Below are 143,471 nucleotides of genomic sequence, written 5' to 3' on the forward strand. Positions count from 1 at the left end.
GACAGGCAGCATTGATAATTAGTTTAATTGGTTTTTTAATGGCCTTAACAGGCCTTTGACCATTTGGCGGATGCGCAGCCACCTTCAGCGCGTGCCCGCTGAACAAAAGATCTGAGTGATGCGTGATGACATTGGGACGCACGCCCGATGTCATTGCGAATCATTTATGCGTCAGTGTGCCAGGTTTGCCCCCGCATGCCGATGTGAAAATTCTGGCCAATAAGAAGGGATAATTTAGAGTCTGAAAGAAAGCTAGTTAGAAATATAAAAACAGGTAGTAAAATTTTTTAGAAGTATTTAAAAAGAAAAGAGTAGCTAAAGTGACATTGGTCCCTCAGTGGGTGAGACTGGGGAATTAGTCATGGAAAATAAGGAAATGGCAGATGCGTTGAACAGATATTTTTTGTCTGTGTTCACTGTAGACAACATCCCAAAAATACTTGAAAATCAAGAGGTAAAGGGGATGGAAGAAATTGAAACAATCACAATCACTTGAAAAAAAGTTACTGGGAAAACTATTAGAACTAAAGGCTGACAAGTCCCCTGGACCCAATGGTCTTAAAAGAAGTGGCTGCAGAGATAGGAGGTACATTGGTTGTGATCTTTTGAAATTCCCTAGATTCTGGAAAGATCCCAACAGATTGGAAGATTGCAATGTAACATCTCTGTTGAAGAAACGAGGGAGACGGGAGACAGAAAGCAGCAAAGTATAGGGCAGCTAGCCTAACATCTGTCATAGAAAGTTTGCTAAAGTCCATTATTAAGAAGGTAATAGCAGGACATTTAGAAAATCATAATACAATCAGGCAGAATCAACATTGTTCTGTGTAAAGGAAATCGTGTTTGACTTTTTTATTAGAATTCTTTGAGGAAGCAACAAACAAAGTGGATAAAAGGGAACCTGTGGATATGCTGTACTTGGATTTCCAAAAGACATTTGATAAGGTGCCAGATCAAAGGTTACTACACAAAATAAGAGCTCATAGGGTAGAGGTTAACATATTAGCATGAGCATAGAGGATTGGTTAGCTAACAGGAAGCAGAGAGCAGTGTTAAATGGGTAATTTTTGGGTTGGAAAGCTGTAACCAGTGGAGTGCATAGGGAGCCGTGCTGGAGCCTCAACTATTTACAATGTCGAATGAATGGACCAAATGTATGGTAGCTAACTTTGCTAATGACACAATGATAGGTAGGAAAGTAAGTTTTCAAGACGACATAGAGAGTCCACAAAGGAATTTAGATAGGTTACGTCATTGGGCAAAATTTGGCAGATGGAGCATAAGTTGGAAAATGTGAACTAGTCCACTTTGGCAAGAAGACTAGAAATATATGTTACAAAAACAGAATTACCTGGAAAAACTCAGCAAGTCCGGCAGCATCGGCGGAGAAGAAAAGAGTTGACGTTTCGAGTCCTCATGACCCTTCAACAGAACTAGGTGAATCCAAGGAAGGGGTGAAATATAAGCTGGTTGAAGGTGTGTGTGGGGTGGGGGGTGTGGTTTGGGTGGGGGGAGAGAAGTGGAGGGGGGTGGTGTGGTTGTAGGGACAAATAAGCAGTGATAGAAGCAGATCATCAAAAGATGCAGACATCTTTTGATGACCTGCTTCTATCACTGCTTGTTTGTCCCTACAACCACACCACCCCCTTCCACTTCTCTCCCCCCACCCAAACCCCGCCGCCCCACACACACACCTTAAACCAGCTTATATTTCACCCCTTCCTTAGATTCACCTAGTTCTGTTGAAGGGTCATGAGGACTCGAAACGTCAACTCTTTTCTTCTCCGCCGATGCTGCCAGACCTGCTGAGTTTTTCCAGGTAATTCTGTTTCTGTTTCGGATTTCCAGCATCCGCAGTTTTTTTGTTTTTATAGAAATATATGTTATTTGATTGGAGAGAGACTGCAGAGCTCTACAGTGCAGAGGGATATGGGTGTCCTGATATATGAATCACAAAAAGTTGGCATGCAGATAGAGCAAGTGATTAGGAAGGCAAATGGATTATTGACATTTATTGCAAGTGGAACTGAGTCTAAAAGTCAGAAAGTATTGCTGGAGCTGTGCAGGGACTTAGTTAGGCTGCATGTGGAGTACTGTGTACAGTTTTAATCTCCTTAAGAAAGAATATCATTGCATTAGAAGCAGTTCAGAGAAGGTTCACTTGACTGATTCCTGGGATGAAAGGATTATCTCATGAGAAAAGATTGAACAGCTTGACCTTATAAACATTGGAGTTTAGAAGAATGAGAGGTAATCTTATTGAAACATTTAAAATTCTGAGGAGACTTGACAGGGTGGATACTGGGAAGATGTTTCCCCAAGTAGGGGAGTCTACAACTCAGAGACTCAGTTTAAAAATTAGGGGGTCTCCCATTTAAGACTGAGAAGAGACTTTTTTTCTCCCTCCGACGATCTATGGAAGTCTCTTCCCCAGGAAGCAGTGAAGGTTGGGTCATTGAATATACTTGACGCTGAGTTGGATAGATTTCTAATTGATGAGGGAGTTAAGGGTTATAGGGGCAGACAGGAAAGTGGAGTTGAGATTGCAAGTAGATCAGCCATGATCCTCTCAAATGATGGAGTAATCTTGATGGGCTGAATGGCCTATTCCTACTCCTAATTTTTGTGTTCTTGTATAGGCTCCCCAAACTCCAAGATAATTCAAAAAAAGGCACAAGGCTTGAACATATTTCTTTTGTTTGCAGAGAATGGGTCCTTGTGTATGAATGTATGTTGCTTCTAGCAAGCATAAATGAGCCACGTTACAAGCTCAACCCATTATATTGAATTGGTTGTTAGTGCACTCTGTATTGTTCAGCATGTCCATTTGCAGAATCACATCTAACAGTAGACGTTTTGTTTTGGGTTATGCAAGGATGTTTGAGTATAGTCTGTACTCTGCTTATTATGAACAACCAAAGAAATGTGCAGTTTGATTTGATCAGCCAATCACTGGGTCCTGGCATCGTACCGTTGCTTGATTGTGTAGTAGATCGAATTTTGGATCTTGGAATCAGTCTTTTTGTTAATGGAAAATTGTGAAGCCACTGCATAGCAGCAGCATGAAACAGCTTGCTTAACCTGTCATTCAGATTTCTGAGTTACTTTGCCTTTCCAGGGAAATTTCAGGTAGACCAGGAATTTTTCAGGTCCCAAAGTGGTGGCCTTTGGCCCATTTGCAAGTTAATGCAATATACAGTGAGAAATAACTTTATCAGCCATTGTCTCACAGGATAGCTTTGATATGCTCTATTTCTGCATCAAGCTTGCAAAATGGCTGGGGCCTGATTTACAAGATTGCTGTACTATAGATTTCTTCCTCTCGGTTCAAACTAGGGAAATCTTCCAGCTTCTTTTCCCCTCACGAATTCCAAACTGAGATTGGGTCTTAAAGCATTACATGCAGTGAACGAGAAAGTTAGTATTTTCTCTGTCTGAACTACTGGCCTGACCAACAATCCTCTCCTGTTGGCTCTCTCCTGTCAGTGAGATGTAGCCTGCACTAAAGCAGAACAGCAACTACCTGCTTTCTGAGAAAACACCCAGATAAATTAAACAAAAAAACCTCCCAACTCCCACAGTCTATCTCTATAACAACATGGCATGCTTTGGGATGTTCTCAAACAGAAATGAAAATGAATTATTTTATCTTCAATGCTACTCCTTGTAGCCCATATTGTTAATGGATGCGATTGCCCTCTCTCCAGACTTCCTGTCCTTATTAAGGAACCTCCTCGTTGACCAACTGCTCCAATCTCTTTTCATCTGGCAACATACACACATAGAGGAGGATTTTTCCCTCGGCGGGGGCAATTGGGATGCCGACCGCCGTCCACAGTCGGGGCCAGACTGCAATTTCATGCTGGTAGGCTCAGTGCTGCCTGTGTTGGGGGTTGGGGGGGGAGGGGGGGCGAGCACTAACTGCGCGCATGCACACGGGTGCATGCTAGAAAAGCTTCCTGAGACACAGAGCTGCCTCAGGGAGATGAACATTTTACAAAATAAAAAATAAAAAGTTCTAAAATGTTATAAAACATGTCCCCTCATGTGACTCTGTCACACGAGGAGGGACATGTTATAAATGAAATTTTAAAATTTTTATTTGCTGTTGGAAACCTCATCCAATGCAAAGGCTGCTTGGCCTTTCCGCCTGCCCGCCAACTGTTAGGTTGGATGGGCAGTGAAAAATTTCTTTCAATTACCTTTTTAAGGTCCTTACTGGGCCTTTTAATTGTTGGCTGGCGTGCTGCCAATTTCGGCGCACACCCGCCGACCGAAATATCACGCATGTGTAGGATGACGTCGGGATGCTCATCACACGTCATTTTATGCTGTCAGGTTGGGCGCACGCCTGCCCAACAAGCTAAATTTCTCCCCATAATTTTCCATACATACATATTCCTTGCACAAATAATTGTGGATGTCATGGCTTTACCCAATGTTTAAAGATGGGTCATCGATTGTTTAAGTGTTTACACTTCTCCTTCTGACCAAAGATCAGCTTTTAAGTATAATTAACTTCAAGTTTGAGTTGCATTGACATCAGAATGATGATCAGTTTATCAATCAGGATTGTCTGCTTATCTTACATTTAGTACTTTAACCTCTAACCTAAAAGTTATATACCTAAAACTTAGTTATACTCTAACATATGTGAATTATGAACTAGATATTTGCAATGGTACAAAATAAGGAAATGTTACAAAGCATAGTTTATTCTTGGATGCCAGAACTTACAAAAATAGAGTACTTTGTAAATTTTCAGATCCCAGAAAATTACAGTTTATATAAATACATTTGTCTATTTATTATGTAATCTAAATTATCTCACATACTCTATTATAAATATATAATGGAATTCTTAGATCACAACAGTAATAGTTATTATCTTCGAAGTCTGTGTAAAGATAATTGATAAATATAACATCTGAGATAACGTGGAAGACGTCAGACTGGTGGCAATAAGTTAATGCAACTGATTTACATGAGTAACCTATGACTCAGAAACTTTTTGACACTTTTGACAGTGTCTTGTTTAACATTAGGAATTCCACTATTCCTTGTGTGCCATACTCCAAGTCAACTTTTAAATGTATCCCTGTAGAATGTAGAACATCTGAAGTCTATATGCTTTTATTGGAATATGACTAATAAGGAAAGTGAAATGAGCAATGACAGCACAACAATAAAACACCTTAGTCGATTACTTCCTAGTTATAAGGTAGTTTACACTGAGTCAATATTCAGTACAAAAAAGATCTGCAAGTCTGAGGCAAATCTTTGAATGGTACAATATATCTAATTTAGTTATTGAAGTTTCTATTGAAGTCGTATATTTATCACAACTTAGTTCCTTTTCTTTTAAAATAGTTAACTGAAACCATGATTTCTGCTGATATTTGTAATTATCACTGTTTCTATTTTATTATGGATTCATCTTTTTGGCAGAATTTAGTTTTCAGTGAAAAGTATACATCCTTGATTTTGAGCTCAATACGACATAATAACTAAATAAATATAGTCATGTTCTTCTACTTTAATTGCTCCATAATTTGCATGATATGTGATATTTTTTATCAGTAGTATTTCTGATGTGGAAAGTAGATTCCTGCAGGGTTTTGTAATGTGTCATAGGATCCATGATACTTCTTTTTTAGACATAATGCAATCTGAAAGATTAAAATGTTATGTTAGTAAAATATCAGATATTTCAATTTTCACCATTATATAAATTCTATAGATAAAATTCTGTGGCATTATCTGTGTCTATCACTGTGAACTGCCTTTCTCTCTCTCTTTTACAGTTTGCTTTGTTAAATAAAGGTTATTGTACTATATTCTGCAGGTTGCATTTTTAAAATTGAATAGCTGAAGGACAATTTTTTGTGATACAAAATACATGGGCTGAATTTTACCATGGGTTTCGGGACCCTGGCATCAGGGTAAAAAGCAGGTCCCAAGCCTGCACTTGCTGGCAGTGAAATGGGCTCAGAGATTTCAATTAGAGACAGGCTCCTCCTGATGCTGCTGGCCCAAACAGAGGACCTGCAGTCCTGAAGCCTCAGCAACACACCCAGGAAAGGTGGGCACTGCTTGGGCAAGTTGGAGACCTTGGGCTTCCTCCAAACAGAGGTGCCCTCAGACAGGTAATTAAAAATTAAATTTCAAATGGTCGAGGAGGAATCACAGAGCATGCTCCACTTGGTGGAATCAGTAGAGCTCCGGGGACTGTCCTTCTTGCCCTTGGCTCACTCTGTGGGGTGTGGAGACTTTGGCTCTGATGGCCTCCTGGATTGCTGTTGGAAGGCCGCCTCCATAAAGCTGGCCTCCCGAGATGGTGGGGGCCACTCTGCCATTCACACAATGCCAGCAACTATGTAAAATGGTGCTTAATTGGATCTTTGATTATGGAAATCAGCTGCCACTTCTGTAGAGTATACAGTTGGTCTGCTTGCAGCACTCCACTGGGAAATGTCCCTGGCAGCAGCACAATGACAGGGAGCTGTCCCAATGCAGTTCCCTGCAATTTTTAAAATTCACACGTTTTGGGCTGAATTTTTTGCCTGTCGGGCGGGTGGGCCCAACCCAATCTCTGGCGAGCGGGGAGCCGATCCCCACCGGAGAAGTGGGCCCCGCCGCCATTTTAAGTGGGCGGGCCAATTAAGGCCTGTCCAGCGTGATGTCCGCCAAAAAGCACTATGCCCTTCCTGTGTAGGCTTGGGTGGGGGGGCGGGGGGATTCCCCAAATGCGAGAATGCGCTCTTTCGCGCATGCGCGCAAAAAAGCGCATATCTCCCTGAGGCAAAGTGCTGCCTCAGGGAGATCGCTGAAAGGTTTTCAAACTTTAAAAATAGAAAAATAAAAAAAAATCATTAACACGTCACCCTGATGTGACAATGTCACACAAGATGGGACATGTTAATAAATTACACAAAAACTTTAATAAACTTTTTAAAAACCGACATAAAACCTCATCTCGCTGGTGGATGAGGTTTCATGTTTTATCAGAAGCCCGCTGGGGCTCCTGGCCTGCCCGCCAACCTTAAGTTTGGATGGGCAGGTCCTTTAATTGTTTTAATTATCCTGTCAATGGCTTCAATTGGCCATTGACAGGTCGGCGGCAGATAGCTGATTTTGCTGTGCCCCCGCCTTCCTGAATATTTAAATGGGGCAGGATGACGTCGGGAGAAACCCCCGACATCATCCTGCGTCATTTTCGCGTCGGCGAGCGGGCCTTGCCCCTTCTCGCCGATGGAAAAATTCAGCCCTTTGCTGCTAGAGTTCATGGACCTGTGTTAAAAAGCTTGAACGTTGGAATATCAAGGATCACAGATTTAAGGCTGTTCCAAATTTTCTTCCCTGTGAAAACAAAAGTTATCAAGGATAGGTTTCTGTCATTAGTTCAACCTCCACTGCTCATTCAAGCCAGTTAAAGATTTGGGAGGTGCTGTTAATGTTGATTGGGAGGTCTTGTGGTGCAGTTTTAAAACTTTCATGAAACCTCATCCCGCCTGTGGATGAGGTTTCATGATAAATGCAAAGGCCGCCTGGGCTCTTCGCCCGCCCACCAACCTTAAGGTTGGACGGGCTGCTCAGTTAAGGATTTTAATTGATATTTAAATGGCCTTTATAGGCCTTTGACAGTTCGGTGGGCGCACAGCCGACTCCAGTGCGTGCCTGCCGAACTGAAGATCTGAATGACACTTGATGACACTGGGACGCAAGCCCGACGTCACCGCACATCATTTTAAGCGTCGGTGAGCAGGGCCCGCACCCGCACGCTGACCTGAAGATTCTGGTGTGTTTTTGTTTCATCTTAAAACCGGGCTTTTCTTGAAATAACTTACTCCTTCTTAAGAACAACCAACAGATTGTCATGTTAAGTACAGAATACAATGTTCAAATAAACCTTGACGACAATCCTTGTGACTGCATTGATCAATGAACATAAATATGCCTCCATGCTGGCCTTGGTCATACACTCGGATTATTTTCCATTATATGCTGCACATTTCTCGATGTCAGCATTGTAATGAGAACCTGCACAATATTGAAAACTGGGACATACTTACCAATAAACATAAGAGGAATAACAGAAATAGAATGAGCAGTATGCCCAGCACGATCAGTATGATTCCCCAATATGGTATTTCTATTCTGCCAGTGAAGACTGGTGCTTTAGCTTCTGCAAAAAATAAATACAGAACAATTAATAGTGAAATGTAATTGAATAATAATTTGTCCCTCCCTCTGATGCATCATAATTTAAATGAGTGTGCAGTGTTTACCCAGTTAGCTAATGGTTTTGGAACTACCTGGGGTAATTCTGCAATCTTGAACTTCAAGTGGGGCCAGTTAAAGGGAATTGGAGTCAGAGATAGAGGACAGGATTTTCCATTATGGGTCGAGACTCCCTATGTCCGGGCTGAATGCGGGTCCCAACTTGCACCATTACAGGGGTAGTCATTCAACATTGATTTTGCCTGGATTAGCCAATTAGTGGTTGGAGAGCTGCCTCACCATCCAATTAAAGATGTTGGGTGGGCTCTTGAAGCAGGATGGGTCAATTGGAGGCCCCTCCATCTTGAGATGCTGTCTCAGCACTTCCAAAGAATTTTAATTTTTAAAAAACAGTCAGAGCTGCAGGACTACCACTATGGAGGGGAAAGCACTATAGGGTGCCCTGCAGCTACACCTGTGGCCAGATCGGTGAGGATTTGGGGAGGGGGGGTGGTGGTGGGAGGAGAGGAGCCTCAAAGTCATCCTAGTACACTGGACGCCAGTCTGCTGTGGGGAGGCCTCCTCAGCAGCCACTGTGCTCCTGATGCCAAGGGATCCCACAGGTTGACTGGAATTTTCCAGTTGGCTTCTGAAAATGGCCTTAATTGGTTTTTAATTACCTTAACAAGCTACCCACCGCTGGCAGGCAGGTAGCCATTCCACCCCCAAAACAACCTTTCTGAAAATGGCTTGGGTGTGGGATGGTGTCTACAAGCCAGCATGCTACTGGTGGTGTAAGATTACGCGCCTGGATGCCTATCTTAATTCCCAACCCACGTCAGGGGCAAAATCTTGTCCAGAATTACAAAACTTAGTCCTGATTCTCTGAGCAAGGTTCCCCACTGGAAGAGTGGTATTTAATGGAGATGACGGGGCCATACTGTGACCCTTGTTGCCTCTTTTTGGGAAGGCACTCAGGCACTTCATCGGGATCAAGGAAGCACAAGTTCCGCCTTCTGAGAGCTGCTGGCCAGTTAGAGGCCGCCAGCTGTTGTTGCAGGCAACACGCCTGGGGAGGTGGGAGCTGCTGCCGGTACTATACCCACCCGAAGCCTAGGATCGCTGAGGGATCCAGGCACAGGTGAGTGATAGTGGGAGGGGCTCATGGTGGGGGAGGGATGTGGCAGAAAGCGCAGGGAGTGTATCCCAGCAGGCCCCACCTTCCAATGCCAGATGCCTTGATCATGCACTGAGGACCTCTGAATGAGGGACCTCCCTGGAAGCCCACAATCGACCTCGAAAGGGTTTGCTTTTCAGGCTCTCTCACGGCGAGTCACCCACCCACACTGTGTTAATACCAGCAGAGGTGAGATGAGGCCCTTATGTGGGCATTAATTTCCCACTTAAGGACCTCAATTGGTGGCAGGGCAGGATGGCTGTCCACAGGTCTTCCCGCCATGCCTTTATTGGGACAGAGGTGGGAAGGCAGTGGGGTCCCCACCCACCACCCTCCCACCTGATTAAATGCCCCCTGCCATCAACCCACCACAGGAGAGGGCATTAAGTTCTGCCCAAAGTGTGGGTTCAAGGAATATCCTTTGTATGGCCTTATTTGAATGAATTCAGATAAACGTATGGAAGAAAACATTTGGCAATCAGTATTTCACAAATAATGGAAAATTGCTTTGGAAAGATTCTTGACTCTGAAATTGTGTGAAAAGTCAAATGCAGTGCTGCCCTTGCCCTGTTCTGAGGTTGCAATTGAGGCTGAAGCTCATGATGGATTTCAATGAGGAAAGACTTTGGGAAGCTGGGATGTCTGATACACTGTTCCTCACAGCGATTCAGGTTGGAGAATTGCTCCCTGAACACCCTGGTGATTAGGACCTCCTGCTGACGGCTCTTCTTCCCCTCCTTCCTCTTTGAATAGCTTGGCCTGTTTCGTGTCCCCACTGCATATCTTTCCTGTCATGCCATATTCCAAGACGAATGCCCACACACCACTCCCTGTAGATTTTTGTAGCTTTAGTCAACTCTAGAAGCCACCAACCACTTTTACAAACACAGCAACAGTCAGCAGAAATCAATCAGCGACCAAATGATAGTCGTTCTTGGTGCCTTTAAATAGTGCTACTGGGGGCTCCTTCCTGCTACTGAATGCATGTTCTGCAGTATGAGCTTAAGAGAGGGCATTGGCTGGACCACTGAGCTCCAAAATGGCAGTGCTGGCATCAAATCATTGCTACACATTGACTGACATCACAATATGCCTACTCTTTTTTTTTACCCCATGTTCTCTGCGTGTGCACTAACACACTAATGATATTAGTACCTGGTGAGGCTCGCATCAGAACTGCGTGCTATGGACACCATTTTGGAGGTAAAATGTCACTTGGAGCACTAACAAACTGGGGGCAAAGGAGGTAAATTTTGTGGCCGCAGAGTCTGAACCAGGAAGTGTAAGTTAAGAGTTAATTCAAAATTTCCAAGAACAAGTGACTCCTGCATTATACTACTGCTGTTCTGTAGATGCTCAGTTGAAATCATTTTGAATTTAATTTTCCTTAAAATTGCAACATGTAAAATACATTCTTTTTACAATTAAATGTAATTCAACATTTCATCTATTTTGCAGAAATCATGTTGGTTATGACATTATCTTGAAAGCTATTTTTAAAAGTTGTTGACAGGCTTAACATTTATAAGAAAAAAAACTAACTTTACAACACAAATGTTTATTGCTAATTAAATACATCCCAAAACCTGAAAAGATAAAAACAAATTGATATTACTAATGATTGCTGGAAAGCTCTCTCAGAATCTTGCTCTTGATGAGCAGATGTGTCTCCATGAGAATCTATAAACATCACCTTTGTAATGAGCTGTGTAACTCATTAATACCAGATTTGGCTCTCTTGATAGGAACTAAACAATCCTGTTCAACACTACTAAGTAACTCAACCAAATGCCCCCAAAGAACAATTACTTCTGTCTACATTATGCAGGATAATGAACCAGCCTAGAATAGCATTAATTAATGATCAACATGGAATGATGGAAACTACAAATAAATACAATTAAAGTCGATACTTTACCCACTGCCAAACTGTTATTTCGCAACTGGTAGAAGTTTCCAAGCAAGTTTGTTCCATTTGTTCCGGTGGCAAATTCTGTTCTGACTTGTTCTTCTGTCACTGGTTCATTTACAGCAGATGGGTTGAAGTAACACATATAGGTACATTTAACTGATCCGATTCTAATGGAAAGAAAGGAGGAAAATTGATTGTGGAAGGAAACCATTTATAACCTAAATGAGCCGAATAACTTGAGCGCACACATGGGCCAGAATTTTGCGTCCCGTGGGTGGGCGCACACGCGACTACAACGGGTGTCAGATCGCACGAGATGATGTCAGATGAGTGTCCCGAAGTCATCGTGCACTCACATGATATTTCGCTCGGTGTGCGCCCGCCGACGATTAAGCGAACAATTAAGCCCATTAACGGCCCAATTGAAAGCGATTTTTCATGGCCCGTCCAACCTTATGGTTGGCAGATGAGCCAATTTGCCAGGCAGGCTTTACATTATTGATGAAACCTCATCCAAGGGCAGGTTAAAATCTCCATTAGGATTTAAAATGAAAAGAAATATCTGGGGATTTTTTTTTAATGAGGTATGCTTTCAGGTGCTTGATTGTGCTGCGTCGGCATTTTTATCAGCATTTTTGTGCTTTAATCTATTACTTGGAGGTCTGCAGCTCCCTGAGGCAGCACCTGCCGTGATGTCGGCACCCCACCCCCTCCACACTTCCCGTCCCCTAAGGCAGTGCTGGGCCTTTCTCCGGGCGCGTTTCATGCTAGCTGGCCGTTAATTGGCCAGCCAGTGCAAGATTGCGTTCACAGCGCGATCTCAGCTAGGAGCAGGTTTTACGTCCGCTTCCGGCTGGGCCGACTTCGGGTGCACCCCCAGGGTAAAATTCAGGCCACAATGCGCTGATGTACTATTTAAGATTCAGCGATTCAATGGGCGGAATTTTCAGCTTGACGTGCGGGGGGCGGGCCCTACATGTCAGCGGGTAAAATGACGTAGGATGATGTTGGGCAGAACTCCCGATGTCACCCCGCGTCATTTCAATTTTCAGGTCGGCGGGGGCGCAGTTAAATCAGCTGTGCGCCCACCGACCTGTTGACGGCCTATTGAGCCCATTAAAAAACTAATTGAAGTAATTAATGGACTTGCCCATCCAACCTTAAGGTTGGCGAGCAGGCCAGGAGCCCCGGCGGGCTTCAGAAAAAGCATGGAACCTCATCCACGGGCAGGATGAGGTTTCATGAGGGTTTTTAAAAGTTTAATATAAATTTGAATAAGAGTGCTGGACATGTCCCAACTCATGTGACAGTGTCACATGAGGGGACATGTCAGGGAAATTTTATTTTTGTCCATTGACCATTTTTGAATTTGGTGCCGATCTCCCTGAGGCAGCATTTAGCCTCAGGGAGATGAGTGTGCTCTTTCATGCGCATGCGCATGCGCATGCGCGAAAGAGCGCTCTCCCGGCTCAGGGAATCTCCCCCCGCCTGCAGAGGGAGCGCATAGTGCTCCCTGGTGGACGTCACGCTGGACGGGCCTTAATTGGCCCGTCCAGGTAAAATGGCGGCACGCCCCCGATCGCCCATACGCACCTGCTCCTGAACATCCCCCCCAACAGGCAGAAAATCCTGCCCAATATAAATAACAATTGTCTGCACATCAAGTTAACTTTGAATCAACATATCTCCTCAATTTCAAAATATTTGTACATGTGCAACAAATATCATAATAATTGTTCTGTAATTTTCACTGCTTTATTATGCAGTGTACTCTGGAGAAAGTTAGAATTCCATCTTACACTACAGCACAGTTTGAGAATACATTCTTGGTCAAATTTTCATGTCTTTACATCGCATTTGAAACAGATTACAGGGCATAGTGGATCAAAAAACTCTCTTATGCTCTATAAATCTGTGCTACACAAAGGAATAGTTTAACTGTAAGTTGTTAGTATGTAATAATCTCTTAAGGGTGGAATTTTATAGCCCCTCCTGCGGCCTGGATTTTCTGGCCGCATTCCCACCGTGACGAGGCCATAAAATTCCACCCATAGTTCACAAATCAGATTTGGATTCTGTTTAAGTGCTCAATATATTAAGGGAATTTCTTTGTTTTATCTCAGTAGAGCCTAACATGCAAAGTAAACCATCTTACCTCAGTCCTGTAACTTTACAGATGCGGTAGCTGTCCTTTAAAAAGCTGTTTTTATACAGCTCATTAAGCTGCAAAACATGTACAATAGTAAGTACAGATTGCACAACTTTCAAAAAATATGTTATAAATCTAACAGAAAATGTTGAAGATTCATGAAGATTTTTAACCACAATACATATATTAAGAATATTTGTACATGTGCAACAAATATCATAATAATTGTTCTGTAATTTTCACTGCTTTATTATGCAGTGTACTCTGGAGAAAGTTAGAATTCCATCTTACACTACAGCACAGTTTGAGAATACATTCTTGGTCAAATTTTCATGTCTTTACATCGCATTTGAAACAGATTACAGGGCATAGTGGATCAAAAAACTCTCTTATGCTCTATAAATCTGTGCTACAGATTTAACAGTTCACTCAGAAAACAAAGTAATTGTTGCATTTGGTTTTCTGCACAAGTTTAAATTTCAAACAGTGACTGTAAAATAATCTTTACCATTCTGGTAACATTAGCAACAATGCTTTGATATTCAAGGGAATTGGGGTCATTAAGTGCTTCAGTGAAATTTCTGTTTATTATTGTGAAGTTAAGCTCAAAAGACAAGTCTCCTTCTCGGACTGCAGGTGAAGATATAATTGGTGTTGTAGTTGGTTCCAATTCTTGATAACCTGAAATTAAGATGTGAAATGTAAATCTCTTACCCACAGTTTCAGCAAGAATATCACTTATAATTGAAGATCTTAATTTTTTTAAATATTTGCTTCTGCGATGTGGGCGTCGCCAACTAAGCCAGCATTTATTTCCCATCCCTAATTGCCCTTGGTGAGGTGCTCCTTCTTGAACCACTGCAGTCCACGTAGTGTAGGTACACCCACAGTACTGTTAGGAAGGGGGTTCCAGAATTTTGACCAAGTGCCAGTGAAGGAATGTTGATATAGTTCCAAGTTAGAATGGTGAGTGACTTGGAGGGGAACATGCAGATGGTGGTGTTCCCATGCATCTGCTGCCCTTGTCCTTATGCTACAAAGGAGCCTTGGTGAGTTGCTGCAGTGCATCTTGTGGATGGTGCACACTGCTGCCACTGGCAGTTGAAAATGGAATGCCAGTCAAGCGGGCTGCTTTGTCCTGGATGGTGCCAAGCTTCTTGTGTTTGGGGAATATTCCATCACACTCCTGACAAGTGCCTTGTAGATGGGGGACAGGCTTTGGGGAGTCAGGAGGTGAGTCACTTGCCACAGAATTCCTAGCCTCTGACCTGCTCTTGTAGCCACAGTATTTATATGGCTGGTCCAGTTCAGTTTCTGGTCATTTGTAACCCCCAGGGTGTTGATAGAAGGGGATTCAGTGATGTCTTTGAATGTCATGAGGAGATGGTTAGATTTTCTCTTGTTGGAGATGATCATTGACTGTCACTTGTGTGGCATGAATGTTACTTGCTACTTATCAGCCCAAGCCTGAATGTTGTCCAGGCCTTGCTGAATATGCACATGGACTGAGGAGTCACGAATGGTGCTGAACATTGCGCAATCATCTGCGAACATCCCCACTTTGACCTTATGATGGAGGGAAGGCCATTGATGAAACAGCTGAAGATGATTGGGCCTAGGACACTACCCTGGGGAACTCCTGCAACGATGTCCTGGGAATTTTCTCCTGATTTCCATTGACTTAACTTTGGCTAGGGCTCTTTTTTTTATTCATTTACAGGATGTGGGGTTCACTGGCTGGGCCAGCATTTATTTCCCAGCCCTGATTGCCCTTGAGAAGGTGGTCGTGAGCTGCCTTCTTGAACCATTTACAGCCACAGTGCTGTTAGGGAGGGAGTTCCAGGATTTTGACCCAGCGAAAGTTAAGGAATGCCAATGTATTTCCAAGTCAAGATGGTGAGTGGCTTGGAGGCAAACATCCGGATGGTGGTGTTCCCATCTATCTGCTGCCCTTGTCCTTCAGGATGGTAGCAATCTTGGGTTTGGAAGATACTGCCTAAGTAGCCTTGGTGGGTTTCTGCAGCACATCTTGTAGACTGTACAAACTGCTGCTACTACGTGTCGGTGGTGGAGGGAGTGAATGCTGGTGAAAGGTGTTTCTATCAAGCGGCTGCTTTGCCCTTGATGCTACACTCAGTCAAATGCTACCTTGATGTCAACGGCAGTCACTCTCACCTCATCTCTTGAGTTCAGCTCTTTTGTCTATATTTGGACCAAGGCTCAATTGAGGTCAGGAGCTCAGTGGCCCTGGTGGAATCCAAAATGAGCGTCAATGAACAGGTTATTGCACTATTTTCAAGATTACAAATGGATTCACAATTTGGTTATTTTTTTTCCTGAAAGTAGCTGTAACATACATTGAACCCTTTGTTATCTCTGCTCTCGTGATAATCAGAATGCAGATGCATAAAAACTTTGAGGATCAAACTTAGAGGTCAGTTGGAGGCAGGGCTGCCAACATGTTTTCTTTTGTCTTTTGTCATACTGAGGGCTTTGGGGTTGCATGGTTCATAACTATGAAAAACTATTTGAATGCAACTAGTTTTAAGCTTAGGCTGTGCAAAGGTTGCAGTATTTATTTTGCTTTTGAAGTTAAATCACTTAATTTGAATCGGTACATACCGTTCACGTAAAGGCTGTTTTGGTTTAGTGAATATGCTCCTAATGCTGTGATTTTCTCAGTATTGTCTCTGAACTCATTATAAGCAGTTACTTTATCAACTCCTGGAACAGTGGGATCATTTTTAAAAGAACAGCGTGTTTCAACTTTGGTATTGTCTTGATTTGCAGGACTGTTGAAGGAAAATAGAATGTGAAAATCATTTAAAATACAACACTGATTTATTAGCATTGGAATGCTAATATTTTTAGAAATTGCATTAACAATACATAGGGATCTTTTGAAAAGTAACTAAGGCCACAAATTGTTTTTATGATTACAGTATAATGCTGAAGAAAATGTAGGTTGTCAGATTTAAATTGTCCTGTTGAAGTGGGTAATGTCTACTTTGCTATTTAATTTTCAATAGAATATAAATGCAAATTGCATTGATGAAATGGTCTCCTGAGCTATAATTGGGAGAAACGAGCATCTAGCAATACTTTGCAGCTTCCATGGGCTGAATTTTCCTCCCGTCAGGGGGGACTGTGCAGAGGAGAGCATGAACCCGATTGGTGCCCCGATCAGGTGCGTGCCGCCATTTTATGTGGGCGGGCCAATTAAGGCCTGCCCAATGTGATGCATACGTAGAAGCGCTGAGCGCTCCCTGTGCGGGTGGGGGGGATTCCGAGTTGGGCCTGCACTCTTTCGGGTATGCGCGCAAAAGAGCGCAGAAATCTCCAAGGCACGTCCGTGCCTCAGGGAGATTAGTTTAAGCTTTGAAAAATGTAATAAAGGTAAAAAAAAGAATTTCAAGGGCATGTCCCCTCATGTGAAACTGTCATTAATTTTTTCAAAAAGTTTTATTTACTTAATAAACCCTCCATGAAAACTCATCCCGCCCGTGGATGAGGTTTCATGAAAAATGCGAAGGCCGCCTGGGCTCTTGGCCTGCCCGCCAATCTTAAGTTTGGCCGGGCAGCATTCTTAACAACTCTAATTGCTTTGTTAATGGCCTTAATAAGCCTTTGACAGTTCGGCAGGTACACAGCTGAACTGACAATCTAAATGACACGCTGTGACGTCAGGACACCTGCATCGCCCTGCCCCCACTCGCCAATGGGAAGATTCTTCCCCATGAGGAGAAATTAAATCAGCCCTTCAGCTACCTCAGCAGTTTTTTTACAACTGATTTTTCTCTGGTTAAAGTTTTTAACAAATCATTTTTACATATATTAAAGAGTTTTAGATAGCAAGGGGGAAGTTGCTTTGAAAATCTTTTCCTGACAGTGGTTTAAAGATTCTTTCCAAAGATTATGGTCCTGAAAATCCACAGCTGTTCCGGCAGGCTCCTGCATAAGACCTCCTACTCACCTCAACCAGGCCACTGATGTAAGGAGTGTGGTTAGTTAGGACAGGGAGTCCCTAGGTTAGGAATTGCAGCTCCCTGGCCTTCACTTTGAGCCTGGCACAGCATCAGCAGAGTATACAGGTTTTATCCCTGCAAATTTTGCCAGGATCAGCTGCAGAATTGAGTGGCGGACTAGAGTGTTATAATCATCCCCCATAGATTTTCAAAACCTATGAGTAGAATTTTTCCGACAGCAGGTGGTCTGTTTGGGAGCGGGCGCAGGCTCTGCGCCACCATTTTATGCAGGTGGGCCAGTTAAGGCCCGCCCAGTGTGAGTCACGGCTCCCGAGAACAGAGGAAAGGGGCGGGCGGCGGCGGGAGTCCAATGACTGCCGTGTCCAATGGCAACCTAGCAGTCTGTTTAAAAACGGCGCAGGCAGCCTTTTGAAGGTGCACAGGAGGGTGTCCGAGAGCGCTCTCAGAGAGCAGGTTGGCAGGGCAGTGCCCAGAGATTTTCAGGTGAGTGCCTTGGTGCCCTCCTCGAGGAGGTGGCAGCATGGCGCAACTTCATGGTGCCAACGGACAGGAGGAGGAAGCCCTCCCACATGACAAAGCATGCCTGGGAGGAGGTGGCAGAAAGGGTCAGCTCCCACAATGCAGTGAGATGCACCTGGATGCAGTGCCGCAAGCAGTTCAATGACTTCTTGTGATCGGTAAGGGTGAATACCATGTTGGCATGGGTCACTTAGCACAGCAGTTAGGTTGCCCCCTCCCTGCCCCCGCACCCCCTCATCCACCCAGCTCGGAATTTTTTTATTGCATTCATTCATTCATGGCATGTGGCCTTCGCTGGATGGGCCAGCATTTATTGCCCATGCCTAGTTGCCCCTGAGAAGGTGGTGGTGAGCTGCCTTCTGTATCCTCTGCATATGGTACTCCCACAGTGCTGTTTTGGGGGCGAGCTGCAGGATCTGGACCTCCACCCAGTGGTGGAGTGCCGAAACATTTCAAAGTCAGGATGCTGACTGCCTTGGAGGGGAACATCCAGGTGGCGGGGTAGCCATCCATCTGCTGCCCTTGTCCTTCTAGGTGGTAGTGCTCCTTGGTTTGGAAGGTCTTACAGTGTGAGTGGCAAATGTGATGGAGGCAGCATCTGGGCAAGGGGGTCAGCCCTGGCTGCTTGCAGTGAATGTATGGCGGCTCCAGGGTCACGAATCAGATGAGCCCTGCAAGGTTTCACTCAGTGGGAGTGGTAAGGCTGCAACGGCAATGCGGGTACAGGGTGGACTAATCAATGCTCCTCTTTCCTTTCAGGAGAAGACTGCGCACAATAATGCCGAATGGCTGCGGACTGGCGGAGGGCAGGCCCACCTACTCATACTGACCAGATAGGAGCAGGAGGCTCTCGAGCTGGAGAGGCGCCATGTGCCCAGGTCTACCTGCTGCAGTCAGGTTGGGGTGCCAATGGGAGGTAAGAGTGCCATGCACTCAGGTCACAATGTCTGTCATTGCAACCATTCCACTGTTGACTGTTTGTTGATTTGAGTCTCCGACATGGGTTGACCATAGATAATGGAAAGAGGAGCGCATCCTGATCCGGGTGCCAGGCATGCACATTAATAGTGTAATGACTTCAACTAATCAAATGTCCCTATTCTTCCTTTCAGTCTTTCTGGAGCACGCCCACACTCAAGAGGCAGAGGGACCGCCACTGACCCCTGAGGGTCCTGAAGATATACATGCACCAGAGTCACACCATCTCAGCCAGGCAGGCACCACCACAGATACCAGGAACTCGGTGGGGATAAGATCTTCAGCTATATCCTGGTGCACAATATTGAGGGCACTTCACACTCGCTTGAGGTGCAGGCGGAGGCAGAGAGTGCCCAGGGCACTGGCAGTCACAGCATCTGCGTCTACATCTTCTTCCTCCACTGCGTCTCCCCTTTCCAATGCCAGATTGTGGAGACCACAGAATGCAACCACGATCAGTGACACACAATCTAGAGGGTATTGCAGTGCGCTTCTGAATGATCCAGGCATCGGCAGCGCATCTTGAGAAGATCAATGGTTCTCTCTACCACTGCCCTTGTGGAGGCGTGGCTCCTATTGTACTGCTGCTTAGCCTCTGTTCTTGGATGGAGGAGAGGCGTCATGAGCCACCTTTTAAGGGGATAGCCCTTGTCACCCAGCAGCCATCCATCCAGCTGGGCTGGAGCACTGAAGAGCCTGAGGACCTGGGAGTGTCTCAGTATGTAGGCGTCATGGGAGCTGCCTGGGTACCTGGCACATACTTGCAGAATCTGCAGCCTGTGATCACACACTATCTGCACATTCATGGAGTAGAATCCCTCCCTGTCGATGAAGGCACTTGGCTCACCCGCTGGTGCCTTGATGGCCACATGTGTGCAGTCAATTGCACCCTGGACGCAGGGGAGCCCAGCAATTGCTGCAAAGCCTCTGCCTGGCTGGCCTTGTCTGAAGGCAGTGAATGAAAGTCAAGGCACGCCTGAACAAAGCGTCTGTCACCAGCTTGACACAAGTGTGGACAGCTGTTTAGGATCACCCACCGACCCCTGGAAAGAGCCAGAGGCATAGAAGTTGAGGGCAACCGTGACCTTCAACAACACTGGCATGGGGTGTCCACCCACACAGTTGGAGCTGATCTCAGGGCCTATCATCTGGCACATGGAGGTCACTGTCTCCCTTGAGAGACAGAGGCTCCTTCTGCACTGCACCTCAGACATATTGAGGTAGCTGCATCGCTGCCTGTATACCCTGGCAGCATGATAGTGGCGTCTTCTGTGGCCCCTTCCACCTTGCACTTCCTGTTGGCCCTGCACCACTTGTGCCTGTGCCTCTCTTCCGGAGGCTGAATATGGAATCCTGGCCTCCTCCCCCTTCTGGCTTTCTCTTCCTCCTCAGAGAGGCACCTCCTGTGGAGAGCACAATCCCCATTCCCAGGGTAAGGGAAGGCTGCCTGAAATCTGCAAGGCCCCAAGAATTATGTTTCCTCCAGCGTCCTGACCTGTCAAAGCTGCTCTTAAGAGATTTGAAGTTCTCCTGTTCACACATGCATGTAGCAATAAGTTTCTAAAGTAAATGACTAACAACTTGCATTCGCGAGCCCACTCACCCCTCTTATCCGCTCCCCCCGCCCCCCCCCAACCAAGGATGAGGCTTTTAAAAATATGGCCTACTCACCTGCCCGTTGCGCCCGTGCAACGCTCTGAAAATCGCACGGGCTGAGAAAAATCACTGTGTATTGCTGCCTCAAGGGCCTTAAGTGGCCCGTTAATTAATGGCAGGCGTGCCTCAGAAATCATAGTGCGCCCTCTCTTCGAAATATTGCGATGGTGCACGGTGACATTGGGATGCACGCCTGATGTCATTGCGTGTTATTTTATGCGCGGCGTGTCGGGCCCGCCCCCGATATTCTTCCCTATATTCTTCACTAAATGCATACATCATACATGTGGCTACACGTGACTCAGCTGCCATTCGAACAATTACAATTATGTTGAAGGAAGATTTATTGCTGAGGAAACTGAGCAGTGGATGAACTCTTCATTAGTTTCACCAAAATTATCTCTTGTGAGATTCTGTAGTACAATTAGCATCTCAGTATGATTTATACTATAATCTGATAGTGAAAGGCAAATAATCAAAATTAATTTTCTAAATGATAGTACCTGACTATTTTTATTCAGAAAATTTAAAAATCTAGTAAACTGAAATAAGCATAACTTTTATTTGTAGGTGATCATGTTACTGAGCACCTCCATTCTCTGGAATGTCTGTCCAAGATTCCTGTCCTATATAATTCCCATTTTTTCACCTGCTCCCACTGAGCTCTCTGCAGTTGGTTTTTTACACTGTTGCAATGAAGATCCAAATAAGCTTGGAAACAGCACTTTATCTTCCCGTTGGAAATTTTATAGTATTCAGGACTTTAATAACTTAAGGATTTAATAAATATGCTTCTTACTTTCACATCCTCTTGTTTCTTTCATTATGGCTCCTACTGTCTCATAGAACCATAGAAAAGTTACAGCACAGAAGAGGCCATTTGGCCCATCGTGTCTATGCCAGCCCAAGGATACCCAGGTGCCCTTTCTAGTCCCACCTTCCTGCACCCGGCCCATAGCCCTGCAGCTTACAGTACTTAAGGTGCAGATCCAGGTACTTTTTAAAAGAGTTTAGAGTTTCTGTCTCTACTACCAACTTGAGCAGTGAATTCCAGCTATCCTCTGCGTAAAAAAGTTCCTCCTCATGTTCCCCCTACACCTTCTGCCACTTATCTTGAATCTATGTCCCTTGGTTCTAGAATTCTCCACCAAGGGAAACAATTTTATCCTGTCCACTCTATCTATTCCCCTCATAATTTTGTACACCTCAATCAAGTCAGCCTTCTTTGTTCTAAGGAAAATAACCTCAACCTATCCAATCTCTCCACATAGCTATACTTTTATAACCCTGACAACATTCTTGTAAACCTTCTCTGCACTCTCTTCAGAGCCATTATGTCCTTCCTGTAATGTGGTGACCAGAACTGCACACAATACTCCAGTTGTGGCCTCACCAGTGTTTTATACAATTCTAACATGATGTCCTTACTTACATATTCTATACCTTTGTCAATGAAGGAGAGCATTCCATATGCCTTCTTTACAACCTTGTCTACTTGAACTGCTGTCTTCAGGGACCTGTGTACTTGTACGCCAAGATCTCTCACTTCATCTACCCCTCTTAGTATATTCCCATTTATTTTGTAATCCCTGTAACAGTTTGACCTCCCTAAATGTATGACCTCACACTTCTCTATGTTAAAATCCATCTGCCACTTTAACGCCCAATCCACCAACCCATCTATATTGTTTTGGAGATTATGGCTATCCTCTACACTATCCACTTCTCGGCCAATCTTTGTGTCATCTGCAAATTTCTCAATCATGGCCCCCATGTTCACATCCAAATCATTAATATATAACACAAACAGCAAGGGTCCCAACACCGAGCCCTGTGGAACACCACTTGTGACAACTTTCCATTTGCAAGGGCATCCATCGACCATTACCCTTTATTTCCTATTACAAAGCCAACCTTTTATCCAGTTTGCCACATTACCCTTTTACTTTCCTGACCATTCTGCCATGTGGGACCTTGTCAAATGCCTTGCTAAAATCCATGTACACAACATCCACTGCACTACCTTCATCAACCCTTTTTGTCACTTCCTCAAAGAATTCAATCAAATTTGTGAGGCAAGACCTTCCTTTAACAAATCCATGCCTTTCCACATCGCAGTTAATCTTATCTCTCAGGATTGATTCTACTAATTTGCTCACTACTGATGTAAGACTAACTAGCCTATAATTGTTTGGCATTTCCTTTGATCCCTTTTTAAACAATGGAACTACGTTTGCATTTCTCTAATCCTCCGGTACCTCCCCTGTATCGAGTGAAGATTGGAAAATCATCTTCAGGGCATCTGCTATCTCCTCCCTGACTTCCTTCAGCAGCCTTGGAAACAATTTATCTGACCCTGGTGTCTTATCAACTTTCAAGGATTTCAGCCCTTCGAGTACTTCCTCTCTCTTTATGACTATCCTGTCCAATATCTCACTGTGTTCCTCCTGGACTACTATATCTAAATCCTCCCTTTCCTTTGTAAACACAGAGAAAATATATTCATTCAAAACCCTTCCCACAGCCTCTGCATCTACACATAAGTTTCCATCTTCATCTCTGATAGGTCCCGCTTTTTCCTTAACTAACATTTTAGCATTAATGTATTGGTAAAACAGATCCCCTGCCCTTTTCCCCATCCACCAGATCCCCTGCCCTTTTCCCCATCCACCCAGATCCCCTGCCCTTTTCCCCAATCACCCAGATCCCCTGCCCTTTTCCCCTTCCACCCAGATCCTCTGCCCTTTTACCCTTCCACCCAGACCCACTGACCTTTTCCCCTTCTGACCTGATCCTCTGCCCTTTTCCCCTTCCATGCACATTCCCTGCCCTTTTCCTTTCCACCCAGATCCTCTGCCTTTTTCCCCTTTTGTCAATGACACTTCACTCATTTAACCATTTTGTTTTCCTCTTAAGCACCTTTCATGTTATTCCATTTCTCTTGCTTATTTGTGTGTTTCTGTACTTTTTTAAAATGTTGTTCATCTGTAATATCTTACATTTCTGACAAAGGGTTCATACCTGAATGGTTAACTTATTTGTTCTTTCTATAGATAATGACTATCCTCCTAACTTCCAGAATTTTCTGTTTTTCCATTTAAATATATTAAGATATTTATTAAAGGCTTCACAGTCCTCAAAATATGTTCCTTTCGAAACATCCTGTGCAGTCAATAAAAATGTCTTACCTGAAAGATACGAGTTCACAATTTGTGAATGTCTTCTTTATCTTGCTGTTTTTGTACAGATTATTGAGCTACAAAAAAAAAAATCCCCAGTAACTATTTTAGATGGAGGAGTGCATCATCAAAACATTCTAATTTACACCAAACAATGATAGATGATTCAACTGTAGACTTACCAAGCTAATGACATTGCCCGATGCAGTTGTATACTCAGGGGAATTGAGATTTTGTAAATCTGGTGTAAATGCCAGATTATCTATGGTGAAAGTGACATTAAAATCAATGGGTCTTGTCTCTTCATTCGGTTGTAGTGTCACTACCATAATGGGTGCTTCCGCTATAAGGAAAGAGTAAATAATTGCACTGGGAATACAACATGCTGAAATAAGATATTTCTTAACTTTACCAATTACTTATAAAGCAAATAGTTGTCATTAAAATCAGATCTTCTCAATTAACCTCTAGTCTGTAGCAGTGCCTTACAAAGTGATATTATGTTACAAATGTGTTTTTGCTTAATCCATCCGTTCCATTGGAGTATGTGAGAAACGGCAACTTTCTGAAATGCATTTAGTTAAATTAAAATATGGATTTTGCTGCATTTTAAATTTGGACACCTTGATATTTGCTTACTTTAATAAGTAACATACTTCATTGATCTTTCTGTATGTACCCGCATATACAAACGTCCACATGAACACACCCACAAATGTATGCACATACACCACGGAGTTATTTTCTCTAATAGTGATAAAACTGTGACTTTTTTTAAAAAGCACTGTAAGCTGCATAAATGTTCATTCCAGGATGCATTAAATCATCTAGGAAATAGGATAATTTTTGTGAATGGTAACTAAAGTCCTTTGGAAACACAGTCATTCACTCCAGTCTAAATAAATCTGGCTTCATTATAGATTCTATCAAGTCCAAGATCCTCGGTCTGCAGAGTCTATTTATAAAACCATAAACTGAAGTGCATAGAATCTCCTTAGCCTGTTGAAGCTGAGTGATGCATCTGCAAAGCAATTTAAAGTAGCACAAAGCCAAATTTCCTCTTCACTTCTGTGGTGGAACACAGTCAAGTCAAGGAACCATTCTTTCCATCACCCAATGTCACTTTCAGGATTTTCTGCTAGAGGTGATATAACTGGACTCAGAGAGAAAAATAGGAAAAATATGGGGTATTTCCAGTCTCTTCTGCCTCAGCATCACTGGATGCAAGGAACACCATTCTTTTTTGGTGTTCAGGATTGCTGGATGAGATTTTAAAATGCAATAGATCACAGATCAGATGCCCACCCTAGTTGAGGCAGATGATCCACTTGCATTGGAAATGTGGCCGGAACCTGCCAAATTAATCAAATTAGTTGGGACCCAGATTGTAGGAAGATGGTGGACAGAAGTCCTGCCCCACTAAAGCCTGGCTGTCATTTTATTTCTAAATGTCTGCAACACATTTGAAGCTCATTGGATATATCCCAGAAATTTAAAAGAAATGAAGACAAAATAACCAAAGTTCATATGAATGTTTTTAGGAGCTGCAAATACATTGAAGTTATACCTAAGATTGGAGGACAAGCAACAAAAAGCCAATGATCTATAACCATGGCTCAATTAGCTTTCCAACATTTTGTGAAATTCCATTGATGATAAAGTAAAGGGAGGTCATGAGGACTATTCATGAGAACACACCAGAAATGAATTGGGACAGACCAGAAATAAATTGGGACAGACCAGAATCATGTGCATTAATAATTAGCCTCTGAGTTTGCAATATTTAATACCACCTTGCATTAAAAGGTAATTTTATTTCATCCAGGAGCATAATTTTATGGGGCCTCAGAAGAAACAAAAGCAAGATCACAAGACTATCAAATAGAAAAGAAAGCGATCTTTACAGATGGCATCTATCAGCTTCCAGCTCCTGATGCTACTTCAAAAATTCACTTCCAGGGGCATATTTGTGTCTGATTACTAAACAATTGATTTGTTCATCAACAACTAGCTGGCTCTGAACAATTAATAAGGTGGGTGCATTTTACAACATGTGAATGGTGATCAGTAAAACAATTGCTATGTTGCTACTACTGTAGTGAAACAGAATTCATACTCACTGGTTGAAGGGACTGATTCATGGTAACCTGAAAAATCAAAAATATGTTTATCAAATGAGCCAGATGGAAAGTCACTATTAAATAGTGGAATGAAATTAATGTGTTTGCTTGAAATCTCTTTGATTTAATTGGATCAAAACATTCAATGAGAATTAAATCTAATGGAACATCTCCTTTAAATGCTAAATACCATTGACATAGAGGCTATTGTTATCCAGTGAATACGTTCCCAAGGTGGAAATGTAATTTGTGTTGTCTCTGTACTCATGGTACACAGTAACTTCATTAACTTCCTGAGGAATAGAATCATTTCTGAATGTGCAGATTGCGTACACGCTGGTGCTGCTGACATTTGCTGGACTGGAAAACAAACAAATAGTTAATTAAATGAGTTAGAAAACATTGGGGTAGAAATTCATTTTGGATGGTGGTGGAAAGTGGACATTATTGGATCGGCCACCTGTTATACGCAGCACCTGATATTCTGGACAATTGCAATCAATGGAATTAAATATCAAGTGCTAAAAATAATGAGTCGCTGATCTGATACCGCCCACTTTGCAACACTGCCTGAGACAAATTCCTATCCTATTATGTTGGCAAATCAAGTTGGCTGACACAAGCTTTCCTGGTCTTACTGGCATCAATTTATGATATTGGGGATTGGGGCTAAAATTTAATGCATTACAGCTGACATTGATGCCAGCTGAGAATTCTTGCTGAAAAATACCTCCCATCTCAACACCTACAGTTTGCACTGTGCTCTGCAGGGAGCAATAGGTTGCTGAGTATCCTTTAATTGATAGCTTGCCCCGTCAGATCAGCATCTTTGAAGAGAATGGAAAGGTTTGGCCTGCTGAGTCCCACAATCATGTCCACCTGATCTCCGTGCTTGCCGCTGAAGGGAGCCCTTCATTTGTAAATAGGCTTAGGCTGTGGAAATGTTATGTCCTATGTCTTAGTGGTAGCACCACTATTTTATGACCTTGTGCAGAATCTTTGCGACCAGGTTTTAAAACAGACTAAGGACGGAATTTTACCGCCCCGTTGGGGTGGAGACGGGGCTGATGTGGCAAGCCGTTCAAAAGTCCATTGACTTCGGCAGGACCAGAAAACCCTGCCGGTGTAAAATTCCACCCCCAGTCTAGTGTATGGGTAGCATTTTCCCCCCATCGGGGCATTGGTGGGGGGGAGGGTTGTGTGGGAGCGGGCACGGGTTCCCGATTGGTGCCCCCGGTTGGGTGTGCGGCCCCATTTTATGTGGGCGGGCCGATTAAAGCCCGCCCAGAGTGACGTCCACTTGGAAGCGCTGTGCGCTCCCTGTGCAGGTCGGGAGGTGGGGGTATTCCATGAGCCGGGAGTACGCTCTTTCACGCCTGTGCACGAAAGAGTGCAAAGATCTCCCTGAGGCAAACTGCTGCCACGGGGAGATCGGCTCAAGGTTCAAACTTTCATCAAAGGCAGAAAAAAATATTCCTGACATGTCCCCTCATGTGATATTGTCACATGAGCTAGGACATGTCAATTTTCTTTATTTAGACATCTCATACAAATTTTAATACCCTCATGAAACCTCATCCCGCTCGTGGATGAGGTTTCATGTTTTTTCTCAAGGTCGCCTGGGATCTCCGCCTGCCCACCAACCTTAAGGTTGGACGGGCTGGTCCATTAAACAATTTAATTACTTTTTTAATGGCCTTAACAGTTCTTAACTGGCTTTGACAGTTCAGTGGGCGCGCAGCTGATTCGAACTGAAAACCTAAATGACGTCGGGTGACATCAGGACACACGCCCGACATCACCCCGCATCATTTCACGCATCGGCGAGCTGGCCATGCCCCCACTCACCGACCGGGAGATGCAGCCCAATATGTAAATAATTATGGTGAGTTTTTAATCAGGAGCTGCATCTTTTTGGTGATTCGTTTATAGCCTGCCACTCAGCACCTCAGCCATCGTTATTCCCACTTTTTGTGATGTCTTTGCAACAGCTTACTGAACTGAAAAATTAAAGTAATTATGGAAACTCTGCTGGGATCTGAAATGATTGTTAACAGTGGAAACACCAAGTGTGGCAGGTTACATTTATTCACACTCATTTTTCTTTTAAGCTTGGTGCTGTTTCTAACCTATGAGTCCCTTTTACCAGTATCCCCGTGTAATCACTTGCATGATCATCTCACATGTTTGTTCCATTCTGTATTTGGAGTACCCTCAAGATCTAGAACATGTTCTTTAAACCTTGTTTCAACCTCTCTGCATAATCTCTATATTCCTCCCAGAAATTACACACTTCACAGTTAGACTTTCTGACCCTGAATTATTTATATCAGTTTAGTCGCTGTTTAACCAGGTCATCACATATCTTCTCATTGGCTGCTCTGCTTTGTGTTTATTTTAGAGAATTCCAATACATGGGATCTTCCAAAAAATGTGCAGTGTAAAGTTATATATTAATGAGAATATGTCAAAAAATTGGCAGAAATGATGATTCCAATTTAATGCACTGCCTGAGTATAAGAATAATTTCAATCATCTTGAATGATCTGTGTTGAAACAGGAAAACAAAGTCATATAAATATAAGCACTGCATCCTTCTTGTCTCCAGCCTCATATAGTTTGTTACTTTCTTCACATTTTAATTCTTCCCTATCATTTTTCAGGTTTCAAGTTGAGGTATTTAGTCCTGGGCAATGGAACACCTACAATTTTAAGCACAGACTATGAGAAGACTTTTCCCGTCGGCAAGCGGGGGCGGGGCCTGCTTGCCGACTTGTAAAATGATGCACGGTGATGTCAGGCGGGTATCCCGATGTCACCGCGCGTCATTTAGATTGCCAGTTTGGCAGGTGCGCAGTCGCATCATCTGCGCGCTCGCTGGACTGTCAAAAGCCTATTAAGGCCATTAACAAAGTAATTAAAGCTATAAATAATGCTGCCTGTCCAACCTTAAGGTTGGCGGGCAGGTGAAGAGCCCAGGCGGCCTTCACATTTTTCATGAAACCTCATCCACGGGCGGGATGAGGTTTCACGAAGGGTTTATTAATTAAATAAAATTTTTTGAAAAATTTAATGGATATGTCCCAACTCATGTGACAGTTTCACATGAGGGGACATGTCCTTAATTTTTTTTTAACCTTTATTCCATTTTTCAAAACTTAAACTAATGTCCCTGAGGCACGGAGATTTCTGCGCTCTTTTGCGTGCATGCAAAATCCCCCACCACCTGAGCAGGGAGCACTCAGCGCTTCCAGGCCCGCCCACGTAAAATGGCTGCACGCTCCCGCTCGTGCCCCCACAATGCCCCCTGATGGGGGGAAGTTTTTGCCCTATCTCTTTCAGTCATTCCCAGATCAGGTATAGCACACTCAGCTGCAGAGAAAGCCTCCCTTTATTCTGGCCCCCAAATATTCCTCAAACCCAACACCAGAAGAGCATCATTCACATGTTCCATGAAACATGCGGAGGGACCATCTTGCTTAGTGTTTTACAGTGAGACAATTAAAGTACACTGTAAGTTTTGTAGGTTCACAAGGAGGATAAAAATCACAAATTCTCAATTATATTGGTCAGATATTGCTCATAACAAATCATCTCAGTTAATACATCAATTGGATGAGTTACCTATTACAGGAAATTTGGTTTGTGCTCTATTGATCTTTCAAAGATTTAAAACCAAATGAATTGATTCTTTGGTGAACCCCAAGAAATCCTCCCTGCTTATAGCAACAGGAGATTTAATATACATCTAACAGGAAAATAAAATACACTTCAATAGTATTAATTAAGCACACAAACAACAATTAAAATTGTGTAGAATATCTGGAAATGTCAATACTTCTGAAATGTTAAGTATTATTGCTAAACTTATGAACAATCTTGAAACAGATGCTGAAATACCTGAAAGATAGAACTCTGCAGCTTGAGAATGTCCTGTTTATATTGCTGTTCATGAACAGGTTTTTCAACTAAAGGAAAGTAACAGTCGCAGTTTTAGAGATAAATGTCATGTAACTAATTCAAAACAATTTTTAAAATAATTAAGTTGTCGACTGACCTGGTAAGCAATAATACTTGATGCAGATTTGTGCAGTGGAGAACTGGAAGACTGCAGACTTGCTGTCAGGGCCAAGTTTGTTATAATAAAGGTCACATTAAACTCAAAGGGCTTTGTTTGTATGTTTGGAGCTGGTTCATGATAATCTGAAAAATCAATGATGTGTTTAATTATACTCAATTTGACCATATTAAAACACATACGTAAAACAAAATAGAACAAACTATTTCTGTTAAATGTCAAATACCATTTACGTAGAGGCTGTTGCTGTCCAGTAAATAGGTTCCAAAAGTGGAGATGCTCTTCGTGTTGTCTCTGAACTCATGGTACACAGTAACTTTGTTAATCTCCTGAGGAACAGAATCATTTCTGAAAGTGCAGACTGCCTCCACACTGGTGTCTTCTTTATTGGCTAAGCTGTTGAATAGAAATGCAATTAAGTGAATCAGGAAAAAAGTGATGAAATCCTATTTAGCAGACACCTGATTTCTTTTCTTTGTGCCCATTCTGTTAAGAAACTGGGGCTGAAATTCCTCAATGTGTTACAACTAACATAAGTGTCAACCTCGTGTTATATTGAACTGTTTTGAATGAGTTTATGGGATTAATTATGCAGAATAACTTTGATTTGTGAATATTTATCATGTTTCGGAGAAATTAATTTATCCGGAGTTTTTATTTGTTGAAAATAATGCATATTCTTTCATGCTTCTGATCTCATCAGTTGAATTAATGAGGCATACTGGAAAAGTGGTCTTAAACGAGGAAAGAGAGAGAACGGGAATTTTTTAAAAACTGATTCAACTGTTTCAGTCTACATAGTAGTCCTGATGCATCAGTAAATCATGTTTTCCTCGATGTGTTGGAGGAGGAGAAGACAGTAAAGTGTCCAAGGCGATCTATACACTATACTAGAAGTACTGTTAGAACTCACTACCCCAAGTGACAGAACAACTTGACTTCAAATTCTCTCAAAGAAGCAACAGGGGAATTGGCCCTTCTCTAGGATGCAACCCTGCAGCTCAAGAGAAACATCCGTACTTCTGTTAACAGTAATTGTTATAGTGGAAATATTGCTCCTTTTGCCACAGGAACTGTCAGGACACTCAGCAAAGAATAGTAAATTTGTGGATACAACTCTGTCACCCAGGTGACAAATTGATTGGCTGATGAATGTATCAACATTTGTGCCAGTTTAGTAGCAACAAAGTAGCTGTCAGGGTTTTTCAATATTTTCCTAGGGCATATGGTACCATTAACTCCATCCGTGTTGCCATTCAAGCACCTGTGCAAGGTCCTAACACTTTAAAGAACAGAAAATAATTCAAGAAAAGGATAATTGACATGTGATCACAGCATCATTATCTGAACTTGCAGAAAGTGCACAGAGAAAAGATGTACATCCTTAGGAGTGTTTACAAAAATGACAGATATTGTAACTCCTTCTTAATTGATTGTTTATGTGTGAGACTAATTTCACTTTCAATATATTTATTTTCATAAGATATATCACAATATTAATAACTACTATATTATTCATGATTCAGAATCTGAAAATTCATTAATTAATATTTTGTTTAAGCTTTCTATCTGGGTCACCTTTGCGTTCAAGATGAGGGACTTTAGTGCTGGAGAAGAAAACTTCCAATAATAAGTCTAATTATATTCAAGCAGTTAGATGCCAAGTAAACTTCTCTTTAATCTGCCCCACCAATGTGCCTCAAATCCAACCTTAGAACAACAGCATGCACACATTCACTAAACACATATAGGAAGCAGCTTGCTTAATGTTTTAAAGGGAGTCCATTAAAGAATGTGAAGTGGGGTAATTGAAATAATTTTATATTAAAACTGATATTAATTTGTTCATTAACAGCTTTAAAAGTAGACAAATGAAGTTATGAGCATCAACAGCATTAAAAGCAGACAAGTATAGTTATGAGAGCTCCTTTTGGGCATGATGGGAAATATAGTCAATACTGAGAACTAACTAAGAATCACAAGCCTTAAATCTAATAGCCTTCACAGCTTGGGGAAACAAGGAGATAAGAAAACAGACAGGAGACACAAACCCCTGCTCAGGCCAAATGCTGAAATTGTTTAGATAACAGGGAGCACCTACATAACGAAGTACCACCCCCACTCTTGATTAGGTGATGCATGTGTTAAGGCAATGCCAGTGATGGGGGTTATACCACACAGTGTTTTGCTATGTGAGAACCATGGGCTATAAAATTGTGACACAAACTTTGTATTTTCAACAATCCTCGGAAAAGCAACCAGGATGATCTCTCCAGCATATGCTTGAATAAAGACCTTGCTTACTGGAACTCACAGACTTGAGTGGTCTCATCTTTTACCACAATAAAAGCATCCTCCGTTAATGGTATATTAATTGTATTATTAAGGTTAAGGATATACAGGGAGAGGGCATTGATTGATTAAGTATCTTGAACATATATAAAGAGATATCCCTATAAGGGGCTGTCAATTTCTTTAATTAGTTAATTAGTCTGTTTTATTTTATTGATATACTCAAAAGAGTCTAAAGAGAGACTTATAGGACACTGGGTATTGGGTCGAGAGGAGGCAGACATTGTAATGTTTCATCCTGTAATAAGTATAATATTAAGTAAAAAGATTGGCATTTAGTTTCCTATTTCACCAACTGGCTTCACAATGAATATTCACCCTCCATATCATCTTACATAGGCTGACAAGGAGTAGGAAAATTACATATTCTCAAAAATATAGGACAAGTAGTGCTGACAGGCATCTAATCACTTTAATCTTCAGTAAATATATCAACTGGATCAAAACATTTTCTTGAGACTGTTTACAGAAAAATCTGTCCTATAATCTATGAAGTGATTGCCAACACATAAAACGACACATAAAACGACGCGCGGTGACGCTGGGCGTGCGTCGCGATGTCACTGCGCATCATTCCGATCTTCAGCTCGGCGGGCACACACTAGAGTCGACTGTGTGCCCACCAAACTGTGAAAGGCCTATTAAGGCCATTTAAAAATTAATTAAAATAATTAATGGTGCTGCCCATCTACGGGTGGGATGAGGTTTCATGAAGGATTTATAAATCAAATAAATTTTTAAATTAAAATTTATTGACATGTCCCAGCTCATGTGACATTGTCACATGAGAGGACATGTCTGAAAATTATTTTTTTTGTCTTATTTAACTTTTTCAAAATAAAGTTAAACACCCTGAGGCAGCTCTGTGCCTCAGGGAGATTTCTGCACTCTTTCGTGTGCATGCGCGAAAGAGCACAGGCCCCGACTCAGCCTCCTCCCCCGGCCTGCACAGGGTGTGCACAGCACTTCCGGGTGCGCGTCATGCTGGGCGGGCCTTAATTGGCCCGCCCACATAAAATGGTGGTGCGCGGCCGATCGCAGGCGGTGGTCGGCTGTGTGCCCGCCTGCACCCGCTCCCACTCACAACCCCCAACAGGGAGAAAATTTTCCCCTCGGTGTCACATCCAAATAAATTGACAGGAAATCCTAGCTGCTTATGGCAGCAGCAATATTACTAGACACCTAACATTAATGAACTGAACACTAAAACAACAATCAAAACTCTGAAGAATACCTAGAAAGTTTAACCATTTTGTAATAATAAATATTTTTAATAGACTTAGAAATAATAAACTTTGAAATAATGTTCAAACAGATACTGATTGTGTTTGATGTCAACATTCCTTACCTGAAAGAGATGACTTTGCAGCTTGAGAATGTTCTGTTGATTTTGCTGTTAGTAAACAAGTTATTCAACTGAAAGAAAGGAGCAGCCACAGTATTAGAGAGATTATTCTACAATTAATGAACATGTATTTATATTAATAATTAAACTGTCAACTGACCTGGTTAGCAATAATACTTGATGCAGATTTATGCAGTGCAGAACTGGAAGATAGCAGACTTGCTGTCGGGGCCAGGTTAGTTATAATGAAGGTCACATTAAAATCAAACGGCTTTACCTGCAGGTTTGGAGTTGTGGCCACAATTGGTGCTGTTATGAAAAAATAGATAAACGTTAAACTGAGAATAAGTAATCTCTGTAATTGCATCATTTGTATTCCAGAGTGAAGGTAAAATAAATCAAGAATATAGAAACCACAACAGAATATTTCATGCTGCTGTAAGAGCTTTTTGAGGTATGACGGGATGGAAAGAATTAGCTTCCTTTCCCAAGGAATAACTATTGCTATCACATATGCAATTGGGGCAGAAACTACCCTAACTAGTGATCATGTAACTGACTGCTTCCCTGTTTAGAAAGTTCTCCTGATTTTCTTGAGTCTGTTACTGACTTGGAGTCTTGTGCTTACATCTAAACTTGGGCAACAGATCCAATTTCAGATACTGTTAGCTGCTTCTTACAGGTTACTCACACGATGTTATCGGCCTGTTCATACATGCCTCACCTGAAGGGGAGAGGATAACACACCACATACAAAATCCCTGTTAAATCATAAACATTCTCAATTCGAGAATTTACCTGAATGGTCAAACAGGAAAATAATGATACCATCTCTAAATGGGAGAAATTGCATCCCTAATGAGATGGATGCATTTCACAATATATAAATAGAGTCTATTAAAGATTTACTTTGTTGTTTCTCATTGCAATAAAAGGAAATCTTAAGTTAACAAAGAAACAGAAACCATACTCACGGGATGTAGGAGCTGATTCATGGTAACCTGAAAAATCAAAAATGTGTCTTATATAAAACGAGTCAGATGGAAATTCATCATTAAATAGTGGAATAAGATACATTGATTGATTTGATTTAATTTTCCTCAATTTGATCACACAAAGGGCAGAATTTTGCCCTTGATGGGCGGGCGGGCCCCACCGGCTCGTTGGCGGGTGGGCAGCCGATCGCCGCTGCTGAAACGGGCCCCACCGCCATTTTGAGTGGGCGGGCCACCCGATGGGAAGTGCTATGAGCTTCCTGTGCAGGGGGAGGGATTCCCCAACTGTCAAAGTGTGCTCTTTCACGCACAGCTCCCTGAGACTAAGTGCTGGCTCAGAGAGAGTGCTGAAAGTTTTATTAACTTAAAAAATAGAAAAATAAAAACATTATTAACATGTCCCCCTCATGTGATGATGTCATAAAGTTTATTAAAGTTCTTTAACACAGACATAAAACCTCATCCCGCCAGTGGATGAGGTTTCATGTTTCTTCAGAAGCAAGCTTAAGGTTGGACGAGCAGGACCTTTACTTGGCTTAATTATCCTGTCAAAAACAGAATTACCTGGAAAAACTCAGCAGGTCTTGCAGCATTGGGTTCTCCGCCGATGCTGCCAGACCTGCTGAGTTTTTCCAGGTAATTCTGTTTTTGTTTTGGATTTCCAGCATCCGCAGTTTTTTTGTTGTTAATTATCCTGTCAAAGGCCTCAGTTGGCCATTGACAGGTCGGCGGGTGGACAGCTGATTTTGCTGTCCGTCCGCCTTCCTGAATATTTAAGTGGGGCGGAATGACGCCGGGGTTCTGTCGGAGAGCGGGCCCCGCCCCCACCTCGCCGACTGAAAAGTTCTGGCCAAACACTTGATAAAATTGATAAAATGAAAAGTCATAAAACAGAATATATCCTTTAAATGATAAATACCATTCACGTAAAGACTGTTGTTATCCAGTGAATATGTTCCCAAAGTGGAAATGTACTCTGTGTTGTCCCTGAACTCATGGTGTACAGTAACTTTATTAACTTCCTGAGGAGAAGAATCATTTCCAAATGTGCAGATTGAGTACACGCTTGTGTTGCCAGCATTAGTTGGACTGGAAAATAAAAAGTTATTTAATTATATAAATTAGGAAAGTTTATGATAAAAGTGGCAGACATAAGCCTTTCTGCTGTTATGGGCACCGATGTATAATGTTGGGGCTAAAATTCAATATGTTGCAGCAAAAATGTAATGCCAGCTGAGAATTTTTGCTTAATAACTCTTTCCACCTCAACATTGATAGTTTGTTTTTGGCTCTGCAGGAGGTAGCTTGAAGTTGGCTTGCTGCCTGCATTACATTGGACAGTCACAACTTCATCACGCATATAATTCCTGCCCTCATTTTCAGGGCTATCTAATTTAATTTCTACTATTTCATTCACTAATTTCTAGATTCGGTAATGCAGGAGGCACAGTCGCTCATTACCCTCCAGGTGATAGTTTGCCCCACCAGATCAATATCTTTGAAAGGAATTGAAAGGTTTGGCTTGCTGAGCCCCATAATCCTAGCTGTCTGCTCTGTGCTTGCTATTGAAAGTGGAAGGCTACTAATGTTCAGCACAGGTGCGCAAATGCAGATGAGCTTTGAGGGTAGCCTTGTGCAGCTGTGGGGCTAGAAGGCCCACCTGCAGACTGCACCATTCTGGTAAAGATGGCAAGAGTCTGGGCTGGCTGGCTGCAGGGAGCAGCAGGGCACTGGTGGTTTGGCAGGTCTGGGAGCACTAATGCTATCCTCCTGATAGAGGGTAGCACGTTCATGCTCCATGGAGCCAATTCCCAGGGAGGCACCTCAGCAAACCTAGTAATCTGTTGGAGGACAGATTGCTGGATTGCTGTGACGCTGTGCAAGCCCTTTTGCTCATTATAATCCATGATGGCAGCAAGCCTACCTTCTGAGTTTCCACTGCAGCACTCAGACATTGAGTGGCTGCTGCTTGTCCTGCAATGGAAGCTGTGACATTGGCCATCAGGCCCTGCATCATGGTTGGGTCCACAAGTGGGCAAATGGATTGACCATCACTTCCAAACCGATCACGACCTAAAGGATGGTCTCCACACTATTTACAAAGTCCTGTGCCAAGTTGGTGCTGGGTTCCTTCATGCTTCTTAACACTAAATGTAGGCTTTCTGACAGGCTTCCCAATGCACAAAGAATTTTGTTGTGCATACCCATCAGTGTTTGTGTGCAGGGGTACGTCGAAGTGCTTCTGCTTCCTCTTCAGCGATCTCACCCTCTGGCAAGTTGGCACCTGAACTATCTTTGCTTCCTGCCTTGGCTGCAGTCCATTCTGCTCGGTGCCTCACCACACGCAGATCCTGCTTCTAATCCTAAGATACATGATGGGCAGAACCTTCAGGTCGGCGAGCAGGGGTGTCATTCAGATATTCAGTTCGGCGGGCGCGCCCTGGAGTGGGCTGTGCACCGACTGAACAGTCAAAAGCCTATTAAAATCATTTAAATATCAATTAAAATACTTAACTGAGCTGCCCGTCCAACCTTTGTTGGCAGGCAAGTGAAGAGGCCAGGCGGCTTTGCATTTATTATGAAACCTCATCCATGGGCGGGATGAGGTTTCATGAAGGTTTTTAAAGTTCAATAAAAATGTCACATGAGGGGGCATGTCTTAAAATTTTTAAAAATCAAATTGATCTCCCTGACAATATCAATGATGCAAATGATTTGAGCATAGGACCAGCGAACAGAGTTCTATAGAAACCATAATTCGAAGTTAAGCACTTATACTAACTTTTAGATAACCTTGAAACAATATTAATCCTAATCAGGGTTTATCGTTCCTTACCTGAAAGAGAGAACTCTGCAGTTTGAGAATGTTCTTTTGACGTTGCTGTTAGTAAACAGCTTGTCCAACTGAAAGGAGAGGAACAGCCACAGGTTTAAATATAAAAGCAAAATTATTGATTCAAGGATGCATTTGCAATAATTATTAAATTGCCAACTGACCTCATAAGCTATAATATTTGATGCAGATTTGTAAAGTGCAGAACTGGGAGATTGTAAACTTGCTGTTGGGACCAAGTTAGTTATAATGAAGGTCACATTGAAATCATAGGGTTCTTCTTGCAGGCTTGGAGTTGTGGTCAGAATTGGTGATGTTGCTATCAAGAAAACATTGGTAAATCGTTGAACCAAAAATAAAACACTTCTATTATGACTGCATCATCTGTATTATACGGAGTGAAGACAAAATAAACCAAGAACATAGAAACCACAGCAGTATATTTCAAGTTAGTAATCTTGCAGCCAAGAGGAGCACCCAACAACTTTCCACCACACTTATGAAATAATGTTGAAATGTTCATAACCAGTGATCATTCAATATATTGCATCTTGGTGGTGACAGACTTTTGGGGCAGAATTTTACGAGTTGGTGAGCAGGGGCAGGGTCCGCTCGCCGACATGTAAAGTGACGCGCTGTGACGTTGGAGGGAACTCCTGACATCATCACGCTCGATTTAAATTTTCAGGAAGGCGGGGGCACAGCAAAATCAGCTGTGCGACCGCTGATCTGTCAATGACCAGGAGCCCCAGCGGGAACTAGAAAAAACATGAAACCTCATCCACGGGCGGGGTGAGGTTTCATGTAGGCTTTAAAAAATTTTAAGAAAGATTTTGTAAAAATTATGGACATGCCCCAGCTCACGTGACATTGTCACATGAGGGAACACGTAAGGGAAATTTTATTTTTCTAATTTTGTCTTTTTTATATGTGCAGCCGATCTCCCTCAGGTTGCACTTGGCCTCAGGGAGATGAGTGCTCTCTTTCATGCGTATGCGTGAAAGAGCGCACTCTCGATTTTGGGATTTCTCCTCCCCATCCACACAGGACATCTGAAAATCAGCCAGTTTGAGTTCCTACCAATCACAGAATCGATTCAGTGTGACATTTAAATCTTTTTTTTCTCTCTGTATCCTCTAAGACCCTTGGTTTTCCTATTTTAATATAGGTATTATGCAAATCATTTAAGTTGCTACTTTGGTTTACTTACTGGGACTGAAATGATGCCCTGGTCAATTAGTGGATGAATGCTCAGTGCATTGGGGAGGATCTTACCCTTGTCGGGCAGGCACAGCGGGGCGGGCCCAGGAGCAGCTGTGCAATGGACCCGCCGCCCACGATCGGGCCCCAAACGCAATTTCACACTGGCCTCGCCAATTAATGGGCAGCCAGCGTGAAACATGCACTGATAACCTCAGCGCTGCCGGGCTGCGGGCGGGAGGAGCATGAGCACTGAAGTGTGTGTATGTGCGGGGATGTGCTCAGTGAAAACTCCCTGAAGGCACAGAGCTGCCTCAGGGAGCTGAAGATTTTTACCACGAAAAATAAAGATACTAAAAATAAGGAAAACATGTTCCCACATGTGACTCTGTCAGATGAACAGGGACATTTGCAAAATGAGTTTTAAAATTTTTAATTTTTTTTTTTACTGTGTTGGAAACCTCATCCTGCCCTTGGATGAGGTTTTGTAAAAGATGTAAAGTCCACCTAGCCTATTCGCCCGCCTGCCCGCCAACTGTAAGGTTGGATGGGCAGGGAAAAATTCACTTTAATTAATCGATTAATGGGCTTAATAGCCCTCATAATTATCGGCAGGTGCGCTGCAGACTCTTGCATGCGCCTGCTGACCAAAAAATTGCGCGAGTGCGCGATGATACTGGGACACTCGCCCGAAGTAATTGCGCGTTATTTCACACTCGTGCGTGTCGGGTGCGCACCTGCAGGCCGAGGTGAAAATCGTGCACATTGAATTACATTGAATGTGCAGAACAGAAACAGACCATCCAGCCAAGATGGTTTATGCAGTCTTTACATTCCACAAAAGTCATCTCTCAAGCTAATTACATCTACCCACTCAGCCCTCATATCCCTCTATTCTCTTCTTCCTCATTACAGTCACCTAAAATCCCATTGTGTGCAACTTTAGCAGAGATATTAAAGCACATTGATTGTGAAGGGTTTAATATTCCTGCTAAGATAAGTGCAGTTTCAGAGGAACATGTTAAACATTCATACACTAACGTTCCACAGTGGCATTTCATGAGCAACCTCCTCCTACACTTGATAAACTGGGCAACATGATCAATAGGATAATTATGCTTGATGTTTGCTTTCCTGCAAAATCATTTTTATAAGTAACCTGGAAATAGACTGCATTTTATTAAATAGGGGTAGATATTTTGGGAACTGATTGAGATGTAGAATTTTTTGGACTTCATTGTTAAATAGTTCTTTTTCAATACAGAAAGGAATAACTTTGTATAATAGGCAGTTATCATGTAGTGATTGGAATAAATGTACCAATATTGCAACAACAGCAAACTGGCAAATGTTATGTCACATGTTTCATTCCTGCAACATTGTAGCCGACACAAAGCTACAAAATTCTGTAATCATTTCATTATGTTTTTATAATCTGTATTAGATTGAAAAGAATAAGAACGCAACAGGCGGTGTAATGTACTCTGAACTCACCACTTGTAGTGAATGATGTGATTGTGATTGATTCAGTTGTCGATGCTTCAGTAGAGCTCCCTGTAGCTGTTGCTGCTGTTGTACTTGTTGATGCAGCAGCTGATGTAGAGGATGATGCTGCAGTGATAGCCTGTGTACTCACAGTCGAGGTTTCTGTTGTTGTTGTGAAAGTAGTTAATGGTGTAATTGAGGCAAACAGTCAACTTGAAATAATATTTTCAGAAATGTGCATTAAAATACAAACTACAATGTTTTGTTAACAGTAAGATGTAATGTAGATTACGCAGTAGCATAAAAACAGCAGTAAAACAAAAAGTGAGATTTACAAAAGATTCTACCCTGCGTTATTGTAACTGTAATGAGGGTCATTTAGCTGAGGGTCAGATTTTCAATGTGGGGTTGCGAACCCCAAATAAATTTATTTTGAAATGGACTGATTGGGCAGCAGGTGAGTTTGGCACCCAATTAGAAGTGCCTCCAGGAGGTGGGAGCTGCCTGTTTGGTGCCAGCGGCAAAGGCAGGTGGCAGCCATGTTGCGGACTGCTGTATCTTGCTGAGCAGAGCAGGAAGCTCATGAAGGAGGATAAAGATGCCAAAAGGTGACCATGTGTGCTCAGCCAAGCACTAGTTGACCCCTCAAATATCACAGAAAAACCCAATGGAAACAAACTTCCTTTTGATCCATGGCAACCCCAAAAGATGTGCACTAAACTGTTTGACTTCAGCCAGAAAAAGATTGAAAATTCCATTCTGTTCTAGACAGGCCCTGTACAAGCTCCTTAAGGAGCTTAATGGGTTGTTATTTTGGTGGTGCATAGGTTTCTGTTCCCTCCCCTTGCAGATTCTTTGAAAACTGCAAAATGTCCTGGAGGCAGCAGGATTGAGTAATGTCTTCCAGGTGAAAAAATTCAAATTTTGTTTGCAACAGTTCCTGCCCCACCAGCAAATGAAAAGCCAGCCTTATATATTCATAATCCTGTATTAGATGGAAAGGAATCAGGTTGGAATTGCTGATAATGAATGTACTGTGATACTCAACACACTGCAAACTCCTAGTTTTTGCTAACACTTCAGTGTAATGCAAATAACTGAGTAACAGAGTGTTACCATTTTGAAACAGCAACATAGCACCAAATGAGATTTGCAGCTGATTCTTCCTACATTATGAAGGCGACAAAGAACCACTATAAAATCCGGTTACTAGTTCATGCTGTTTGTCTAATCCTGCATTGGATTGAAAGGAATCAGGTTGAAACTGCTGTTAAATGTTTACCAGGATACTCACCACTTCTTGTAGTAAGTGGTGATGTTGAGATGCTTGTTGATGCTGGAGTAGAGCTTCCTCTGTTTGGTGCTTCTGGTGAACTTGTTGATGTAAGAGTTGATGAAGAGTTCAACATTGTAATGCTAATCTGTGTACTTGCAGTTGAGATTTCTGCTGTTGATGTGAAAATAATTAATGGCATTGTTGTGAAAAACCAGCAACTTGGAATAAAATATACAGAAATCTAAATTAAAGATCAAACTGCTATGTTTTATTAACACTTTGAAATAATGCAAATTACTCAATATGATAATTTTCCATGCTAAAGTAGCAACAATGCACTAAGGTTGATTTGCACGTGATTTTCCAATGAATCGAGGCAGTGAGCATTTCCCACTCAATGGCTGGGATTTTCTGGCCCTATCATGGGGTGGGACCTGCCACAGGCAAAGCAGAGCCCCAGCCAGAGGTCCATTGACTTGTGGCAGGACTGGATGATCCTAGCGGTGGGCAGGTGTGGAAAATCCCGCTGAATGTTTTGTTACTATTTCATGGTGTGTCACTAACCCTGAGAGGGATCAGAATGAAACTGTGGATAAAGCTTTAATAGGATATCACCACTTGTGAGCAGCGGTGTTATGATTGCTATTGATTCATTTGTTGATGCTGGAGTAGAGCTGCCTTCAGTTGTTGGTTATATTGTATTTGTTGAAGCAATTGATGCAGAGCTTGGTGTTGCAGTGGAGTCTGTGCAGTCAAAGTTTCTGGTATTGTTGTGCAAACAGCAAATGGTGTGATTGAGGAAAACAGGAAAAGTTGGACAAAAAGTGACATTTGCAAATTCTTTTGCATAACTGTAATTGTAACAATAAAACTAAAACCTTCATTATTCCATTATATATTTGTAATCCTGTAATTAGATGGAAACGAATTAAGAATGGAATTGCTGATAACAAATGTACTATGAGACTCACCACTTCTTGTGAATTGTTTTGTTGCAATAGTCGTTGATTCAGCTGTTCCTGCTGGTGTAGAGCTGCTTGTAGTTATTGCTCCTGTTGTACTTGTTGATACAGAGGTTGGTGTCGAGTTCAATCCTGCAGTACTGGCCTGTGTACTTGTCATCAAGGTTCCATTTGCTGCTGTGAAAGTAATTAATGGTGTTACTGAGGAAAACCAGAAATTTGGAATACTATGCTCAGAGAAAAATGCAAATTTCTTTGTTTGCTAACAGTTTTGTAACATTCAAATTACTCAGGAGGATAAATGTATCCATGTTGAAAGAGCAACAAAGCATCATGTGATATTTGCATATGACTCCTGCATATTTGTAGCTGATGAAGTACCTGTAAGATATCTTGTTCCTATTTCTTGATGTGTTTCTAATCCTGCATTGCATTGAAACGAAACAGAATAAAACAGCTGATAAACATTTACAAGGTACTCACCAATTGTTGTGCTGAGTAGTGATGTTGGTTGGTATTTAGTGGAGGTGATGGGGGTTTCGCCCACCAGCTGGAATAGCAGCAAGAGCCCCCGCATTACCTCCTTTGGGGAAGGCCAGCTGATTTAAATGCCAGTCAGACAATTGAGTGGCTAGTGGCAGATTTTCTCCAGGATCAAAAACCCTGGGGATGGAAGTCCCGACCCCCTAGATCAGCTGGTAAATCAGAAGCTGGCAGGTGCGATGGCAGCAGGCAGCAACATACCCACCAGATGCCTAGGATCAGCAAGGGAGGCAGGTCTCAGGTAAATCACGGCAGGATGACAGGTCATTGTACGAGGGCTGTGAGAGATGGGGAGCGGGGGAAGACGGCAAGGGGAGAAGGCTGGGGTTTAGTGCATCCCCGTTCTGATACCAGGTCCCTCGCTCAGGCACGGAATGCCTGATAACAAAGACCACCCCCAGGAGCTTGCAAGCAAAACAACACAGTTTGCTTCTCAAGTTCCCTTAGGTGACTGCTAGAGCGGTGGAAGGATGAGTCACTTAAATGGGCATTAACTGCCCACATAAAGGCCTCAATTGAGATGGGGGAGAAGGCTATCCAATAGCTTTCCATCTTGGACTTAATCAGGGCAGAGATGAGCAGGCAGCTCATACATTATTGTAGTTGCCAACAGACAAACTGCAAAATTTTGGTCAAAGGTTCTGTTATTGTAGTGAAGATAATGAAGAAGTTAGTGGCATATTTAAGTAATATATAGTCGTAATCCTGCATTAAATTGAACAGAATTACAGTGGAATATCAGCTAAAAAAATACTAGGCTACTCACCATTTGTTGCAGTGGCTTGCATTGTTACAATTATCACTGGTTCAATTGTTGATACTGGAGTGGAGCTGCTTGCAGTTGTTGGTTCTGCTGTACTTGTTAACATAGGAGTTGATGCAGAGCTCGATGCGGCAGTAGTGCTCTGCACACTTGCAGTTGTGGTTTCTGCTGAGACAATGAAAGTAGTTAATAGCATATTTGTGGCAAAGCCCACCACCAACTTAGAATATCAGCCACAAAAATCTGTATTAATATACAAACTGGTATAGTATGTTCAGAATCAGACATGTTGTTGCAGAAAGAAAGCAGGAGCTGGAATTAGCAAGTGATTCATTCTTGCATTATTATAGATGTAAAAAACAAAATAGAGAAAAATCAAGTTTATTTCAGTGTGTAGTCATAATCCTGCTTTAATTGGACAGCAATTACTTTGGAGTAAAAGGTAAAATTGCACTTGGATATTCACCACTTGTGATTGTCACTGATTCAGCTGTCGACGCAGCAGTGGAGTTGCTTGTCATTGTTTGTTCTATTGTTGGTGCGAGAGACGATGCAGAGCTCGATGCTGCAGTGGTGCTCTGCACACTTGCAGTTGTGGTTTCTGCTGTTTCAGTGAAAAGAAATAATGGCACATTAGAGTTAACGCAGCAACTTGCAAGAATATACTCAAAAATGTGCATTAACATTCAAACGGCACTGGTTTGTTAACAATTTGCCACAAAATACGACACAGACAAGTTGTAGCTGAACCAAGCAGAAGGTGAAATTAGCAAATGATTCTCCCCTACATTAATATGAATGTAAAGAATAAAACTGGAATATTTTCAGTTTATTTTAAGATGTAATCACACTCCTGATTTAAATTCAGAGCAATTGCATTGGAATACCAGATAAACATGTACTTTGATACTCACCACTTGTTGCAGTAGCTTGTGTTGTTGCGATTGTCGTTGATTCAGCTGTTGATGCTGGAATGGAGCTGCTGGCCGTTGTTTGTGCTGTTGGACTTGTTGATGTTGGAGATGATGCAGAACTCACTGCTGCAGTGGTGGTCTGTGTACTTGCAGTCAAAATTTCTGATGCTGCTGTGGAAGTGAAGAATGGCATTACTGACAGAAACAGGGAACTTGGAATGAAATACACAGAAATCTGAATAAAATACAAAGTGTAGTCTTCCCTCCGTTAACTCTTTTGTAGAATACAAATTACTCAGTTGATTAAATATATCCATGCTTTCACAGCAAAAAACCATCAAATAACATTTGCACATGAATTAGATTGGAGGATAAATTTTACAATGATACTCACCACTTTTGGTAGTGAGTGGTGATGTTGAGATGCTGGTCGATGCTGGAGTAGAGCTTCCCGCGGTTGTTGCTCCTGATGTACTTGTTGACGTTAGAGTTGATGCAGAGCTCGATGCGGCAGTGGTGCTCTGCACACTTGCAGTTGTGGTCTCTGCTGTTTCAGTGAAAATACATAATGGAGCATTAGAGTCAAAGCAGCAAATTGCAAGAACATACTCAAAAATGTGCATTAATATTCAAACCTCACTGGTTTGTTAACAAACTGCCCCAAAATACGAAACAGACATGTTGTAGCCGAACCAAGCAGAAGGTGAAATTAGCAAATGATTTTCCCCTTCATTAATATGAACGTAAAGAACAAAACTGGAATATTTTCAATTTATTTTAATCTGTAATCATACTCCGTATTTAAACTGAGAGCAATTCATTGGAATACCAGATAAACATAAACTTTGATACTCACCACTTCTTGCAGTAGGTTGAGTTGTAGCGATTGTCGTTGATTCAGCTGTCGATGCTGGAGTGGAGCTGCTTGCCGTTGTTTGTGCCATTGGACTTGTTGAAGAGGAGCTCACTGCTGCAGTGGTGGTCTGTGCACTTGCAGTCGAAGTTTCTGATGTTGCTGTGGAGGTGAAGAATGGCATTACTGACAGAAAAAGGGAACGTGGAATGAAATACACAGAAACCTGAATAAAACACAAAGTGCTGTCTTCCGTTAACTCTTTGGTAGAAGAAAAATTACTCAGTTGATTAAATATATCCACGCTGTAACATCAAAAAAACCATCAAGCAGCATTTGCACATGAATTAGATTGGAGGATAAATTTTACAATTGTACTCACCACTTGTGGTAGTGAGTGGTGATGTTGAGATGCTGGTCGATGCTGGAGTAGAGCTTCCTGCAGTTGTTGCTCCTGATATAGTTGTTGATGCAGGAATTGATGAAGAGTCTGGTGTTGCAGTGCTGCTCTGTGTACTTGCAGTCGGGGTTTCTGTTGTTGCAGTGAAAATAATTAATGATGAATACCAGGCAAACTAGCAACTTGGACGATCTTAATATGAAATGTGAAAGAAAATACGAACTGCTATGATTTGTTAACAATTAACCATCATGCAAATTACCTCAAAATATTTTCAGTAGAAGCAAAGCAGCAATAAATCCTATGTATTATTGTAGCTGGAATCAGCTTGAAATAACATACAGAGGCATGGAAGTTAAATGTCACTCATTTTTTAGCACCCTGGACTCTCTGTCATGAGGTTCTGGCAGCCCACTCCAGGACATGATCACTAATTTCAAGGCAACACTCCAGTGCAGTACTGAAGGAATGCTGCTTGGTTCAAGGTACGACCTATTGGATGAGTCATTAACCGAGTCACCATCTGCCTGCTCCAGTGGATTTGAAAAATCCCAGAACAGAATTCTGTAGAAAAGCTGACAGTTATTCCAGTTGTTATGTCCAATGTTTATCACTCGACCAACATCAGGAAAAGATTAGCATGTTCATGTTGGTGGAACTATGCTGTGTGCAAGTTAGCCATATTGTTTTCTGCATCACCACAATGACATTACTTCAAATGTCTTGCATTGTCTCTGAAGCGTTTTGAGATTGCTACTGGTCATGAAAACAACTATTTAAGTGCAAGTCTTTAATTTTCCTTTCTATTTAATGCTGTGTACCAAATCCTGCATTTGATTTAAAACAATCAGATAGAAACTGCTGATAAATATTTACTGGAATACACACCACTTGTGGCAGTGAGTGGTGATGTTGAGATGCTGGTCCATGCTGGAGAAGAGCTTCCTGCAGTTGTTGCTTCTGAAGTACTTGTTGACGCTGGAGTTGATGAAGAGGCTGGTGTTGCAGTGCTGGTACTTGTAGTCGGGGTTTCTGTTGTTGCAGTGAAAATAATTAGTAATATAAATGACGGAAATGAACAACTGGGAATTGCACATTCAGAAATATGAAAGAAAGTATAAACTGCTGTGATTTGTTAACAATTAGACATACGACAGATACCCCACAGATATTTGCAACAGATACAAAGCACCAGGTGAAGTTTGCTGCTGATTCTCCCATGCAATGTTGTAAATGTAATCAGAAAAGCTGCAATATTTTGTTGTGATTGAGAGGAACATAAAAATATATTATGACACTCAACACTTGTTGTCATGCCTTGAGTTGTTGCGATTGTTGTTGATTCAGCCGTCGATGCTGGAGTGGAACTGCTTGTAGTTGTTAATTCTGCTGCATTTGTTGACGTGAGAGTTGATGTAGAGCTCGATGAGGCAGTAGTGCTCTGCACACTTGCAGTTGTGGTTTCCGCTGTTTTAGTGAAAATAAATAAGGGCACATTAGAGTTAAAGCAGCAGCTTGCAAGAAAATACTCAAAAAAGTGCATTAACATTCAAACATCACTGGTTTGTTAAGAAATTGCCCCAAAAACACAACACAGACATGTTATGACTGACCCAAGCTAAAGGTGAAATTAGCAAATGATTCTCCCCTGTATTAAAATGAATGTAAAGAATAAAACTGGAATATTTTCAGTTTATTTTATCGTGTAATCATACTCCTGATTCAAACTGAGAGCAATTGCCTTGGAATACCAGATAAACGTGTTCTTTGATACTCACCACTTGTTGCAGTAGCTTGTGTTGTTGCAAATGTCGTTGATTCAGCTGTCGATGCTGGAGTGGGGCTGCTTGCCGTTGTTTGTGCTGTTGGACTTGTTGATGTTGGAGTTGATGCAGAACTCACTGCTGCAGTGGTGGTCGGTGCACTTGCAGTCGAAGTATCTGATGTTGCTGTGGATGTGAAGAATGACATTACTGACAGAAAAAGGGAACTTGGAATGAAATACACAGACACTTGAATAAAATAACTCTTTGATAGAATACAAATTAATCAGTTGATTAAATATATCCATGCTGAAACAGCAAAAAACCCATCAAGCAACATTTGCACATGAATTAGATTGGAGAATAAATTTTACAATGGTACTCACCACTTGTGGTAGAGAGTGGTGATGTTGAGATGCTGGTCGATGCTGGAGTAGAGCTTCCTGCGGTTGTTGCTCCTGATATAGTTGTTGGTGCAGTAGTTGATGAAGCGTCTGGTGTTGCAGTTGGTGCTTCTGTTGTTGCAGTGAAAATAATTAGTAATATAAATGACGGAAATGAGCAACTTGGAATCTCACATTCAGAAATATGAAAGAAAGTATAAACTGCTGTGATTTGTTAACAATTTGACATACTACAAATTCCCCACAGATACTTGCAACAGACACAAAGCACCAGGTGAAGTTTGCAACTGATTCTCCCATGCAATGTTGTAAATGTAATCAGAAAAGCTGCAATATTTTGTTGTGATTGAGAGGAACATAGAAATATATTATGACACTCACCACTTGTTGCTTGTGTTGTTGCGATTGTTTTTGATTCGGCCGTCGATGCTGAGGTGGAGCTGCTTGTAGTTGTTAATTCTGCTGTACTTGTTGACGTGGGAGTTGATGCAAAGCTAGATGCGGCAGTAATGCTCTGCACACTTGCAGTTGTGGTTTCTGCTGTTTTATTGAAAATAAATAAGGGCACATTAGGGTTAAAGCAGCAACTTGAAAGAACATAATCAAAAATGTGTTTTAACATTCAATCATCACTGGTTTGTTAACAAATTGCCCCAAAACACAACACAGACATGTTATAGCTGACCCAAGCGGAAATGCAATTAGCAAATGATTCTCCCCTGTATTAATATGAATGTAAAGAATAAAACTGGAATATTTTCAGTTTATTTTATCATGTAATCATACTCCTGATTTAAACTGAGAACAATTACATTGGAATACCGGATAAACATGTACTTTGATACTCACCACTTGTTGCTTGTGTTGTTGCGATTGTCGTTGATTCAGATATTGATGCTGGAGTGGAGCTGCTTGCCGTTGTTTCTGCTGTGGGAATTGTTGACTTTGGAGTTGATGCAGAGCTCACTGCTGCAGTGGTGGTCTGTGCACTTGCAGTTGAAGTTTCTGATGTTGCTGTGGATGTGAAGAATGGCATTACTGACAGAAAAAGGGAACATGGAATGAAATATATAGAAACTTGAATAAAATAACTCTTTGGTAGAATACAAATTAATCAGTTGATTAAATATATCCATGCTGTAACAACAAAAAAACCATCAAGCATCATTAGCACATTAATTAGACTGGAGGATAAATTTTACAATGATACTCACCACTGATGGTAGTGAGTGGTGATGCTGAGATGCTGGTCGATGCTGGAGTAGAGCTCCCTGCAGTTGTTGCTCCTAATGTAGTTGTTGATGCAGGAGTTGATGAAGAGGCTGGTGTTGCAGTGCTGCTCTGTGTACTTGCCGTCGAGGTTTCTGTTGTTGCAACAAAAGTAATGATTGATATATATGAAGCACATGAGCAACTTGGAATACCATATTCAGAAATGTGCATTAAAATACAGACTGTTGCGATTTGTTAACAATTGGACATGCTGCAAATTACCCACAAAAATTTGCAATTAGCACAAAGCAGCAGGTGAAGTTTGCAACATGCATTGTTGTAATTGTAATCAGCAAAAATGCACTATTTTGTTTTTATTTCAGTAGATAGTCATAATCCTGCTTTACATTTCAAGGTATCAGATTGCAACATAAACATGTATTATGATAATCAGCATTTGTTTTCATGCCTTGTGTTGTTGCGATTGTTGTTGATTCAGCCGTCGATGCTGGAGTGGAGCTGCTTGTAGTTGTTGATTCTGCTGCATTTGTTGACGTGGGAGTTGACGTAGAGCTCAATCTTGCAGAGGTGCTCTGCACAGTTGCAGTTGTGGTTTCTGCTGGTTTAGTGAAAATAAATAAGGGCACATTAGAGTTAAAGCAGCAAGTTGCAAGAGCATAATCAAAAATGTGTTTTAACATTCAATCATCACTGGTTTGTTAACAAATTTCACCAAAACACAACACAGACATGTTTTAGCTCACCCAAGCAGAAATGATATTGGCAAATGATTGTCCTCTGTATTAATATGAATGTAAAGAATAAAACTGGAATATATTCAGCTTATTTTATCACATAATCATACTCCTGATGTAAACTGAGAGCAATTGCTTGGAATACCAGATAAAAGTGTTCTTTGATACTCACCACTTGTTGCAGTAGCTTGTGTTGTTGCGATTGTCATTGATTCAGCTGTCGATGCTGGAGTGGAGCTGCTTGCCGTTGATTGTGCTGTTGGACTTGTTGATGATGGAGTTGATGCAGAACTCACTGCTGCAGTGGTGGTCTGTGCACTTGCAGTCGAAGTTCCTGATGTTGCTGTGGATGTGAAGAATGGCATTACTTACAGAAAAAGGGAACATGGAATGAAATACACAGAAACGTGAATAAAACACAAAGTGCTGTCTTCCTCTATCTCCTTGGTAGGATACAAATATCTCAATTGATTAAATATATCCATGCTGTAACATCAAAAAACCCATCAAGCAACATTTGCACATGAACTTGATTGGAGAATAAATTTTACAATGGTACTCACCACTTGTGGTAGTAACTGGTGATGTTGAGATGCTGGTCGATGCTGGAGTAGAGTTTCCTGCGGTTGTTGCTCCTGATATAGTTGTTGATGCAGGAGTTGATGAAGAGTCTGGTGTTGCAGTGCTGGTACTTGCAGTCGGGGTTTCTGTTGTTGCAGTGAAAATAATTAGTAATATAAATGACGGAAATGAGCAACTTGGAATCTCACATTCAGAAATGTGAAAGAAAGTATAAACTGCTCTGATTTGTTAACAATTTGTCATACTACAAATTCCACACAGATACTTGCAACAGACACAAAGCACCAGGTGAAGTTTGCAACTGATTCTCCCATGCAATGTTGTAACTGTAATCAGAAAAGCTGCAATATTTTGTTGTGATTGAGCGGAACAGAAAAATATATTATGACACTCACCACTTGTTGCTTGTGTTGTTGCGATTGTTTTTGATTCGGCCGTCGATGCTGAGGTGGAGCTGCTTGTAGTTGTTGATTCTGCTGCACTTGTTGACGTGAGAGTTGATGCAGTGCTCGATGCGGCAGTGGTGCTCTGCACACTTGCAGTTGTGGTTTCTGCTGTTTTAGTGAAAATAAATAAGGGCACATTAGAGTTAAAGCAGCAACTTGCAAGAACATAATCAAAAATGTGTTTTAACATTCAGTCATCACTGGTTTGTTAACAAATTGCCCCAAAACACAACACAGTCATGTTATAGCTGACCCAAGCGGAAATGCAATTAGCAAATGATTCTCCCCTGTTTTAATATGAATGTAAAGAATAAAACTGGAATATTTTCCGTTTATTTTATCATGTAATCATACTCCTGATTTAAACTGAGAGCAATTGCCTTGGTTACCAGATAAATGTGTTCTTTGATACTCACCACTTGTTGCAGTAGCTTGTGCTGTTGTGATTGTCGTTGATTCAGCTGTCGATGCTGGAGTGGAGCTGCTTGCCGTTGTTTGTGCTGTTGCACTTGTTGATGTTGGAGTTGATGCAGAACTTACTGCTGCAGTGGTGGTCTGTGCACTTGCAGTCGAAGTTTCTGATGGTGCTGTGGAAGTGAAGAATGGCATTACTTACAGAAAAAGGCAGCTTGGAATGAAATACACAGAAACCTGAATAAAACACAAAGTGCTGTCTTCCGCTATCTCTTTGGTAGAATACAAATATCTCAATTGATTTAATATATCCATGCTGTAACATCAAAAAACCATCAAGCAAACTTGCACATGAATTAGATAGGAGGATATATTTTACAATGGTACTCACCACTTGTGGTAGTGAGTGGTGATGTTGAGATGCTGGTCGATGCTGGAGTAGAGCTTCCTGCGGTTGTTGCTCCTGATAGAGTTGTTGATGCAGTAGTTGATGAAGAGTCTGGTGTTGCAGTGCTGGTACTTGCAGTCGGGGTTTCTGTTGTTGCAGTGAAAATAATTAGTAATATAAATGACGGAAATGAGCAACTTGGAATCTCACATTCAGAAATGTGAAAGAAAGTATAAACTGCTGTGATTTGTTAACAATTTGTCATACTAAAAATTCCCCACAGATACTTGCAACAGACACAAAGCACCAGGTGAAGTTTGCAACTGATTCTCCCATGCAATGTTGTAAATGTAATCAGAAAAGCTGCAATATTTTGTTGTGATTGAGCGGAACATAAAAATATATTATGACATTCACCACTTGTTGCTTGTGTTGTTGCAATTGTTGTTGATTCGGCCGTCGATGCTGAGGTGGAGCTGCTTGTAGTTGTTGATTCTGCTGCACTTGTTGACGTTAGAGTTGATGCAGTGCTCGATGCGGCAGTGGTGCTCTGCACACTTGCAGTTGTAGTTTCTGCTGTTTTAGTGAAAATAAATAAGGGCACATTAGAGTTAAAGCAGCAACTTGCAAGAACATAATCAAAAATGTGCTTTAGCATTCAAACATCACTGGTTTGTTAATAAATTGCCCCAACACACAACACAGACATGTTTAAGCTGAACCAAGCGGAAATGCAATTATCAAATGATTCTCCCCTGTATTAATATGAATGTAAAGAATAAAACTGGAATATGTTCAGTTTATTTTATCATGTAATCATACTCCTGATGTAAACTGAGAACAATTGCATTGGAATACCGGATAAACATGTACTTTGATACTCACCACTTGTTGCTTGTGTTGTTGCGATTGTCGTTGATTCAGCTGTTGATGCTGGAGTGGAGCTGCTTGCCGTTGTTTGTGCTGTGGGACTTGTTGACTTTGGAGTTGATGCAGAGCTCACTGCTGCAGTGGTGGTCTGTGCACTTGCAGTTGAAGTTTCTGATGTTGCTGTGGATGTGAAGAATGGCATTACTGACAGAAAAAGGGAACATGGAATGAAATATACAGAAACTTGAATAAAACAACTCTTTGGTAGAATACAAATTACTCAGTTGATTAAATATATCCATGATGTAACAGCAGAAAACCCATCAAGCAACATTAGCACATTAATTAGATTGGAGGATAAATTTTACAATGATACTCACCACTTATGGTAGTGAGTGGTGATGCTGAGATGCTGGTCGATGCTGGAGTAGAGCTCCCTGCAGTTGTTGCTCCTAATGTAGTTGTTGATGCAGGAGTTGATGAAGAGGCTGGTGTTGCAGTGCTGCTCTGTGTACTTGCCGTCGAGGTTTCTGTTGTTGCAACGAAAATAATGATTGATATATATGTAGCACATGAGCAAATTGGAATACCATATTCAGAAATGTGCATTAAAATACAGACTGTTGCGATTTGTTAACAATTGGACATGCTGCAAATTGCCCACAAAAATTTGCAATTAGCACAAAGCAGCAGGTGAAGTTTGCAAATGATTCTCCCATGCATTGTCGTAATTGTAATCAGCAAAAATGCACTATTTTGTTTTTATTTCTGTAGATAGTCATAATCCTGCTTTACATTTCAAGGTATCAGGTTGCAACATAAACATGTATTATGATAATCAGCATTTGTTGTCATGCCTTGTGTTGTTGCGATTGTTGTTGATTCAGCCGTCGATGCTGGAGTGGAGATGCTTGTAGTTGTTGATTCTGCTGCACTTGTTGACGTGAGAGTTGATGCAGTGCTCGATGCGGCAGTGGTGCTCTGCACACTTGCAGTTGTGGTTTCTGCTGTTTTAGTGAAAATAAATAAGGGCACATTAGAGTTAAAGCAGCAACTTGCAAGAACATAATCAAAAATGTGTTTTAACATTCAATCATCACTGGTTTGTTAACAAATTGCCCCAAAACACAACACAGTCATGTTATAGCTGACCCAAGCGGAAATGCAATTAGCAAATGATTCTCCCCTGTTTTAATATGAATGTAAAGAATAAAACTGGAATATTTTCCGTTTATTTTATCATGTAATCATACTCCTGATTTAAACTGAGAGCAATTGCCTTGGTTACCAGATAAAGGTGTTCTTTGATACTCACCACTTGTTGCAGTAGCTTGTGTTGTTGTGATTGTCGTTGATTCAGCTGTCGATGCTGGAGTGGAGCTGCTCGCCGTTGTTTGTGCTGTTGGACTTGTTAATGTTGATGCAGAACTCACTGCTGCAGTGGTGGTCTGTGCACTTGCAGTCGAAGTTTCTGATGGTGCTGTGGAAGTGAAGAATGGCATTACTTACAGAAACGGGCAGCTTGGAATGAAATACACAGAAACCTGAATAAAACACAAAGTGCTGTCTTCCGCTACCTCTTTGGCAGAATATAAATATCTCAATTAATTTAATATATCCATGCTGTAACATCAAAAACCCATCAAGCAACCTTTGCACATGAATTAGATTGGAGGATAAATTTTACAATGGTACTCACCACTTGTGGTAGTGAGTAGTGATGTTGAGATGCTGGTCGATGCTGGAGTAGAGCTGTGATTTGTTAACAATTTGACATACTAGAAGTTCCCCACAGATACTTGCAACAGACACAAAGCACCAGGTGAAGTTTGCAACTGATTCTCCCATGCAATGTTGTAAATGTAATCAGAAAAGCTGCAATATATTGTCGTGATTGAGAGGACATAAAAATATGTTATGACACTCACCACTTGTTGCTTGTGTTGTTGCGATTGTTGTTGATTCGGCCGTCGATGCTGGAGTGGAGTTGCTTGTAGTTCTTAATTCTGGTGTACTTGTTGACGTGAGAGTTGATGCAGTGCTAGAAGCGGCAGTGGTGCTCTGCACACTTGCAGTTGTGGTTTCTGCTGGTTTAGTGAAAATAAATAAGGGCACATTAGAGTTAAAGCAGCAACTTGCAAGAACATAATCAAAAATGTGTTTTAACATTCAATCATCACTGGTTTGTTAACAAATTGCCCCAAAACACAACACAGTCATGTTATAGCTGACCCAAGCGGAAATGCAATTAGCAAATGATTCTCCCCTGTTTTAATATGAATGTAAAGAATAAAACTGGAATATTTTCCGTTTATTTTATCATGTAATCATACTCCTGATTTAAACTGAGAGCAATTGCCTTGGTTACCAGATAAAGGTGTTCTTTGATACTCACCACTTGTTGCAGTAGCTTGTGTTGTTGTGATTGTCGTTGATTCAGCTGTCGATGCTGGAGTGGAGCTGCTCGCCGTTGTTTGTGCTGTTGGACTTGTTAATGTTGATGCAGAACTCACTGCTGCAGTGGTGGTCTGTGCACTTGCAGTCGAAGTTTCTGATGGTGCTGTGGAAGTGAAGAATGGCATTACTTACAGAAACGGGCAGTTTGGAATGAAATACACAGAAACCTGAATAAAACACAAAGTGCTGTCTTCCGCTACCTCTTTGGTAGAATACAAATATCTCAATTAATTTAATATATCCATGCTGTAACATCAAAAACCCATCAAGCAACCTTTGCACATGAATTAGATTGGAGGATAAATTTTACAATGGTACTCACCACTTGTGGTAGTGAGTAGTGATGTTGAGATGCTGGTCGATGCTGGAGTAGAGCTTCCTGCGGTTGTTGCTCCTGATAGAGTTGTTGATGCAGTAGTTGATGAAGAGTCTGGTGTTGCAGTGCTGGTACTTGCAGTCGGGGTTTCTGTTGTTGCAGTGAAAATAATTAGTAATATAAATGATGGAAATGAGCAACTTGGAATCTCACATTCAGAAATGTGAAAGAAAGTATAAACTGCTGTGATTTGTTAACAATTTGTCATACTAAAAATTCCCCACAGATACTTGCAACAGACACAAAGCACCAGGTGAAGTTTGCAACTGATTCTCCCATGCAATGTTGTAAATGTAATCAGAAAAGCTGCAATATTTTGTTGTGATTGAGCGGAACATAAAAATATATTATGACATTCACCACTTGTTGCTTGTGTTGTTGCAATTGTTGTTGATTCGGCCGTCGATGCTGAGGTGGAGCTGCTTGTAGTTGTTGATTCTGCTGCACTTGTTGACGTGAGAGTTGATGCAGTGCTCGATGCGGCAGTGGTGCTCTGCACACTTGCAGTTGTAGTTTCTGCTGTTTTAGTGAAAATAAATAAGGGCACATTAGAGTTAAAGCAGCAACTTGCAAGAACATAATCAAAAATGTGCTTTAGCATTCAAACATCACTGGTTTGTTAATAAATTGCCCCAACACACAACACAAACATGTTTAAGCTGAACCAAGCGGAAATGCAATTATCAAATGATTCTCCCCTGTATTAATATGAATGTAAAGAATAAAACTGGAATATGTTCAGTTTATTTTATCATGTAATCATACTCCTGATGTAAACTGAGAACAATTGCATTGGAATACCGGATAAACATGTACTTTGATACTCACCACTTGTTGCTTGTGTTGTTGCGATTGTCGTTGATTCAGCTGTTGATGCTGGAGTGGAGCTGCTTGCCGTTGTTTGTGCTGTGGGACTTGTTGACTTTGGAGTTGATGCAGAGCTCACTGCTGCAGTGGTGGTCTGTGCACTTGCAGTTGAAGTTTCTGATGTTGCTGTGGATGTGAAGAATGGCATTACTGACAGAAAAAGGGAACATGGAATGAAATATACAGAAACTTGAATAAAACAACTCTTTGGTAGAATACAAATTACTCAGTTGATTAAATATATCCATGATGTAACAGCAGAAAACCCATCAAGCAACATTAGCACATTAATTAGATTGGAGGATAAATTTTACAATGATACTCACCACTTATGGTAGTGAGTGGTGATGCTGAGATACTGGTCGATGCTGGAGTAGAGCTCCCTGCAGTTGTTGCTCCTAATGTAGTTGTTGATGCAGGAGTTGATGAAGAGGCTGGTGTTGCAGTGCTGCTCTGTGTACTTGCCGTCGAGGTTTCTGTTGTTGCAACGAAAATAATGATTGATATATATGTAGCACATGAGCAAATTGGAATACCATATTCAGAAATGTGCATTAAAATACAGACTGTTGCGATTTGTTAACAATTGGACATGCTGCAAATTGCCCACAAAAATTTGCAATTAGCACAAAGCAGCAGGTGAAGTTTGCAAATGATTCTCCCATGCATTGTCGTAATTGTAATCAGCAAAAATGCACTATTTTGTTTTTATTTCTGTAGATAGTCATAATCCTGCTTTACATTTCAAGGTATCAGGTTGCAACATAAACATGTATTATGATAATCAGCATTTGTTGTCATGCCTTGTGTTGTTGCGATTGTTGTTGATTCAGCCGTCGATGCTGGAGTGGAGATGCTTGTAGTTGTTGATTCTGCTGCACTTGTTGACGTGAGAGTTGATGCAGTGCTCGATGCGGCAGTGGTGCTCTGCACACTTGCAGTTGTGGTTTCTGCTGTTTTAGTGAAAATAAATAAGGGCACATTAGAGTTAAAGCAGCAACTTGCAAGAACATAATCAAAAATGTGTTTTAACATTCAATCATCACTGGTTTGTTAACAAATTGCCCCAAAACACAACACAGTCATGTTATAGCTGACCCAAGCGGAAATGCAATTAGCAAATGATTCTCCCCTGTTTTAATATGAATGTAAAGAATAAAACTGGAATATTTTCCGTTTATTTTATCATGTAATCATACTCCTGATTTAAACTGAGAGCAATTGCCTTGGTTACCAGATAAAGGTGTTCTTTGATACTCACCACTTGTTGCAGTAGCTTGTGTTGTTGTGATTGTCGTTGATTCAGCTGTCGATGCTGGAGTGGAGCTGCTCGCCGTTGTTTGTGCTGTTGGACTTGTTAATGTTGATGCAGAACTCACTGCTGCAGTGGTGGTCTGTGCACTTGCAGTCGAAGTTTCTGATGGTGCTGTGGAAGTGAAGAATGGCATTACTTACAGAAACGGGCAGCTTGGAATGAAATAGACAGAAACCTGAATAAAACACAAAGTGCTGTCTTCCGCTACCTCTTTGGCAGAATACAAATATCTCAATTAATTTAATATATCCATGCTGTAACATCAAAAACCCATCAAGCAACCTTTGCACATGAATTAGATTGGAGGATAAATTTTACAATGGTACTCACCACTTGTGGTAGTGAGTAGTGATGTTGAGATGCTGGTCGATGCTGGAGTAGAGCTTCCTGCGGTTGTTGCTCCTGATAGAGTTGTTGATGCAGTAGTTGATGAAGAGTCTAGTGTTGCAGTGCTGGTACTTGCAGTCGGGGTTTCTGTTGTTGCAGTGAAAATAATTAGTAATATAAATGACGGAAATGAGCAACTTGGAATCTCACATTCAGAAATGTGAAAGAAAGTATAAACTGCTGTGATTTGTTAACAATTTGTCATACTAAAAATTCCCCACAGATACTTGCAACAGACACAAAGCACCAGGTGAAGTTTGCAACTGATTCTCCCATGCAATGTTGTAAATGTAATCAGAAAAGCTGCAATATTTTGTTGTGATTGAGCGGAACATAAAAATATATTATGACATTCACCACTTGTTGCTTGTGTTGTTGCAATTGTTGTTGATTCGGCCGTCGATGCTGAGGTGGAGCTGCTTGTAGTTGTTGATTCTGCTGCACTTGTTGACGTGAGAGTTGATGCAGTGCTAGATGCGGCAGTGGTGCTCTGCACACTTGCAGTTGTAGTTTCTGCTGTTTTAGTGAAAATAAATAAGGGCACATTAGAGTTAAAGCAGCAACTTGCAAGAACATAATCAAAAATGTGCTTTAGCATTCAAACATCACTGGTTTGTTAATAAATTGCCCCAACACACAACACAAACATGTTTAAGCTGAACCAAGCGGAAATGCAATTATCAAATGATTCTCCCCTGTATTAATATGAATGTAAAGAATAAAACTGGAATATGTTCAGTTTATTTTATCATGTAATCATACTCCTGATGTAAACTGAGAACAATTGCATTGGAATACCGGATAAACATGTACTTTGATACTCACCACTTGTTGCTTGTGTTGTTGCGATTGTCGTTGATTCAGCTGTTGATGCTGGAGTGGAGCTGCTTGCCGTTGTTTGTGCTGTGGGACTTGTTGACTTTGGAGTTGATGCAGAGCTCACTGCTGCAGTGGTGGTCTGTGCACTTGCAGTTGAAGTTTCTGATGTTGCTGTGGATGTGAAGAATGGCATTACTGACAGAAAAAGGGAACATGGAATGAAATATACAGAAACTTGAATAAAACAACTCTTTGGTAGAATACAAATTACTCAGTTGATTAAATATATCCATGATGTAACAGCAGAAAACCCATCAAGCAACATTAGCACATTAATTAGATTGGAGGATAAATTTTACAATGATACTCACCACTTATGGTAGTGAGTGGTGATGCTGAGATACTGGTCGATGCTGGAGTAGAGCTCCCTGCAGTTGTTGCTCCTAATGTAGTTGTTGATGCAGGAGTTGATGAAGAGGCTGGTGTTGCAGTGCTGCTCTGTGTACTTGCCGTCGAGGTTTCTGTTGTTGCAACGAAAATAATGATTGATATATATGTAGCACATGAGCAAATTGGAATACCATATTCAGAAATGTGCATTAAAATACAGACTGTTGCGATTTGTTAACAATTGGACATGCTGCAAATTGCCCACAAAAATTTGCAATTAGCACAAAGCAGCAGGTGAAGTTTGCAAATGATTCTCCCATGCATTGTCGTAATTGTAATCAGCAAAAATGCACTATTTTGTTTTTATTTCTGTAGATAGTCATAATCCTGCTTTACATTTCAAGGTATCAGGTTGCAACATAAACATGTATTATGATAATCAGCATTTGTTGTCATGCCTTGTGTTGTTGCGATTGTTGTTGATTCAGCCGTCGATGCTGGAGTGGAGATGCTTGTAGTTGTTGATTCTGCTGCACTTGTTGACGTGAGAGTTGATGCAGTGCTCGATGCGGCAGTGGTGCTCTGCACACTTGCAGTTGTGGTTTCTGCTGTTTTAGTGAAAATAAATAAGGGCACATTAGAGTTAAAGCAGCAACTTGCAAGAACATAATCAAAAATGTGTTTTAACATTCAATCATCACTGGTTTGTTAACAAATTGCCCCAAAACACAACACAGTCATGTTATAGCTGACCCAAGCGGAAATGCAATTAGCAAATGATTCTCCCCTGTTTTAATATGAATGTAAAGAATAAAACTGGAATATTTTCCGTTTATTTTATCATGTAATCATACTCCTGATTTAAACTGAGAGCAATTGCCTTGGTTACCAGATAAAGGTGTTCTTTGATACTCACCACTTGTTGCAGTAGCTTGTGTTGTTGTGATTGTCGTTGATTCAGCTGTCGATGCTGGAGTGGAGCTGCTCGCCGTTGTTTGTGCTGTTGGACTTGTTAATGTTGATGCAGAACTCACTGCTGCAGTGGTGGTCTGTGCACTTGCAGTCGAAGTTTCTGATGGTGCTGTGGAAGTGAAGAATGGCATTACTTACAGAAACGGGCAGCTTGGAATGAAATAGACAGAAACCTGAATAAAACACAAAGTGCTGTCTTCCGCTACCTCTTTGGCAGAATACAAATATCTCAATTAATTTAATATATCCATGCTGTAACATCAAAAACCCATCAAGCAACCTTTGCACATGAATTAGATTGGAGGATAAATTTTACAATGGTACTCACCACTTGTGGTAGTGAGTAGTGATGTTGAGATGCTGGTCGATGCTGGAGTAGAGCTTCCTGCGGTTGTTGCTCCTGATAGAGTTGTTGATGCAGTAGTTGATGAAGAGTCTAGTGTTGCAGTGCTGGTACTTGCAGTCGGGGTTTCTGTTGTTGCAGTGAAAATAATTAGTAATATAAATGACGGAAATGAGCAACTTGGAATCTCACATTCAGAAATGTGAAAGAAAGTATAAACTGCTGTGATTTGTTAACAATTTGTCATACTAAAAATTCCCCACAGATACTTGCAACAGACACAAAGCACCAGGTGAAGTTTGCAACTGATTCTCCCATGCAATGTTGTAAATGTAATCAGAAAAGCTGCAATATTTTGTTGTGATTGAGCGGAACATAAAAATATATTATGACATTCACCACTTGTTGCTTGTGTTGTTGCAATTGTTGTTGATTCGGCCGTCGATGCTGAGGTGGAGCTGCTTGTAGTTGTTGATTCTGCTGCACTTGTTGACGTGAGAGTTGATGCAGTGCTAGATGCGGCAGTGGTGCTCTGCACACTTGCAGTTGTAGTTTCTGCTGTTTTAGTGAAAATAAATAAGGGCACATTAGAGTTAAAGCAGCAACTTGCAAGAACATAATCAAAAATGTGCTTTAACATTCGAACATCACTGGTTTGTTAATAAATTGCCCCAACACACAACACAGACATGTTTAAGCTGAACCAAGCGGAAATGCAATTATCAAATGATTCTCCCCTGTATTAATATGAATGTAAAGAATAAAACTGGAATATGTTCAGTTTATTTTATCATGTAATCATACTCCTGATGTAAACTGAGAACAATTGCATTGGAATACCGGATAAACATGTACTTTGATACTCACCACTTGTTGCTTGTGTTGTTGCGATTGTCGTTGATTCAGCTGTTGATGCTGGAGTGGAGCTGCTTGCCGTTGTTTGTGCTGTGGGACTTGTTGACTTTGGAGTTGATGCAGAGCTCACTGCTGCAGTGGTGGTCTGTGCACTTGCAGTTGAAGTTTCTGATGTTGCTGTGGATGTGAAGAATGGCATTACTGACAGAAAAAGGGAACATGGAATGAAATATACAGAAACTTGAATAAAACAACTCTTTGGTAGAATACAAATTACTCAGTTGATTAAATATATCCATGATGTAACAGCAGAAAACCCATCAAGCAACATTAGCACATTAATTAGATTGGAGGATAAATTTTACAATGATACTCACCACTTATGGTAGTGAGTGGTGATGCTGAGATGCTGGTCGATGCTGGAGTAGAGCTCCCTGCAGTTGTTGCTCCTAATGTAGTTGTTGATGCAGGAGTTGATGAAGAGGCTGGTGTTGCAGTGCTGCTCTGTGTACTTGCCGTCGAGGTTTCTGTTGTTGCAACGAAAATAATGATTGATATATATGTAGCACATGAGCAAATTGGAATACCATATTCAGAAATGTGCATTAAAATACAGACTGTTGCGATTTGTTAACAATTGGACATGCTGCAAATTGCCCACAAAAATTTGCAATTAGCACAAAGCAGCAGGTGAAATTTGCAAATGATTCTCCCATGCATTGTCGTAATTGTAATCAGCAAAAATGCACTATTTTGTTTTTATTTCTGTAGATAGACATAATCCTGCTTTACATTTCAAGGTATCAGGTTGCAACATAAACATGTATTATGATAATCAGCATTTGTTGTCATGCCTTGTGTTGTTGCGATTGTTGTTGATTCAGCCGTCGATGCTGGAGTGGAGATGCTTGTAGTTGTTGATTCTGCTGCACTTGTTGACGTGAGAGTTGATGCAGTGCTCGATGCGGCAGTGGTGCTCTGCACACTTGCAGTTGTGGTTTCTGCTGTTTTAGTGAAAATAAATAAGGGCACATTAGAGTTAAAGCAGCAACTTGCAAGAACATAATCAAAAATGTGTTTTAACATTCAATCATCACTGGTTTGTTAACAAATTGCCCCAAAACACAACACAGTCATGTTATAGCTGACCCAAGCGGAAATGCAATTAGCAAATGATTCTCCCCTGTTTTAATATGAATGTAAAGAATAAAACTGGAATATTTTCCGTTTATTTTATCATGTAATCATACTCCTGATTTAAACTGAGAGCAATTGCCTTGGTTACCAGATAAAGGTGTTCTTTGATACTCACCACTTGTTGCAGTAGCTTGTGTTGTTGTGATTGTCGTTGATTCAGCTGTCGATGCTGGAGTGGAGCTGCTCGCCGTTGTTTGTGCTGTTGGACTTGTTAATGTTGATGCAGAACTCACTGCTGCAGTGGTGGTCTGTGCACTTGCAGTCGAAGTTTCTGATGGTGCTGTGGAAGTGAAGAATGGCATTACTTACAGAAACGGGCAGCTTGGAATGAAATACACAGAAACCTGAATAAAACACAAAGTGCTGTCTTCCGCTACCTCTTTGGCAGAATACAAATATCTCAATTAATTTAATATATCCATGCTGTAACATCAAAAACCCATCAAGCAACCTTTGCACATGAATTAGATTGGAGGATAAATTTTACAATGGTACTCACCACTTGTGGTAGTGAGTAGTGATGTTGAGATGCTGGTCGATGCTGGAGTAGAGCTTCCTGCGGTTGTTGCACCTGATAGAGTTGTTGATGCAGTAGTTGATGAAGAGTCTGGTGTTGCAGTGCTGGTACTTGCCGTCGGGGTTTCTGTTGTTGCAGTGAAAACAATTAGTAATATAAATGACGGAAATGAGCAACTTGGAATCTCACATTCAGAAATGTGAAAGAAAGTATAAACTGCTGTGATTTGTTAACAATTTGTCATACTAAAAATTCCCCACAGATACTTGCAACAGACACAAAGCACCAGGTGAAGTTTGCAACTGATTCTCCCATGCAATGTTGTAAATGTAATCAGAAAAGCTGCAATATTTTGTTGTGATTGAGCGGAACATAAAAATATATTATGACATTCACCACTTGTTGCTTGTGTTGTTGCAATTGTTGTTGATTCGGCCGTCGATGCTGAGGTGGAGCTGCTTGTAGTTGTTGATTCTGCTGCACTTGTTGACGTGAGAGTTGATGCAGTGCTAGATGCGGCAGTGGTGCTCTGCACACTTGCAGTTGTAGTTTCTGCTGTTTTAGTGAAAATAAATAAGGGCACATTAGAGTTAAAGCAGCAACTTGCAAGAACATAATCAAAAATGTGCTTTAACATTCGAACATCACTGGTTTGTTAATAAATTGCCCCAACACACAACACAGACATGTTTAAGCTGAACCAAGCGGAAATGCAATTATCAAATGATTCTCCCCTGTATTAATATGAATGTAAAGAATAAAACTGGAATATGTTCAGTTTATTTTATCATGTAATCATACTCCTGATGTAAACTGAGAACAATTGCATTGGAATACCGGATAAACATGTACTTTGATACTCACCACTTGTTGCTTGTGTTGTTGCGATTGTCGTTGATTCAGCTGTTGATGCTGGAGTGGAGCTGCTTGCCGTTGTTTGTGCTGTGGGACTTGTTGACTTTGGAGTTGATGCAGAGCTCACTGCTGCAGTGGTGGTCTGTGCACTTGCAGTTGAAGTTTCTGATGTTGCTGTGGATGTGAAGAATGGCATTACTGACAGAAAAAGGGAACATGGAATGAAATATACAGAAACTTGAATAAAACAACTCTTTGGTAGAATACAAATTACTCAGTTGATTAAATATATCCATGATGTAACAGCAGAAAACCCATCAAGCAACATTAGCACATTAATTAGATTGGAGGATAAATTTTACAATGATACTCACCACTTATGGTAGTGAGTGGTGATGCTGAGATGCTGGTCGATGCTGGAGTAGAGCTCCCTGCAGTTGTTGCTCCTAATGTAGTTGTTGATGCAGGAGTTGATGAAGAGGCTGGTGTTGCAGTGCTGCTCTGTGTACTTGCCGTCGAGGTTTCTGTTGTTGCAACGAAAATAATGATTGATATATATGTAGCACATGAGCAAATTGGAATACCATATTCAGAAATGTGCATTAAAATACAGACTGTTGCGATTTGTTAACAATTGGACATGCTGCAAATTGCCCACAAAAATTTGCAATTAGCACAAAGCAGCAGGTGAAATTTGCAAATGATTCTCCCATGCATTGTCGTAATTGTAATCAGCAAAAATGCACTATTTTGTTTTTATTTCTGTAGATAGACATAATCCTGCTTTACATTTCAAGGTATCAGGTTGCAACATAAACATGTATTATGATAATCAGCATTTGTTGTCATGCCTTGTGTTGTTGCGATTGTTGTTGATTCAGCCGTCGATGCTGGAGTGGAGATGCTTGTAGTTGTTGATTCTGCTGCACTTGTTGACGTGAGAGTTGATGCAGTGCTCGATGCGGCAGTGGTGCTCTGCACACTTGCAGTTGTGGTTTCTGCTGTTTTAGTGAAAATAAATAAGGGCACATTAGAGTTAAAGCAGCAACTTGCAAGAACATAATCAAAAATGTGTTTTAACATTCAATCATCACTGGTTTGTTAACAAATTGCCCCAAAACACAACACAGTCATGTTATAGCTGACCCAAGCGGAAATGCAATTAGCAAATGATTCTCCCCTGTTTTAATATGAATGTAAAGAATAAAACTGGAATATTTTCCGTTTATTTTATCATGTAATCATACTCCTGATTTAAACTGAGAGCAATTGCCTTGGTTACCAGATAAAGGTGTTCTTTGATACTCACCACTTGTTGCAGTAGCTTGTGTTGTTGTGATTGTCGTTGATTCAGCTGTCGATGCTGGAGTGGAGCTGCTCGCCGTTGTTTGTGCTGTTGGACTTGTTAATGTTGATGCAGAACTCACTGCTGCAGTGGTGGTCTGTGCACTTGCAGTCGAAGTTTCTGATGGTGCTGTGGAAGTGAAGAATGGCATTACTTACAGAAACGGGCAGCTTGGAATGAAATACACAGAAACCTGAATAAAACACAAAGTGCTGTCTTCCGCTACCTCTTTGGCAGAATACAAATATCTCAATTAATTTAATATATCCATGCTGTAACATCAAAAACCCATCAAGCAACCTTTGCACATGAATTAGATTGGAGGATAAATTTTAAATTGGTACTCACCACTTGTGGTAGTGAGTAGTGATGTTGAGATGCTGGTCGATGCTGGAGTAGAGCTTCCTGCGGTTGTTGCACCTGATAGAGTTGTTGATGCAGTAGTTGATGAAGAGTCTGGTGTTGCAGTGCTGGTACTTGCCGTCGGGGTTTCTGTTGTTGCAGTGAAAACAATTAGTAATATAAATGACGGAAATGAGCAACTTGGAATCTCACATTCAGAAATGTGAAAGAAAGTATAAACTGCTGTGATTTGTTAACAATTTGACATACTGCAAGTTCCCCACAGATACTTGCAACAGACACAAAGCACCAGGTGAAGTTTGCAACTGATTCTCCCATGCAATGTTGTAAATGTAATCAGAAAAGCTGCAATATATTGTCGTGATTGAGAGGACATAAAAATATGTTATGACACTCACCACTTGTTGCTTGTGTTGTTGCGATTGTTGTTGATTCGGCCGTCGATGCTGGAGTGGAGTTGCTTGTAGTTCTTAATTCTGGTGTACTTGTTGACGTGAGAGTTGATGCAGTGCTAGATGCGGCAGTGGTGCTCTGCACACTTGCAGTTGTGGTTTCTGCTGGTTTAGTGAAAATAAATAAGGGCACATTAGAGTTAAAGCAGCAACTTGCAAGAACATAATCAAAAATGTGTTTTAACATTCAATCATCACTGGTTTGTTAACAAATTGCCCCAAAACACAACACAGTCATGTTATAGCTGACCCAAGCGGAAATGCAATTAGCAAATGATTCTCCCCTGTTTTAATATGAATGTAAAGAATAAAACTGGAATATTTTCCGTTTATTTTATCATGTAATTATACTCCTGATTTAAACTGAGAGCAATTGCCTTGGTTACCAGATAAAGGTGTTCTTTGATACTCACCACTTGTTGCAGTAGCTTGTGTTGTTGTGATTGTCGTTGATTCAGCTGTCGATGCTGGAGTGGAGCTGCTCGCCGTTGTTTGTGCTGTTGGACTTGTTAATGTTGATGCAGAACTCACTGCTGCAGTGGTGGTCTGTGCACTTGCAGTCGAAGTTTCTGATGGTGCTGTGGAAGTGAAGAATGGCATTACTTACAGAAACGGGCAGTTTGGAATGAAATACACAGAAACCTGAATAAAACACAAAGTGCTGTCTTCCGCTACCTCTTTGGTAGAATACAAATATCTCAATTAATTTAATATATCCATGCTGTAACATCAAAAACCCATCAAGCAACCTTTGCACATGAATTAGATTGGAGGATAAATTTTACAATGGTACTCACCACTTGTGGTAGTGAGTAGTGATGTTGAGATGCTGGTCGATGCTGGAGTAGAGCTTCCTGCGGTTGTTGCTCCTGATAGAGTTGTTGATGCAGTAGTTGATGAAGAGTCTGGTGTTGCAGTGCTGGTACTTGCCGTCGGGGTTTCTGTTGTTGCAGTGAAAATAATTAGTAATATAAATGACGGAAATGAGCAACTTGGAATCTCACATTCAGAAATGTGAAAGAAAGTATAAACTGCTGTGATTTGTTAACAATTTGTCATACTAAAAATTCCCCACAGATACTTGCAACAGACACAAAGCACCAGGTGAAGTTTGCAACTGATTCTCCCATGCAATGTTGTAAATGTAATCAGAAAAGCTGCAATATTTTGTTGTGATTGAGCGGAACATAAAAATATATTATGACATTCACCACTTGTTGCTTGTGTTGTTGCAATTGTTGTTGATTCGGCCGTCGATGCTGAGGTGGAGCTGCTTGTAGTTGTTGATTCTGCTGCACTTGTTGACGTGAGAGTTGATGCAGTGCTAGATGCGGCAGTGGTGCACTGCACACTTGCAGTTGTGGTTTCTGCTGTTTTAGTGAAAATAAATAAGGGCACATTAGAGTGAAAGCAGCAAGTTGCATGAGCATAATCAAAAATGTGCTTTAACATTCAAACATCACTGGTTTGTTAACAAGTTGCCCCAAAACACAACACAGACATGTTATAGCTTAACCAAGCTGAAGGTGAAATTAGCAAATGATTCCCCCCTGTATTAATATGAATGTAAAGAATAAAACTGGCATATTTTCAGTTTATTTTATCATGTAATCATACTCCTGATTTAAACTGAGAACAATTACATTGGAATACCGGATAAACATGTACTTTGATACTCACCACTTGTTGCTTGTGTTGTTGCGATTGTCGTTGATTCAGCTGTTGATGCTGGAGTGGAGCTGCTTGCCGTTGTTTGTGCTGTCGGACTTGTTGATGTTGGAGTTGATGCAGAGCTCACTGCTGCAGTGGTGGTCTGTGCAATCGCAGTCGAAGTTTCTGATGTTGCTGTGGATGTGAAGAATGGCATTACTGACAGAAAAAGGGATCATGGAATGAAATATACAGAAACTTGAATAAAATAACTCTTTGGTAGAATACAAATTACACAGTTGATTCAATATAACCATGCTGTAACAGCAGAAAACCAATCAAGCAACATTAGCACATTAATTAGATTGGAGGATAAATTTTACAATGATACTCACCACTTATGGTAGTGAGTGGTGATGCTGAGATGCTGATTGATGCTGGAGTAGAGCTCCCTGCAGTTGTTGCTCCTAATGTAGTTGTTGATGCAGGAGTTGATGAAGAGGCTGGTGTTGCAGTGCTGCTTTGTGTACTTGCCGTCGAGGTTTCTGTTGTTGCAACGAAAATAATGATTGATATATATGTAGCACATGAGCAATTTGGAATACCATATTCAGAAATGTGCTTTAAAATACAGACTGTTGCGATTTGTTAACAAATGGACATGCTGCAAATTGCCCACAAAAATTTGTAATTAGCACAAAGCAGCAGGTGAAGTTTGCAAATGATTCTCCCATGCATTGTCGTAATTGTAATCAGCAAAAATGCACTATTTTGTTTTTATTTCTGTAGATAGTCATAATCCTGCTTTACATTTCAAGGTATCAGGTTGCAACATAAACATGTATTATGATAATCAGCATTTGTTGTCATGCCTTGTGTTGTTGCGATTGTTGTTGATTCAGCCGTCGATGCTGGAGTGGAGATGCTTGTAGTTGTTGATTCTGCTGCACTTGTTGACGTGAGAGTTGATGCAGTGCTCGATGCGGCAGTGGTGCTCTGCACACTTGCAGTTGTGGTTTCTGCTGTTTTAGTGAAAATAAATAAGGGCACATTAGAGTTAAAGCAGCAACTTGCAAGAACATAATCAAAAATGTGCTTTAACATTCAAACATCACTGGTTTGTTAATAAATTGCCCCAAAACACAACACAGACATGTTTAAGCTGAACCAAGCGGAAATGCAATTATCAAATGATTCTCCCCTGTATTAATATGAATGTAAAGAATAAAACTGGAATATTTTCAGTTTATTTTATCATGTAATCATACTCCTGATGTAAACTGAGAACAATTGCATTGGAATACCGGATAAACATGTACTTTGATACTCACCACTTGTTGCTTTTGTTGTTGCGATTGTCGTTGATTCAGCTGTTGATGCTGGAGTGGAGCTGCTTGCCGTTGTTTGTGCTGTGGGACTTGTTGACTTTGGAGTTGATGCAGAGCTCACTGCTGCAGTGGTGGTCTGTGCACTTGCAGTTGAATTTTCTGATGTTGCTGTGGATGTGAAGAATGGCATTACTGACAGATAAAGGGAACATGGAATGAAATATACAGAAACTTGAATAAAATAACTCTTTGGTAGAATACAAATTACTCAGTTGATTAAATATATCCATGATGTAACAGCAGAAAACCCATCAAGCAACATTAGCACATTAATTAGATTGGAGGATAAATTTTACAATGATACTCACCACTTATGGTAGTGAGTGGTGATGCTGAGATGCTGGTCGATGCTGGAGTAGAGCTCCCTGCAGTTGTTGCTCCTAATGTAGTTGTTGATGCAGGAGTTGATGAAGAGGCTGGTGTTGCAGTGCTGCTCTGTGTACTTGCCGTCGAGGTTTCTGTTGTTGCAACGAAAATAATGATTGATATATATGTAGCACATGAGCAAATTGGAATACCATATTCAGAAATGTGCATTAAAATACAGACTGTTGCGATTTGTTAACAATTGGACATGCTGCAAATTGCCGACAAAAATTTGCAATTAGCACAAAGCAGCAGGTGAAGTTTGCAAATGATTCTCCCATGCATTGTCGTAATTGTAATCAGCAAAAATGCACTATTTTGTTTTTATTTCTGTAGATAGACATAATCCTGCTTTACATTTCAAGGTATCAGGTTGCAACATAAACATGTATTATGATAATCAGCATTTGTTGTCATGCCTTGTGTTGTTGCGATTGTTGTTGATTCAGCCGTCGATGCTGGAGTGGAGATGCTTGTAGATGTTGATTCTGCTGCACTTGTTGACGTGAGAGTTGATGCAGTGCTCGATGCGGCAGTGGTGCTCTGCACACTTGCAGTTGTGGTTTCTGCTGTTTTAGTGAAAATAAATAAGGGCACATTAGAGTTAAAGCAGCAACTTGCAAGAACATAATCAAAAATGTGTTTTAACATTCAATCATCACTGGTTTGTTAACAAATTGCCCCAAAACACAACACAGTCATGTTATAGCTGACCCAAGCGGAAATGCAATTAGCAAATGATTCTCCCCTGTTTTAATATGAATGTAAAGAATAAAACTGGAATATTTTCCGTTTATTTTATCATGTAATCATACTCCTGATTTAAACTGAGAGCAATTGCCTTGGTTACCAGATAAACGTGTTCTTTGATACTCACCACTTGTTGCAGTAGCTTGTGTTGTTGCGATTGTCGTTGATTCAGCTGTCGATGCTGGAGTGGAGCTGCTTGCCGTTGTTTGTGCTGTTGGACTTGTTGATGTTGGAGTTGATGCAGAACTCACTGCTGCAGTGGTGGTCTGTGCACTTGCAGTCGAAGTTTCTGATGGTGCTGTGGAAGTGAAGAATGGCATTACTTACAGAAAAAGTCAACTTGGAATGAAATACACAGAAACCTGAATAAAACACCAAGTGCTGTCTTCCGCTACCTCTTTGGTAGAATACAAATATCTCAATTGATTTTATATATCCATGCTGTAACATCAAAAACCCATCAAGCAACCTTTGCACATGAATTAGATTGGTGGATAAATTTTACAATGGTACTCACCACTTGTGGTAGTGAGTGGTGATGTTGAGATGCTGGTCAATGCAGGAGTAGAGCTTCCTGCGGTTGTTGCTCCTGATAGAGTTGTTGATGCAGTAGTTGATGAAGAGTCTGGTGTTGCAGTGCTGGTATTTGCAGTCAGGGTTTCTGTTGTTGCAGTGAAAATAATTAGTCATATAAATGACGGAAATGAGCAACTTGGAATCTCACATTCAGAAATGTGAAAGAAAGTATAAACTGCTGTGATTTGTTAACAATTTGACATACTACAAGTTCCCCACAGATACTTGGAACAGACACAAAGCACCAGGTGAAGTTTGCAACTGATTCTCCCATGCAATGTTGTAAATGTAATCAGCAAAGCTGCAATATATTGTCGTGATTGAGCGGAACATAAAAATATGTTATGACACTCACCACTTGTTGCTTGTGTTGTTGCGATTGTTGTTGATTCGGCCGTCGATGCTGGAGTGGAGCTGCTTGTAGTTGTTAATTCTGGTGTACTTGTTGACGTGAGAGTTGATGCAGTGCTAGATGCGGCAGTGGTGCTCTGCACACTTGCAGTTGTGGTTTCTGCTGGTTTAGTGAAAATAAATAAGGGCACATTAGAGTTAAAGCAGCAAGTTGCAAGAGCATAATCAAAAATGTGCTTTAACATTCAAACATCACTGGTTTGTTAACAAATTGCCCCAAAACACAATACAGACATGTTATAGCTGAACCAAGCTGAAGGTGAAATTAGCAAATGATTTCCCCCTGTATTAATATGAATGTAAAGAATAAAACTGGCATATTTTCAGTTTATTTTATCATGTAATCATACTCCTGATGTAAACTGAGAACAATTGCATTGGAATACCGGATAAACATGTACTTTGATACTCACCACTTGTTGCTTTTGTTGTTGCGATGGTCGTTGATTCAGCTGTTGATGCTGGAGTGGAGCTGCTTGCCGTTGTTTGTGCTGTGGGACTTGTTGACTTTGGAGTTGATGCAGAGCTCACTGCTGCAGTGGTGGTCTGTGCAATTGCAGTCGAAGTTTCTGATGTTGCTGTGGATGTGAAGAATGGCATTACTGACAGAAAAAGGGAACATGGAATGAAATATACAGAAACTTGAATAAAATAACTCTTTGGTAGAATACAAATTACTCAGTTGATTAAATATATCCATGCTGTAACAGCAGAAAACCCATCAAGCAACATTAGCACATTAATTAGATTGGAGGATAAATTTTACAATGATACTCACCACTTATGGTAGTGAGTGGTGATGCTGAGATGCTGGTCGATGCTGGAGTAGAGCTCCCTGCAGTTGTTGCTCCTAATGTAGTTGTTGATGCAGGAGTTGATGAAGAGGCTGGTGTTGCAGTGCTGCTCTGTGTACTTGCCGTCGAGGTTTCTGTTGTTGCAACGAAAATAATGATTGATATATATGTAGCAGATGAGCAATTTGGAATACCATATTCAGAAATGTGCATTAAAATACAGACTGTTGCGATTTATTAACAATTGGACATGCTGCAAATTGCCCACAAAAATTTGCAATTAGCACAAAGCAGCAGCTGAAGTTTGCAAATGATTCTCCCATGCATTGTCGTAATTGTAATCAGCAAAAATGCACTATTTTGTTTTTATTTCTGTAGATAGTCATAATCCTGCTTTACATTTCAAGGTATCAGGTTGCAACATAAACATGTATTATGATAATCAGCATTTGTTGTCATGCCTTGTGTTGTTGCGATTGTTGTTGATTCAGCCGTCGATGTTGGAGTGGAGCTGCTTGTAGTTGTTGATTCTGCTGCACTTGTTGACCTGAGAGTTGATGCAGTGCTCGATGCGGCAGTGGTGCTCTGCACACTTGCAGTTGTGGTTTCTGCTGTTTTAGTGAAAATAAATAAGGGCACATTAGAGTTAAAGCAGCAACTTGCAAGAACATAATCAAAAATGTGTTTTAACATTCAATCATCACTGGTTTGTTAACAAATTGCCCCAAAACACAACATAGTCATGTTATAGCTGACCCAAGCGGAAATGCAATTAGCAAATGATTCTCCCCTGTATTAATATGAATGTAATGAATAAAACTGGAATATTTTCCGTTTATTTTATCATGTAATCATACTCCTGATTTAAACTGAGAGCAATTGCCTTGTAATACCAGATAAACGTGTTCTTTGATACTCACCACTTGTTGCAGTAGCTTGTGTTATTGCGATTGTCGTTGATTCAGCTGTCGATGCTGGAGTGGAGCTGCTTGCCGTTGTTTGTGCTGTTGGACTTGTTGATGTTGGAGTTGATGCAGAACTCACTGCTGCAGTGGTGGTCTGTGCACTTGCAGTCGAAGTTTCTGATGGTGCTGTGGAAGTGAAGAGTGGCATTACTTACAGAAAAAGGCAACTTGGAATGAAATACACAGAAACCTGAATAAAACACAAAGTGCTGTCTTCCGCTATCTCTTTGGTAGAATACAAATATCTCAATTGATTTAATATATCCATGCTGTAACATCAAAAACCCATCAAGCAACCTTTGCACATGAATTAGATTGGAGGATAAATTTTACAATGGTACTCACCACTTGTGGTAGTGAGTGGTGATGTTGAAATGCTGGTCGATGCAGGAGGTGAGCTTCCTGCGGTTGCTGCTCCTGATAGAGTTGTTGATGCAGTAGTTGATGCAGAGTCTGGTGTTGCAGTGCTGGTACTTGCAGTCGGGGTTTCTGTTGTTGCAGTGAAAATAATTAGTAATATAAATGACTGAAATGAGCAACTTGTAATCTCACAATCAGAAACGTGAAAGAAAGTTTAAACTGCTGTGATTTGTTAACAATTTGCCATACTACAAGTTCCCCACAGATACTTGCAACAGACACAAAGCAGCAGGTGAATTTTGCAACTGATTCTCCCATGCAATGTTGTAAATGTAATCAGAAAAGCTGCAATATTTTGTCGTGATTGAGAGGACATAAAAACATGTTATGACACTCACCACTTGTTGCTTGTGTTGTTGCGATTGTTGTTGATTCGGCCGTCGATGCTGAGGTGGAGCTGCTTGTAGTTGTTAATTCTGCTACACTTGTTGACGTGAGAGTTGATGCAGAGGTCGATGCGGCAGAGGTGTTCTGCACACTTGCAGTTGTAGTTTCTGCTGTTTTAGTGAAAATAAATAAGGCCACATTAGAGTTAAAGCAGCAACTTGCAAGAACATAATCAAAAATGTGCATTAACATTCAAACATCACTGGTTTATTAACAAATTGCCCCAAAACGCAACACAGTCATGTTATATCTGACCCAAGCTGAAGGTGAAATTGGCAAATGTTTCTCCCCTGTATTAATATGAATGTAAAGAATAAAACTGGAATATTTTCAGTTTATGTTATCATGTAATATACTCCTGATTTAAATTGAGAGCAATTGCTTTGGAATACCGGATAAACATGTAATTTGATACTCACCACTTGTAGCTTGTGTTGCGATTGTCGTTGATTCAGCTGTTGATGCTCGAGTGGAGCTGCTTGCCGTTCGTTGTGCTGTGGGACTTGTTGATGTTGGAGTTGATGCAGAGCTCACTGCTGCAGTGGTGGTCTGTGCAATTGCAGTCGAAGTTTCTGATGTTGCTGTGGATGTGAAGAATGGTATTACTGACAGAAAAAGGGAACTTGGAATGAAGTACACTGAAAGCTGAATAAAACACAAAGTGTTGTCTTCCGTTAACTCTTTTGTAGAATGCAAATTATTCAGTTGATTAAACATATCCATGCTGTAACATCAAAAAAGCATTTGCAGATGAATTAGATTGGAAGATAAATTTTTACAATGATACTCACCACTTGTGGTAGTGAGTGGTGATGTTGAGATGCTGGTCGATGCTGGAGTAGAGCTTACTGCGGTTGTTGCTCCTGATGTTGTTGTTGATGTAAGAGTTGATGAAGAGGCTGATATTGCAGTGCTGGTACTTGCAGTCGTCGTTTCTGTTGTTGCAGTGAAAATAATTAATGATATATATGAAGCAAATCGGCAACTTAGACGACCCTACTTAGACATGTGAAAGAAGATATGAACTGCTATGATTTGTTAACACCGAACCTAATACAAACTGCCCCAAAAGACTTCCAACAGAAGATAAAGTTTGCTAATAAATCCTTTGTAATATTGTTGCAGGAACCAGCTTGAAATAACTTACAAAGAATTGTAAATTAAATGTAACTCATTTTTTAGCACTGTCGACTCTGTGTGAAGGGGCAGAATCTTCCGCCTGTCGGGTGGGCCGGTCGGGAGTGGGTCAGGGAGATGCAGAGCCGATTGCTGCCCGCAATCGGCTGCGCACTGCCAATTTATGTGGGCGAGCCAATTAAGGCCTGCCCAGCATGACGCATGCTTGGTAGCGCTTAGTGCCACCTGTGTGGGCGGGGGGAGGTGGGACAGCTGGGATCTGCGCACTTTCGTGCACATGCACACGATGGAGTGCGGAAATTTCCCTCAGGCATGTAGCAGCCTGCGGGAGATGAAGTTGAGATTGAAAGTTTGAAAAAAGAAAGATTAAAATTATTCAGACATGTCCCCTGATGTGACAGTGTGACATGAGCTGGGACACGTTTATGAGTGAGCGAAATTTATTTATTAATTTAATTCAACCTTCATGAAACTTCGTCCCGCCCGTGGATGAGGTTTCATGAAAAACGCGAAGGCTGCTTGAGCTCTTCGCCTGCCCGCCAAACTTAAGTTTGGCACCCGCTGAGCTGAAGATCTGAATGACGCACGGTGACATCAGGACTGACGCATGACATCATTTTGCGTGTTGGTTTGCCGGGCCCACCCCTGCATGCCGATGTGAAAATTCTCCCCATGAGGTTCTGGGAGTCCATACCTGGACTTGAACACCAATTTCAAGGCAAACACTCCAGTGCAGTGCTGAAGGAATGCTGCTTGGTTGGAGGTGCAATCTATTGGATGAACCATTAAACTGAGTCGTCATTTGCCTATGCCAGTGGATATAAAATATCCCAGAGCAGTGTTTTGGAGAAAAGCAGGCAGTTATTCCTGTTGATATGGCCAATATTTATCCCCCGATCAACATCAGGAAAAGATTAGTATGTTCACGTTTGTGCGTCTTCGCTGTGCGCAATACAAATGTATTTTTTTATATCACCGCAGTGACATTACTTCAAATGTGTTGCATTGGCTCCAAAGCATTTTGAGGCTGCTGCTGGTCAGGAATGCCACTATGTAAATGCAATTCTTTAATTTTTCTTTCTATTTGACATTCTGTACCTAATCCTGTATTTGATTTAAAGCAATCAGGGTGAAACTGCCGATAAATGCTTACTGGGATACTCACCAATTGTTGTAGTGAGTGGTGTTGTTGAGATGCTGGTCGATGCCGGAGTAGAGCTTCTTGCAGTCGTTGCTGCTGGTGTAGTTTCTGAGGTAGTACCTGCTGTCGAGGTTGGTGTTGCAGTTGTGCTCAGTTCACCCGCAGTCAAGGTTTCAGTTGTTCCTGTTTTTAATAATCATATTGTTACTGATTGTACTGAAAACCTGGAACTACATACAAAGTTTTGTCCATTAAGAGCAAATATCTTGCCATATCTTGCTAACACTTTGATGTTATCCAGTGGCTTGGAGAGAGAACATATTCAATTCGCAACATCAGCCAATCCTCAAATGCAATGATGTGTGATGTCCCTGCACTATTTAGCTGACACAGTAACACTACAAAGGTTTATTATTATTTCCAAATCTTGCGTCAGATTAAAAGGAAGCGGAATGAAAAAACAGGTAAAGGTTTAACTGTACACCTCTTGTACTGGGTGGAATTGTCCCAGATTTGCACCAAATGCCGTAGCGGGTGGGTAAACCAACGTTTTATCCAAACACCGCGATGGCGGGTTTTCACACCATATCATCCCAAGTTATTTATGCATTTCCAAGAAAGACGTCCTTTCCATGGTGGATGGGTTCTCATTCACTTGCCCACCATCATCTCGCTGCTTTCAAGTCCAGTCACGCACACCACAACTCAGTGCTTCCAGCCCACGACTGCTGCAGGAAAGATGCCCACAAGAGGGAAAAGGACCTCAACCCCCAGGTTATCGACGCATCACTGGAATGCTTTTTGAATGCCGTTGAGGCCCGGCGCAATGTCCCCTATCCCTGCTCTGACCGCAAGATGGGCAGTGGTGTGACCAACTAGGCTTCGGAGGCGGTGGCAGCGGTGGTCAGCACCAATGCCTTGCAAAAGATGACAGCCACCCAGTGCCACAAGAGGATAAATGATCTCTTCTGTTCCACCAGGATAAGTCAGTCTTCTCATCACCCTCAACTCACACACTCACAAACCCATCACACACCCACAGGACCCTCACTCACAGCCAGTTTAAGGGACATCACCAGCCACTTGCTCACACACACCTTCATTGTCCTCATCCCATCCATGAGACCACTCACCACCCACACATGCCAGGCATACTTATCATCTGCCCTGGCAGGCATCCTACTTACACTTTCTCCATCTCTCTTTATTCAGGACAAGCTGGCACACAGCTAGGGGGAGAGGTCACAGACCTATGGAGGAGTGCCTGAAATCAAGGTCCTCACAGACTTTGAAAACAGATCCATGCCACTAGCTGGTGAGGATCTGGACCAATCCTGTGCTGACGATGAGGTCAGTGGTGCTCCACCAAGTGAGGGTCCAGCAGTGCAATGTTCATCAGACAACCATGCTGTGAGTGATGTGTCCTGTTTCACAGGCCACTGCCATGCACTAATTATCTCCCCTTGCTTCCGCAGACACATCTGGGAAACAGCTGATGGAGTCCATGACCCAGGGTCTCCATTCAAGCCCCGAAGAAACCTCTGAAGAGGAATCTGGAGACACTATCTTGAAGCCCCATCACAGTACTTACCCACACCCTCCACTCGTGCAGAGTCACACACCGGTGAGGCCTGGCTTCAGAATGGCCTTGGGATCACAATCTGGTGAGCACTTCACACTGTCTGATCCACAGCAGGTGGAGGCAGGGTCTTCTCAGGTGTCCAGCACTCGGCATACTGCTGGAGGCCAGAAATTCACAGAATCACTGAATTGTTGCGGTGAGGCCATTCAGCTCATCATGTCTGCACCGGCTCTCTGAGATTTTAAACAGTGCCAATCTCCTGCCTTTTCCCTGTAACCCTGCTGGATTTGCTGAGTCCGAGTCAGATGATGAGCCCCTGGACTCAGCCATGCCACAGTTGCTGGAGCTGCAAAGGCAAGCTCGAGAACATCAGGAAGAGATGTCTGCTGCACTCCTCAGATGGCAAAGCATGATGTAGGACACTGTCCACTTTCAGTCTGAGGCGATGCCAACACTGGTAGGATGGCGGCCGTCATGGAGACCTTGGTTCAGGATGTCACTCCTGCACTGCTGCACGGGCTCAACTCCACCGCTGATGCCATAATTGGCCTCCAACAGCATGTTTGCGAGAGGAGTACCGGGCAGCTCAATCTCACTCCAGCTACCTCAAGGAGTCAGCTTGGGGCCCCCGGGCACCCATAAGGAGGAGGATCAGCAGGTGCACACTCAGGGACCATCCGTCCAGGTGACTCCGGGAGTGTCCAAATCTCCCCTTCTTGCATTTAAAAATGTTTTCTTTTATTTTCATGGGATGAGGGCATCACTGGCTAGGCCAGCATTTATTGCCTAATTGCCCTTGTTCAGAGAACATTTAAGAGCCAAAGAGCCAACCACATCGCTGTGGGTCTGGAGTCACATGTAGGCCAGACTGTAAGGACAACAGATTTCCTTCCATAAAGGGCATTAGAGAACCAAATGGGTTTTTACGACAATTGGCAATGGTTTTATTGCCACCATCAGACTTTTAATTCCAGACTTTTATTGGATTCAAATTTCACCATCTGCCATGTTGGGATTTGAACTCAGGTCCCCAGAGCATTACGCTGGCTCTCTGAACAACAAGTCCAGTGACAATACCATGACACCTGCCTTCCCCTGCTGCTGTGTACTCAGCAGCTCCAGCTCCACAGCAACACAGCAGGACTCTGAAAGCAAGCTGGGGCCCTCCAGGTTGCAGCATGAGCCTCATTATACCCTTCACTCTGCTGCAGTCTGAGGCTGCCACACGGGTGTCATCAGTCATGGCTGCTGCAGGCAGCTCTTGTCCCTGAGGAGCCAACCCTGCAGCTTCTGTGGACCCTGGAAGATGTCAGGGATCTGTGACTGACTGAGAATGTAGGAGTCATGCACACCCCCTGGAAACTGTGCGCATACCTGCAGGATGTGTTTCTGATTGTCACACATCAGCTGCACATTCATCCCTTGTGGATGATGTAGTTGATAGTGTGTTGCAATGGAGACCTGAGTGAGTGCAGTCGATCGCACCCTGCATCTGTGGGAAACCAAGATCAGGGCGAATCAAATCACTCTTGCATCCTGGCTGTCCTGGTCCTGGGCAAAATGCACACAGTTGTGTGCCCTCGCAAAGATGCAGGTCGGTGGAGGCTTGTGAGATCCCACAGAGGTCACCTGTGGAGCCCTGAAAAGAGCCACTGGCGTAGAAATTGAGTGCTGTGGTCATTTTCACAGCCACTGGCAGTGGATGCCCTCTATGTCCCTGTGGCGCCAAATCCTGTAACAGGTAGCAGATGTGACCAACCAGTTCCCTAGAGATGCACAGTCTTCGGTGACTCTGGTTCTTGGTCATCTGCAGGAATGAAAGGTGGCGTCTATAGACTCTGGGTGTCACTAGGCGCCGACCAGCGATGGCACGCTGTGGCTCTTGGGTGGCGTGTGCTGGAGCCCCAACCACCCTTTCTTCCAGAGGATGCTGCTCCTCTCTCTGCACAGCCAAGTGTCTCAGTCACTCTCTTCTCCATTGTCTTCGCACTCTGTGGGCCATCAGGCATACAGCTAGTTCACCAGGCTGCATGATCCTGATGTACTCCTCCTGCAGGATGAAAGACAGAGACAATTGGTTTAGCATGGGTGCAATAAGAACCTGTCCTGGTTAAGTCTGAAGACCTCTTAACTCATCCTTGGAGGGTGCTGGCCACCATTTGGATGGCCAGAGATTAGTGTGCTGCATGGCTGCCCGAGACCCCACTCACTTCTGCCCCACTCCACCTGACTGATTGGCAGCTTTGCCCATTGGACTGTCATCTCAGGCACAGGCATTCTCCTAACCCACAATGCAAGGCTGCACTGTTAGCTTGAACCATGAGGGAAACTGGTCCAAACTGGGATGATGCAAGGAGCTCCACCAGTGACTGCTCCATGGCCAGTTTAGCAAGGAGATTGTACCACGTGTGCAGTCATCCAATTGTCCTGCAGTCCACTAAAACACTCATGACTTTGCAGTCTGTACCAGCAAGGGGTTGGGGGGGTGGGGGTGGGGGGTGTTAAAAATCTCTGGAGCACTTGGTGGCGATTTGATGCCTCTGTGTTGCTTGAGTGAGCAGATAAGCTAGAAGCCCGACTCCAATCATATCAATGTCTGTGTCTGAACTGCCTTAGTTGCAGAGGAAAGGCCAATTTATAAAAGGTGTACCTAATGCGTGGCTAATTCCCTCACCCACCCTACCCCTCACCCCGAATGCTTGTGTGCTATATTCAACCACAAGGCAGCCCTTGCCCCTCCCATGTCGCCTCAACCGCAAAGCAGCCTTCCCCCTCCCCACCACGAGTTGCCTCAACGGCAAGGCAGCCCTTCCCCCACAAGTCACCTCAACCTCAATGTAGCCATTGTCCCCCTCCCCTTGCCCTTCCCCCCCCAACGAGACTTAAGCTTGGAGTCCAACAGGCGACCCTGATGAGCGCTGCACATCGTTGCTATGTACTCACATCCGAGTTCCCCTCAAAGTGCATCCCGCCAAGTGCAGGCCTTTTCTCTGCTGTTGTGAATGTCAGTGTTCTTTTCCACTGACATGGAGGGGCAATCCAGCAGGGGGCGGGGTTGGGCGGGAACAATTCTGACAGGCTGACCTAATAATGATATGCAGATGTATTACAATGAAGCTCCCAATGGCAGGAAACACGGCCCGCAGTCAGCGGGCTGAGTGGACGATTGCAAACTGGTTTCACGCCGTCGTAAAACTGATCATGCCTTATTGTCCCCTCATGCCATCGAACATGCCTGATGCCAGCGAGCACAGAAAATCCCAGCCAACAAGTTGTGTTGACCTAAGTGTTGATGATTCTATTGTCATTGCTGGAGTTGAGCTGCTTCTAGTTGTGCTTCTATTGTACTTGTTGGTGTAGTTGATGAAATGATCAGCATCACATGCTGGATTGTGTACTTGTTGTTGAGGCTTCTGTTGTGGTGAAAGTAATTAATGGCATATTTAAGGCAAACCAGCAACTTGGAATAAAATATGCAGAAATGTGCATTAAAATACAAACTACTACAGTTTGTTAACAATTAAACATTATCCAAATGACCCAAGAATATAACATCAACATGTTGTAACAGAAGCAATTGCAGGAAGTGAAATCTACAGATGATTCTCCTGTGCTTATTATAGATATAATCAGCATTCTCTCATTACTATGCCAGTGCTGTCTGCGCTGGCTTGGCCACTTTCATCACATGAATGACGACCATGTACCCAAAGACTTCCTGTACGTTGCATTGGCTACTGGATCATGACCTCCTTGGTGTCCATACCACTGTTACAAGGACAGCTGCAAGTGAGATTTGTGGAAGGCAGACATTGACACTGACAACTGGAAGACAATCACTGGTGGCCATGGTCTCTGGAGGCTGACTGTTTGGAAGGGCATTAAGAGGTGAGCAGGAGCTAGCTACCCAAAAAGAGGGCGCAGGGAAAACAGAGGCCAGTGAATCATGGGCCTTCTCAGCCTACTGTCTTCCTGACCAGCAAGTGCAACAGAGATTGCTATGCCAGTGTGCAGCTCCTGAGCCACACCAGGTGAAGCTTTACATAGAGTTACCACCATGGTGCAAACCATTATCTTACAGATGGATGGCTGCCAGCTCCAAACAGCAAATACTGTAATATTTTATTTTTATTTCAGTATGTAGTCAGAATCCTGCCTTGAATTGAAAGGAATGAGGTTGGAATTGCTGATAAAAATATACCATGTTACTCACCAACTGTTGTCGTGAGTTGTGTTATTACATTTGCTGTTGATTCAGATGTCGCTGCCAGAGTAGTTGGTGTAGGAGTAGATGTAGAGGTCAGTACGACAGTTGGAGTCTGTGCACTTGCAGTCGAATTTTCTGCTGCTGTTGAGATAATAATTAAAGGCATTACTGATGTAAACATGCAACTTGGAACAGAATACAGAAAAACCTAAATTAAAATATTAACTAAAAAGAAGAGAAAAAAGAGGGCATGTACACCTTGGTTCAAAACACTTTCATCTCTGAGTCATAAAGTTCCTGATTCAGGTTTTACTCAAGGGCTTGCACTACTGAAGGAGTGCTACATTGTTGGAAGTGCTGTCTTTTGGATATTTCCAAGTCTCCATCTGCCTGTTTGGGTGCACTATTTTGAAGAAGAGCAGGGGAGTTAACCCCAATGCCCTTTCCAATCAATGTGTATTCTTCAATAAACATCACAAAATAGATTATTTGGTTATTATCAAATTGCTTTTTGTGGGACTTAGCTGTGTACAAATTGGCTGTTGTGTTCCCTACACCACAACAGTGACTACACTTCAAAAATGCTTCATTAGCTGTAAGGTCTCAGCTGAAAACTGAACCTCTGATAATGTGTAATTCTGGTAGGAGTGCACTGAAATGTCAGCCTCGATAATGTGCTCATGTTTCTATAATGGTGCTGGATCCCATGATGTTTTGACTCAGTTGATCGTGCTACCAACGGGTCAAAGATGGCTCAAAAATATAGGAATATCTGAAAGCTGCAGACAAACTATTAATATATGTTTGGCAATCAAAACTGTCACAACAACAACACATTAAAAGAGTGAGAAAGATGCAGCAATAAAAAAATGTACTTGTTTAACAAACAGAATAATATTGCAAGTGATAGCCAATTTTAAGGCTACATCTACCAATAGCCCTATTTTACATTGGTAAGGTTTAAGTCATAGCAGAGCAGGTGTAACGAAGATGAAACCTGCCATGGGACCAAACTGTAATTAATCTACAAATTTTAAGTGGAGCTCAAGTTAGGCCCCAGCACAGAGCACTCCTGTACCCTAAATTTCGTTTCTGGAAAATTTGGTATGCTGAAAATCGGCTAAGTGAGCTTGCACATCTCATTTGCAATCTGCACTTGACAGTACTGAGGCTCTGTGTCATCATTAGAATTTTGCAAAATCTTTCTTCTAATGTAACAATGCACTCCTCCTATAAACACTGTGAACTCAGATTTATGGGGCAGAATTTTCTGGCTGACGTGCGGGTGGTGGAGCCTGCACTTCAGCGCTTAAAAGGTCGTGCACTGATGTCACGTGAGCGTCCAGATGTCAGCACGCGGCATCGCGATATTTCGGTCGGCGGGTGCGCACTGCAGTGGGACGCGCGCCAACCATTAATGAAAGGCCTCGTTAAGGCCCTTAACTTGCCAATTGTCCAGGATTTTGAGGAACCCATGAGACCTTTGGGTCAGCGCACGGACCCAACGGGCAGGTGGGTAGAAGATTTTTTAATAAGACTCATGCACTGGCGGGATATGTGGACTCAGAGAGGTTGTTCATGTTTTCCACGAAGTTTTAATTGCCGAAAGTGTTTTAAAGTTGCTTGTGTGATTGTTAGCAGTTCACATCTATTTCCAAGAGCTTTTTGTGTACTTTGAAACCAGTCTGCAGACAGTAATCTTTCTCAGGCTTGCAGCTTTCCGGAGGCCTCCATTTAGCCTGGGGGTATGGGTTCTGACCTCTCCACTGGAGGCAGCTCCTCTGAGGAGGAAGGGAGGGATAGAATAAGGAGGAGGCCAGGACTGGACAATCAGCCTCCAAGGGAGCCACCTTTGGGAGGCCAGGCGCAGGCACTGAGGTGCAGGGCCAAGAGGTTGTCCAAGGTGCAAGGGGGCCACAGACAATGCCACTAACCTGCTGCCAGGGTATACAGGCGGCGAAGCAGCTACCTCAATATGACTGAGGTGCAGTGCTGAAGGAGGGTCCGTCTCTCAAGGGAGACATTCAGCTATGTCTGTCAGATGATTGGCCCTGAGATCTCCCCTAACTGTGTGGGTGGATACCCCATGCCAGTGGGTCTGAAGCTCACAGTTGCCCTCCGCTTCTATGCCTCTGGCTCCTTTCAGGGCTCGGTGGGTGATCTTTGCGGTATCTCCCAATCAGCTGTCCACACTTGTGTCAAGCAGGTTACAAACATTCTGTTCAGATGGGCATTGACCTTCATTCACTTCCGCTGCAACCAGACAAGTCAGGCACAGCGAACCAAAGGCTTCGCAGCCATTGCTGGCTTCCCCCTCGTCCAGGGTGCAATAGACGGTACACAAGTGGCCATCAAGGCGTCAGCAGGTGAGCCCAGTGCCTTCGTCAACAGGAAGGGCTTCCACTCCATGAACGTGCAGATAGTGTGTGATCACAGGATGCTGATTCTACAAGTCTGTGCAAGGTACCCAGACAGCTCCCACGACACCTACATCCTCAGACACTCACAGGTGCCGGGGATCTTCAGTGCTCCGGCTCGGCTGGATGGTTGGCTGCTGGGTGACAAGGGCTATCCCCTCAGAAGGTGGCTTATGACGCCTCTCTGCTATCTAAGAGCCGAAGCTGAGCAGCAGTACAATAGGAGCCCTGGCACCACAAGGGCTGTGGTGAAGAGAGCCATTGGTCTTCTCAAGATGCCCTTCTGCTGCCTGGACTGCTCGAGGGCGGACTCCAGTACCGCCCAGATCGCGTCTCTGTGATAGTGGTAGTATGCTGCACTCTCCACAATCTTGCACTGGAAAGGGAAGATGCAATTGACGATGAAGACCTTGACGCTCTGAATGAGGCTGCACATGATGAATCCAGCAGTGCCTCAGAGGATGAGGAAGCACAGGGCGATGATGAGGGGCAGCACGCCGACCCGCTACTACACCAAGGAGGCAGGGACACCTGGGACAATTTAATCCAAAGAACCTTCAGCTAGCTCCACACACATGGATCAGCAGGAGCAGCATTGCCTGGAACTTCCACACGTGGCACTTAGGTGTTACATCTTCCACCTCATCAGCTGCAACTAAGGGCTTAGTACAGAAACATCAATGTCCACTCAAACACTCATGATATGTCTGTGAAAAAGAAAAATGCAGCACAAAGGAAACACCCTCAGCCATGGTCAGAAAAGTGGACTTTATTGTGTCCAAAAAAAGTACACAGACTTCTCCATTCCAATAAGAAGAATTTTGTTCCCTATTCTAAGGTCAACACAAAATCACCAGTGACATACCCGTTAAGTGCCTAACGTGCCTTATGCTTTCGTTTGCGGGTGCTACGTCTACGTGCCGCCCCACTGCTTGGAGTGGTTTGTGAGACAGCCTGCTGACTCTGCTGTCCTGTTGGCCTCGATGACCTTGGCAGGCGTCCTTTGGCCCATGAAGCCTGTGATGGCCCCGCCTTGGGATGGAGTGGCCAGTTCCAGAACTGGCACCTCCCCAGTTGTTGCAGCCTCAACGGAAGCAACGTTGACTGGCAGAGGAGTGGAGGAGCTGCTGCCCTTATCTGGAGCACCCTGAGAGGAGCTCGCAGCAATGACAGGCAGTTGCCGTGCCAACATGAGGTCCCTTTCGACCTCCCTGCTCACTGCAGATGCATGGGCACCAAGAGCCGACACTTGGTGCCCACAACAACTCCCACATTGGGAATGACCACCCATGGCCAGTACCGCTGTGAGGTCTTGCAGGTCAGAGCATAACCCTATCAGTAGTTCTGCGAAGGCAGTGGTTTCTCACCTATGTTTAACAGGAAACCAAATACCAATGATGCCTACACACAGCTGGTGTTGGCAGCAAATGCTTTTTCTAGCTTTTTGATATTCCATATGCCCAATTAAAATATTAGGAAACAGACCTCCAGTTGTTAACTGCTGAATTGCATCATAAGGCACAAAACCAGCATGTTTTCCAAAGCGTTCAGATTTAAGTAGATCCGGATTTGCTACATACATACTAAAAGTAACATATATTTCAATATGATTTTGATATATAGAGTAGGCTAGTTAGCCATAATTGCAGATTAACTACAGGCTAGTTTAAAATTTAATAACATAAATTAATTAATTTTCTATGCTGATTGGTCACTTCTGAGCCAGAACACCTAATAATCACTGGCGTATATTATAGTTGACCAGAACTGTAGCAAACTCAGTGTCAGCTGTGTCTCAGTTGGTAGCACTCTTGCCTCTGAATTCAAATCTTACGAGGGCTTGAGCATAAAAATTAAGGCTGTCACTCTATTGTAGTTTCAGGGAGAGCTGCTTTGTCAGAGGTTCTGCCTTTTGAATGAGGTGTTAAGGCCCCATCTGCCTGCAGGAGTGAATATAAAAGATCCCATCCCAGAAGGAAAGAACAGTTCAGACCAGTACTCTTATTTCCCAGTTTTATTGGTGTTGCATTTTAAGGTATACAAGACCAGTTCGGACCAGTATACTTGTTTCCCAGTTTTTACTGTTTTTTTTCCTTCTGGGATGGCAGTATTTTGAAGAAGCCAAAGAGTTATCCCTGATGTCCTCACAAACATTTATCCCTCAAACAACATCACAAAATCAGATTATTTGGTCATTATCACATTCTGTTTGTGGGAATTAGCTGTGCGTAATTGGCTGCCGCATTTCCTACATCACAACAGTGACCACACTTCAAAAAGTACTCCATTGGCTATAAAGTGCTTTTAGACATCTGGTGATTCTGAGAAGCACCATAAAAATTCAAGTCTTTTTTCAAATTAAAACATTATTTGCCATTTTGAAATACAATTAACTTCACCTCCTTTGGGATGTTTACAAATGCCTTACATTCTTCATTTGACAAGCTATTCATGGAACCATTCAAATCCAAGTTCACCATCTGATCATATTTTTTCTTAGCCACACCAAAATGTACCACAAATTCTATATTCATCATTATATCCCTGAAAGATTTGAGGATTCAACTTGAAAGAACCAAAATGGATGAAAGAAGCATATTATCACTGATGATAAAACAATTTCGTTTTCTCCTCAGCAATTTTAAGACATGGCAACATATTTTATCAACATTACATAAAACAGTTCTGTATCATAATGTTCTGTCTGTTCTTTAGACACAGATGATATCCTGCACCACACTGTAAAATATTTTCTTTGTTACTGATATTACATGATTTAGTTTAAAAACTTTTATTTGTATTTATTGATTTTCTAATTTAATTTATTTTGAGGCAAGTTATATACTTCTGATCATTCAGATTTAAACTACTTTATAAAACTTATACATTATATAACTAAGCACACTCTCTGATTAAAATAGATTGAATTAAATTCAGGCTGCACCTTCTGGAACTCATGCTTCTGTCATGTTTTCTAACGTTTAATGCATAACTCAATTTATTACCTGTCTCTGTTCCTGAACTTTACCTAAAATGTAATTTAAACCAGCTCCCACTACTCCCTACTTTATGTCCACCTTTTTCTAATATATTGTGGCATTATTGAGCTTAATAAAGATTTAAAAGCATGAAACAGAAAAGGATTTATGTTGAAACAACGCGTTCAAATACATTCCCTCAACTTTGCAGTTGTTCTGTCACATTTGGTGTGCCACAACAGTGTGTCACAATAATCTATAACATTCACCAAAAAATGTCAATACTGTTGAAATTGATCAGTATTTTTGCAATGAGCATTAAAAATGTACACATTTCTTCATGCACCTGCACCTCCCTTCATGATACAGGCTCTAACTAGTCATCAGTCTGACAGAGAGAAAAGTCAGATTTTAAACAGTTTTCTCATTATACTAATCACCTTTGTCTTATCAATGTAGGAAGGTTGAGGGACTAAATCTAAGAAGATGAAAGTAATTATCCTAATGAGGAAGGCTGAATTAAAATGGCTATTCTAACAACTATTTTTCAATGCCCACTAAGCACTCCTGAAGAATCTAATAATCAGTCCATGTGTTGCCAGAAGCAACTAATTTTCATTGACTTTAAATTCTTACCTGAAAGAAAGAGGCAGCACATAATCACATGCCAAAATAACACCATTGAATTAAACTTATTATAATTCATTTTTCCAGTAGTAGAAGCTCGATAGTTGCAGGGAACAAATCTGCACTGTCTCATGGAAAGTAGTTCAGTAGTATTTGAAATCTTTCTCATTTCAAATGTGTCACATCTTTGAATTATGAAGTGTTTTGATATGTCTGACGTCTCCAAATACCACACCTTGCGTTGTTCACTGACAGAGATAGGTTAAACACGTAATAAAAGGTATAATTTTTGTAGTGGCCAGAGAAAGAGCTACCCCACCCAAATTTTCTTAATTGTGTTTTAGGTTCTTCCCTAAATTCCATAAACTCACTATCTGTCTCTCCAATTATGAAGGAACTTTCAGACGTAGGCATACACATATTATTAATGTTGCAGTCATTAGTCGAATGCAAAACATAGAATAATGTTGCCTGTTGCCATAGAAGCTGTGCAATATCTCCTATACTTCAAATGGAACAGAGAGGGGAGGATTTTACAATATTATACATTAGTACATATTGAAAGCCAGCACCTCAATAAAAATGTACTTAACAGTGCAGCTCTAATGTAGCATTAATTTCCAATTGGCAGCAATGTCTTTCTCTCTTGTTCAGAATGCAAAAGGTTAAGAAATCAAGCAAGACGCTATAGTTATTTTCTAACTTGAAAGAATTTAATTTCTCATAAAAGGCAATAGTTTGCAGCAGAAAAATGAGTAAATTTCCATTCAACCTTTTCCTTTCTGACAAGCCTAACTTATGATCAGTTTCTTTCTTGGGGAGAAAATAAATGTCCCTTTCTTACAGCATCTTGTTTTCATGTCATTTATGGTTCTCCTGAAAACTCTTCTGGAATTAATTATTTTGTTTGTTTTGCTTTCTAAAAACCTGCTACTTAATTACCAAACATCAAAGCATCTTGTTACTGTTGGCAGGCTCTGCTTCCTAGGCCCTGATATTAACTCGGAGATGAGTGGGTGGTCCAATCTACTTGGGAAACTGGAAGAAATTTTGATGCATTGATCTGTGACATTTTAACACAAACACCTTCTTATCACAGAATCACAGAATCTTAACAGCACAGAAGGAGGCCATTCAGCCCATTGTGTCTGCACCAGCTCTCCAAATGAGCGTTATGACTTAGTGCCATTGCCCTGCCTTTTCCCCATACCCCTGCACATTGTTTCTATTCAAATAATCATCTAATGCCTTCTTGAATGCCTCAATTGATCCTGCCTTCACCACACTTCCAGGCATTGCTTTTCAGACTCGAACCATTGGTTATGTGAAAAAGTTTTTTCTCACATCACATTTGATTCTTTTGCAAATCACTTTAAACCTGTGCCCTCCCATTCTTGATCCTTTTACGAGCGGGAACAGCTTCTACCTATTTATTATTTTATTTCCAGCATTGGCATGGATGGCCTGACAGTTGGCAAATGAGGACCCACCTAATGTGACCTCAACCCCAGAATTTGAAGGGCCAATCCAAAGTCGGAAATGGAGAAGTTAAAGTTTTCAGAAAGGGAGAGAGAGAAGTTTCATGATGCGTTCAGATTGGTCAATGGCTGCACGTCAGTTTAATGATGCATTGCTTGATGTACTGCTGGGGTGAGTGAGAGAGATACCCTTCCAAATATAGGGAAGAAAAAATATTGAACCATAGAAAATAAGAGCAGGAGTATGTCATTTGGCCCTTTGAGCCTGCTTTGCCATTCAATACAACCATGGCTGATCCTCTATCTTAACACCATACTCCAACGCTCACCTCATACCCCTTGACGCCGTTATAGCCTAGAAATTTATTTTTTCCTTCTTAAATATGGTGACTTGTCCTCCACAGCCTTCTGTGGTAAAGAATTCCACAGGTTCACCACCCTTTGAGTGAAGAAGTTTCTCCTCAGCTCAGTCCTAAATGGCCTACCCCGTATCCTGAGACTGTTACCCCTTGTTCAAGACCTCCCCCCACCCAGAGGAAACATCATCCCTGCATTCAGTCTGTCCAATCCTGTCAGAATTTTATATTTTTCAATGAGATCCCCTCTCATTCTTCTGAACTCCAGTGAATACAGGCCTACTCGGCCAAATGTCTTGTCATATGACAATCCTGCCATCCTACAAATCAGTCTGGTGAATCCTCGCTGCTCTCCCTCTCTGGCAAGTTTATCCTTTCTTAGGTAAGGAGACCAAAATTGCACACAATACTCTGGGTGTGGTCTACTAAGGCCCTGTGCAGCTCCAGTAAGACACCTTTGCTCCTGTACTCAAGTCCTCTCGTAATGAAGGCCAACATACCATTTGCCTTCCTAACTGCTTGCTGCACTAGCATGATTGCTTTCAGTGATTGGTATACAAGGTCCCTTTGTACATCAACATTTCCCAATTTATCACCATTTAAATAATACTCTGCCATTCTGTTTTTCCTACGGAAGTGGATAACTTCACAATTATCTACTTTATAATGCATCTGCCATTTATTTGCCCACTCACTCAACTTATCTAAATTGCCTTGAAACCTCTTAACATCCTCCGCACCATTCACATTCCCACCAAGTTTCGTGTTATCAGCAAACTTGGAAATATTACATTGTGAAGGTCCTCAGAGAGAAAAAATTAAGTAGTACTGACAAGATAAAAATTTTGCAACCTAGTAATATGCTAGGCTCCACAAAAAATGAGTAGCTGTTGGTAGCCCAGGAGGTCAGCAGCAAGAACATTATGATACTCTCCTGCTCTCCTGTTTCAGTGCAGAAGAACTTTAATATCCTACCTAGTGAGGAAAGGTGAGTACAGTTACACACTTGCCATTGTCCTGTTGGGCACATCACCCCACTCCCTTTTTTTGCCTAGCCAAGCCTACTTTATCATCACTTCATATACTTCAGTTTGTGGATGACTGCTATGTGATGGCTTACTCTGTACAGGACATGTAAAGGACCTCTTCAACACCTCGTATAAGAGGCTTGGCCTGTCCTTAAACATCGCCAAGGTACAAATCCTTCACCGAGCTTCTCCGGGACAGCTGAGCATTCCCCGCGCCATCCACATAGATAGGGTGGCTCTGGAGTATGTGCAGCACTTGCCTTATCTCAGCAGTCACCTCTCCTAGGGGACGACCATCAAAGAAGAAGTCCAACACTGACTCAACTGTGCCAGCGCTGCTTTCTTCAAGCTGCACCAATGTGTCTTTGACAATAGGGACCTTTACAAGTCAACAAAGGTTCTTGTTTATAAGGCTGTTGTATTGACCACCCCCCTCTGCTGCAGCGAATATTGACTTGATTTCAACAGCAAGTGAAATAAAATCGCCTTCGTATTACTAGGTTGCACAATTTTTATCTTGTCAGTACTACTTAATTTTTTCTCTCTGAGGACCTTCACACATGCAGCAAGAGCTCATGAATCTTGAGGACAATAATACTTAGAGGAGCTGATTCATCCTGAGGGTGCACCATCACAAGGCTCATGCTTGCCAGGCACCAGTTCAGTTACTCACTGTTCAGTGGATCAGTTAGACAGATAGTTGGGCTTTCAACTGGTAGCTCACACTTCACAAGAGAGCAAGAGCATACATTGGTGGCAGGAACTGTGGTGAAGAGTTTGCGTCAGAGAATGCAAGCTTCTCTAAGCTTTGCTCTCCTGGATGCAAATGCTATACCCAATGTTTAGGATAATCATTGAGAAGCATTAGAGAATGAGCAGTGTACCAATAGGCCTTCCAAACACACTGATCCCAGTTGCAGAGGGATCGAGGTGTCCACTTTAAGTGTGAGTGGGTTGATGTTCCAGGGCATTGTCATGATGCCTTGCATGGATATAGTGGCCAATTCCATGGAATATCAAATGCTCCAATCAAATGAGTTCATGCTGGCCTTGACCTCAGCCATGCACACTCTGGGTGACAACATGTCTGGCTCCTTGAATAGGATGACAGAGGCCTTAGCATGTGTCTTGCAGAACCACACTGATCTGCATTGAGCTGTTTGTCAGAAGAGTCCTAGCAGTGAAGTGCAGCTCACCCATGAGAGGGTTATTCTGAATATTCAAGGGTATTTGACAATTTTGGAAGGAGAGGGAGAAAGGAAAAAGAGGTGGAGTAGCTTTGCTAATCAACAATGAGATCAGTACAGTAGTAAGAAATTATCTTGCTTCGGAGGATCAAAATGTAAAATCAGTTTGGGTGGAGATAAGAAACAGCAAAGGAAAGAAGTAACTGGTGGGAATGGTTTACAGGCCCCCTGACAGTAGCTACACTGTTGGACAGAGTATAAATCAAGAAATAATGGGGCTTGTAAGAAAGGTACTGCAATAATCATGGGTGATTTTAATCTTCATATAAATTGGATGAATCAAATTAGTAAAGATAGAAGATGAGCTCATAAGAGTGTATTCAGGACAGTTTCTTAGAACAATATGTTTTTTAACCAACTAGAGAATAGGCTATTTTAGACCTGGTAGTGTGTAATGAGACAGAGTTAATAAATAACCTCATAGTAAAGAATCCCCTATGTAAGAGTGATCACAACATGATAGAATTTCACATTCAGTTTAAGGGTGAGAAATTTGAAACTGAAATTAGTGTCTTAAGCTTAAATAATGACAATTACAAGAATATGAAGACACAGTTGGCTAAAGTGAACTGGGTAAATAGGTTAAAAGGTAAGATGGCAGAGAAGCAGTGGCAGACATTAAAGGAGATATTTCATAACTCTCAACAAAGATATATTCCACTGACAAAGAAAGACTCCACAAGAAGGATGCACCATCCGTGGCTAACTAAGGAAGTTAAAAAAAGATTAGTGGTATGCCAAAAGATTGGGAAAAGTTTAGGAAAATAAAAGGATGACTAAAAGAAATAAAAAGAGAAAAATAGTCGCTTGATTGTACAGAACTTGAGTATTGCTGAAAAAAGAGACTTTCCTATCGAAGCTTTTCACCTTGCACTCGTCAGGACAATTTGCAAGAATATCAAATGTAAACAGAACAGCAATTTATATCATATGAGAAGAGAATGCTGATTGGTTGGCAGGTGGACTCTGATTGGTAGAGCCATTGCACCAGTTAATGGCGACTGACAGTTAACTACCAATCATTGTTTGAAATTTAAACCAGCCAGCTTGACTCTGATTGGTCAAGGCATTGCCCTGAAGAATAAATCAGCAAATGGCTGTAACTTATTTTGCTTAGTTGAAACAGGTGTGATGTCTGTACATGTTCCTTCTGTTCTCAAAGAACAGGACCCTGTGTGTATTAATATATGTCCCTTCCAGTACATGCAAATGCTCCACACTACGAGCCCAACTGACAATCTTAAATTGATTGTCAGTGTAATTCTTAGCACATTGGACAACATTTGCTAAAGAACTCTTAATCGTGGAATCACATCTAATGTTAGACTCTGTGTCTTGAGTTTTGCAAGCACAGGCTGGTTGGGTACGGTCTGTACCTTGCCTGTTGCAAACAGCGGAAGGGATATGCTGTTTGATATGATCCGCCAGCCTTTGGAACGTATGGCCTACTTACCTAGCATCACATTATTCATTTGTATGATAGGCAGAACATTTTTTTGGCTTGACGGCAGCATCCTGTTAGTGGTGAATACCACTCATTTGCTATTGCATAGTAGCAGCATACCTGTTGCTCAAATTTTGAGATACCTTGTCCTTCCAGGGTAATCTAAGTAGACTGAGCAATTTTCAGGGCGGAAAGTGATGGCCTTAGGTCTGTTCATGAGTTTGCGTGATCTACAGTGTGAAATGATCTGATTAGGATAGCCATTATCTGACAAGATGCCTTTAATGTGCCCAATTTCAGCATCAAACTTGCATGGGAAGCAAATGACTTGGGCCTTATTTATGAGGTTGCCAATAAGGCTAACCTTATAGCCCATGGAACTATAAGAATCCCAACATGCATATCGACCAGTGAAGGTAGGCTTGCGCTAGAGCATGGTAGAGAACCCACTGGCAGATTTATCAACAAGTGTGTCAAGGAAAGGGAGTTCATTTGACTGCTCCATTTCAAAGGTCAACTCGAGCACAAGATGGAGCCCATTAAGCCATGTAAGGAAATTATTACACTTGAATGTGACCAGATGCCATGAGATTCTAATGCACCACTGACTTTACCTTGAAGGTAGGATGTAATTTTAAAAAGTTTTACACTAATGGGTATTCATGGCATGCAAATGTATCATGAAAAGGAACCCACCACAGGACAGGGTGAAGATTGACACACCAGAAACTCAATGCTGACTAAATCTCCGAATTTCAACCACCCACTTCAGGATATCGAAGTGTCACCTCCCGCCTAATTCAGTCACCCTGCAAGCCAGGTTTCTAATTCTTGAAATCTCTATAAACCCCAACCCCCACCACCCCAACCCCCAAGCACTGGGATAAATGCATGATTTTCAGTTTTTCAAACTATAACTAGCGAAGTGTCGCAGGGGTCAATGCTAGGGCCACATCTATTTACAATCAATGACTAGAGTGAAGGGACCAACTGTATTCGAGCCAAATTTGCTGATGTTACAAAGAAAGGTAGAAAAGCAAGTTGTGAGGAAGATACAGAGAGTCTGCAAAGGGATATAGATAAGTTAAGTGAGTGGACAAAAATTTGGCAGATTGAGTATAATGTGGGAAAATGTGGCAGGAAGAATAGAAAAGCAGAATATTGTTTAAATGAAGAGACGTGCAGAACACTGCAGTAAAGAGGGTTTTGGGTGTCCTTGTAAATGAATCATGCAAAGTTAGCATGCAAGCACAGCAAATAATTAGGAAGGCACATGGAATGTTGGCCTTTATTGCAAGGAATGGAATATAAAATTAGAGAAGTCTTGCTACAACTATACAGGTCATTGGTGAGACCGCACCTGGAGTATTCTATGCAGTTTTGGTCTCCTTACTTAAGGAAGGATATAGTTGCTTTGGAAGCAGTTTAGAGAAGGTTTTCTAGGCTGATTCCTGGGATGAAGGGGTTGTCTTATGAGGAAAGGTTGAGCAGGCTTGGCCTATAAACTCTGGAGTTTAGAAGAATGGGAGGTGACCTTACTGAAATGTATAAAATTCTGGTGGAGCTTGACAGGGTAGATGCATGAGAGGATGTTTCTAGAATGTGGGGGAATCTCGAACTAGGGGACACAGTATAAAGATAAGGGGTTTCCCATTTAACATGGAGATGAGGAGGAATTTCTTCACTCAGCAGTAGTCTTTGCAAGTTTCTTCCCCAGCAAGCAGTGGAGGTTTGGTCATTAAATATATTCAAGGCTGAATTAGACAGATTTTTGATTGACAAAGAAAACGAGGGTTATGGGGCCCAAGACAGGAAAGTGAAGTTAAGGCCAGAATCAGATCAGTCATGGTCTTATTGAATGGCTGAATAGGCTCAAGGGGCCAAAAAACCTACTCCCACTCCTATTTCTTATGGATGATTGTGAAAGGGGACATGCAAATGGAAACATCACTCAAAGCACTTTCAGTTTTCACTCACTGGTTCCTCTCAGTCAGTGTGCAACATGCTGCCCTGTGATTTGATGGCCCAGTTTGCTCCTGCACAGGTACAGATGGAACAATCATTGGCAGGGCTCTTATGGGCTCCAAAACTGAGAGGACGCAACCAAGAGCATTTCAGCAGTCAAGGCAGGAACTTGAGTAGACTATCTATAACTCTGTTGAAGTCATAGGAGTTGTGCCATTTAAGACTGCTAGGGAAAGGAAGAATAAAGCTTTGTAGGTGCATGCAAAAATGTTATGTTGTCAATTTTTAGTACTTTAGAAGAAATCATCTAAATTGTATTACTTTGGCCCACTTTCCCACCTTGCCCAATCTTGTTTGTTGGGTGACATGTCGCCTTTTGATTTGCTTGATAATACATGAGAGTATATAAATCGACAGGGAGCAATGAGGGAGATGTGCACAGGGTGGTTGGTTGACGGATTGCTTTGTGCCAGTGACATTGGATGAGCTGGTAGTTGGGAAGAGTGTCGATTGCAAATGGTTCTGACATTGGTCCATTGGTGCAACCCAAGGGAGCCTTGCATTAATAAAAGAATCCCGGCTGCAATGTGAGGACCTGGTGGTGCATTTCCTGTCACCTTCCTTCTCCTTGTCTCCCTCCTCGGAATCATCTACAGAGAATCTGCACTCTGCAAGTCCTCCTGCAAGTCCAAAGCTCATTGCTGTACAATGTTGTGCAGAACACTATGACATGCTATGGATCTTCTGGACACCCTGACCGATAGGTACTGAAGGGTGCCGTCAGATTTATCAAGGCACCTGAACTGCATCTTTAGCATGCTGATGGTTTGTCCTATCATTTTTTGTGGCATTCATTGTAGCGCTGTTGGGCTTTGATTTCTGACAGGTACCATCAGTTGAAGTGAGTATCCTTTGTCTCCTAGCAGCCATACCTTGGGCAGAATCATCTGAGATATGCACCAAGTGCGGTAGTGATCAGAACAAAGAGCATTTTACCCGCTGGCTGCAATGATGGCTTTTCATGCCATACATCCCAAACCCGTCTCATTAATTATGCATTCCCAGGAAACATGCCATTTTGATGGTGGGTGCGCTCTCCTCCACCCGCCACACCATTACCTCGCTGCTTCATCACGCTAGGTGCCATAGTTAAAATCTAGTTGCGTGTACACCTCTCAGTGCTTCCAGCCCATGACCGCTGCATGGAAGACTAGATGGCCCCGAAAGGCAAAAAGGCTGCAGCCCCCAGGTTCAAAGACACATTTCCCAAGTGCCTCTTGAATGCAGCGGAGGCTTGCCATGATGTCCTCTACCCCCTCTCTGGCTGCAGGATGGGCAGCAATATCACAAATCCGGCTTGGGAGGCGGTTGCAGTGCTGATCAGTGCCAACACCCTGAAAAAGAGGACAGCTACACAGTGACACAAGAGGATGAAGGATTTCCTCCGTTCTACTCTTCTCATCACTCGCAACTCACACACTCACAAACCCATCACACACTCACAGGACCCTCACTCACTGCCAGTTCAAGGGACATCACCATTCTCCTCTCTCACACACACCTTCATTGTCCTCATCTCGTCCATGGGACCACTCACCACCCACACATGCCAGGCATGGTTATCATCTGGCCTGGCAGGTGTCCTGCTTACACTCTCCATCTCTATCCATGAAGGAGAAGCTGGCATAGAACAAGAGGGCGAGGTTGTGAACTGAAGGAGGAATGCCTGAAATCAAGGTCCTCACAGTCTTTGAAAACGAAGCCATCCAGCTAGCCGGCGAGGATCTGGACTATTCCTGTGCTGATGGTGAGGTCGGCTGTGCTCTACCAAATGAGGATCCAGCAGTGCAATATTCATCAGACAATCACGTTGTGAGTGATGTGTCCTGTTTCACAGGCCACTGCCATGCACTAATTATCTCTCCTTGCTTCCACAGGCAAATCTGGGAAACAGCCGACAGATTCCAAGACCCAAGGCCTCCAATCAAGCCCTGAAGAAACCTCTGAAGAGGAATCTGATGGCACTCACCTTGAAGTCCCGTCACAGTGCTCACCCACACCCTCCACCAGGGCAGAGATACACTCCTCAGTGGGACCTAGCTTTAGAGTAACCTCGGGGTCACAATCTGGTGAGTACATCGCACTTTCTGATCTACAGCAGGTGGTGGCAGGGATTTCCCAGGTGCCCGGCACTTGGAGGACTGCTGGGGCCAGAAATTTGCAGACCCTGAGTCAGATGACGAGCCTCTTGACTTGGTCAAGCTGGAGCTGCAAAGACAAGCTTGGGAACATCAGGAAGGGATGCCCGCTGCACTCCTCAGATTGCAAGGCATGATGGAGGAATCGGTCCACCTTCAGTCTGAGGTGATAGCACTGGCATGCCAATGCACCGAGGTCAACACTGGTAGGATGGCGGCCACCGTGGAGAACTTGGTCCAGGTTGTCACTGCTGCGCGGGCTCAACTCGATCACTGACGCCTTAGTTGGCCTCCAACAGCGTGTACACGAGAGGGGTGCGGGCAGCTCAATCTCACTCCAGCTACCCCTTCTCCTCAAGGAGTCAGCCTTGGGCACCCATAGGGAGGAGGATCAGCATGTTCACGCACCAGGGCCATCCATCCAGGTGACTCTGAGAGTGTCTGGCCCATCTGAATCCCCTTTTCCTGTGACCCCAGCAACTCCAGCTCCACAGCTTGATGAGGGTGCCACTGCCACACAGCAGGCCCCTATAAGCAGGCTGGGGCACTTCAGGTCTCGGCCCTCCAGAGGACGCCTGTCAAGGTCATCACAGTCAGGGTGTAGCAATCAGCAGGCTGCCTCCACCTCCGCTGTGGGTGTCCAGGGAGCACCAAGACGTAGAGGCAGAGTTAGGGAGGTTAGGAAGATGTAATTACAAGCCTGGGCACAATCACTTATACATAATGTTCACTCTTGTCAATAAACTCCAAGAATGTTTTCCTGCCTATGGCTCCTTGTTCTGATGAGCAGTGTTCTTGACACTCAGATGTGAAACCTTCCTGTACAAGATAAAGGCAGGTGTCTCAGTCCAGGGCCTTTTCCTTGTGCTTTGTGCAGCCTTCTGACCAAAGTGATGATCTGGCCTCTTACTCCCTGGAAACATTACGGATGCCTGCACCTCGATGCTGCTTGTCTTTGCTGCCAGAATGTCATGGGCAGGCATCACAGAGTTCTGTCATTCTCTCTGCTCTCGGCACCTTTAAGGTGGGGTTGGGCCCCATCTCTTCAGCATCTGTGACCAGTGACACCATGCTCCTGAAGGGGTCAGGTGCTGAAGGCAGACAAAGAATCAGATGCCAATAAAGTTTCATGGCTGCGTCTCTATGAAATGACCAGGATCACAGAGTGCAAGCGAGCTGCCCTCAGCCAGACAGGGGTCAGACATTCTCAGAGGCTATGTGAAGATCTATGGAGTTTCCTCACTGCATGTCGTCATCATCCTCCTGCAATCGAGCAACAATTGGGGCCTCCACTGTGTCTTCATGACAGGAGCATTCTCACAGAGGATGTGTGCGCTGTAGTCAGCCAACCTGGAGTCAAACATTTATAGATGCAATGTGAGAATCTATGGTGTCTCTTCACTGCATGTTGTCATGATCCTCCACAAATCTAGCAGATATGAGGGCCTCCCAAGCATGCCTGCCTCATCTGACCAGTGCCAGGACCTCATTGACGGCTTCCTTGCCTTCAAGAACCTCGTCACCCTTGTCACTGTTGACGTCCTCCTCATCGGAAGAGACCTCCAGCTCCTGCATCTCCTACCCAGCCAGCTCCACTCCCCATTGCAGTGCCAGGTTGTAAAGGGCACAACAGGCGATGATGATGTGTGACACCCTTTGTGGACTATATTGCAGGGCAACAACCAGACTGGTCCGGGTACTGGAACCTAATTTTCAGCTGATGGTCTGCTCCACCAAGTTGCGAGTTGCAGCATGAGCCTGGTTATACCGTCGCTCTGCTGCAGCCTGAGGCCACTGCACGGGTGTCATCAGCCACGTCCTTTGCGGGTAGCCTTTGTCCCCAAGGAGCCAGCCCTACAGCCTATGTGGACCCTGGAAGACGTTAGGGATCTGTGACCAACTGAGAATGTAGGAGTTGTGCACACTCCCTGGACACCATACGCAGACCTGCAGGATGTGCTTGTGGTGGTCGCACACCAGCTGTATGTTCAGCAAATGGAATCCCTTACACTTGACATAGTTGGACTGTGTGTCGTGATGGAGATCTGAGTGTAGTCAATGGCACCCTGCACCTGTGGGAAACCTGAGATCTGGGCAAATCCTATCACTCTTGCTCCCTGGCTGTCCTGATCCTGGACGAAATGCACAAAGTTGTGTGCCCTTGTAGCTGGTGGATGCCTTTGTGGGTGGAGGCTTGTGCTATCCCACAGAGGTCACCTGTGGAGCCCTGAAAGGAGCCACTGATGTAGAAATTGAGCACTGCTGTCACTTTCACAGCCACTGGCAGTGGATGCCCTCCATGTCCCCCTGGCGACAAATACTGCCAGCAGTAGCTGGCAGATGTGATCAATCAGTTCCCTTAGACATGCACAGTCTTCCGCGACACTGGTTCTTGGTCATCTGCAGTAATGAAAGGTGCCACCTGTAGACCCTGGGTCTGGCTAGGCGCCAATCAGCTACGGCTCAGTGTGCCTCTTTGGTGGCATGTTCTGCAGCCCCAGCCACCTCTTATTCCAGAGGGTGCTGCTCCTCCCTCTGTGCAGTCAGGCGCCTCAGTCGCTCTCTTCTCCATCGTCTTCAGTCTCTGTAGGCCACAAGATATACAGCTAGCTCCCCAGGCTCCATGATCCTGATGTTGTACTCCTGCAGGATGAAAGAGAGAGACGTGTGGATTAGCATGGGTGTACTAAGAACTTCTCGTGGTTAAGTCTGAAGGTCCCTTAATGCATCCCAGAGAAAGTTGGTCACCACTTTAATGGCCAGAGATTAGTGCACTGCATGGCTACCTGAAATTCCGCCTTCCTCCGCTTCACCATCTGACCGATTGGCCGCAGCTTTGCCCACTGGACTGCATGCTGTGCTCTCAGCTCAGGCACAGGCATTCTCCTAAACCACTCTGCAAGACTGCACTGTTAGCTTGAACCATTTGGGAGATTGGTCCAAACCTTCATGCTGATATTGCAAGGGGCTGTGAGCGCCTCCACCAGTGACTGCTCCACGGCCAGCTTTAGCAACGGCCAGTCGTCCAACTGCTCTGCAGTCCACTAAAACATTCATTAGTTTGTGGGCTGTGCCCGGGGGGTAAAAAGCTCTGGAGCACTTGGTGGCACTTTGATGCCTCTGCATTACTTGAGTGGGCAGAGAAGCTAGAAGCCCGACTCCAATCATATCAATGGCTGTGCTTGAACTGTCTCAGCTGCAGAGGAATGGTCACTTTATATAAGGTTTCCCTAATGCATGGCCGCTTCCCTCATCCACCCCCCTCCCCCACCCAGCACATGCTTGAGCACTACCTTCAACCGTAGGGCAATTTTGCCCCTCCGACAACGCACCTCAAATGCATTGAAATCCAACAGGCGACCCTTGCAAGTGCTCTGCAACGTTACTGTGCACTCATCTCCGAGTTTCCCTCAAAGTGCAGCCCACCAAGTGCACACCTTTTATATTCTGTTGTGAAACATGTTGGCGTACAATCATGCTGACCTGCGCGGACAATCCAGCATGGGGGGATGAGTTCGGCAGGCTAGCCTTTTAATGATATGCTGATGTATTACAATGAGGTCCCTGCTGTCCAATGGTGGGAAATACAAGTCGCAATCGACAGGCTGAGCTGACGAAAGCAAAGTGGTTTGACGATGTCGTGAAACCGATTTTTGGCTTTCTCGCCATATTGTCCACTCATGCCACCGAACACGCCCGACGCCAGTGGGCACGGGCAATTCCACCCATTGTGTCCTTCCAGATCCAAAGACATCAGGGAGCTTGGACTTCTGGAGGACAAAAACATCGTGGCATCTGCCTGGGAATCCTACACACAGGACAGAAAAACCTTCTTACAATTGCACACCAGCTCTATATTGCTGGAGTGGAAGCCCTTCGGGCACATGAATATGCCTAGTTGACCTGGGAAGGTCTAGATTGCATTGTAAGTGCATTCGATGATACTTTGCACCTTTGGAAGCCATGCTGAGAAGCTAACCTGAGCATCTGCTCATCCACTCTGGCGTCACTACAGGCAAAGTTCACATAATTGCCAGCCCTGGCAAATAACCCATCATTTCTCTGTCATATGCATTTGTGAGCTGCCAACTGAAAGATTCAGGATATGTCAGCAGGGCCATAGAAAGATCGGGAAGAAAAAAGGTTGAGGGTAGTGATGACTTAAGTGGTCACTGGCAGCCTATGAACACTAAGGCTGATGGTGGTGTAGTGGTAGTATCACTGGGCTAGTAATTCAGAGGCCTAGGCTAAAACTCTGAGGGCATGTGTTCAAATTCCACTGCACCAGCTAGTTGGAATTGAATTCAATTAATAAACCCAGAATAAGCTAATTTCAGTGGTGATCACCATAACAGCTATTATTGGCTGTTGTGAAAACACATTTGGTTCACTAATGTCTTTAGGGAAGGAAATCTGCTATCCTTTACTTGGTCTGGCCTATATGCTACAGAGTCTAAATGCTCTCTGAAATGGCTTAGCAAGGGCAATTAGGGAACTATGGGCAACAAGTGCTGTCCTTGCCAGTGATGCCCATATCCCATGAAAGATTAAACAATAAAAAAAGTTCAGCAGGGAATAGGTTCGTTTTTTAGAAGGTGGTAGTTATCTGTCACCACCTGATGAGACAACCTGAGCCTCCTGAAGCATTGCTGCTCCGCCATGCCTAGAAAACTCAGCTTCTTTCTGTGCACACCATAGTACCTCCTGTGAACTTCATTCCTCTGCTGCTCCTCCCCCTACTCCCTGCTATAAATTTCTCAACAGTGCTGTGTTGTTGTGGTTCTGGGCATATTGCTTCTCATCCAAGGCCCAATCTAAGGCAGCCAAGGCATCACCCATCCTAATAAGATTCAAAAAACTTCCAAAGTGTAGCAAGTAAGCTCTTGGCAAAAGTGCTGTGAGCAAAACCTTTAAGTAAGAAAGAAAGGTAAGAAAGTAACTATGGGCAGAATCATCCACTCTCATTTGCGGTGGGCGTCAGAATGGGCAGGAGTGGAAAATATCAGGAGATCACAAAAATCGGTTTTACCGTCATCGTAAAACCCAATTTGCGATCGTCCCTTCCACCCATCAACGGCGGGCTGCGTTTCCTGCTGCAGCATGTCGGGAGCCTAATTTCAATATTTAGCATCTGATTATAATCCTTGCCTGCTGGAATCATCCCCCTGATGTTGGATCATCCGGGTCACGCTGACATGTTTCACAACTGTGCATTACCGACGTGCACTTCGCTCGGGACTTCGAGGTTCGTTTGCCTACCTTGTTTCGAATAGCACTCACAGTCATCAGCCTCAGACTTCGCAGGCAGAACCACATCACTTTTAGGGGGGCTCATGGGTTTTTTAATGGCTGCAGGGTGAGGGCAAGCTTGGGGAAGGGGGAGAAGTGGCCTCGGGCAAGGGAGGAGGCTGCAGGGCGAGGGCTGTATTGGGGAAGAGGGGTGTTTGCGGAGGCACATGTTGATCTGTGCAAGTGGCCTCAAAATGGTGAGGTCTGAGGAGGTAGTCTCCAGAGGAGATGAGGCCAGATGGAGATGTGAGGGTGTATGTCAGAAAGTGAGTCGTGATGTTCCTTGAGCTGGCAGTGAGTGAGATGCCAAAAAACGTGTGATAGGATTGTAATTGTGTGAGTTTAGAGATGGTTGTGAAGAAGGTACCCCCTCCAATCCAGCAACTACCACATAGGTCCGTTGAAGAGGAGAAGTTACAATCCCCGATCATGCAGCAACCACAGAGACTCAGGCTTCAAGCTTCCTTTAACTGGTTTTATTCAAGCATATACAAGGGAGCCACAATCATTCCTAAGAATGAAGACCCAGCCCTTGGATTGATTACATTTCATTACTTTTGTACTTTTTCTTATCATAATACATTTGAGTACATTTGAATACATCCAATTGGTAACTGACACACAGGTGCCATGTTAAAACTATCCTATTGAGTACATAATTATGTGATTCTGCTAACCAATTATTCCAAAGGATGTAAACATAATTATATGATCCAATCAAAATTAAAACATGTACACAAAGACCTTGGTTCTCACAACTCAAGACTGCTTGTGTTTCATTAAAGCCCCCTCTTTGTCCATTGTATGCCTTCCCATATCTAAGCTAAAACCATCTGCCCCTTCCCTATGTGAGAGGGGAGTACAAGTAATCTATTTTATGTCCTTCTTGTGTCTTCAACCTGACTCTCAAGGCTGTGCAATATTCACCTGGTAATCGTCAACTCTTAATATGCTTAGCAGTCATGTCTGCCTGGAGATTTTAAGTGTTCTTCGGTAAATTCCTGGTGGCATGGATGTGAGTACTCACCCTCTTTCTGCACTGGGTGGCCAACCTCTTCTGTGCAGCATTGGCACTGATCACTACTGCCACCGCCTCCCAAGCTGGAGTGGTGACATTGCTGGACCTCCTGCACCCAGAGTGTAGATGGAAGACATCACAGTGGGCCTCCAAAAGGCATTCCAGTGATGGGTCATTGAGCTCTTCTGGCTTTCAGGGCCATGTCTGTACTGATGCATTCCTGGGCTGCAAGCACTGAGAACTGTGTGTGCGGCCACAGTTTAGATATGGCACCCGGAGTGAAGAAACGGTGAGGTAACGGCGTGGTGGACGATTCAGAGGCTGCCCGCCAGCAAGATGATGTGTTTCCGCTGGCTGCATAATTAGTGAGGTGGGATGCGGACGATTCAGTGAGAAAACCCACCATTGCAGCCAACGGGTGAAACGCTTTTTTTCACATCCGCTACTGCAGTTAGTGCAATTCTGGGATGATTCCGCCCTATGACTTCTGTTGCAGAATTGATGTCAGTTTTAATTATCTCCCTCAGTTAGCATTGTGCTCTTGCCTTGATCTGATTGACAAGTTTCAGGATGTGGTGTTAAACTTAAAAGTGTGTTGAAGTATCACTCTGATTGAGCAATTAGCATGTTAATAAGCAACCCGCATCTCCCGAGGTGGTTAGACACAACATGCTAATTTGTTTGAATTAAATATTTTATGTTTGTGGTTTGGAGCTTGGCTTCCCAATGTTATTTAAATAGAAATGCCACAATAACTTCAGGGGCAGGATTTCCCCGTCGGCAAATGGGGGGGCGGGGCCTGCTTGCCGACACGTAAAATGACGCACAGTGACACTGGGCGGAACTCCAGATGTTACCGCGCCCCATTTAAATTTTCAGGAAGGTGGGGCGCAGCAAAATCAGCTGTGGGCCCGCAGACCTGTCAATGGCCAATTGAGGCCATTGACAGAGTCATTTAGCTAATTAATGGACCTGCCCGTCCAACCAGAAGCCCCAGCAGGAATTAGAAAAAGCATGGAACCTCATCCAAGGGTGGAATGAGGTTTCATGTAGGTTTTAAAAAATTTTATTAAAGTTTTTTTTAAATTATGGACATGTCCCAACTCAGGTGACAGTGTCACATGAGGGGACATGTCAGGAATTTTTTTTTTCTATTTTTAATATTTGTGACAGAACAGCCGATCTCCCTGAGGCAGCACTTAGCCCGAGGGAGATGTGTGCGCTCTTTCGTACACATGTGCAGAAGAGCGCACTCTCAGGTTTAGGGAATCACCCCCGCCTGCACAGGGAGTGCATAGCACTTACATGCGAATGTCATGCTGGGCGGGACGCCCCCAAATGGCGCCACACCCCCAATCAGGGGGCGCCGATCGGAGGTGTGCCTGTGCATATCCACGATTCAACTTGCCCCCGACAGGGGGATAATCCTGCCCCAGGTAAAAGTTGAGAAATTGCTGTCAGAGAGGACAATCCACCATTAGCTTTGTGAAAATGATGTTGGTGCTGTCTGGTTCCCCATTCAAGTGCATTGAGCCTGTATTTACACTGTAGAAACAAAATAAACTCGCAATGAAAAGTTAAGTCATTTCGTGACTACCCTTGGAACAATGTGATGTATTAATTCTTGCCAACCAACCTCTCTGCTATTGAAAATTAGCAACTACAAGTGCGAAGTATCATTTTTCCAAGTCTTAATTATTAAGTTATTAAAAATTAATTCTAAGAACTTTATCCCTGTCTTAATCCAATCTTTCTTTCCTCCTCCATATTTCTGTTTCTGTACCTGATTTGTCAATGAATGCTTTATTCTAACTTGCACTTCCTTGTTCAAACCTTGCACTGGTACATGTCAAAATCCTTTAATCTGATTGGCTAAGGAAATGCACTGTTGCTCACCTTATTCATCCAGATCCATCTATACTATGGAGGGTGCTGTGCTATTTGCGCCTCACTTTTCCAGCATTATTTTAATATTCATTCTTGTGATGTGAGTGGCTGGGCCAGCATTTATTGCCTGTCCCTAATTGCCCTTGAGAAGGTGGTGGTGAACTGCCTTCTTGAACCACTACAATCCATGTGGTCTAGTTACAGCCACAGTGCTGTTAGGAAGGGAGTTACAGGGTTTTTGACCCAGCAACAAGGCAACATATTTCCAAGTCTTGCTGCAGTTGTAGTGGGTTTTGGCATACAGTTTTGGACTTCATATTTAAGGAAAGACATGTTTACATTTGAGGTTGTACAGAGAATTTTCCCTAGATTGGTTCTTGTGGTGAGCAGGTTGCCCTATGATAAAAGCCTGAGTAAATTTGGCCTAGCATCTTTAGTGTTTAGAAGGATCAGAAATGACTTTGTTGAAGCATATCCAATTCTGAAGGGGCTTGACAGGGTAGACACTGAGACATTGTTTCCCCTGGCTGTGGAACCCAGAATATGGGGTCACAGGCTCAGGATAAGGGGTCAATCATTTCAGACTGAGACAAGGAGAAACGTCTTCCCTCAAAGGGTTGTGAATCTTTGGAATTCCCTACCCCAGAGAGTTATGGATGCCCCATCATTAAATATAGTTAATGCTGTGATAGACAGATTTTTGGTGTCTCATAGAATCAAGAGATATGGGTAAGCAGGCAGGAAAGTGGAACTGAGGCGAAAGATCAGCCATGAACATATTGAACGTAATGTACTGCACCTTTTTTTTATGTTTATGTTCATTCAAACCTCATCCATCTTTTGTTTCTTTACCTGTTCTATTACCATTCCCTTTCCCTTTGCACCATGAAACCTTTTGTCATTTAATCTCTCCTGCCCCCCCCACCCAATCACAAATCTTCCTTTTTCTTCTTCTTCCCACTCTCCCCCCATTCAATTGCTCAAAACGTATTACATTTTTAACTTTTCCCAGTTCTTACGAAAGGTCACAGGCCTGAAATGTTAACTCTTGTTCCTCTCTGACAAATGCTGTCGGACCTGCTGGTTGTTTCCAGCATTCTCTGTTTTAAGTCAGCATCTCCTTTGAGCATATCTATCACATTCTAAGGTCAGAATCTTCTGTTCGGTGTAAAATGACACACGGTGATGTCGGGTGTGCATCCCAACATCACGGCACATCATACAGATCCTCAGCTCGGTGGGCGCGCAGCAGATTCGCTTGCATGCCCACTGAACTGTCAAAGACCTATTAAGGCCATTTAGATTCCAATTAAGATCATTAAGTGAGCTGCTTGTCCAACCTTAAGGTTGGCGGGCAGGCGAAGAGCCCAGGCAGCCTTCGCATTTATCATGGAACCTCATCCATGGGCAGGATGAGGTTTCATGAAGGGTTTATAAATTAAATTCATTTTTTAATTAAAATTCATTGACATGTTCCAGCTCACGTGACACTGTCAAGTGAGGGGAAATGTCTTAATTTTTTTTTCTTTTTTAAAATTTTTCAAAATCAAACTAATCTCCATGAGGCAGCTCCGTGCCTCAGGGAGATTTCTGCGCTCTTTCGTGTGCGTGCGCAAAAGAATGCAGGCCCTGACTCAGCCTCCTCTCCCCATCCGCACAGGGAGCGTTCAGCGCTTCCAGGTGTGAGTCACGCTGGACGGGCCTTAATTGGCCCACCCTCGCAAAATGATGGTGCCCAGCCGATTGCGGCCGGCGATTGGCTGCGCGCCTGCTCTGACCCAACCCCCACCCCCCCTCTCCCGACTGAGATAAAATTCTCCCCTAAATGTCACAGTTTGGCTAGTACACTTTTTATAAAGCACCAACAAGTTAAAACTTGATAATGTTCAAGCATAAAAAACATACAAACAGAAGATGAAACCAGTTTTGCTACTGTTGCTGAAAGAAACTGAAGAGATTGTATAACAAGAGCGGCCAAGAAAGGAATTGCCAATCTGTGAATCAACAATAATGAACCTTAAATCACCCCAAGAACCTGTTACATCAGTTTCTACCTGGGGTGGTGGGTGGGGAAACACAGTGGCCTTAAAGCAACAAATCAGTTTAGCATTTAACCATTACATGAATGCTTCAGGCCACTGGCTACCCCCTCATTAACATCATAAAAAAATCAGCTGTATATGCCTAACAACTATTTGTCATGCTCCAAATGTGATATTTTGTTGCAAATACAAAATAACCTGGGAATAAGAAAGATGGCCAGGCAATTCATCTTGGGTTTGTGTGACCTGGAGGGCAAACTTTTATACAGTTTATATCCTCTTTTTGATCTCAACAATTGAGGAGCACTTAAAATTCACAGATTGTCCCAGTGTCCTAAGGCGATGGTCTTAGTTCTTGGATTTAATGGATTAATTCTTAAAGAGTTTATTTTTTTCTGCCACGCTCCCATGTTCTGCCCAAGCAATAAGTGCAACGTACATGAAGAATGAGTGCGCCTGAGGATTCTGCAGTAGCGTGCATTTCTGGTGAATGAATGACAGAAGCCTCTGCACAAACTTCCTCCAGTGCAGTATGAGGGACAAACTACCCTCAGAGAAACCTTGCACTACTGGTGTCAGCCGTGGATCCATTGGTAACACTGAGTCAGAAATTTGAGAGTTAAATCCGTCTCTAGAGATTTAAGCACATAATCTATGCTGGCATTCCAGTGCAGTATTGAGTCTTGGCTGCACTGTTGGAAGTGCTTCTTTTTGGATGAAATATTAAACCAAAGTCCCACGTGCTATGGCACTATTGTGAAATGCATAGGGAGTTTACCCAGGTCAAAAGTTCTCCCTCAACCAACACCTTAAATCAGATTATCTGGTCATTATCATAGAATAATCATTATATATAATTATCATTATCATTCTCAAATTGCTTATGTGACATGCAATCCTGGTTGAGCAGAAATGTCCTTCAATTAAATATTGGAGAAACTGGAACCATTGTTCACAGTCCCCACTCCAATCTCCATTCCATGGCTACTGACTCCATCCCTCTCCCTGGCAACAATCTGAGATTAAGCCAATCTGTTTGCAACCTTGCTGTCATAGTTGATCCTGAGATGAGCTTTCAATCTCATATTCATGCCACTACTAAGATCGCCTAGTTACACTTCCATAACATTGCTTGACTTCACCCCTGTCTCAGCTCACCTGCTGCTGAAAACCTCATTCATGCCTTCATTACCTCAAGGCTTGACTATTCCAACACACTCCTGGTGCGTCTCTCACATTCTACCCTCTGTAAACTTGAGGTCATCCAAAACTCTGCTGCCTATGTCATAACTTGCAGCAAGTCTCTTCCTCTATCAGCCCTGTGCTTGCTGATCTATATTAGATCCCAATTTTAAAATTTTCATCCTTGTTTTCAAACCCGTCCAAAGCCTTGTCACTCTCTACCTCTGTAATCTGCTCCAACCCCACAACCCTTCAAGATATTTGTGCTAATTCTGGCCTCTAGTAGTTTCCCAATTTTAATTGCTGCACCATTGATTGTCATGCCTTCAGTTGCCCAGGCCTCAACTTTGGAATACTCTCTCTATACCTCTCTGCTTCTCTACCTTGCTTTCCTCCTTTAAGACACTCCTTAAAGCCTATCTCTTTGATCAAACTTTTGGTCAACTGATCTAATATCTCCTTATGTGGCTGGATGTTATACTTTGTCTTATAATGTTCAAGTGAAGCACCTTGGGATGTTTCATTACGTTAAAGGCACTATCTAAATATAAGTTGTTTTTATTATCTTTTTTGGGATCATTATGTGGGATCATTGGCTTTATAAATAAAGGCATAGTGTGCAAAAGCAATTAGCTTATATTAAACCTTTATAAGCCATCGGTTAGACCTCAGCTGGAATATTGTGTCCCATTCTGGGCACCAAGGCCTTGAAGAGGGTGGAGAAGAGATTTACCAGAATGGTACCAGGGATGTGGAGAGATTGGAGAAGCTGGGATTGTTTTCCTTTGAGCATAGAAGATTAATAAAGGTGTGAAAAATTCTGAGAGGGTTTTAATAGCAAACAGAGGGAGAAAATGCTTCCATTGGCTTGAAGATTAGCAGCCCGTGGACACAGATTTAAGATGATTGGCAAAAGAATCAAAGGGGTGATTGAATTGATTTAATTGATAGTTTAATGCGCCACCTGAAGATTGGCAGAAGTCGATTCAATAATAACTTTCAAAATGGGTCTTGGATAGATACTTGAAGTGGTAAGAATTTCTGGGCTAGGGGAAATAACAGGGGGTAGGACTAATTGGATAGCTCTTTCTTAGAGCCAGCTCAGGCACAATAGGTGGAATGGCCTCTTTCTGTGTTGTATGATTCAAATTCCAAAGGTGCTATTTTCAGTTCTAGCTACTGGTCTTAAATATAATCTTATTGAAAAAAATCCTTACTTTTGAGTTGTTTAAGTAAAAATACTATTGCTGTTTTTGGAATTTAAAAAGAAGTGAACAATATTTCCAAACTACTCAGGAATTTATAGTACTCCTCCCTTAATTAATCATGTCCTGGGCGTGGGAACCAGCAAGTTGTCTAAATGCTTTTGGTTCTGAAAGTAAATATCTTTTTTTTTCTTGAGTGAATAATATAGCAATGCTCTTTGGATGAGTTTCTGAAATTCTTTCATGCAACACCCTGAATTAGAGTGCAATTATAGAAAACTTATCCATTAATAGGAATATTGAAGTGTCCTTTCAGCTACTTCTTGTTGCCCCTTCATGTTGCCCCTCTTTTTCTCTTCACTCCTCGGGATAGTATAGTTCATTCTCTTCTTACACAATTTAGAGATAGTAAGGTTAATATCCTTTAAGGAGACCCTTGTCTGAGGCTTGTGGTCCCTGCTTCCCAGAAAGAACGGTCTTCTGTCATCTTACTAATATTAGTAGAGTGTTTTTCAAAGCCTTTACATTTGCCACTGAAAGTGGACATAAGTAATGCCTTTGCCCCTGTTTGTCTGCAAACAATATCTCTCAAAAACTAATGGATACATTTCAACAAAACTTGGCAGACTGAGATGGCCCAAGGAAGAGCTGATTAGTTTTTTGAAGGTGAGATCTGGATCCTGGAATTTTTTTAAAGGATTAGTTAACATTTGGAGATGGGTCGAATTAACTTTTTTTAAAGTGTTGTGGTGGTTTTATTTAGAATGTTGTTGATTGCATTAGAATGTTGTGGATTATTTTAGCTGCTGTAATGTAATTTGTCACAGCTGTCAAAATGTGAGCAGAGTTTTCAGAGCACATTGTTGGATGTGAATTGACCTGGCGCTTCCTCAGCGAGGTGGAGGCTCTTAACAAAAAGATTTGTTTTTTCAGCTTTGTAGTCATAGAGCATTAACCAGCAGGAGAAAGCCCCAATGGAGAGCTACATAATTGTAATGACGAAAGTGCTGCAAAAACAGGTCAGGCAGCATCAGTGGACATAGAGAGTTAACATTATAGATCGATGACCTTTGGAACACTCTACCATGCTACCTGACCTGCAAACTTTTTCCTGCATTTTTGTTTTCATTTCAGATTTTTAGGGCTATGTCTTCATTGGAGCAGTCCTGGGCTGCAAGCAATGAGAACTGTGTTCACAGCTGCAGTTTAGATATGGCACCCAGAGTGAGGAATCAGTGAAGTAGCGCCTTGGCAGGTGATTCAGAGGCTGCCCACCAGCGATACGGCGTGTTTCCCGTGGCTGCATAATTAATGAGGCTGGAAGCGGACGATATGGCGGGATAAATGTCTTTTATCACGCCAACACTGCGCTTACTACAATTCAGGGAAAATTCCAACCATAGTTAAGGATTTTTTTATACAAAGGACTTGCCAAATAGTTACAGTTAAATGTGTTTTTTTAAAGCAAGATGTACCTGGTTGTGTCTTGGAAAATGTAATCTCAGTTTTTAAAGAAATTGAAATGCATATTGAAACGCACATGTGTGAAAGTCATGAATATCCATTTCGGATCACGAGAGTTGTTTTGTCATGCCCCTGGTTTAAGTCATCATTCTATTAGATATTTGGCAGTATAGGCACACCCCTAAATATATGACATTTGGGCACTTTTGGGTGGTAGCTGCACCACTGAGCATGAGGGAATATATGAGGCAAGACCTGTAACTTGTCACAATGTATATCTTGTGATTCTGTTAAGACCTTCCTATTCACCTATTCAGGTAGAACGTACATTCTGCAAGAACGAATAGAAAATATGTATGATATTTCCAGATAGCTGCGCCTTATTTTGCTCATTGTTACAGAGTACTTGTTGTGTGCTATTTCTTCAGTAGCCCTTAGCTACAGACATAAACACAAGAGAGAGGAAGATTTACTCTACCCTAAACCAGCCTGAAAGCTAATGTTTTCTTTTCTTGTTGTTGTTGACTTAGATATTTTGGGTTATGCTTCACAATCATCTTGAATCTTTCATATCTAGGTTACTATCATTGCAAACTATTGTACCTACCCATGTCAAACTAAATTAATGTATGGTAATTGTCTCTAGACTCTTGGACACAGTACAGGAGAGAATATTGGGGTACTGGCAGATAGCATTTTGAAAATATTGGAGTGAAGCCAACATGCCCAGCATTGAGGCACTAATGACTCAAAACCAGCTCTGCTGGGCAGGACATGTCACTCATGTACCTGACACCAGACTCCCAAAACAACTGCTGTACTGAGAAGACGGGCACAGCAGGAGAGCTGCAGGAGGTCAATGGAAAAGCTTTCAGGATGTCCTCAGAGTGTCCCTGAAGAGGTCAAACATCCTTAACGCCAATGACCGACCAAAATGACAAAAGTTAATTCAGGAAGTCACTGAACACATTGAGAGACTTGATTGGGAACGTGTAGTGGTGACGCTGAGGTGTTGAAGAGATTGCACATATCTTCAAACCAACTCATTTACCTGACCCTTCAAGCACCAGTGGCAGAGTTTGCAGATCGTGCATAGAACTTGTCAGCCATCTCAAAACCCATCGAACTGGAATGGAAGCAAGTCCTGATCCTGAGGATTTCCTAAGGGAAGGAGATTGAAACTAACAAAGCCATGTGTGGCAGCATTAAGAAAAGCTGACTGGGTCTTGAAATCTATAGCTAAAGAAATAGGACATAAACCCGAGCAGATGATATGAGTCTATCTATACAAGATATTGGTAACATCCGCAGTGGAAGTGCTGTGTAACTCTGGTTGCCATACTAAAGCAAGGATGTCCAAGCATTTGAGATAGTACAGAAAAGGCATTCAAAAATGATACCTAGTTAAGGGATCTCTGAACTGTGAGGCAAAGTTGATGAGCCTGAGAATGTTTACTCTGATGAAGATGAGATTCAGAAGGATATTCAGTTTTTTTTAAGCCTTTTCTACATACAATCCTGTCTTTGGCACTTGGAGCCTTTGGCTCTGTTGCTGCCCCAGATTCCCGCAGAGAGGCCACCCCCATTAACTTAGCAATCTCCATTGACTGTGGGAGAACAGTTCCTCTATCAGTAAGCTGTTGGCAGACCTTCTGAATGGCCCCTGATTGGGAATTATGCATACAGATTGACTGCCCATTATTTTCCCCACCACTGCCTCCCCCTGCCTCCAAACCCACCACTCCAGGACTGGGAAAATTCTTCCCTCTATTACACTGTACCTAATTTCATATTGAATTTAATATTCTAAGTGACCCTTCCTGGTTTAGACCCTGTGCTATTCAGTAACAATTCTTTAATCGGATTGGTTAAGGCGATACAAAATTGCTTACCCTGAGAGAAAAGTAGGGCTACATGTAAGGCTAGAGTGATCTGATATAATGTAATGTTCAAGGATGAATCCTGTACAGCTAGGGTCACTTCCCAGGGAATGTCCATATTTAGGCCCTTTTGGATGGCAAAAATGTGTAGAGTATAGCAGGCAATGCAGGACATTCAATATAAAGCATATTGCAGAGCACTTTCAAACATATCAAATTAACCAGAGTGTATGGCCTGAATTTTCCCGTCAGCGATTTGGGGGCGGAGCCCGCTTGCTGACGGGAAAATGACGCGGGATGACCTCGGGAGGAACCCCTGAGGTCATCCCGGTCCCTTTAAATTTTTAGGGAGGCGGACGGACAGCGAAGTCAGCTGTCTGCCCGCCGACCTCTCAATGGCCAATTCAGGCCATTGCCAGAGTAATTAAGATCATTAAAGACCCTGTCCCTCCAACCCCAGCGGGCTTCTGATAAAACATGAAACCTCATCCACTGGTGGGATGAGGTTTCGTGTCCATTTTTTAAAAATTTAATACATTTTATATGATATTTATTAACATGTCCCATCTCATGTGACATTATCACACAAGGGGGATATGTTAATAATTTTTTAATTTTTCTATTTTTAAAGCTTTTTGGACTGTCAGTAATCTCCCTGAGACAGCACTTTCGTGTGCATGCGCACTCTCTGACAGCTGGGGATTCCCTCCCCAACCCCAGGCAGGCCGCTGGCCGGGCCTTAATTAGCCTGCCCACTGAAAATGGCGGCGGGCCCCGTTTCAGTGGTGGGGGTTGGCTGTCCACCCACCGCCAAGCCAGTGGGGTCCGCATGCCCATCAAGGGCAAAATTCTGCCCTATGTCTCAAATTCTCAATGCCCACTTCGGCAGAGGCATGTGTCTATTTGCAGTGCTCATCAGTTGCTAGTCTTTCAGTGTACTTAACCCATGGTAGCAAGGGGTATGATCTGGAAGGAAATATTTCTGAAGCTGAATGTGCCACCGCAACTTCCAAATAAAGCTGGCATTCTTTTGAAGAATTCATTGCATCTGGTCAGACACAAGCAAGGCACTAAATGAACAGTTTCTCTTTTGGCTTAGAAAGTTAAGGGAGTTACTGATGGGAGCTCACAATGTACATGGGTACTATCTGTTTCACACTGTATTTGGGAAGCCTTGCAATATGTAGTACCCATATGGCCCTACGATACTGCTGATTTGCTATTACACCAAACTGGATGAAACCCCCAACTCTGCTCAAAAGTGTATCAATTATGTGGTGAATACTCTGGCTGATGTTCCACAGATCTCCATGGCTACTTGAAATGAGCCTGCGGCACAAAAGCTGAGTGAAGTTATCACTTTTACAGCCATAGGCAGAATCAAGCACAAGACATTAGTTGCAGACTTCTTGCAGGCATTAGAGTCAGCCGTTCCTGTAATGACTGGTGAACATAGACTACTCCCTAAGGTCTTCATAGGGTATGTATGGCTTGTAAATTCTTTGACGGGGCCAATTATATCTGGTAGGATGCTTTGCTGCCACAGTCTAAGGCCTGGAAATAAATGCATATCTGGTACTGAGAACATCTTAACACGGATAGGGTCAAAATTGTTCCATTCATTTCGGAGGTCCTCAAGGCAAATCCAGCTCAGTCCAGGTGCAGAGGAGAAAAATCCCACAAGGAGGGCAGGGTTTAAATCTGTTCTGTTCAAAGCAAACTTTTCTCACCTCAAGATCATGTGTAACCAACAGTGGAAGACATTTAATGATTACTTATTTGGTTCTGTCTGGCTCCAATTCCATTCTCCAACTAATCTGATTAGAAAGAAGAAACATTCTGGACATATTTGTACACCAGCCTGAATGTATTATGAACACTCTGGGTAAACTGAAAAGATAAATCCTACATTTTGGGGAAAATGAGACATAGACAAAGGACTCCTACATCCTCATATCACTGTTACATCACTTGATTATTTTGTTTTGGCCTTTGAACAGATAAGGCAAACCAGCTTGAAAGAATCTTGTGCAACCCTCACATCAGAAAAAAACATATTTATTTTTCTGAACCGGAAACCTTTTCTTGAGCAATGTAGTGCCTGACACATTGCAATGCTGCTAAAAGGAAAAGGTGGGTCTTGCAAATATATATGCCTGAAGAGTACACAGGATAGGGTAAGGCAACGAAGGGAAGCATAAAGTACCACAGAAAGCCTAGAAAGTATAGAGGGCGCAGGGTTGAAATTTAATTCGGAAAGCAAAGAGAGGGCATGATAAAACATTGGCAAGTAAAATCAGGGAAAACCTAAACATGTTTTATAAAAACACAAAAGCAAGAGAGTAGCAAAGGAAAGAGTAGGGCCAATTAGAGCCAAAGGGTTAACTTATCTGTTTTCACTAAAGTGGGGCAAAGCAGATATTGTAGTTATTTAGGAAGGGTGTGAAATATTGCATGGGATAAATATAGAGACAGAGAAAATATTAAAGGGTTTGGCATCCTTTAAAATGGACAAATTACCAGGCCTGGAAGAAATGTATCTCAGGCTGCTAAGAGAAGCAAGGAAGAAGTAGCAGAGGTTCTGACCAACAATTTCCATTCCTCTCTGACTGCAGGCATGGTGCCAGAGGGCTAGAGAGCTGTGAACGTTGTACTGTTGTTTCGAAAGGGAGAAAGGGATAGCCTGAGTAATAACAGTCCGCATATCCTAACCTTGGCAGTGGGAAAATTATTGGAAAATGTTCTGGGAGACAGTATAAATTATCATTTAGGGTGGCATAGATTAATCAAGGTCAATGGAAATGGATTTATTAAAGGAAGGTTGTGTCTCACTCACTTGATTGCAATTTTTGAGGAGGAAACAGTGAGGATTGATGAGGGTAACAGTTTGATGTAGTCTACATGGATTTTAGCAATTTTCTTAACAGGGTACCACATAGCAAACTGGTCAAAAAAGTAAAAGCCAATGGAATTCGAGTGGTAAGTTGGATCCAAAACTGGTGCGGTGACAGGAAGCAAATGGTAATGGTCAATGAATGTTTTATGACTGGAAGGTTGTTTCCACTGGGGTTTCACAGAACTCAGTACTAGGTCCCTTGCATTTTGTGGTATATATCAATGATTTAGATGTAAATGAGGGGGCATGAATAAAAGGATTGGAAATCTTACAAACGTTTGAAGTGTAGTTGATAATAAGGAAGAAAGAAAAATGAAGGATGATATCAATGAACTGGTAATGTAGGCAGAAAAGTAGCAAATGGAATTCCATCTCTAGAAACGTGAGGCAGTTTGCCTTGCAGAAGACAAACAAGGCAAGGGATTGGACAATAAATGGTAGAATACTAAGAAGTGTGGAGGAGCAAAAGGACCTTGCAATGAATGTCCACAGATCCTTAAAGGTAGCAGGGCAGGTAGAGAAAATGGTGAAGAAAGCATATGAGATACTTTTCCTCATTAGCCAAGGCATAGAATGTAAGAGCAAAGAGACTATACTGGAACTGTATAAAACACTGGTTGGGCTACAGATAGAGTAGTGGTCACCACATGACAGGAAGGATGTGATCAGACTACAGAGGGTACAAAGGAGATTTATGAAGATATTGAGAAATGGAAAATATTAGCTATAAGGAAATATTGAATAGGCCTAAGTTTTGTATCCTTGGAACAGAGGAGGCTGAGAACAAAAAATGAGGGACCTAGTTAGAGTGGCTAGGATAGTCCTAATTTCCTTACTGGAGAGATCAATAACATTGGGGTTGGGTTGGCGGGATAGATTTTAAGTAATTAGAGGGGAGTTGAGGAGCAAATCTTTCATCCAAAGAGTGGTGAAAGTCTGCTTGAAAGGATGGTAGAGGCAGAAAACCTCATCAGATTTAAAAGGTACTTGGAAATGCACTTGAAGTGCTGTAACTTACAAGACTACGGACCAGAAGCTGGAAAGGATAATTAGGCTTTAGCTCCTTTTTGGCCAGCCTGGACAGAATGGGCTGAGTGGCCTCATTTGGTGCCACAAATATCTATGCTTCAATGATTCTTTATATATGGCACCCTGTTGGGCCAGCTTATGATATCAACCCATGGATGATTCACATCACCATTTAGCTGTAAGATAAGAACAATTGTTCTTAACACCTACTGTCCAATGTTGCTAAGATACTGAAATGCTGAAACCTACACCTTTGGTCACCTCCAAACTCTATGATTTCAAAGTTTCATTAGTATTCTACCACCATCCATAGAACATAATATCCAAACTGCACCAGACTAAACATTGTCTCTCAATCACCCTGACATCACCAACCTACACCTCCCCTTGAACCCAAAATAGCAAATTTAAAATTCTCATCTTCATCTTGAGATTCTATCTTACTATTTCAATCTTCCCTGTATTTGCCTTTTTCCTACACATCAATCTGCTAACACTGGTCTTCTGAGCAGCTCCCTCTCCCTTTGTTGCACCATTGGTGTCACAAGAATCAACCTACAGGACCTAGTTTCCGGGACTCCCTCCACAAATTGCTCTTTTGCCCAATTTCACTCTCCTCCAATTTAAAAACCTTCAAAAACCTCATCTTTTCACTCAAGGTTATCCCTACTAAACTCTCTCCCCGGCTTGACATTCTGACTCTTTTAATATTTCTCTGCAAAAGTCCCTTGGGTCATTTTGCATGTTAAACACATTTTGCAATATAAACACAAATTGTTGCCAACAGGTGATGGTGAAAGGTGATGTCAACCAGCTGGTGAAAGTTTTACAAAAAGGAATGGTTTAAAAAACGCTTTAAAAAATAAACATAAAGGGAGTGGGTCTGGCTGTCTTACATCAAGAGCCAAGGTGAAGTAATAATGGGGAGGAGGGGAAGGGAGAGGTGGCCAGGTTTATGGATATGAGGTGTAGCAAAAGAACGTTGTTTAAATGAATACTGTATCTTGAAGGACAGAGTAGTCGTAGGTTTGTTTAATTCTGGCAGTGAATGTGACTTGAGATGATGGCTGATAATTTAATGGCTGATGACTCATCGTTGCTATTTGAAGGAGGTTTCAGTTAATGAAACTTGATTTCCTTACAACCCCTAAAGTCCAAACAGGAACAGTTCCCTTATTTGGCAAGGTGAGGAAAGCTCTAAAGAAGAGTCATATGGACTCAAAACGTTAAATCTTTTCTCTCTCCACAGATACAGCTAGACCTGCTGAGTTTTTCTGGCATTTTCTATTTTTATTTCAAATTTCCAGTATCCACAGTATTTTGCTTTCACTGTATCAATGATCCCGCTTGGCAGTCCCAATTGAGTTTAACAAGGCTTTATTAGCAGAATAAATAATCCGCATGGTTTACAAACAACAATTTAACAGATGCAAACTCTGTATTATCCAGGGTCCAAGTGGCTTGACAGAAGAGCAGCATGATAGGCCTTGTTCTGATGATGCACTTTCATTTATATCACTTTCCTTATGGTTCTGTTGTGCACGCTTGCGTCAACCAAAACAGATCACACAGGCCCTGTTTGACTGCGTTTAACCAGCCATTGTGTGACTACTGTGTTCTTATTTGCCATAGAATTAGGCATGGTCTCCCTCTAATTGTCCATCAAAGAATGCAAGTTTATAAGTTGGAGCTGAACCCATCTAAGCAAATGATTCTATCACACTCCCAACTTGTGCTTTGTAGGTGGTAGAGAGATTTTTGGGAACTGAGGAGGTGAGCCCTTACTACAGAATACTCAGCCCCTGACTTGTTCTGGTAGCTAAGGTGGTTATGTGTCTGGTCCAGTTGAGTTTATGGTCAATGGTGATTCCTAGGATCTTGATGGTAGGAGATATAGTGATGGCTATATTATTGAATGCCAAAGGGAGCTGATTAGATCCACTTTTGCTGGTGATGATCATTGCCTGGCATTTGTGTGGTATGAATGTTATTTGCCACTTATCACAGTATTTCATTATCTGAGGGATTGTGCTGCATACTGTGCAACCATTGGCAGACAGCCCCACATTTGACCTTATGGTGAAAGAAGGCAGCACTGAAGCAGCTAAGAAGATGCCCCTAGGGCAATGCACTGAGAGTTACTGTTACAGCATCCCTCCAACACCCGCAATCATCTTCTTCTTATGCTGGTTATAACTCCAGCCACTGGAGGGTTTTCCCCTCATCCCCATTGACTTCAGTTTTATTAAGGCACCTAGGGTTGGCCTTTTGCGACCAAGGCAGATAGCTAGAATTGGGAAATTTCCCAACTTGCCAGACCTGTCTCAGTAAAATGACCCCAAATCATGTGATTTTTGCTTTTGGGGATAAGTGGAGTGGTGGGGGTAGGGGCGACTGCAGGATGGAATCAGGCCGCTGCCTCTGGAAGAAAAGTGTAGGTGGTCACAGTGGCGAGTATGTGCCGAGATGGACTGGTTAGAAGGCCAGCATTGGTTCTCTCGACCTTTGTCCCCATTGTGTCAGAAGCTCTTTGGCTCTCAATTCCTTAGCTCCCACATTGCCTCATTGCCCCTCATAACCTCCATGACAACTCATTGCCAACTCATGTCAAAAACTGAAACAAAAATAAAAATACCTGGAAAAATTCAGCAGGTCTGGCAGCATCTACGGAGAGGAACACAGTTAACGTTTCGAGTCCGTATGACTCTTCAACAGTACTAAGTAACAATGGAAAAGAGGTGAAATATAAGCAGGTTTAAGGGGGGGGGGGGAGGGTAGAGCTGGATAGAGGGCCAGTGATAGGTGGAGATAGCCAAAAGATGTCATAGACAAAACGATAAAGAGTTGTTAAAGGTGGTGATATTATCTAAAGAATGTGCTAATTAAGGGTAGAAAGCAGGACAAGCAAGGTGCAGATAGCCCTAGCTTGGCCTAAATAGCCAAGTGGTTATGGTACTGGGTTTGTAACCCCAAGATCAAGAGTTCAAATCTCACAATGGCAAACTATGAAACAATGTAACTTCATCTGAATAGGAACAGATGGAAACGTGTTTATACTCGAAAGAGGCTTGGCCTAAATAGCCAAGTGGTTATTGTACTGGGTTTGTAACCCCAAGATCAAGAGTTCAAATTTTGCAATGGCAAACTATGAAAAACAATGTAACTTCATCTGAATAGGAACAGATGGAAATGTGTTTGTACTCAACAGAGGTACAGATAGCCCTAGTGAGGGTGGGGTGGGGTGAAGGAATCGAAATAGGCTAAAAGGTAGAGATAAAACAATGGATGAAAATACATTTAAAAATAATGAAATTAAGTGGGAAAAGAAAAATCTATATAAATTATTGGGAAAAAAAGGGGGGATCAAAAAGGGGGTGGGGATGAAGGAGAGAGTTCACGATCTAAAATTGTAGAACTCAATATTCAGTCCGAAAGGCTCTAAAGTGCCTAGTCGGAAGATGAGGTGTTGTTCCTCCAGTTTGCGTTGAGCTTCACTGGAACAATGCAGCAGGCCAAGGATGGACATGTGGGCATGAGAGCAGGGTGGAGTGTTGAAATTGCAAGCAACAGGGAGGTCTGGGTCATGCTTGCGGACAGACTGAAGGTGTTCCGCAAAGCGGTCACCCAGTCTGTGTTTGGTCTCTCCAGTGTAGAGGAAACCGCATTGAGAACAATGAATGCAGCGGACTAAATTGAGGGAAGTGCAAGTGAAATGCTGCTTCACTTGAAAGGAGTGGTTGGGCCCTTGGACAGTGAGGGGAGGGGAAGTAAAGGGGCAGGTGTTGCACCTTCTGCGGTTGCTTGGGAAGGTGCTGTGGGAGGGGGTTGAGGTGTACGGGGTGATAGAGGAGTGGGCCAGGGTGTCCCAGAGGGAACAATCCCTGCGGAATGCCGCCGGGGTTGGGGGGCGGTGAAGGGAAGATTTGTTTGGTGGTGGCATCATGCTGGAGTTGGCGGAAATGGCGGAGGATGATCCTTTGAATGCGGAGGCTGGTGGGGTAATAAGTGAGGAGATGTCAAACATGCATCCCCTCTGGCCCTTGTACCCCCTCCATAGGTACTCAGTATCCACCATGGGCAGACCTCAGGAGACATATGGAGATTAAAAAATTAAACTTCTAGTAATCTAATTTAGCTCTCCCTCCTACACACTTGATAGTGAAAGAAACTTTAATTCATAAATCTCATTGAAAGATTTTAAATTTCCACAAGTGGTTAAAGTGGTTTATAAAAACAAACTTCTACCTCGACCCCACATCAAAGACAGTTAATCCTTTAATATCTTCGTTAAACTGTCAATTAACTCATGAACTCAGAACCCCTGCTGAGATAATTGTAGCTTTTGAAACTCAACCAAGTATCAAAAATGATATGATAATAGATCTTGGGGAAATGTCAAGAGCTCTATTGAAACTGGATAAATAGATGCTACTTTTTTTTCTAACCTTCAGTATATGGCCTGCCAGTCAAAGCAATCCACCAGAAACTGAACTGGGTGAGCCATATAAATATGGTTGCTACAAAAGCAGGTCAGACATTGGGAATTCTGTGGCAAGTAGCTCACCTCCTGACTCCCCAAAGCCTGTCCATTATCCACAAGGCACAAGTCAGAAGTGTGATGGAATACTCTCCACTTGCCTGGATGAGTGTAGCTTCAACAACATTCAAGAACCTCAGCACCATCCAGGACAAAGCAGCCTGCTTGATTGGCACCTCAACCACCATGTTAAACATTCTCTCCCTACACCACTGATGCACGGTAGCAGCAGTGTGTACCATCCGCAAGATGCACTGCAGCAATTCACCAAGGCTCCTTTGACTGAACCTTCCAAACCCGTGACCTCTACCACCGAGAAGGAAGGGGTAGCAGGTGCACTGGAACACCATCACCTTCAAGTTCCTCTCCAAGTCACCCACCATCCTGACTTGGAACTATATCGCCCTTTCTTCACTGTTGCTGGGTCAAAATCCTGGATGCGCAATAAATGTTAGCCTAGCCAGTGACACCCACATCCTATGAAAGAGTAAGCAAAAGCATTGTTTCAAATCTCAGTGACAGCTGCAGCCCTTTTTTTAAGTTTGAAGAGAAAGGAATTTTAAAAACTTCAGATCGTAACAGTTATGGATTTTATCTGCCCTCTCAAGAGCGTTTATATCTAGTCCATCAATTAATGACTCCCCACACTGTGGGTTAAGGCTCTTGCATCAGCGAAAATAGGGTCTGTTTGAACTCAGCGCTAAGTTCAAATGGCCTTGCTGAGTTCAGGTTTCCCTCCTGTGTGGATCACAACCACCCCTCCTACTGCCTTTCCCCCTACAAGCAAAAATTGGATCTGCCAGAAATGGGACATTTGCATCTGGGTCCCGCCCATTATTTTTAAAGGTCTGCAGAGCCTTCTCAACTCAGCAAAAAACTGGCCCCTTGTGTCACACTCAGTTGAGAGCTGCCTTGGACCAAGAACAGTAACTGTCACCTTGCTCCTGAATTTAGCTGTTTTGGAACATGGCTGTAATGAGCCCTGGTGTTACATGGTCCTGATGTAACTGAAAATGACCATCAGTGAGCAGGTTTTTGGTGAGTAAATTAATGACACCCTCCATCACTCTGCTGATGATTAAAAATATGCTGTTAGGATGGTAATTGCCTAGGTTAGATTCGGCATGCTTTGTGTCGACAGGACATACCTAGGTAATTTTTCACATTGTCAGATAGATGGCAGTGTTGTAGTTGTGCAGAAACAGCTTGGATAAATACATGGCTAGTTCTGGAACCACAGGTTTCAACACTACAGCTGGAATGTTGGGCAGAATCTTTAGGCATCGGGGGTCTTGACTGCCAGCTGGAGTGTCAGTCAGAGAGCAGTGCTGTCTCTTTTCAGGGAGAACTGCCGAACCACACACCAATTAGGCAGTAACAAGGCCAGCGGCAGGCCTTCCTCTAGAATCAAAACCCCACGGGTGGCCAGTCAGAAGCCAGCAACTCTTGTGCTCAGCACCACCACCGGGCAGGCTGTGGCTGCTGTTGGAAGGACAAGCACTGGAATCCCAGGATCACCAAGCGGCCCTGGCCATAGCTAAGAAATGCATGATGTTGTTGCTTTGAAAATAATGTGGGGAGAGAGGTGCAGTGGGGTCAGAAAGGGCAGGGAACTGGTTCCCTGTGGCTACCCTTCTATCCTGATGTCCAGTTCCTTGATCAGGCACCGAGTGCCTTTGATCAAGGGATCCCTCCCACTCCAGTGGAGGTGACAAGCAGCCCGCACAGTTTTACCTGTTATGCATGCCACACAGCGACAGACCTGCCTGCAGCTAGGTTGATACCAATGGCAGTGGGATGAGGCCCTTAAGAGGTAATTAATTGGCCATTTAAAGGTCTCAACTGGCGGTGGGATGGGAAGGTTGACCATGGGCCTTCCTGCCCAGAATTTAATTCTGGCGGAGGCAGGAAGGTGTCGTGGTTCTGGTACGCCACCGTCCCACCTAAGTAAATGCCCTACCTGCCTCCAAGCTTGTTACCAGCGAAAATACAGGGTTCCGGCCATTAGGATCCGTAACCTTTGCTGTGTCCAGAGCACTCATTCATTTCTTAATCATCATGTGCAGTAAATCTAATTAGCTGAAAACTAGTATTTGAAATGGTAAGGACCTCTGGAGGTCATCCACTTGTCATTTTCTGTCAAAGATGGAGACAATTTGTCTTTGGCCAGTCAGCGCAGCCTCACTATGAAGTGCAAGAGCATCATTGGACCTCCAGTCAGGAAGAACCCCATCAACCTCAAGGCCTAAAGCTGCTTGAAGTCATCCTGTAAGGCTAGTTGCAATCTTTCACCTATACTGAAACATGCCTTTCTGCTCAGCCAGCCCTGGTTCGCATTAACCCTCCATGAAACAAACAGTTCTGATAGAACTTACCTGGATTGTTTCTATATCCTTTCAACTGTGTTTTCTTTATAGACCCTTCCAATATAATCTTGAATGATCAGATATTTCCTACGTCAGCTACTAACTGGTGATTAATTCTGCTGCCTCACAACTCTACATACCCTGTCACTTTCTCTCATAATTTTAAGCGCTTTTATTGTATCACCCCATAATCAGTGAAGTTCTAATGAAAAAAGACACCATTTTATAAATCTTCCTCATATTTGTGTTCCCTCATACTGACTAGCATCCCAATGAATCTACGGGGTATCTAAGGGATTTAGAAACAGGGTACCTGTTCTAAAGCATCAACATTGTTCCTGTGTGGAAGGCATACAGCACTCTCGCTGAGATTTTATTTATGTTCTGTATAAGAATGCTACCTGCGATATCATTCTAACTTTTACTATCTATAAAGATGCTGCTGAATAAAATTCTGAAAATATTTCTTGTGTTAATCTACAAAGTATTGTGATTTACTGAAGTATTAAAACATTGATGATTTTTATTGAGTACATTTATAGTCTCATCACATTCACATATTGTTTAATGGTATTATTTTAAGTTAACAATTATAAAAATAATATATTTAAGTATATAGCAGTTATGTAAAATTCCTTTTTATTTATAGATGATCAAAACATATGCGTTTTTCATTTATATCTACAAAAGCTGATTCTGTAATCTGATACTGCTCAAAGGGGCTGCATGCAAATAGTTTTCTGAGGTGCATTTCCTTTGCGTGTCACTTCCCACTGGCAACAACAGAATGGAGAATCACCCCTACAATTTCTTACAAATATATAATGGAACAGTAGAATCACAAGTACAATTTTAACATTAAAACACAGATTTGCAGCTTGTATGAAGAAAGTGCATGTGAAGATTTTAAAAAGTGCACACCTTGATATTAGACTCTTTGAATATTAATGAGTGGATGCATAATGTGTTTGCATTCCTCTCCCCGCTTCTTTGAGATATCGGGGAAGAAAATCAGCATGTCTAAAATGGGTACTAAGTGATTGTTTTGTGCTGGCATGGGGCCTGAGCCAAATTTGCATTAAGTTTTATTTAAGTAAAATCGATGAACTGCAAGCACCAACAGGTAGATGGCCAGATGGAGCTTGATGAATTTCTTTCAGTTCCAGTTCACAGCTAGTTTCATATGAGCTAGTGAAGGGTGTGGATGGGTAGGAGGAGAAGTGGAAGTTATTAAGTTTGGGCCAGGAATGGCTCTCAGTGCTTCCATGAAGCAACTGATTCATCACTGCAGTGGAAATTTAAAGCTAATTTTAAATAGTTCTCCAAGTACAAATGTTACATGTGCCAACATTATTTGTTCAATTTATACATTTTAATACTTTTTAATTCCAAGTAATTTATTCATATGTTATTTCTCCTCAATTATATTCAGTAAGTTCAATGCATACAGATACTAGAATCCCTCAGCTAATCTGCCCGATGTAGTAGCATGTCATTTATGTTTGAAACTTTAAAGATGGGCTGAAAGGCATTTTTACTTTCTGAGCAATGTCCAATTTCCAAAACTTGTTTCTAAATTTATATTCATAGAAAAATAGCATGCATATCAGATGAAACCAAGCAGATAGTTTTCCAGGAATAAAATCAAGGAAGAATAAAAACTTTGGGGAAGTGATGCAGCAATTCAGCGACTGTGCTCAAAGGATCAGATGATACAGTCAGAAATATGGAATTAAATTGTAATTTTTCCATATATTCATTGAAAAAAATTCTGTAGTCTTGAATCCATTTAATCGTTGTTAATCCTTGTTGTAATATTCAAGTGCTATGGAACTATTTCTTTTCATTCAGATGTGTATAATAGATTCCAAGAGGATCTTGTAACATATTGTAGAAACCACTAAACTTTTTCCTTACACACAATGCAATCTAGAAGAAAAGGAGAAAGTTTATTTGTAAACTGTTATGCATGGAGTATTACAATTTGTCAGCATTGTGAGTTTGCAAGCCACATGCCACAAATTCAGGCAAACGAAGTAGGAAGATAGGAAAAATATAGGGCAGAATGGTCCCAGGTTTGCACAAAGTGCGGTAGCGGGTGGGAAAAATGTCGTTTTACCCGCTGGCTGAAATGGTGGGTTTTTGCACTGTATCTCATCACATTTTAAAAAGTGCATGCCTTGATATTAGACTCTTTGAATATTAATGAGTGGATGCATAATGTGTTTGCATTCCTCTCCCCGCTTCTTTGAGATATTGGGGAAGAAAATCAGCATGTCTAAACTGGGTACTAAGTGATTGCTTTGTGCTGGCATGGGGCCTGAGCCAAATTCACTTGAGTTTTATTTAAATAAAACTGATGAACTGCAAGTACCAACAGGCAGTTGGCCAGATGGGGCTTGATCAATTTCTTTCAGTTCCATAAGTCACAGCTAGTTTCGTATGAGCTAGTGAAGGGTGTGGTGGGAAGAAGGCGAAGTGGAAGTTATTAAGTTTGGGCCAGGAATGGCTCTCAGTGCTTCTGTGAAGCCACTGATTCATCACTGCAGTGGAAATTTAAAGCTAATTTTAAATAGTTCTCCAAGTACAAATGTTACATGTGCCAACATTCCTGCCTTATTAATTATGCAGCCACAGGAAACATGCCGCTTCACTGGCTGGTGGTCTCCAATTTGCCCGCCAAGGCGTTACCTTGCTGTTTCCTCAAGCAGGGCGCCATATTTAAACTGCAGCCATGTGGACACTTCTCAATGCTTGCAGCACAGGACTGCTTCGTGGAAGACATGGCCTCAAAAGCCAAGAAGAGTGCAGCCCCTTGATTCAGAGACACATCCCTGGGACAGATTCTGGGTGCTGCGGAGGCCCGCCACAATGCTCTCCACCCCAGCTCAGGGCACAGGAGGCCCATTAGTCTCAACTCTCTGATTTGGGAGGTGGTATCAGAAGTGTTCACTGCCAATGCTGTACACAAACGGTCAGCCATCCAGTGCAGAAAATGGATGAATGATCACACCCATACCACCAGGGTAAGGCAATCATCTCATCACTCTAAACTCACACACTTAAGGCCATCATACATTCACTGGCATCTCACTCACTGCCAGCTCAAGGGACATCACCACTCTCTCTTTCACACACAGCCTCACATTGTCATCTGGACTCATTTCCTCTGGAGACTGCCACCTTAGACCTCAACATTTTGAGGCCACGTGCACGGATCAACATGTGCCTCCCCACACAGACCCTGGAATACCCCTCTTGCCCTTGCCCTGCAGCCTCTTCCCTTGCCTGAGGCCACTTCTCTCAAACAAGCCCTAGCCCTGCAGCCATTGAAAAGCCACCTCCACCTTACAGCTGGTCTGGTAGGTGGAGACCTGCCCACGAGCTCTCCTAAAAGTGATGTTGTGCTGCCTGTGAAGTCTGGTGCTGATGACCGCAAGTGCTGCCCAAAGCAAGGTAGGCAAACAAACCTCGAAGTTCCGAGCGAAGTGCAGCTCACCAGGCGCATGTCACTTATGTACAGTTGTGACACACGTTGGTGTGATGTGCCTGGATGATCCAGCATGGGGTGATGATTCTGATGAATAGGGCTTATATTGAGATGCTAAAGTATTAAAATTAGGGGCAGAATTTTACACCAGCGGGATTTTATGCTCCTGCTGAGGTCAATAGACTTTTGAACAGCTCGCTGCATTTTACCGCCAGGATGGGGCCACAGAATTCCTCCCTAGGTTCCCAACATGTGGCAGCGGGAAATACAGCCAGCCATTGACGGCTGGAGTGGGCGACTGCAAATTGGTTTCATGACAGCGTAAACCAATGTTTGTCCCCCCCCCCCACCCGCCATGACGCACCACGCCAATGGGAGCAGAAAATTCCGGCCATAGAACGTAAAAAAATCATTTGATATCAATTTGAGCTAAAGATTTAAATAGATGCTGTTCAACCTGCGATATTTTCCCGAAGAAAGGTTCAACAAAGTTAATCCATACGTAGCAGAAGTAAAAGAAATAAATGTCATGAATTCTTATCTAAACCTACAATCTCACACTGGGTTTTGAGGTTGTTGTTTAGAAAATATGCCTTTGTTAGGAATTAAATAATAATAGTGGAGCAAGGAGATATTCAAGTGGAGAAAATATGGGGAAGCACTCTCAATCCAACTGGAGCTCTTCAGAAAAACCAGAATGTATCCAATCTTGTGTTATAGACCATAAAGGGGGTGTGGGGGTCATTTGAGGAGGGGTAAATTGTGTGTAGTAAAGGAGAAACCTACTGGTATTCGGAGGGGTCATTCAGGAGCTAAAGGTTTTGTTCAATGAGGGAGAGAGGGAGGTCATGGTTTTTAGTGTTTGAAATTTAAAGATACCAATTACAAGTTCAGTCAGTAGAATTTTCCATTTTTGAGGCTAAGGGTGGGACTTTCCCTTCTGAGCACTAAGTGCGGAGGTGGGTGTGAAAAATATTATTTAACCCGTCAGCTGTAATGGTGGGTTTTCAATCCAAATCATCTGCTTCCTGCTTCATTAGTTATGCACACATGGGAAACATGCCGGATTGCGGGCAGACGGCCTCTCATTCGCTCAGCCCACCATGAGTCACCGCTTCCTCACTTCGGGTGCCATATTTAAATGGCACCCGTGCACAGCTTTCTCAATGTCTGCAGCCCAGGACTCCTACAGATCAAAGAGATGGCCCCAAAAGGGAAGAAGACACTTGCGTCCAACTTCAATGATGCTTCCCTGGAACACCTGATGGACACAATGATGCCTGCTGTGAAGTTTTCTACCCTGGTGATGCCTGGAGGAGGTCCACTCCGGCTTGGCAGGCGGTGGCAGCGGTGGTCAGTGCCAACACAGCACAGAAGAGGTCAGCCACCCAGTGCAGAAAGCGCATGTATGATCTCATCTGTGCTGCCAGGGTAAGTCAATCATTTCATTACTCTCAACTCACACACTCACCAGCCCATCAGACATTCACTCATACACACTGCCAGTTCAAGGGACATCACGACTCATTCTCTCACACACACCTTCACATCTCTATCTGCGCTCATATCCTCTGCCATCCACATCTTTATCTCATCCATGGCTGCACTCACCAGGCACACATGACAGGCATCCTTATCATCTGCCCTGGCATGCATCCTGCTCACACTCTCCATCTGTCTTTATGCAGGACATGCTCGCACACAATCAGAGGGAGAGGTCTCAGACCGGGAATGGAGTGGCTGAAATCAAGGTCCTCACTCTCGAGGAGAATTGAGTTGGCCGGAGAGAATGTGGACCCTCCCTGCAGCAATGGTGAGGTAGGCAATGTACACCCAAGTGAGAATCCTGCACCAGCTCATCCCTCAGACAACAATACTGTGAGTCCATAGTCCTCAGATTGTGACAGACAATGGAGGAGTTCGTCCACGTTTGGTCTGAGGTGATAGCGCCACGAGGTCAACACTGATAGGATGGCAGGCCACCATGGAGATCTTGGCTCAGGACATTGGTCTTACACTGCTGCAGGAGCAACACTCCATTGCTGCAGCCTCTGGTAGTATCCATCCATGATTACGCAAGAGAGGGCAACCAGATCTCACTCCAGCTGTCCTTCCTCCTCAAGGAGTCAGCCAGAGGCCCTCGGGCACCCATACGGAGGAGGACTAGCAGCTGGACACCTGGGTGTCCCAGATGATTCTGGGACTGTCCAACCGATCCCAGTACCCTCTTCCTGTGACCCCATCACCTCCAGCTCCACAGGCTGAGGGCTGAGGAGGGTCCATCTGCCCCACAGGAGGACATTCAAAGTAGGCCAGGGCCCTCAGATCTTGGCGCCCCAGAGGATGCCCACCAAAGTCATCACAGACAACAGGGCGTAACATTCAGCCGGCTGCCTCCACCTCCACTGTGAATGTTGGGGATGCACCTAGACGTAGCACTAGGAAAGTTAAAAGTATTTAGGAGTACAACAATGGCATGGGTCTTCACAACATGTATATAATGTTCAAAAATTTAAATAAAATTGCGCCCATTTCACATCTCCTCAACTTCCTTTTTTTAATGAGCTGTGTTGCTGTCAATCAAGTGCGATACCATTGCCTTTCTCGCCACTTATCACAGATGTCACTATCATAGGCCTCTCGTCTAGGTAGTGAGCTTCTATATCACCACAGTAAGTACCCCTTTTTCAGATCATTTTTGACATCGGTGATACCTCAACCTTAATGTTAAGTGTGCCTGTGGAAGGAACCTCATTCACATGATTTGCAGGGTCATGTCATGGTTTATTCTTGGCTGTGTAAGTTTGAGGCAGAGGTGTTCTCCTATCTCGTCTGCATTTCTGAAAGGTGTAGTGTACAAGGAGAGATGTGTTGACGCATGGAGAAGGATCATATATTGTGGAATTCCATGTGCCCTCTGTCATCGGGTAGGGTTTTCATGCTACAAGCCCATACTCAGCTCGCGTGCGCTCCTGTTTGCCCACCACGTTTCTGACTTTCCGAGTGTACATCTGCTGAACTCACCAATAAGTGGGAGCACCTTGTACCTCAAGGTGCTGAAGCTCTGCCCCTCTCAGCCACATTATTGCCCTGGCACTCAAACCTACAAGCTTTATAGTTTCTCAACCTGTAATTGTCTGTATTGCAGACACAAGGCTCTTGTCACAATGTTGGGATACAGCATTGTACATCTTATCACCTAAATACTCACCGAGGTCAGTGATGCTAGTTGTAAATGGTGATTTTTAGCGGCCAATCGAGCCTTTGAGCATGCTCTGGAAACACGCATTGTAGCCTTAGAGAATGTTGAGGGGAGTGGTAGGATAGGAACAAGGATGTGCTGAAGCTCAAGTGTACGCTTTATTAGCAATGACCCGTGACCTTGAGGGTCTCATTGAGGGTGTCTGAGCATTTTGGAATTCGCAAGGGCCAGGGCTGGCCATGAGGGTACAATGTGTGTCTTAAAAAGGAGGCATTTCAATGTCTGGCAGGCAAGTGGTTAAACATTGTCACCTTCAGGTGGACCACATGCACAGTAAAGTGAGGATAAAAGCAGGCTGGCATCCCTAACTGATAGTGCCGGATGTTAATGTGATTGAGAAGAGGTAACATAGAGGATTGAGTCATCTCTGATGAGATTCACACCTATGGATTGTCCTCATCTACCTTGGCCCAAGTGTCACCTATCAGTTTCACCATCGAGATTACACAGAATGCATTGTCCCATTGCTGCAGATGGATCACCTTGGGGAGCTTTGTCAGACTGAAGACATACAGCTACAAGCCCACTGAGGATGGTGGAAGAGCTCCATGCTCTTGTAGGCTGCCATTGCGACTGGGATGCGAAGAGATGCTTGAAGGGGCAGTGCCTTCTGACATCTGATGCCAGGACTCCCTCCTCCAATTAACGCCTCATTTCAGTAAGGACACATGTTCCCGAAGTTTCATCATCCTTCAAAGGATCAGGGCAATGTGAGCCTGATGTGTAACTACTCACTCTCAGATTGAAGTGCACGGTTGAAGTGAGAGTAATAGCAATGCTGTGTTCATGTTGGCCCATGATGGAGGGCACTTGTCCAAGAGGGTACTCACTGCAACTCGTCATCCTCCTCGTGGAATCTGGTGGCTATAAGGGCCTCACGTGCATGCCTGCCTCATCTAGCCCATGCTAAGGCCTTTTCCCCTGCAACCTTGGCTTCCTGAAACTTGACGCCTTCATCCCCTTTGATGTCCTCCTCATTGGAGGAGACATGCAGCTCCTCCATTTTGGCATCTGGCTAGTCCTCCTCCCTTTGCAAAACCAGCGAGCAGCAAGCCACGATGATCCTTGAGACCCTCTGGGGACTGTGCTGGAATGATCCACCAGATCTGTCCAGACATCGGAATTGCATCTTTAAGATGCATCTCGTGTGCTCCATCAATGCTCGGGTGCAGCATGAGCATCGTTGTATCTTCTCTCTGCAGGATTCTGTGGCTGCCGCACGGACATCATCAGCCACTTCCTTCATGGGTACTCTTTGTCACTGAGGAGCCAGCCCTGGATCCTGCATGGTCCTGTGTGGATAGGATATGAGCATCGCTGGCTGGGCCAGCATTTATTGCCCATTCCTAATTGCCCTTGAGAAGATGGTGGTGAGCTGCCTTCCTGAACTGCTGCAGTCCATGTGGTGTAAGTATACCCTCTGTTAGGGAGGGAGTTCCAAGATTTTGACTCAGTGACAGTGAAGGAATGATGATATATTTCCAAGTCAGGATGTTCGGGATCTGTGATCTACTCCAGAGGTATGAGCTTCCTGGGTATCTGGCACAAACCTGCATGATAAGTTTCTTATGGTTTCAGAGCAGCTGTAAATTGAGCGACTGGTAGCCTTTCCTGTTTATGTGTTGCAGTGTCTGTTGCCAAGGTGCTTTTGAAGCCACATGAGCGCAGTCGATGACAACCTGCACCTGTGGAAACCCGAAAATCTCAGCATAGCCCAGTGCATCCTGGCTTACTTGATCTCTGTCAAAGTTGACATAATTGTGAGCCCTGGCAAAAAAGGTGTCCGTTACCTCATGTATGCATTTGTGCGTGGATGCTTGAGAGATCTCATTAAGGTTCCCAGTGGAAGCACTAGTGTAAAAGTTCAGTGAGGCCGTTACTTTCAGAGCCACTGGCAATGGATGCCCTCCCAGTCCCCATGGCTTCAATTCCTGGATAATGTGGTAAATGTGAGTCACCAGGTACCTGGACATGCGGAGCCATTAGCGACACTGTCTCTCGCTCGTCTACAGGTAACACTTGTGAGTTCTGTACACCCACAGTCTTGTGAGCTGCTTACGCATGACATCTCCGTGAGCCTCATGCTCTGTGTCCTGAGGGGGCCCTGCTGCCCCTTGGTATTGAGGGTTTAGCCCCTCCCTTTGGCGAGCCAGGCATCTCTGTCGCAATCTTCTCCTTCTTCACTTATGAGTCAGCATTATCCTCCAAAGGTCCTCTTTTAATGACTCGTCAGTGAATGTGGGTTCAAGGGCTTTTTTCTACTGTCAGCAGCTAATCACCCCTGAAATCCAGGCCAGCATGGGGTGTGTTTCAAGGGGCTCCTCCCCATCTCCCCCCTCCCACCCCGCACCCCCCCCCACCACTCCCACCACCACTTTACATGAACAATTACTATGAGGTTGCTTTGGTCAGGCACTTGGATGTGCTGCTTTCAGCCCAGGCGGTGGGATCCTCATTCACTGCACTCAATTACTACATTCTTTGGAATAAACATGCGGGAAAATGTTTATTCAGGAAATGAGATTATTTGAAGGGGGCCTTAGGCAGTTATGTGTCCCTTCAATCGGCCCCCCAGTGCAGTGCACCTGCCCTCCAAATGGCTTTCAGAGCCCTCACCAGCAGAGTATCTCCTCCTGTTAATTTTGTACTGCTCCATCGCTGCAGGTTGGAAGATGGTGGTGCTGAGGTCTCACTACCTGACCAGCTTGGACCGCCCTTGTGAGAGTGTGGAAATCCCTCCCATTGTCCTGCAGGAGCTAAATGTTCAGGTTCCCTCCCTCCAAGGCCTCTCAATCCTCCCCCTGTGTTCCTTGATCTCATCATGATTGTGGTGGATATCTCCTTGTTACCCCCTGAATATTTTTGAGGTGGATGTGCCTATGCTCCTTATGGACATCACCCCCCTCCATCTTGATGCCATTTGTACAGTTAAATATATACACCCTCGAGCCCCCCCGACACCTTCAAATCCCCCCACAATACCTTTTCCCCATATGTAGGCTGCAGATGCCTCCCCTGACTGAGTGTGTCACCTGCAGCCCAGTATGATGCCAGAAACCCTATTGACTGAGGCACGTGATGTTACGACAATGTCCTGCGCACAGCATGCTGGGCATGACTGAACTGACATCCCTCCCCCTCCTTGGCCTGGGACAAGGACAGTCTTTGCAAGCTCAACAATGTAAACTGAAGCACTTCTTCACTCAGCGCTCCTCCCATTCCGGCCCCAAGTGGCTTATGTCATTCTGTAACATACTCTCTCCGCATTCGGGCACTGAGGACGCTAACCCTCCGCGCCAACCCCCAACCCCGTTACCCCCCCCCCCCCCCCCACCCCCAAGCTATGTGTCTAAGTGCATCCTTCCCCACTCTTAGCCACCAGTACAGCTCTTGCTCTGCAGCCCCTTGCCATGCCTCAGGCTAGTTTTCCCCTTCCCCTGTGGAGCCCTTGCCTTGCTGCACATTAAGAGACATCCCCGCCTTACCACTGGTCTGGTCGGTAGAAATTTGCCTCTGACGCCTGAAAGCAATGTGGCTCTGCCCACAAAGCCTGGCATGATTACCGTGAGTGCTGCGCAAAGCAATGTAGGCGAACGAACCTTGAGCAAAGTGCAGGTCGCCAGGTGCACGTCACTTATATACCATTGTGAAGCACGTTGTTCTAATTGCATGCTGATGTGCCCTGATGATTCAGCATGGGGGGATGATTTCAGTGAGCAGTCGTTACAATAAGATGCAAATGTATTGAAATAACATTCCCAACGTAGAAACATGGCCTGCCATGGAAGGCTGCAGCACACAATCACGAACTGGTTTTACGATGATATTAAGCCGATTCCTTTGGCTTCTCACGATCTCTCCCGCTCTCACTCCCGCCCGCCATGATGCCCACCGCAGGACAGAGCAGAAAATCCCAGCCTAAGAGTGGTGACAGGTGGGTTTTGTGGTGCTTTTCCTGCTGGGCGGCGTGTTGGGACTTGTGCCTGACTTCACGCTCAGAAGCTAATTAAATAAACACTTCTGCAGGTTAGAGTGGGACCACATCCACTGCCCTGTGTGCAGATATTAGGAGGTGCCAGGAACTGATAAACATACCCCTCACCTTTTGGCAATTTTCTTGCATGGAGATGTTTCTTGGCATTTTTCAGGGGAACTGATTGGAGTTGCGTATTAATATGGCAATATTCAGCAGCATCATTCCTAATTTTTGTCTTTAGTAGCATTGCTTCCACTGTGACTGTTTTGGTTAGTAAGTGACCTATTACCGAGGCATTGGGAATACTAACATGGAATGCATGTATCAAAATCAAAGTCTGATGGCACAAAAACATTATAGAATAAAAAAAACACATGAAAAATCTGAAAAACATTTTTTTCCAAATGGTTTTGTGCCCATTTCTGGAATAGGAACAGTCAAGTACATTCTTCAACTCTGAAACACGTTTGAGAACTTGTTGATTTTAATACAATTTTGAAATTATCTTTACCTGGAACTGTTTTAGACAATCTTTTTCCATCAATTGTTACTAACAACTATTGGATAAATGTGTGAAATTGCTTCTTCAACTATTCCACTAAATTTTAGCTTTTTCAAATAATTCTGTAATTGGTGAGCAGATAAGCAAATCTGGGTACCTTAATGCATTTGATAGCAGTTCTTCACTTACTGTAATACCATATCATTCGAAGAACTCAATGTACTTACCAGAAAGCCTAAAATCGCAATGAGAAACAGAGCGAGCAGTATGGCAAATACCATGACTATGATGGCCCAATATGGTAATTCAATTCTGTCAGAAAGGACAGGTGCCATGGCTTCTGCATGGAGATAAAGACAATATAACAATATCATTGCAGATCCAATAATGAAAAAAAAGTATAAATAAATATATTCCAATTAGAGCTTATTATGCTCATTCATCTGGAAAATACATGCTATATTTTTGGGTAAGCATTATGAAAAATTATGAAGTGAGGGGCAGGTTTACTTTGAACTTGGGGATAAGAATTTTAGATTTAATGCACTGGGCTTCAGAAACCGGCATGTATCTACAAGGACAAGGTAAAGGATGATCAGGACTTAATGTAGGATAGAGAATAAGCAGCTGATTAGTTGTGTAACGAAAGCTGTCCTGCACTCTAACGTGTTACATTTGAAAACAAATATTAACTTAATTTAAACTTTATTAAACTTTATATTGCAGACGCATGTTGAAGGAGAGCCTTTAATACTGTTATGATCCGGTGTTGAACTGCAGAAAGTCTAATCCTAATCATGCCTCCAAACTGGGACCTGAAATGATCCAGTATACTGAATTTGAAAAGGATAATCACTTTAGTTTTCATGAAGACTATCACCTTGCTGTTGCAGCTTGGCAACGGGTTTTGGTTGAAGAGGTGAACAAACCAGAGCTCACATATTTTTATTTATTCAAGACATGTGGGTTTCGCTGGCTAGGCCAGCGTTTATTGCCTACCCCTAGCTGCCCTTGAGAAGGTGGTGGTGAGCTGCCTTCTTGAACCGCCGCAGTCCATGTGGTGTAAGTACACCCATGGTGCTGTAAGGGAGGGAGTTCCAGGATTTTGACCCAGCAACAGTGAAGGAACAGCGATATATTTCCAAGTCAGGATGGTGGGTGGCTTGGAGGGGAACTTCCAGGTTGTGGCATCTGGTGCCCTTGTCCTTCAGGATGGTAGCAGTCATGGGTTTGGAAGGTGCTGTCTAAGGAGCCTTGGTGAATTTCTGCAGTGTGCCTTGTAGATGGTCCACACTACTGCTACCGTGCGTCAGTCAAGGAGGGAGTGAATGTTTGTAGATGGGGTGCCAATCAAGTGGGCTGTTTTGTCCTGGGTAGTGTCAAGCTTCTTAAGTGTCGTTGGAGCTGCACTCATCCAGGCAAGTTGGGAGTATGCCATTCACACTCCTGACTTGTGCCATGTAGATTAAGGACAGGCTTTAGGGAATCAGGAGGTGAATTAGTCACCGTAGGATTCCTAGCCTCTGACCTGCTCTTGTCGCCACAGTATTTATATGGCTAGTCCAGTTCAGTTTCTGGTCAATGGAAACTCCCAGGATGTTGATAGTGGGTGATTCAGCGATGGTAATGACATTGAACATCAAGGGCGAGGTTAGGTTCTCTATTGTTGGCGATAATCATTACCTGGCACTTGTGTGGCACGAATGTTACTTGCACTTCTCAGCCCAAGTCTGGATATTGTCCCAGTCTTGCTGCATTTGGACATTGATTGCATCACTGTCAGAGGAGTTGTGAATGGTGCTGAACATTGTGCAATCATCAGAGAACATCCCATTTCTGACCTTATGATGGAAGGAAGTTCGTTGATGAAGCAGCTGAAGATGGTTGGGCCTAGGACACTACCCTGAGAAAGTCCTGCAGTGATGTCCTGGAGCTGAATTGACTGACCCCCAACAACCACAACCATCTTCCTTTGTACTAGATATGACTCCAACCAGCAGAGAGCTTTCCCCCTTATTCCCATTGACTCCACTTTTGCTGGGGCTCCTTGATGCCACACTCAGTCAAATGCTGCCTTGATGTCAAGGGCAGTCACTCTCACTCACCTCAGGAGTTCAGCTCTTTTGTCCATGTTTGAACCAAGGTTGTAATGAGATCAGGAGTGAGTGGCCCTGGCGGAACCCAAACTGAACGTCAGTGAGCAGGTTATTGCTAAGTAAGTGCTGCTCGATAACACTGTTAATGAACACTATCATCACTTTACTGTTGATCAAGAGTAGGCTGATGTGGCAGTAATTGACCAGGTTGGATTTGTTCTGCTTTTTGTGCACAGGGCATAACTCGGCAATTTTCTACATTGCTGAGTAGATGACAGTGTTGTAGCTGTTCTGTAATAGTTAGGCTATGGGTGTGGCAAGTTCTGGAGCACAAGTCTCCAGTACTATTGCTGGAATATTGTCAGGGCCCATAACCTTTGCAGTATCCAGTGCCTTCAGCCATTTCTTGATATCACGTGGAGTGAATTGAATTGGTTGAAGACCGGCATCTATGATGCTGGGGACCTCCAGAGGATGCTGAGATGGATCATCCACTCGGCATTTGTGGCTGAAGATTGTAGCAAATGCTTCAGCCTTATCTTTTGCAGTGATGTGTAGGGCTCCGCCATCATTGAGGATGGGGATCCTCCACCAAAGAGTTGTTTAATTGTCCACCACCATTCATGACTGAATGTGGCAGGCTTGCAGAGCTTAGATCTGAACTGCTGGTTGTGGAACAGTTTAGCTCTGTCTATCATTTGCTGCTTATGCTGTTTGGCACACGAGTAGTCCTGTGTTGTAGCTTTGCCAGGTTGACACCTCATTCTTAGGTATGCTTGGTACTGCTCCCGGCATATGCTCCTGCACTCTTCATTGAACCACGGTTGATTCCCTGGCTTGGTGGTAATGGTAGAATGGGGGGTATGCTGGGCCATGAGGTTACAGATTGTGGTTAAGTACAATTCTGCTGCTGCTGATGGCCCACAGTGCCTCATGGTTGCCCAGTCCTGAGTTGCTAGACCTGTTCGAAATCCATACCACTTAGCACGTGGTGGTGTCACACAACACGATGGAGGGTATTCTCAATGGGAAGATGAGACTTTGTCTCCACAAGGACTGTGCAGTGGTCACCTACCGATACTGTCATGGGCAGATGCATCTGTGGCAGGCAGGTTGGTCAGGATAAGGTCAAGTGTGTTTTTCCCTCACCACTTGCCGCAGACCCAGTCCAGCAGCTATGTCCTTTAGGACTCAGCCAGCTTGGTCAGTAGTGGCACTACCGAGCCACACTTGGTGATGGACATTGAAGTCTCCCACCCAGAGAACATTCTGCACCCTTTGCGCCCTCAGTGCTTCCTCCAAGTGATGTTCAACATGGAGGAGCATTGATTCTTCAGCCGAGGGAGGGCAGTACGTGGTAATCAGCAGGAAGTTTCCTTGCCCATGTTTGACCTGAAGCCATGAGACTTCATGGGGTTCAGATTTGATGTTGAGGACTCCCAAGGGCAACTCTCTCCTGTCTGTATACCACTGTGCCATCACCTCTGCTGAGTCTGACCTGCCGGTGGGACAGGATGTAACCAGTAATGAGGATGGTGGTGTATGGGACATGATCTGTAAGGTATGATTCCGTGAGTATGACTCTGTCAGGCTGTTGCTTGACTAGTCTGTGAGACAGCTCTCTCAATATTGGCACAAGCCCCAGATGTTCCTGAGGAGGCCTTTGCAGGGTTGACAGGGCTTAGATTGCCATTGTCGTTGGTGGTCCGTCCAGTTTCATTCCTTTGAGGCTTTTTTTTTAAAAGCGGTTTGATATTTCTGAGTGGCTTGTTAGGCCATTTCAGAGGGCGTTTAAGAGTCAACCACATTGCTGTGGGTCTGGAGTCAGATGTAGGCCAGACCAGGTAAGGGTAGCAGATTTCCTTTCCTAAAGGGCATTAGTGAACTAGATGGGTTTTTATGACAATCGCCAATGATTTCATGGTCATCATTCGATTTTAATTCCAGATCTTTGTTGAATTCAAATTTCACCACCTGCCATGGCAGGATTTGAACCCAGAGCATTACCCTGAGTCTCTGGATAACTAGTCCAGCGAAAATACAACCACGCCACCACTACATTCTCATGCCTGGTCTTTGCTGAAGCCTTTATGTGGTACTACTCTTTGACATTACCAAGTCCTAAAAGTCTGTCATGCTTAAGAATCGACCTGATGTTGCATCAATGCCGCAGAAGCTATGTGCAGCTCTGCTGACTACAAAGACTCCTCCTCAGCTCCTTTAAATCTGGGTTCAATTGGGAGTAATTAATACAAATAGAGAACAGAGAAACTGTAAGAAACTTTCACATTGCAGAATAAGTGCCGAACAAAAAGCATAGAATATCTAATTCTAGCTTTTTGTTATGGCGCAGTACATAATTTAATTCCCATGAGATATTTTTGGAAGTAGCACTAAAGCAAATGTAGAATCCATTTGTATACAAATTCCTAATTTATCCCAGTTTAAGGCACAGCTTAAGTTTATATGCTCACATAAACCTTTAGAGAAAATTATGTCCCTTCATGTGCTTTGGACTTACAGTTTGTTGCTTATGAAAAATCACCATAGAATAAGTGAACCCATGAGGAACAAATGCAGGACTGATACATACCCACAGATATACTATCACTTTTAAGTCGAAACGATTTCCCAAGCCATCTTGATCTATTTGTTCCAGCGTCAAATTCTGAGCTGACTTCTTCTGAAATAACTGGCCCAGTTGATTTTGAAGGATCAAAGTAGCAAGAAGTGGAAACTTTGATTGATCCTGGGCTGTTGGGGCAGACCAAAAATTAAGATAACAATGTAATTAAGATTATATTTCTAATGAAGTCGTTTGAAAAACATACATGTATGTTGAACAACGGCAATCGGCCTGTTTTGTGGTGATGCTAACAGTGATCACTATAATTAATATGTACATTGGAAAGCAACTTCCAGTGAGTACACAGGTGCAATTAAAAAATATATGGAACATTGTGAAGTTCTTGTGCTTTTGTGGCGGTTACATACCAAACATGCCAGCGATGTTAGGTCTTCTCTATTTCAGGATAAATAAACTTTTAATGCCGTGAAAAATCTTAATTACTGCCAAACAACCTCTCAGGCACTGAGAATTAACTTTAATAAGTATGGCATCACATTGCTTTAGATGTTAGTTATTGGCAGATATCCAAAATATACTTTTTTAAAAACTCTATTTTTTACTTTTTCTTTCTCTTCATCCAATCTTCCATTCCCTCCCTTCAGCTTGAATTTTATGAAGTCTTTGGGAACGGGCTCAGAAGCGGGTAGGTTGGAGGGGAGGGTTCAGGGTCTAGTGGGAGGATGGAATCAGAGGCCTAAGGTCCTTGGCGGGGTGGTGGAGTTGATCACAGAGATGCCTCAGGCAGCCACTTGGGTCTAGGGTGTAAGTGTGAAAGCATTCACCTCCTGAGTATACCAAGTCCCTGACTTGCTGGGTTTTGGGAAACCAGGTCCACCAGCAGTAAAAAATTCAAAATTTGAATGGCTATAAGGCTCACTGGCTCATCATCATATTTAAAGCTGTAATCCATCTCCTGGAGTCGGGCTTGTTGCTCGCTCAACTTTTGGCTTCAGTCAAAACCAGAAATGGGTGGGTTGGAGGTGTGTCTCAGTTGGGAAACAGATTTCTGACACGTTACCCCGCCAACTGACCAAATCTGCCTTTTTCCAGTTAAATTCAATGTAGATTCTTCAACCTGAATTGGTTGAAGAGATGTGTTGTTGCAATAAGTTATCACTTCTGTGAAGCAGCCTCACTTCATCAGCGAAACTAACTTTTAAACTGTGTTGGCCATGCATTATTTAGTAAAGTGTTATATGAGAGATGCAATTATAGCTCTACATTGTTACCAAATAAAGTCTTTAACACAGAATTATCAAGACAATTGAAAAATGGACCTCAATGTAATTTAAAACTGATGTATTCGAACAGGTTTCTAACTAATATCATCTTAACTCAATTTTTTTTAATGTTCTGCTCTTAATAGAACAAGAAGGCATCTTGATGAAGATATTTGGTCTCCTACATCATTGACTGCCTTTTCACAGTAAATAAAGTCCATAGGGAAACCTTAAGCCAAAGGTTCTCAGCTTCCATAAGTTTTCTTATAAAGGTGGAATAGATATAATTTCCTGGGGGGTCTGGGAACTCCTCTAGACACACCTTTTTGCTGTAGGGAAGTGCCAACAAACTTGCCCACAGCCCACCACCCCAACATTTAGAAATTAAATGGCCAGGTCAATAGGGGACAATCTCAGCAGAACTGTTCTTCCAAACCTCTGCCCACTCCAACCAAAAATCTTGTCCCCTGCCTTCCTGCAGTACAGAAACTTTGGGATTTGTTTAAATTGTTTGTTTTATTTTGCTCATGCTTTTCTTCCAGCATTTTATGGTGCATCAGACTCCTTTGACTTTTTTTGTGTTCACCTTGTTAAACAAGCTAGACCTCACACCATTAACTTAAATGCTGAGACCAACTATTGAAGCTTTGAAGTTAAAACTTTATTTTATTTTACAGCTGACTGATTAAAGGATACTTATTTTAAAGACTTAGTTACTTCCTGTGTCTGGCCTTTCTTTTTCCACTTATAATTTATATTCTGATATTTCTTCATGCCTCCTTTTCCCAGTGCTTGGGCATTTTTGATCTCTTCACAGTGTGGTTTTGTACAGAAGACTAAGCGATTTTGCTTCACAATACAATGAGAACAGTAAATCTTTATCTTACCTTAAATTAGTAACATAGCAAACTTTATAGGAGTCCTTTAAAGTACTGTTTTCAAATAAATGTGAGAGCTGCAAAACATATATAGTAAGTGTTAGTTTTACCCCCTTAAAAGATATAAAATTATATGTCAAATAAAAATTAGTACAATATGTTTGAAATACAATTTCCACTCCTGTTTGTTAAACTGAAAAAACATTGTAAAATGAAATGAATAACTCACTAAAGCAAATGCATTTAACACATTTTCTGGAAATGTTGTCATTAAACTTACAGGTATTTTTAATAAATATTTTAATGTTTATGCAGTTAATGAAAACACGTCCATACCCTTCTCATTAAATTGTTTGTCACGCGTTTATATTCAGGGGAACTTGGAATTTGGAGTTCATTTGTAAAGTTATGGTTTATTATTGTAAAGTTAACTTCAAAGATGAGATCTCCTTGTTGTTCAGAAATTATTGGCAGATCTCGTTCTATTGGTGTAGTAGGTTCCACAGTGGATTTCAGTTCCTCACATCCTAAAATGAAAACATATTTTTAATACTGTCTAAAAGTTCATGCAGAAATAATTGCAGCTGACTGCAAAGGCTGTACCTAAAATTTACATCTGGCAGCTTGGAAGGCAAAGCAATTCAAGAATCAAAGGAATCACTTGGGTCTAAATTTTTTAAAAATTTGTTAAATATTTTTCTTTATTAGCAAATTTATTTAATTTTGCTTAAGTTTAAATTTGAATCTTGTTTCCCCAGTTTGTTACATCAAAGTAAAAATAGCCTGAAGGCAGAAATTTGTATCCTAAGCATCCATAAAGAACTCCAGAATCGAACCTGCAATGTAAATTGCTAACGAAGTATGTAATTCCG

At 42.8% G+C, this 143,471-nt stretch overlaps 8 protein-coding genes across 8 annotated transcripts; all 8 read right to left on the reverse strand.

The window, feature by feature from the left end:
* Window positions 1–4,805: 4,805 nt before the first annotated feature.
* Window positions 4,806–39,547, reverse strand: LOC121287600 (mucin-16-like). Its single transcript, XM_041205527.1, has 19 exons — window positions 39,532–39,547; window positions 37,664–37,818; window positions 37,503–37,570; window positions 35,586–35,755; window positions 33,832–33,980; window positions 33,675–33,742; window positions 30,201–30,370; window positions 29,954–30,099; window positions 29,797–29,864; window positions 26,087–26,256; window positions 25,897–25,923; window positions 23,959–24,119; window positions 23,786–23,853; window positions 16,081–16,250; window positions 13,967–14,139; window positions 13,465–13,532; window positions 11,316–11,476; window positions 8,073–8,185; window positions 4,806–5,669 (listed from the first exon to the last, which is right to left on the reverse strand). Exons 1-19 carry the CDS (start codon window positions 39,545–39,547, stop codon window positions 5,577–5,579), a joined length of 2,214 nt encoding a protein of 737 aa, XP_041061461.1. The 3' UTR covers window positions 4,806–5,576.
* A 13,953-nt stretch (window positions 39,548–53,500) lies between these two features.
* On the reverse strand, window positions 53,501–54,311 carry LOC121287451 (A-agglutinin anchorage subunit-like). Its single transcript, XM_041205348.1, has 2 exons — window positions 54,045–54,311; window positions 53,501–53,736 (listed from the first exon to the last, which is right to left on the reverse strand). Exons 1-2 carry the CDS (start codon window positions 54,229–54,231, stop codon window positions 53,528–53,530), a joined length of 396 nt encoding a protein of 131 aa, XP_041061282.1. The 5' UTR covers window positions 54,232–54,311; the 3' UTR covers window positions 53,501–53,527.
* Window positions 54,312–57,146: 2,835 nt separating this feature from the next.
* On the reverse strand, window positions 57,147–57,877 carry LOC121287601 (A-agglutinin anchorage subunit-like). The gene is made up of 2 exons (XM_041205529.1): window positions 57,691–57,877; window positions 57,147–57,382 (listed from the first exon to the last, which is right to left on the reverse strand). Exons 1-2 carry the CDS (start codon window positions 57,875–57,877, stop codon window positions 57,174–57,176), a joined length of 396 nt encoding a protein of 131 aa, XP_041061463.1. The 3' UTR covers window positions 57,147–57,173.
* Window positions 57,878–59,712: 1,835 nt separating this feature from the next.
* Window positions 59,713–60,443, reverse strand: LOC121287602 (A-agglutinin anchorage subunit-like). The gene is made up of 2 exons (XM_041205530.1): window positions 60,257–60,443; window positions 59,713–59,948 (listed from the first exon to the last, which is right to left on the reverse strand). The coding sequence occupies exons 1-2, from the start codon at window positions 60,441–60,443 to the stop codon at window positions 59,740–59,742; spliced, it is 396 nt and encodes a 131-aa protein (XP_041061464.1). The 3' UTR covers window positions 59,713–59,739.
* A 1,801-nt stretch (window positions 60,444–62,244) lies between these two features.
* On the reverse strand, window positions 62,245–63,336 carry LOC121287431 (A-agglutinin anchorage subunit-like). The gene is made up of 2 exons (XM_041205306.1): window positions 62,823–63,336; window positions 62,245–62,514 (listed from the first exon to the last, which is right to left on the reverse strand). Exons 1-2 carry the CDS (start codon window positions 63,007–63,009, stop codon window positions 62,306–62,308), a joined length of 396 nt encoding a protein of 131 aa, XP_041061240.1. The 5' UTR covers window positions 63,010–63,336; the 3' UTR covers window positions 62,245–62,305.
* A 1,474-nt stretch (window positions 63,337–64,810) lies between these two features.
* On the reverse strand, window positions 64,811–65,703 carry LOC121287453 (A-agglutinin anchorage subunit-like). The gene is made up of 2 exons (XM_041205350.1): window positions 65,389–65,703; window positions 64,811–65,080 (listed from the first exon to the last, which is right to left on the reverse strand). The coding sequence occupies exons 1-2, from the start codon at window positions 65,573–65,575 to the stop codon at window positions 64,872–64,874; spliced, it is 396 nt and encodes a 131-aa protein (XP_041061284.1). The 5' UTR covers window positions 65,576–65,703; the 3' UTR covers window positions 64,811–64,871.
* Window positions 65,704–69,947: 4,244 nt separating this feature from the next.
* LOC121287603 (serine-rich adhesin for platelets-like) lies at window positions 69,948–72,387 on the reverse strand. The gene is made up of 6 exons (XM_041205531.1): window positions 72,159–72,387; window positions 71,794–71,958; window positions 71,325–71,483; window positions 70,911–71,054; window positions 70,521–70,691; window positions 69,948–70,212 (listed from the first exon to the last, which is right to left on the reverse strand). The coding sequence occupies exons 1-6, from the start codon at window positions 72,385–72,387 to the stop codon at window positions 70,004–70,006; spliced, it is 1,077 nt and encodes a 358-aa protein (XP_041061465.1). The 3' UTR covers window positions 69,948–70,003.
* Window positions 72,388–72,549: 162 nt separating this feature from the next.
* Window positions 72,550–88,173, reverse strand: LOC121287356 (cell wall protein DAN4-like). Its single transcript, XM_041205153.1, has 9 exons — window positions 88,045–88,173; window positions 82,020–82,154; window positions 76,249–76,407; window positions 74,738–74,881; window positions 74,366–74,527; window positions 73,898–74,056; window positions 73,485–73,628; window positions 73,095–73,265; window positions 72,550–72,785 (listed from the first exon to the last, which is right to left on the reverse strand). The coding sequence occupies exons 1-9, from the start codon at window positions 88,166–88,168 to the stop codon at window positions 72,577–72,579; spliced, it is 1,407 nt and encodes a 468-aa protein (XP_041061087.1). The 5' UTR covers window positions 88,169–88,173; the 3' UTR covers window positions 72,550–72,576.
* Window positions 88,174–143,471: the final 55,298 nt, after the last annotated feature.

Source organism: Carcharodon carcharias, chromosome 14 (genome assembly GCF_017639515.1).
Source record: "Carcharodon carcharias isolate sCarCar2 chromosome 14, sCarCar2.pri, whole genome shotgun sequence".
NCBI lineage: Eukaryota > Metazoa > Chordata > Chondrichthyes > Lamniformes > Lamnidae > Carcharodon > Carcharodon carcharias.

What these genes read in the sequence shown, in the direction of transcription:
- LOC121287602 (XM_041205530.1), bottom strand. Translation starts at nt 60,443, where the DNA reads ATGCCATTCTTCACTTCCACAGCACCATCAGAAACTTCGACTGCAAGT. An exon ending in ACAAGCTACTGCAACAAGTG is followed by an intron (nt 59,949 to 60,256) that starts GTGAGTATCAAA and finishes TCACTAAAACAG; the next exon opens with CAGAAACCACAACTGCAAGT.
- LOC121287356 (XM_041205153.1), bottom strand. Translation starts at nt 88,168, where the DNA reads ATGAGACAGTGCAGATTTGTTCCCTGCAACTATCGAGCTTCTACTACT. An exon ending in ACCACTCACTACAACAATTG is followed by an intron (nt 74,882 to 76,248) that starts GTGAGTATCCCA and finishes CTGCAACAACAG; the next exon opens with AAACGACGACTGCAAGTACC. An exon ending in ACAAGCTACTGCAACAAGTG is followed by an intron (nt 72,786 to 73,094) that starts GTGAGTATCAAA and finishes TCACTAAAACAG; the next exon opens with CAGAAACCACAACTGCAAGT.
- LOC121287453 (XM_041205350.1), bottom strand. Translation starts at nt 65,575, where the DNA reads ATGCCATTCTTCACTTCCACAGCACCATCAGAAACTTCGACTGCAAGT. An exon ending in ACAAGCTACTGCAACAAGTG is followed by an intron (nt 65,081 to 65,388) that starts GTGAGTATCAAA and finishes TCACTAAAACAG; the next exon opens with CAGAAACCACAACTGCAAGT.
- LOC121287431 (XM_041205306.1), bottom strand. Translation starts at nt 63,009, where the DNA reads ATGCCATTCTTCACTTCCACAGCACCATCAGAAACTTCGACTGCAAGT. An exon ending in ACAAGCTACTGCAACAAGTG is followed by an intron (nt 62,515 to 62,822) that starts GTGAGTATCAAA and finishes TCACTAAAACAG; the next exon opens with CAGAAACCACAACTGCAAGT.
- LOC121287451 (XM_041205348.1), bottom strand. Translation starts at nt 54,231, where the DNA reads ATGCCATTCTTCACTTCCACAGCACCATCAGAAACTTCGACTGCAAGT. An exon ending in ACAAGCTACTGCAACAAGTG is followed by an intron (nt 53,737 to 54,044) that starts GTGAGTATCAAA and finishes TCACTAAAACAG; the next exon opens with CAGAAACCACAACTGCAAGT.
- LOC121287601 (XM_041205529.1), bottom strand. Translation starts at nt 57,877, where the DNA reads ATGCCATTCTTCACTTCCACAGCACCATCAGAAACTTCGACTGCAAGT. An exon ending in ACAAGCTACTGCAACAAGTG is followed by an intron (nt 57,383 to 57,690) that starts GTGAGTATCAAA and finishes TCACTAAAACAG; the next exon opens with CAGAAACCACAACTGCAAGT.
- LOC121287603 (XM_041205531.1), bottom strand. Translation starts at nt 72,387, where the DNA reads ATGCACATTTCTGAATATGGTATTCCAAATTGCTCATCTGCTACATAT. An exon ending in AACAACAAAAGCAACAAGTG is followed by an intron (nt 71,484 to 71,793) that starts GTGAGTATCAAA and finishes TCACTAAACCAG; the next exon opens with CAGAAACCACAACTGCAAGT. An exon ending in ACCACTCACTACCACAAGTG is followed by an intron (nt 70,692 to 70,910) that starts GTGAGTACCATT and finishes TCACTTCCACAG; the next exon opens with CACCATCAGAAACTTCGACT.
- LOC121287600 (XM_041205527.1), bottom strand. An exon ending in CAAGTATTATTGCTAACCAG is followed by an intron (nt 33,743 to 33,831) that starts GTCAGTTGACAG and finishes CCTTTCTTTCAG; the next exon opens with TTGAATAACTTGTTTACTAA. An exon ending in TGCAGAGTTCTATCTTTCAG is followed by an intron (nt 26,257 to 29,796) that starts GTATTTCAGCAT and finishes TTTGTTTTCCAG; the next exon opens with TCCAGCAAATGTCAGCAGCA.